The sequence below is a fragment of the Motacilla alba genome, chromosome 2 (assembly GCF_015832195.1).
Source record: "Motacilla alba alba isolate MOTALB_02 chromosome 2, Motacilla_alba_V1.0_pri, whole genome shotgun sequence".
Lineage (NCBI taxonomy): Eukaryota > Metazoa > Chordata > Aves > Passeriformes > Motacillidae > Motacilla > Motacilla alba.
Window position 1 is genome coordinate 33,242,252 of NC_052017.1, and position 138,514 is coordinate 33,380,765.

General features: G+C 47.7%; 11 protein-coding genes and 2 long non-coding RNA genes across 27 annotated transcripts; 2 read left to right on the forward strand and 11 right to left on the reverse strand.

Annotated features, from left to right (window-relative positions):
* Positions 1–15,240: 15,240 nt before the first annotated feature.
* HOXA1 (homeobox A1) lies at positions 15,241–17,816 on the reverse strand. Its single transcript, XM_038129527.1, has 2 exons — positions 17,090–17,816; positions 15,241–16,658 (listed from the first exon to the last, which is right to left on the reverse strand). The coding sequence occupies exons 1-2, from the start codon at positions 17,706–17,708 to the stop codon at positions 16,303–16,305; spliced, it is 975 nt and encodes a 324-aa protein (XP_037985455.1). The 5' UTR covers positions 17,709–17,816; the 3' UTR covers positions 15,241–16,302.
* Positions 17,817–20,545: 2,729 nt separating this feature from the next.
* Positions 20,546–26,018, reverse strand: HOXA2 (homeobox A2). The gene is made up of 2 exons (XM_038129525.1): positions 23,933–26,018; positions 20,546–23,248 (listed from the first exon to the last, which is right to left on the reverse strand). The coding sequence occupies exons 1-2, from the start codon at positions 24,312–24,314 to the stop codon at positions 22,494–22,496; spliced, it is 1,137 nt and encodes a 378-aa protein (XP_037985453.1). The 5' UTR covers positions 24,315–26,018; the 3' UTR covers positions 20,546–22,493.
* A 2,548-nt stretch (positions 26,019–28,566) lies between these two features.
* On the reverse strand, positions 28,567–74,045 carry HOXA3 (homeobox A3). Of its 14 annotated transcripts, none has more exons than XM_038127480.1 (6): positions 73,908–74,045; positions 61,732–61,836; positions 47,515–47,700; positions 43,714–43,795; positions 31,806–32,394; positions 28,567–30,422 (listed from the first exon to the last, which is right to left on the reverse strand). In XM_038127480.1, exons 5-6 carry the CDS (start codon positions 32,275–32,277, stop codon positions 29,653–29,655), a joined length of 1,242 nt encoding a protein of 413 aa, XP_037983408.1. In that variant the 5' UTR covers positions 32,278–32,394; positions 43,714–43,795; positions 47,515–47,700; positions 61,732–61,836; positions 73,908–74,045; the 3' UTR covers positions 28,567–29,652. The 14 variants fall into 14 exon arrangements, with proteins under 14 accessions (XP_037983408.1, XP_037983409.1, XP_037983410.1 ...); XM_038127481.1 differs by having other exon boundaries at positions 45,785–47,700; XM_038127482.1 differs by lacking the exon at positions 73,908–74,045 and adding an exon at positions 69,243–69,362.
* Positions 49,167–51,719, reverse strand: HOXA4 (homeobox A4). Its single transcript, XM_038127496.1, has 2 exons — positions 51,055–51,719; positions 49,167–50,455 (listed from the first exon to the last, which is right to left on the reverse strand). The coding sequence occupies exons 1-2, from the start codon at positions 51,641–51,643 to the stop codon at positions 50,127–50,129; spliced, it is 918 nt and encodes a 305-aa protein (XP_037983424.1). The 5' UTR covers positions 51,644–51,719; the 3' UTR covers positions 49,167–50,126.
* HOXA5 (homeobox A5) lies at positions 63,352–65,527 on the reverse strand. Its single transcript, XM_038127497.1, has 2 exons — positions 64,899–65,527; positions 63,352–63,898 (listed from the first exon to the last, which is right to left on the reverse strand). The coding sequence occupies exons 1-2, from the start codon at positions 65,458–65,460 to the stop codon at positions 63,648–63,650; spliced, it is 813 nt and encodes a 270-aa protein (XP_037983425.1). The 5' UTR covers positions 65,461–65,527; the 3' UTR covers positions 63,352–63,647.
* Positions 67,608–72,671, reverse strand: HOXA6 (homeobox A6). Its single transcript, XM_038127498.1, has 2 exons — positions 69,243–72,671; positions 67,608–67,903 (listed from the first exon to the last, which is right to left on the reverse strand). The coding sequence occupies exons 1-2, from the start codon at positions 69,676–69,678 to the stop codon at positions 67,644–67,646; spliced, it is 696 nt and encodes a 231-aa protein (XP_037983426.1). The 5' UTR covers positions 69,679–72,671; the 3' UTR covers positions 67,608–67,643.
* Positions 74,046–75,214: 1,169 nt separating the features above from the next.
* Positions 75,215–78,632, reverse strand: HOXA7 (homeobox A7). Its single transcript, XM_038129654.1, has 2 exons — positions 78,102–78,632; positions 75,215–77,029 (listed from the first exon to the last, which is right to left on the reverse strand). Exons 1-2 carry the CDS (start codon positions 78,475–78,477, stop codon positions 76,746–76,748), a joined length of 660 nt encoding a protein of 219 aa, XP_037985582.1. The 5' UTR covers positions 78,478–78,632; the 3' UTR covers positions 75,215–76,745.
* A 5,733-nt stretch (positions 78,633–84,365) lies between these two features.
* On the reverse strand, positions 84,366–87,850 carry HOXA9 (homeobox A9). Its single transcript, XM_038129001.1, has 2 exons — positions 86,945–87,850; positions 84,366–85,784 (listed from the first exon to the last, which is right to left on the reverse strand). The coding sequence occupies exons 1-2, from the start codon at positions 87,489–87,491 to the stop codon at positions 85,546–85,548; spliced, it is 786 nt and encodes a 261-aa protein (XP_037984929.1). The 5' UTR covers positions 87,492–87,850; the 3' UTR covers positions 84,366–85,545.
* On the forward strand, positions 86,938–88,032 carry LOC119697779. Its single transcript, XR_005255935.1, has 2 exons — positions 86,938–87,074; positions 87,894–88,032. It is a non-coding gene; the product is annotated as an uncharacterized LOC119697779 (long non-coding RNA).
* Positions 88,033–92,885: 4,853 nt separating this feature from the next.
* On the reverse strand, positions 92,886–96,791 carry HOXA10 (homeobox A10). The gene is made up of 2 exons (XM_038128998.1): positions 95,844–96,791; positions 92,886–94,383 (listed from the first exon to the last, which is right to left on the reverse strand). Exons 1-2 carry the CDS (start codon positions 96,661–96,663, stop codon positions 94,109–94,111), a joined length of 1,095 nt encoding a protein of 364 aa, XP_037984926.1. The 5' UTR covers positions 96,664–96,791; the 3' UTR covers positions 92,886–94,108.
* Positions 96,792–104,165: 7,374 nt separating this feature from the next.
* On the reverse strand, positions 104,166–117,216 carry HOXA11 (homeobox A11). Of its 2 annotated transcripts, XM_038129000.1 has the most exons (3): positions 116,580–117,216; positions 107,949–109,106; positions 106,206–106,438 (listed from the first exon to the last, which is right to left on the reverse strand). In XM_038129000.1, exons 2-3 carry the CDS (start codon positions 108,610–108,612, stop codon positions 106,206–106,208), a joined length of 897 nt encoding a protein of 298 aa, XP_037984928.1. In that variant the 5' UTR covers positions 108,613–109,106; positions 116,580–117,216. The 2 variants fall into 2 exon arrangements, with proteins under 2 accessions (XP_037984927.1, XP_037984928.1); XM_038128999.1 differs by lacking the exon at positions 116,580–117,216 and having other exon boundaries at positions 104,166–106,438; positions 107,949–109,168.
* On the forward strand, positions 111,012–114,432 carry LOC119697780. The gene is made up of 2 exons (XR_005255936.1): positions 111,012–111,447; positions 112,026–114,432. It is a non-coding gene; the product is annotated as an uncharacterized LOC119697780 (long non-coding RNA).
* Positions 117,217–123,406: 6,190 nt separating the features above from the next.
* On the reverse strand, positions 123,407–124,992 carry HOXA13 (homeobox A13). The gene is made up of 2 exons (XM_038128908.1): positions 124,320–124,992; positions 123,407–123,698 (listed from the first exon to the last, which is right to left on the reverse strand). Exons 1-2 carry the CDS (start codon positions 124,990–124,992, stop codon positions 123,454–123,456), a joined length of 918 nt encoding a protein of 305 aa, XP_037984836.1. The 3' UTR covers positions 123,407–123,453.
* Between the last annotated feature and the right edge of the window lie 13,522 nt (positions 124,993–138,514).

Consider the following 138,514-nt stretch of genomic DNA (forward strand, 5'->3'; position numbering starts at 1 on the left):
GAAAATTCCTACTGATTACAATTCCTATTGATTGAAAGTGATTTTAATCAGTTCTGTTGTTTTTTTAGAGGATTGACCACAAAATAAATACTCTTTTCCCATATGAGAATATTTGCATTACTAGGAGCCATACAGGGCTGAAGCTTAAAATTCGGTGTTGGTTTACTTTGTCTAGCTGTCTCCTCAGAAGGGAAAAACAACTCTTCTTTTGAAGACACTCAGCAACATAATTTTAAATGCATGGGCATATCCATCTCCAACAGATAAGATATCAGAAATTTTTTTAAAGTCCATTTCTGAGTCTGCCAAGCAGCTCAGCCAGTGCAAACATCTACCTGCTTGAATTCTTAAACACTGAGCAAGCACAAGAATCATCTATAAAAGAAAAAAGCTTCTGGTTTATCAAATGTAAAACCCAAATTCTTAATATTACTACATAACAAGGAAGCTTTCTAAAAGACTATTAATTTTTTGATATTATGCAGCTGTCTCATTGTTCTTTTTTTCTGAGATGTATAAACCTCATATTTATGGCAAAAATAACCATTGGTGTGGAATAACCAACATAAACCATTAAGATTACTTCAGCCTTCAGAGGGGTTGTGGTCTAGGATTTCTCAAATCTCATGTCAGTGACAGCCTCAGCCAGATCAGCTCTGTATTCATGGTTCCAAACCTCAGTGGTTAATGGTATTTTACCACAAATTTTGTTGACCTAAAAGTGTATTTCAGTGGGGAGAGCATAAGCTAGTGGCTCTGAAGGCATCACTGTGACACTACACAATCTAAACATCTGCTTGGGTGGGGACTCAGAAAACCCAGTGACTGGCTCCATTTTGGAGATAAAAATTTCACTCTAGGCACTGAGTTACTGCCACCAGCCTGCTTGTTCAGGGATGCATGGCAATGAGCTTTATGAAAACCCTTAGAGAACTGGCGCTGAAGTCTCCATCTGAAAAAAATTCAGTTGCAAGTCCATCAGACCTGGCCTATGGAATATAATATCGTGACACGTGGTAATGTATCTGAGACAATACTGTTGTGAACCACAGCACCTTTCTAATTTTCACATGATCCATAAGAGCATAATTAAGTCAGAAACTCCATTGCAGTAGGGAGTACTCCCTTTCTCTCATTGTCATACGTAGTATGGACAGACTTAAAAAAAATGCCTGTAATTGGAGCCATGAACACCTGAACTTCAACAGAGGGCAGCTGTCTAAATACTGTAAGTTCATCTTCAGATCAAATATCCTTAATGGTTCCTTTGCACAGTACCTTTGTTTAGGCATTAGAGTGCACAAGTCTTCCAAGGAGGATCTTGGTTAAAATAAGCTGATGTCCTGTCTTTAAATCTTTTATAACCCTGACTCTGTGTGCTGTTATTTACTGTCAGCTCCAGAATTCTGCAATATTGTGACCTTATCCTAGTGTCTAACATCAGGTTGGAGATGTGCTTTGCCTCCTTTGGCACTACAGTGCTATTGCTGAGGACAAAAGGTGTCCCCTGTTAGTGGAGGACATCTGCAAGTCTTCTGATAAATCAGGTTGGCTAAAGATTTTTCTTTTTTTTTAATTTAAAAAATATCAAATGAATTAAAACCATTTGAATTGTGTGATAGATAAATTGTCTGAGAATAGATAAATAGATAGCTAAATTGTGATAGATAAATTGTCTGTATGTCTGTAACATACAGAAAAGATTCAGGATCCAGAGTCTGCCAATTTCTTAAAAATTTCACACAAGTCAAAATGACAAACAGATGGCACAGTTAGGAAAATCTAGAAGGCAAAATATAGCCCCCATGTCACTTTAATGATGCCTCTGCTTATTACTGCCTATATTTTAAATCAACTTATAAAGTATTTTTCTAAATCATAAAACTCTCTTGAGCTCTATTTTCTAAAGACAAACTGGTCTGTAAAGATGCATCAGTCAAGCAGAAGATTAATTCCTGTTGTACCAAGTTGTTGTTTTTGGCACAGAAGTCAATATTTATAAGACAGAAAGCAGCTGCAGCACGCAAGTTAGCATAGTGCATAAATCTTTGCAGCAGGTTATAGCAAGATGATGATACTATCCACAGGTAACACGATGGAAGCACTGCCACAACAGAGCCTTCCTAATGGTGGTCATCCATTTACCAGTGTGAGCCACGCTAATGAGGTCACACTGATTCACTTCTTGTCATTTCCCCTTTGGAAGCAATCAGCGCAAATATAAACCAGTAATACATTAGAAGAGGTCACCCAGCGCAGTAGCTCTGTAAAGACTGAGCTGTTTGTACAGGACTCCGAGCCAGATCCAAGCCTGCCTGGAGCAATAGGACGTGTGGCTACTGACAACAGGGCCTGGGAAGCAGATTAACCCCCTGTCCCCATGAAAGCTGGCCGAGGCAAAGCGCTGCTCTCGGCTTTGCCTGTGGTGCAGCTCCTCATCCCCCTCTCTCATCACCCCTCCACATCGGGGGTGGGGGTCGCGGCAAGGGCAGGGGGTTAACTCGCAATTCTCCTTCTGCTGATTGAAGCTTTTGCCTCCTGCCTGGTGATGCCGGATGGCAGCTTTGGGGCAGCAGAGGGACGGGGCACAGCACTGCCAGGAGTTGTGACAGATGTGGTCCTGCCTCCTTCGCAGGGGGACAAGAGAATTGTCATTTGAGAGACGCACTGACCTCCTTCCCCAGCACTCCACCTCTCTTGCTTGACGCACTAGCAATGAGACACCCACTCTCCCTTTCCCCACAACAGAGACCTGGCGTGGTCAGCCACAGGGTCAGGCACACTGGATAATGCCTGACCAACCAACCAGGCAAGCCCCAGCAATGCCCAGCCTTGCCTTCCATATCTTCAGCCCAGCAATCATTCTCTGCCGTGGCATACGATGAGCTCTGCAGTGGAGAGGCTATAGCTGATCTAATTTTTGATGTCCAAGGTTAGACAGGTTTTCCATACCTCTGTCAGCCCTTCTCCCAGTGCTGAGATTGAAGATATCAAATCCCTTGCCACAGAATTATCTCTGAAACTAGAAGTGAAGGAAGCTCAGCCTATCAAAGCACTTGGGTATATCTCCCCCTTCTTGAGAAGGCTGTCAAAATTTTGCCAAAATTTTGGGGTTCTGGCACTTTGCCAAAATTTTGGGGTTCTGGCACTTTTCACAAGAGTGTAGCTACTCACTTGCTAGACCATATGCAGTTTCAAGCCCATGGCTCTCTCTCTAGCCACTGCTGCACTAGCTCTGACATTTCCAGCCTCACATGACCAAATTATATGGGGTTGTAGGCAAAGATGTTTGAAATTTAATGTTGAATAGATGCAGATTGAGCCCACATGGGAGGGAAATACAGTAGAAATGTGGAACCCCGTTATAAGAATTTATCAGTGTACATTCTGCATGCTTTATAAATTTCACTAGCACAATCATCTATTTCATTCCTAGAAGAGAAAAAGCTATATTAATTTCTTGAAATAGGCAACAGAAAGAGATTGACTTGAAATAAACAAAATAGTTGAAATTTAATTTTCTTGGCAAGATTTGCTTGTGTTGTTCGTCAAATAAATGTACATTATGTCTTGCACTGTTACTCAGCTGTGATCCTGTAATGTGTTCTCTGCATCCTGTCAGACATATGATCCTTTGTCCCATAATAGACCCAACTATCTCACAACCAGCTGAGCTCAGGGTCATCCCAGGGTCAGGCTGCTTAAAGATGGCTGTCAGTTCTCTGCCTGACTCACAGACGAACTTTAAATCACCTTTATCTTACTTGTGCTGATGTTTTCCAGCCATCACTGTAGCGGGAGCTGCAGCATCTATGTACAATATGGGGAAATGTCTTACAGCATCCCTGAAAATTTCTCTGTGGATCTGCAATGTGCAGTGCTCTCAATATAAAGAAAGTGCATCTTGATGCATAATGTGAAGTGGGAACTATTTCAAATAGCTTTATGCAAGGTAGTTAACAATATGGTTGTCATCCATCTTGCAAATGAAAACAATAATTCAGAGGGTGAAATATCACCTTTCAGATCAGAAATATAATTATTACTAAGCCTGAAATTTCCAGCAAAAAGAGCTTTCGCATAAGAAGGACAGATAATCTGGGAAGTGCATCACCTAATGTTTTTATTGTGATAAATACCTCTCCTCAGCTTCTGCAGCTATACAACTTCTTAATGTTTGTCACTGGTCTCCAAGGTATAGAAGAAAGACGCGTCTTAATTGTAGATTTACACATGCTTTATTACCGGTGCAATGGCATGAACGCATTTAACAGGATTGTCATTCCAGTTAATTATGCTGATTCTGACATGTACCTATCTCATCTAAAATTGATAGTGCCTTTTGACCAGTCACTAGCATCACAATGTGTTGTGTCTTTCTCTCGAAGGTTAAGCGTGTTAGGGGCCAGAGAAGAACAGGAGAAAAGAGTCCTTACATATCAAGTAAACACCAACAGATCAGCAGCCAAACCTCCTTTTAAGAAAACTGTAGACAGCTGAACCCCAGCACATGTTCTGCATTTCCATGTCTGCTGCAGCCACAGCACACCTGCCCCAGGCAAAGCCAACAATCTCCATTATGCCTAATAGTAAACAACACTGTTCCAGCCCCTCAGAAACTCTTGGCCTTGCTCAGGATGTGTAGAACCCAGCACCCAGGCAGATGGTAACACTTACTAAAGATATGAAAGCAGAAGAAAAGACAGCAGAAAAGGAGGCAACTATTAGAGAACACTTTGTAACTAGGGAAAAAACAATTTCCATGCTTTCCCTGCAGCAGAAGTCTGTGAATTTCAGACTGAAGAAACTGGGGGAAGAAATGAAATCAACAGCAAGCAACAAACAAGCGTCCAATGATAATAAAACATCACCCTTATCCTCAGCAGAGTTATCAACGCTCAGATCAAAGCCTCATTTTCAAACCTCTCACTGAGAAGGAAACTGCACAGGAAGGAAGGAAGGAAGGAAGGAAGGAAGGAAGGAAGGAAGGAAGGAAGGAAGGAAGGAAGGAAGGAAGGAAGGAAGGAAGGAAGGAAGGAAGGAAGGAAGGAAGGAAGGAAGGAAGGAAGGAAGGAAGGAAGGGAGGGAGGGAGGGAGGGAGGAAGGGAGGAAGGGAGGGAGGGAGGGAGGAAGGAAGAATCTGCTTTTGTGTAAAATTTATTAAAAATCTAAAAATCTTCTGGTCATTCATTTTCTATCCTGTGATCCACATGCCTTTTAAAGAAAAGCAAGCTTTTATGATCTATCAAAAGCATAAAACCATGGGTGATGGTAGACCAACTAAAGAGTGCAAAAACCTGGAAGAAAAAAACCTGGAGGAATTAAAAATGCATTAAATAACAGCCATGCTGTTGGACAGTAGTGTGAAGTGTAACTTGAAATGCATCACTGTGTAATATAGAATTTCACACTGTGCTTGGGAAAGGACAAGCTATCACCACTGAGGCCTCTCCTCTCTTTGCTGTGCATCCACTCCTGCCCCTACTCCTGGGCAGCAGCCTCTCCTTACAGCTACCTCACTGCTCTTTAGCCAGTATTCTTAGGGACAGTGGCAGCCATGTCCAGCAAAGCCCTGTACAGCTGTCCTTCTTCCTTCTCCACACAAGCCTTGCCCTTTTGACCACCTTCATTCTAACCGAGGTTGTAACAATGGAAGAACTGCACCCAAGGCTGGAGAACGTAAGCTCTGAAGTCTGGAAAAGGCTTGTGTCACCAGTGAACAGATGCTGAAGAGCTTGTCTCATAGCTGTGGATAAGCATCTGGGAAACATCTAGATAAAGCTTGATTTTTAATATTCTTTTGAGTAGGAGAGTACAATGGATGCAAGGAAGAATTCATTTCCTCCATTTTCCTAAAAAGACTTTTGCAGTTCTTCAGCTTTTGAGTACATCTAGAGTTCATTTTGCTGGTCAAGAAAAAGCCATATTTCAGTAGTGGCATTCTGGCTAAGCCCACATACTCCTGCTCACAATTAAAGGGATGTTGTCACATGACAGCCCAAGGAGTATTCTTCAGATCCAGCTGACAGGATCTCTGGAGCAGAGCACTGGACCTGCCTTTGGACAAACTCGCATTAAGCAGGTATGTCTCAAGACAGTGCTGCTGACAGATTTCATTCCTTTCTCCCTCTTCTTTTCCAGCTCATATAATGATTACCTCATGAATAGTGTGACTTTTGGGGCTACTTCCACACTCCTTTTTCTGAGAAACTCCCCACTGAAAATACTAGGCCTTTTTCTATAGCACAAATACAGCAGGAGTTAACCTTTTGTGATGAAAGGAAATCTATTTGATGCCTGCTGGCATTTTTTTACTCTAAATATTTTACTACAATAATAATAAGAAAAAAAGTCCTACCCTCTGAGATGGGAACAATATACCTCAGATTATTTAATCTTCACTTAAATGCAGATTGGTTTTTTCCAAAGGCTAATATATATTCTTTGCCCTGGAAAATACTTGGAGACAAACCTAATTTTAAGGCTCAGGCTGGACTCCATCACTTTTAGTGTTGTTGCTCCAAACTAATAAGGAATTTCACTAAAAAAAATGCCTGCTTTAAGGATTAAAAAAGTGAAATAACGTGCCTCGTTCTCATGAATCCTATAGGACACACCCGTGCACCCTTAGATCAGTCTCTTCCTTCAACATGGACACTTTAGACATGTCAGCACATGGGGCAGCTCTCAAAGGTGCTTCACCAAGGAAAAAGGCTACTGGAATTTCCTATATGTAGTAACAGCATCCTTCTCGCTCTGAGGTTCCACGCTGAGTGCAGACAGCAGGGCTACAGGGGACCCTGTGCAGCTGCAGGGGGATCTCACTGTCCCACCTGGCTGAACATGCATCCTGCCCTCAAGGAAAGGGGCCAGGGTTGTCTCCGCCAACACACACCTGAATGCAGTTAATATTGTTCAGCTCTTCCATTCATCTCCTGGCCAGTATTTCGGTCTCTAAGAGGAAAGGAATTTTATGAAATAAAGATCTGAGGGCTGAAAATGTGCGTGCAAAGGAGTGGGGGGTGGGGAGTGTGACAAACCTTACAGCCCATGTGAAAGGTTGCTTTGCTTCTAGACCAAAGGGGAGGAGGCCTGATTCTGCTCCCATGCTAGATAAGCAGATATCCTGCAGGCAAGCAAAGCTGGCAACAGGCTGAAATCATGGCGAGAGTTGAAAAGCTTGTTTTTCTATATGCACAACAAACCAGAAACGTTGACAGAAAAGTAAAAGAACATCTGCTCATGCTGATCTATGAATGCTTTTCCTGGATCCATGAACCTCCTTTCTTTGTCTGTCTCTCTTTTTTTCCTAAACTGAAAATTATCATTTTAAATATTCAAGGCTTTCATTTCTCTATTGATCAAATTAAATCTCCTTAGCTACAGTTAAAATACTCTGTGAGGTCCTCCAACCAAAGATTATGTGCCTCGCAATTAGAACTCATTTTTAATACAACAGGCGGGAAATAGAAAACCACAGCTGCAGAATCAATACAACCATAAATTACATGGGAAAGGAAACGGTAGCATCCTAGCTTGAAACAACAGATTTATTATCAAAGAGGATGGTATTTATCGACAGAGTACATAAGTTTTATAAAGAAAGAGAGAAGGAGACACAGAGAGAGAAATCAATGTTAACATGGGCTCACTGTTGCTTTAAATGCCGCATTTGTGGTAACTAATTTTCATTTCTTTTTTTAATTTATAAAATGTCACACTGAAAAATGTTTACGGGCTAAAAAATCCTGTCTGGAGAATTTTCTAAGGCAAAACTCCACTGATTTTAATGGATAAGATCTGTAGAAGAAAGTCCCATTATGCATTCTGTATTTTATCCTGATTAAGACTGGTTACTAAAGGACTTCCTCCATGCCCATATTGTGAGCAATATCATAGTTCAGGTTGCAGCTAAGACTTGTATTTAAACTTCAAAGATCTGCAATTATTTTGATTCCCACCTACAGGACAGGGTAAGAAAAATTGTTCTTTCTGATAGCAACAAATACTTGGAATGCATCACCTTCCCCTTCCACCATCAGAATTCATCTATGGTTGATTACATATAGGATACAAAAAAAAAACCTGAACCTATGATCAGAAGATTTCTTGCTAGATTTTCACTGCTTTCAGTGCACAGTATGCCCTGCTGTCTTTTCAGTGAAAAGCAAAGGGGAAATTTTTGCCTGTGGCTGAATATGGAGTTTCCAGTTAGGACCTGATCCAAAGCCCAAGGTAATAGCTATGCCTCCTTCGCTTTCAGTCCAGCAAAAGTGGGAGTCACCCTGTATGGCTGATCAGTCTCAAAACACATCATGATGCTCAAAAAAGGGGATTACATAGAGATTATCTGTATTTCTAGCATCTCTCATCTGATTTGCAATCAAACTCTCTTGTTAGAGGGTCCTAAGCAGAATTTTCTGTGGGTTTAGCTGCATTCCTCATGTACTTTACTGTGTAAATGCTGTTCAACCCCTGGGGTGAGAAGGATGTGATCTGAAGAGAGAAAACTTATCCTTACTGGTGGATTACCAGGCTCAGTGAGGCTAATTTTTGGATTGGCAGGTTTGTGGCTCTCAGGTGAGCTGAGTCTCCCTGAACAATGAGCCATGGTAGGTCCCATTCAAAGCCAAGATATGTATCAGGTACAAGCCTCAAAATCTTTCAAGCCTTTCAGTTCGTGAGCTGACTTGAAAGAAGCTTAGGTGATGCCTTTTTATGAACCTAAGTTTTTGGGGACATACATGTTCCTATGGATATAGAAAAACACTGCATGTTTCCTGTGCAGTGGGATCTGAGCTCTGTCACTGAAGGCCGGTCTTCTCAGGCCCTTTTTGCCCCACCTTCTATTTCCATGATCACTGCCTTGCCTCATAGCACTGTCAGAAACACAGAAAATAAAATATACAGGAGAATGTAATGAACTGCAAAGCCCCATGGGGTCCTGCCTGTCTGCAATACCCACTTCTATGTCTAAGCATATTGTTCATGTTAATACTGTTATACTGTTTGCTGGTAGGAGTGTTCCTCCAAGATAACATTTTTGTGCAGTGAAATATGCATGGCTTTCAGATGGCTCAGCTCAGATGGGATCACCTTTCAGTTTCTAGACAGTGGGGGGTTTTTTGCCCTTTTTTTTCCCCATCACAGCTTGAAGAACACAACACTATCCCACCAATGCCTTTTGTTTTATGACCCATCTGTCCACAGAACTATGCAAGGATGTTAAATCCACCAATAGTGCAGAGCTGTGCTTGAGGGAATTTTATTTCTGGCAAAATAGAGTAAACTGGTCCAAGTGTCTACCTTTACTGGGTGCTAGTGGGAATATTTTACAACTATGCTAAGAAAATAAATTGAGGTTTGGATGACATTTCCACTGCAACTGATGTTTTGCACTAGAGTTATTTGAGGTAATATACCCATCGCGAAAGTAAAGAAAAAGCTTGGTTTTACTGAAACAGAAGAGTTTCAATTAAAACTGTGTAGAGATTCCCACTTCTGTGGCTTAGCCCCTTCCATGACCTTCACCTTCTTATAAGGTGGGAAGTTTGGAAGTGTAGTTGTTCTCCAAGACCTCTCCAATATGCCCTCACTGCTCCCAGAAGGGGTCTGTGATTTATACAGGTGTGCTTTGCACCTGAAGGTTCACTGGTGCGCAGTGGAGGAGGCCCCCTATTTCCACCACCAGCCTCATCCTCACCCCCATCTCTTTTCATAGCTTAACAAAGCTGGTCTCCTGTGTTTTCTCTGCTCTTTATTGCTTGTCACCGGGGCTGAGTGACTGCTGAAGATGAGAGGGGATGAGGAGTGTGAAGAGGGAAGCTTCTGCCTTTGGTCTGAGCCTGACGGGGAATGATGAAAAACACATGGGCTATGAAAAAGTCCAGTCCAGCTTTCTGTTTACCGAGCTCCCTAGAAACGTCAACATCTGTCACCAAGTTACCCCTAAAAGGGGCACCCCTTGCTACGGGACCCCGATGGCAGGTCCCATCCCTCTTCCCCCAGCACGGGCTGGAGCGGAGGGGTGTTGACAGAGGGAAAGGGAGGTTATCCGGGATTTGGTGATGGCTGTATTAATAGACAAAGGACATCAGAAGCGATATCCCCGGCTCAGCGCTGCGGTGCCACCTCAGGCTCGGCCAGCCGGCCCGCAGAGATGGGGTGGGCGCCGGGGCGCCCCTCGGGTGAGCCTGACTTTTGCCGTCCCCGCGGGCTGGTCCCGAGGGAGAGACCCGCTGAGAGACCCGCGGAGCTGGGCGCGGAGGAGCGCGGCCGCCGCGTACCCGCGCCCCCCGCCGCCCCCGCGCCGGGCGCCGGGCGGAGCGGCCCGGCGGGTCGCAGCCCCGCTCCGCTGTTGTTCCGATCCACACAACGAATTTTCCTCCTATTAGTAATTTCATGAAGATCAAACACAAAGACAGCTGCGAATGAAATCGATCCCTACAAAATGTGTTAGTGAAGTGTTCAGTCTAAGTAGATATTTCCTTGTTCTTTTTTAATCTTTAATTTATAATAGTCGATAGCATTTTTTTTGTTGGTTTTTTTTGGGTGGTTTTTTTTTTTTTTTTTTGTTTGTTTGTTTTTTTTGTTTTTTGGGTTTTTTTTTTTTGTTTTTTGGGTTTTTTTTTTTACTTTTATATTCTTTTCTTTATTTTTCTTTTTTCCCTCTTTCGTGGCGGAGAGCTACAACCCCGCGTGGGATAGAATTAGAACATGCAAAAGTACCTTGGCAAAGCCAAGCTTATTGGAGGCAAACAGGAACCGCTGCGCAGCGCCGAGACGCCGGGCGGGCATCGAGACAGGCACTGGGGCAGGGCGCGCTCGTCCCCTGGCTCTCCACCTCTCGGACACTATCTACAACTCTGGCGAGCAGAACGCTCCGTGAGTCCCTATGTGATCCTAATCCCTCCGCCTGCCGCAGGCTGCACCACATCTGAGACCGATGTGAACACAGGCACGAGAGTTTGCGGTTGAGATTAGCTTCGTACCTCCCGCTGTCCCTCTTGTATTTGGGGTTATTTGATTTTTTTTTTTCTTTTTGCTATTTTTACTTTCTTGATCGGAAGAAGTTTTGAAATACGTTGAGTTTGTGTTTCTAAAATGGGCACTCGGAAAAGTCATCAACTGGCTGCCGGTTTTGTCGTAGTCCAGGATGATCATTATTCGACCACATTTTTATGAGAGCCAGTAGTTCCGATTTAACTTTCTGAGATATACACTTTCAAGGAAAATGTATTGGAAAGCCAGAATAACGGTAAAAGTAACAGCTGAAACATTCTCCGTGTGGAACAAAGGTTTACACTGTGTCACTGCCCTATAAAAAGTAGCACAGAAGCATTCTCTGGATCCATTCCTGCTCGTATTAGTGAAATGTGTAACCCTTTCTAAGTTACATGGCAAAGAGGACTCCTTCCATGATCAAAATCAACACAGTTTGCCACCAAACGCCTAGGCACAAGAGAGGACTTTTTTTTCCCTCGAGCGCCCATTGATTTCATTGGTCTTTCCGAGCTTGAAACAGGAGAAACTGTGATCTGTAATATTTTATGACACATAAACCATAAAAGAATAATGTTAACAATGAGAGTTGGCCAAGTAGTGTGCCTGAGGGAGAAAAGGAATGTTTGTCTTGGAAAAGGAGAAAGGCAAAATGGAAAGAGAAAGAGGGGGAGAAAGAGAGAAAAAGAGAGAAAGGCAGACAAAAAAAAAAGGAAGGAAGGAAGGAAGGAAGGAAGGAAGGAAGGAAGGAAGGAAGGAAGGAAGGAAGGAAGGAAGGAAGGAAGGAAGGAAGGAAGGAAGGAAGGAAAGGAAGGAAGGAAGGAAGGAAGGAAGGAAAGGAAGGAAGGAAGGAAGGAAGGAAGGAAGGAAGGAAGGAAGGAAGGAAGGAAGGAAGGAAGGAAGGAAGGAAGGAAGGAAGGAAGGAAGGAAGGAAGGAAGGGAAGGAAGGAAGGAAGGAAGGAAGGAAGGAAGGAAGGAAGGAAGGAAGGAAGGAAGGAAGGAAGGAAGGAAGGAAGGAAGGAAGGAAGGAAGGAAGGAAGGAAGGAAGGAAGGAAGGAAGGAAGGAAGGAAGAGAAAGAAAGAAGAAAGAAAGAAAGAAGAAAGAAAGAAAGAAAGAAAGAAAGAAAGAAAGAAAGAAAGAAAGAAAGAAAGAAAGAAAGAAAAATTTTCAAAATACATTACATATCTGTTTATTCATATATTATTAACTTCATTATTTATGTAATGCTTTTTTGTGGTTACAAATCACTGTGATCTCACAGAGCTAATTGCTAAAGAAAAACAAACAAGAAATCTTGCTCCTACGCTGACGCAAAAAAACATTCCTAAACTACTCTTTCCCCCTTCCCCAAAAAAGACATCGCGGTGTTCTCGCCGGGTGCAGGGCCCGGCCGTGCCGCGGACGGGAGCAGTCTCCCCCGGGGCCGTCCCCAGCGCGGCGCTGCCGCCCGGGCTCTCCCGCGGGCGGCCCCGGGCTCCGGCCTTGCTCGGAGCATCCCCGGGGCCTGGCCGGGGGCTCATCGCCTTCCGTGCCCAGGGTCCCCGGACAATTCCGGGATGGGAGGGGGCATCGCTCCGGAAAAGCAGTTTGCCAGTAAAAAGCAACTCGAGTCTATAGCCCAAACGTGAGCTGCCATTAGAGAGCTACTAATAAATCCCTATTAAGCATGCATTTATGCAGTGATTATGTGAACTTTGGCCTTTGCAGAGTCGCAGCAATTAACGGCGACGTCTATCGCGTTTTGCCCAGATTTCTACTCTCTTCCCATCCAGGATGGAGAGGGGAGCACGGCTCCACCGGCGCCTCCAGCCGCCGGGTGCTTCTCCAGCCATCTCTCTCCTCATCACTGCTGAGGAGAAAGCCCCAAGCACCCCTCCCTTTGTCCCCGGACCCCCGCTTGAAAATGCCAGGTGCTTTACGAGATGTTTTTTTTTTTCCCTTCACTCCGGTACCTCTCGCCGAGGATGCCCGCCTGAGCGTCGGATGCAGCGCGGGGAAGATGCCGCGGTTTTGCTGTCTCCGCAAAACAACGGAAAACTGTTAAAATTTAGTAAAAATATTCTGGGCAAAAGTGAGAGGAAAGTTGCCGCTGCTGGAGAGACAGAGAGAGAGAGAGGGAGAGGGATGACTCTGTAATTGTTGCCTTTATCAAGGCTGTGAGATTAACTACTGGGATTTATTCTAAAGTGACCCATCACCGAATTCATTTCTGCTTGAACTTTCGGTGAACCTGAGATTAAAGAGGGGAGAGCAGCTAAGCAGTTTGTTGTTAGCTGCCTTTTCAACAGCCCTTTCAGACTGAGTAAATATTGATCGGTTTCAATCTGATTGCCCCAGAGGAAAACACCAAAGCATCTCAATAGCCTCCAAAAGTAAACTTTAAAGGTGAACGGCAGAAATGGCCTTAAGTATGATAGGAAGATACTACACTGCGTTTGACATTTGAATGCGATTTGTGTTGACGGGTTTTGATGAGATGCGGGTTTTTTCTTCATTTTTCACCTGAGATTCTAGAGAGAATTTTTTTTTTAATTTTAAAATGTGTAAAAAAATCCTTACAGCCTGAAGGGTGAATTAGTGCCTTCATTGAAAGCACTTTGTGGGGGGAGGGAGTTTAGCGATATTTTTGTAGAAACTATAAACTAGAGATTTTAATTTTTCCTCACCGCACCCCTGAACCCGAAGGTTGATGGTATCGAAATAGTGTTAACGCTAATAAAATGAGACAGGATCGGGACGTTTGGAGGGTCTTTGCTTGAAATACATTATGACTGCGGGAGGGTGGGGGGCAGGGGGTGGGATATATATATTTATATATACGTATGTATGTATGTATATGGGTTTTGGGCTCGGAAGGAGATAGGATTCTTTGCCCGCGAATCGCGAATCTCCGATTGACGCACTGACAAGCGTCTTGTCTCTCGTATTTAGGCTGTAATTTATGGCCGCTCTTTCTAACGCATTAAGTCAACACCGGTGGAATCGAGTTGTAGATCCGGATTCCAGCTATGTTTAGTTCCAGATTTCGATATTGAAATGCCCTCATTGGCATGTAAATGCCACTTTAACACATCCAAGACTCTGGAAGAAGGCCATCTGTTTTGCTTTGTGGCTTTACACTAATAAACAAAAGGTGAAGTATATGGCAGGCGGGGAAATGAAAGAAATAGAAGCATCGGCGGGAGCCTTTGGAGACAGCCCCGCTCCCTTGCAGATAGCTCGGCTCTTGATATGGCCGCCGCGCCTTGCAAATCAGGGCTTGTCTCTTTTGACACCGAAGTGAAGAAATTTCCTTGACTCTCTGCGGATCCCGCAAAGCGAAGGCTGCGTGGGCAGACCAGCCCCAGGAGAAGCCCGGTAGCGCTTCCCGCAGCTGGGCAGGGTGAAGGAGATGTTAGGCGTGTTTGCCTTGTAATTCAAGAGGCATCAGCGACTTGAGACATCCCCCGTCCAGCTGAGCATGCCTCTGCTGTGTCCTGCCACCCAGGTTCTCCCCACAGAGGCTCCTCTCCCTTCCCCACCTGCTGTTCACTTGACATTTCTTGGAACAGTTATTATATTTGCCCGCAAGAGCTTTCTCTTGTACACTGGGAGGGGGGGCGGGTTGAGCGAGGGGAAAGAGGGGAAGGGACGGTGGAATGGGCTCGGGTTAACACAAAAAACACACTGGGAGCCAATCTCTCACTTTGGCACCCCATCAAGCGCTGGGGACAGCAGCTTGGGGTGGGAGAGGGAAGCAGTACAAGCTTAGTGCCCAGGCTAATTAAATGCGCAGTCCTTGGAGAGGGGCCTGCAGTGTGAGGAAAGACTGGCTGAAGACAGTTTCTGCTTTTGAAGGGTACTCTGTTTATTTAAGTGTCAGCATCCATCCCGAGGTGAAAAGGTTAGCACTTGACCCAGGAAGTTCTCCTGTTTGTGCTTCAGAATTAGATTGGGATCATAAATTCCTCCCAGTTACAGAGAATGGAGAGAAGGGCCTTATATTGTATAAAAACAATGTTATTTGAGCATAGGAGAGGAAGAAGTTTTGTGTATGAAGTCAGATTGGGCAGCCAGAGCTCTGACCCTGACAAAACAACATAGAAGGGGTTGTGTGACTCTTACTCCTTTTCCCCCGTGGAAAGACCCCAGTGGAAGAAAAGAGGGGAAACAAAAGTGCTGAGCCCAGCCTGTGACTCAGCACTGACGTCACGCAGAGGCAGGCAGACGAGGGCTACCTGAAAGTGGAATATATTTATTACAGACATTATAAGGACCCGTAAATCCTGCCCTGGATTCCACCACTGGTGGAATCACAGAGCCTTTCATGATTGTACAGAAAAATCAGGAGGACATTTTGCTCACACACGACAACTGATAGAACTCAGTGTACCCGCAGTACAGCAAAGCACGGTGCGTCATGCAAAGGTCTGGACACCAACCACAGAACTTATACATTCATTTGGCCATTTGTCACATTCACGAGTAGTTTGAAAAGACATCGAGTCTAAAGGTAGGTTAATATGAAAATAGGAAGAGGTGAGGTCTTTTGGATGGTTGTACCCTTCAGCTGCACATAATTCCAAGACAGCTTTCGGGGCAGGGGGAAAAGGAGAGGGAGCAAGCACACCGGGCAAGGTTTAAAAAACCTAGTGCAATTGAAGCCTTGTTTGTCACATTTAAAGAAATAGCGCTACTTTTCTGAGGTATCTGCTTGAGCTTAAGACTTTTACTTGATACAGTCGTCTACTTTACCAATATAAAAATGGATCCAGTTTGGCGAATGCACTCACTCTGCTTAACCTGATAATCGAAACATCATTCTAGAAAAATCTGTAAAAAGATAAATCTCTCGGACAAAGTATTTACAAGCAACAAACTCATTGACACGAACAAAGAATACATTAAATTAAGGGGATGAAAGTCCTATAAGTCGTGTAAACACTTGTAATAGTGCATCTCTTTGTGAGGTTATGTACCCTAAATAACCTGTCTTTCACTCAGGGAAACTCGGTGGAGCGTCCTCGCAGTGGAGGAGGGAGACCCTTACGCGTATGCCAACACGGCTCCACCAACAGAAAAGGAAGGGGTGGCCGGGAAGAAAACTCCCCTGGCACCAAGGCGCCGGGACACGGCGGAGCCGGCCCTCCCCCGGGGCCGAACGGTGGCGGAGGTAGCGGGGGAGAGAGCGGCAGCTCGCCGGGACCTCTCGGGGATACCGACCGAGCGACCGACCGAGGGACCGACATAACGGCGGCGGACGGACGCGTGCCGCGCTGGCGGGGCCGTCGCGCCGGGCGGCCGTCGGGGCGCGGCCGGTCTCAGTTGGAGGCTGCGAGCGTGTCCGAGGCGGAGGAGGCGGGCGAGGCGCTGCAGGGCGAGGAGCAGGACTTCTCCGACGAGTCCTCCACCTTCTCCTCGCAGCCCGTGGGGGTGGCGGGGGAGATGGGCAGCAGCCCCTCTTTCTCCCGTTTCTTTTGCTTCATCCGCCGGTTCTGGAACCAGATCTTCACCTGCGTCTCGTTGAGCTGGAGAGAGGCGGCGATCTCCACCCGCCTGGCCCGGGTTAGGTATTTGTTGAAATGAAACTCCTTCTCCAGCTCGGTGAGCTGCTTGGTGGTGAAGTTAGTTCTGACGGTGTTGGGCTGCCCCACGAAGCCGTACTCGCCAGCCTTGCCTGCGAGGGACATGCAGCGGTAAGTAAGTGAGCGCAAATGATTTATAGGCGATGTAATCAATATGTCCACACCGGCTAAGCGATAGGGAGCAAGAACTTCTTAGGATAAGAGGGAAACCCCGGCAGGGTGAGTGATGGAGTGCGAGGTGCTAAACCGGAGTCAGCCTCTAGTGTCAGAGCAAACTTGATAAGTGGTTTATGAATTACCAGAAATATGACCACGGGAGAGGAGGAGAAGGGGGAGTCAGGAGTAAGTGAGGAATAAGCGGCGTTGGCTTTCAGCTCCGCGGGCAGGCAGCCGCGACTGCTCCCAGAGGTGCGGGCCGACCTACCTGCCCAGAGCCCCGCGGGATGCCGCGCCTCTTTCCCCGCACCGTCGGAGGAGAGAGAGAGGAACGGCCCCCGCCCCGGCCCTCCCGCCGGCCACTGACCTGTTTTGGGTGGGTTTCTTTTCACTTTCATCCAGTCGAAGGTCTGCGCCGGCGGCGAGGTCTCGGTGGAGGGGGAGCGGGCGTTTTCCCGGTGGCCGGCGTGGAGGGGAGACAGGGCATGGTTGTAGGTGCCCAGGGGCAGGCTCTGCTGCTCCTGCCCGTAAGGGGGAGGCACGTACTGAGCGGAGGCCCCCGCGTAGCCCTGGTGCGGCAGCGGGTGCTGCGCAGCGGCCGAGGAGGAGATGCTCCCCGAGTACACGGCGGGGGCGCAAGGAGGGAAGCCGCCGCCCAGCTCCGCGTCCTGCCCCAGGGGGTAGGGGCCGTACGCCGGTCCGAAACCCTGCGCGCTGTAGGTCGGGCCGCAGCCGGGGTGCGCGTAGGACACCCCCAGCCCGCCGTGGTGCTGGTAGGCGGCAGGCTGGGCCGGGGTGTGGTGGTGGTGGCGGTGGGGGCTGATGGGCACCCCGCGGCCCGCCAGGAAGCGGTCCTCTCCGCTGCAGCTGCCGGCGCTGACGGCGCAGGGCTGGAAAGTTGTAATCCCGTGGTCGGGGTGGTAGGCGCGGGCGGCGCAGCCCCCCGCCTCGCCGCCGAGGACGGGGTACTCGAGGAAGGAGCTCATCCTCGCCGCGTCCCTCTGTCACGCCGCCACCGGGTCTTCAGCGTCCGGCGGGGCCGCGCCAACTTTCCCCACTTCCTCCATGGGGCCGGCAGGAAAATGACACGAAGGCGCCGGCAGCGGGCAGGCACGTGGGGGGCGGCAGCCAATGGCTGCGGCGCCCGCGGGGCTTCCCCGGCTCCTGTCGCTGGCACAGCGCCGCGTCGGGGGCATTTAAACGCCGAGCGCTCCGACCGCGCGGCACCGCGGGGCAGGGAGGCGGTGGCCGTGGCGGTGGCCCCCCAGGGGGGTGGGGGGCGGGCCGGGCCGGGCTGTACACACACACCCCCCGCCGCGACAGCCCCCTGGGTCTCGTCCGCCAGCTGAGAGAGGAAGGCAGGAGAGACCTGGAGGCTGCGCCCGGCCCGCGGAGCCCACCGGCCGTTCCCTCCAGGGTGAGTGCTGCTGCCGGGGTGCCCCAGCATCACCCCGCTGTCGGCGCTGTCAAGCTTGCACCGGGCACCTCTGCTGCCCACCAACCCCCGGCCAGGGCTGCGGCGGGGGGTGGGGGTGGCTAAGGGACGCGACTGGATCCCCGGCACGGGACGAGGGATGGGGCGGAGAGAGGCAGAGGCAGTGCTGAGAGCATCAGCCCTTGGAACGGGAATGAGAATGGGACAGTGGATGCGGTTGGGGACTTCTACCGGGATGGGAATTGAGATAAGGACAGGAATGAAGGTAAGGATAAGGTAGCGAATAGGCGTGGGACCGAGAGTGCGGATGTGGATGGGATGCGGGTGGAGAGGGTAATAGTGCCGGTGCCGAGGGGTCTCGCTGCTCCAGCCCCGCCGCAGTCCCAACGCGACGCCACGCCAAGAGTTAAAGGGGATTGTCCAGCCGCATCACCAGGCGGCCGCGGACATTAGCATGGAAATGAGGCGCTTTTGGGACTGACGGCCATTGTGCTCTCACCGGCCACCCTCTGGCCCTCATCCCTACTGCCCCGCACCTCCGCCGGGCTCACCCTCGCCAGCATAGGGTTGGGATAGGGAAGGAGGAGCCGGGGGCAGGAGGACGAATGATTGGACGGGGGGGCCGGGGGCTCCGCAGCCCATCTGCTGCGCTCCCGCAGCGCCGCTGCCGCCCGTCCGCCCTGGGACAGGGTTGGAGGGACGGCTGTCCGAGGTGTCGCGGGTCGCAGCCCGAGGAGGCGACCCGGGACAGGGGCAGAGGAGCTGAGGGCGGTGCAGGGCCCGCCGCCCCGGCCCCTTTGTCCCTGCGCTCTGCCACCCGGATCGGCGGTAGGGAGACGTGGCAGATGGCCAGTGGCAGAGGCGGCCCCAGGACCCTCGGGAACCGCGCTGAGCATCGACTGCAACCCACCCCTCCCCAACCCACGCTGGGGACGTGGGTCAAAAAATGCGTCCGCGGCCAGAGAAGGAGGGATGGCGGTGAGATGTGGGTTACGACCTCATATGCGGTTTACGTATGCGGAAAGGGAAAGGGGAGGTAAAGGCCGGGCATCCGTCTGTCCCAGCGCACCCAGCCGTCTGCAGGCAGAAAGGACGGTGCCAAAAGTCTTCGAAAGAAGGTCTGCGAAGCGTCAGCCTCGGAGAAAGATGGACGGAAAGTCATGTCCTGGCACTAGCCCCAGGAGGAGCTACCCCCTCTATTTCTGCAGGTGCCGACTCTTACGTCCCTCTGTTCTCACGCTCGATCCTTGCTCGTTTTGAAATCCAAAAGGCTCTTCCACCCCGCCACCACTCCCCGCTCACGAATACACACGCACACACCCACATACACACCCTCAGGCTCCTCCCTCCCACACGAACTACAACACAACAACTCCAGGTGCAAAGCTCTCCTTCCTGCTGCTGTTAGGTCACAGCCCTTATCCCACGGCATCTGCACGGCCGCTCTACTGACAGCCAAAACCGAAGGGCGCCTCTCTCCACCACGCGTCTATCCCGGTGCCCTCAGTACGTCTATTTGTTCTGATTTACTACAGAGGCAGGGATGGTTAAGGGCTCTCTGGAAAGGTTCAGTTTCTTAAACTGCAGGGGGGCGGAGTGGAGGACAAGAGCAACAACACTCCAGAGGCATTTATGATATTATACTGCGCCAATTTTGGTTATGGTTATAGCTGTAAACACATTTATTTCATTCTCGTAAACCAGTTGTGATAAATACTGCATAAAGCAAAGAAAAGAGACAGCGATTAGCACTGCTTGCTAATAAAAGGGCTGAGATCTTCTCAGTGCTTTTTCCTTCAGCCAAGGAAAAAAAAAATACTACAAGTAGCTCCCTTTTACCCGTAAATTCCGATGAATCACTTTTCTTACGGTCTCCAGCATCCTGAAATCCTTTTTTCTCTGCCTTTTTGGTGCCATTGTCTCTTGTTGCATTGTCTCCCTGGCGAGGCTCTCGGGTTTTGCTGCCCGCACTAAGCATGGGGGCAACATCATGAGAAGGGTCGGAGCAGAGGAGGAACACACACCACACCCTCCCTCCTCCGCGGCCAGGCGAGGGGGAGCTACTGCCCCTTCCCCCTGCCCTCAGGCCGTCCCGGCCCCTCCGCGGCTTCGCTCCGCTTTTCCTGCCACGGAACTGAGGCTGAGGGGGCGATCCCGGCTGTTTAGGCTTTTCCGTGGGAGTGTGCCCCCGCTGTGGCCCCAGAGTTCACCCGGAGCCTCGGAGGCGGCTCTTGCTTGCTGAATTCCCCCATTTATTTAAATTGAGTTTGTGAGAAGTTGAAACCTTGTAGAACGTTTCCTTTTTAATTTTTCTTTTTATTTTCTTTTTGTTTGATGTTTCTGGGTTTTGGGGGGGGGGGGTGGGTTTTGTTTTATTGTTGGAGGGGGGTGTAGTTCGTTTTGCTTTGGTTTTCCTTAAGCGTAGTCAGCATCCGGAAATCTGGGCACAAAAGAAACCCCAACCCTTACATGCACGTTGCGGTCCAATTTAACCCAGTGGCAGAGGAGTGAAAATGCCGGTGAGGCTGCTCCCTTTCCGCAGGGACATGGCTGGAGCAGAGGGAAGGAGGAGAACCGAGGCCGAGGTTTCACCGCGCCCGCAGCTCAGCCAAGCTGTTGTTTTAAAAGAGCAATAAAAGTGAATTATGACTAAACGCCTTCTCACTTAATGGTTTTAGACGGGGATCCCCAGCCTCGGCAAATACGTAAGAGGATTTTTATTTGTGAATGTGTTCCTGCAATTGATCTCTTTGATGACATTCTCATTCATAGAAAGAGTTTGATTTATGACTTTCGGAAGAATTGCGTTCAGCCCTTCCAGCTATAACCCACGCATCCCAGCTCCACAGCGTGTTGCAGGGCTGGGAGACAGCACTGCTCGCATGGACGGACAGCAGAGCCCCGTTCACAGCCCCCCACCCCAGCCGCACTCGCTTGTGTAATGCAGCCACTCGCACTCACGCACGCAAGGAGCCGCGAACGTCCCCGCCCGGGATCCCCCGGCCCCGGAGCGGCGGAGCCCCGCTGGCATCTCATCTGTTGCTCCGTTTCAGCCCGAAGGACGGGGCTCGCCCTCCGCTTTGGGGTTCGGCAACGCCGGCTGGCAGGCAGTTTGGTGGAGATTTCTGAAAGCCCGTCTATGCCGCCTCCAGCAGAAGAGCGGGGAGCCCGAGGAAATCGTAACTTTAAAGTCAGAGTTTCCCCTTTTCGTTATCAGTCTTTTACCTCTCAAGAAGGCTTACACAGAAAAATATCTTCGGGTCTGCCCCCGCACCGCCCCCGAGAAGGATAGAGTGGAGAGGCCGATTCCTCCCTAAATATTTTTTTCTTCCCCCTACGTTTCTGTCACCCTTTTGATTTTACAGGCACTAACTTCTCTATTTTCTCTCCTCCTAGGGCTGATTTCTTGGATTACTCAGCACGTGAGATGCAACCAACCACATTCTTTGTGAGCTCTGATATTTTTTAAGATATGTTTTCTGAAATATCTTGCTGGCTGCTAAGCACTACTTTCTAGAAAACCGGGATTATTTTTAATTTTTTTAAAGCACCTTTCCTTTCGTTCATGAAACAGGCTGGTTTCTGCAGGAGACGCTAATCCTACTGAGTCTCTTTTACGTTCTGCCTGTAACAGAGAAAGTCCTCGTTCATGCTTTTGTTACAGCTCAGGATTTCCAAGCTTTGTATCCTCACAGAGATAAGATGCCACGTTTATACATTAAAAGGAACAAATCTCCATCAAACCTGTGAACGGTTTTAATTTCTTTAGTTTGTTTTTCCTTCCCTTATGGGAATTCTTATAATAAAGAAAATGAACGATTTTTTCCTCTCTAATGGGTGTCCTAAAATGCCAAAAGGGAAGAGCTCATTGTCAGAACGTTGGATTTTGATTATTAGTAAATTAATAATGAAAGGGATGGGGAGAGATACCCGTCATGTTATCCATCTGGAAAGCAGAGAGAAAGAGAGGAGAAAGGGAAAGAAAAAAGAGAAAGCTCTTGTAGCAAACAAGAATTTATTCTACCAAAAATACTTATGACAACGCATCCTAATGTAATACAAAAATAAAAAGAAAGTGAAGATACATTCCTATATGATCACTTTCTTACAGACCTCATATATTGCTTTCATAGAAGGACCTAGAATGTGGCTAGGTTAAAATTGAACACAACTAAAACTTCATAAGAAACGGCAAAATGGCATATCAGAGGGAAGTAACAAACAGAAAATAGTGAGGAGGGAAAGGGAGGGGAAACATAAAATTAATTCACCGGGGAAAAATTAAGAAGAATAAGGAGGAGAAAGCAGGACCCTTGGAGAGGACTTCTTTAATTTCTTAGTAATTCAGATGCTGCAAGTCAATTGTGGTGAGTGTGTCTGTAAAAAAGTCAAAACTGTCAGCAGAGATATCTACGGGACTGTCCAGAGATCCTGGCAAACTGGGGGAAACTGCATCTGAAAGCTGTAGGCAGGAATCTGTGGAGAAAACGTTAAAGTCCTGTAAAGAAGGGACATCTAGGGCCTCAGGACTGTCATTGTTCAGGCCAGCTGCACAGTTCTGGGCCATTGTTGAGAGGCAGTTTTGAACAGTGGGTGACTGATGTTGAAAATGTTTCAGATTTTTCTCATTGCTCGTTAGAGGCGAAACGGGGAAAGTTTGGGATTCGCCATTGTGCGCATTCTGCGCCTGCTGCTGGGAGAGGGCATTCTGCTGGAAAGCGTAGCCTTCCCGCTCCAGGAGAGCGCCGGAGACGCTGCTGAGGGCTTGCTCGAAGAGGGATTTCTCCTCCTCCTCCTCTTCTTCCTCGTCCACTGCTTTTTCGGGGTCCTCTAGGTTCTTAAATTTCCCCTCGCTGTTTTGATTCTCCTTGCACTGGGTCTGTCTCTTGTGCTTCATCCTCCTGTTCTGGAACCAGACTTTGACTTGTCTCTCAGTCAGATCCAGCAAGGCTGCAATCTCAACCCTCCTTGGTCTACAGAGATACTTGTTGAAATGAAATTCTTTCTCTAGCTCCAAAAGCTGGGTGTTGGTGTAAGCCGTCCTCAGGCGCCTAGATCCACCGCTACCGCTATCGGGGATTTCAAGGGGGTCTGTTAAAAAAAGAAAGAAAAAAAAAAAAAGAAAAACACCACCACCACCACCACACGCACCCCAAAGCATCACCGCCCGAGCAGCGAAAGCAGAGGCGCACGGACACACATACAAAACAGATAAATGCACGGATTGAATTTCAGCACCCCTGCTCGTCGCATCCCGGGGGGGTGGGGGGGGGAGTGCTCTCTCTGCGTGTATGTGTCTATATCTATATGTCCATATAGCATAAAATAGCAACTGCAACAAAATGGCCGCCTTTGGATGCAGTAAACCCATTGTGTTGCACTGCTGAGCGCCCGGTGCTGCGTGCCCCTCGGCCACCTCCGCCTAATCGCTGCCTCCAGCTCCCCAACCTCCCCACACCAGAGCAAACTTTATATTAGCCATACCGCAATTTATAATTAATGCATCAGCTGCTTAGCTGAGCGGGAGCAATCTATCACTCTTCATTACTGTCAAATATCCTAACTCTAGGACGGCGAGACAAGAGAGGTCAGCTCCAACTCAAATAAATCATCCCGCATTAGGCAAGTTTGGGGAAAGTTTGGGTTTCCACCGAGCCCCGCCAGCTCCGTCCTTCCCGCCCGCCCGCCCTCCGCCTCGTCCCCCCGCGAAGCCGGGGGGATGCGGGGAGCCAAAATAGCGGCCCGGCGGGGCTGGCGGCTCGTCTTTGGACTGACCTTTGTGGCTGAGGCAGGCAGGTCCAGCGGCTGAGGCGGAGGCCGAAGCGGGCGGCAGCGCGGATCGCTTGGACGCCTTTTTCTCTTTCATCCAGGGGTACTCCGGGGGCGGCGGGGCGCCAGCGGGGCCCGGGCTGCCGCTGCGGCCGCGGGGGCTCGCCTTGGGGCGACCGCCGCCGCTGTGGCGAGGGTGGCTGCCGGGGTTCAGGCTGGGGATGGTCTGCTCGAAAGGAGGAGGAATCAGTGTCGAGTGTGAAAGCGTCGAGTTCTTGATTGATGAACTTTGAAATGTATCACCGACAGGGGGAAAAGATGTCAGGCACTCAGCAAGCGATGGCTGGCTATTGATAAAACCGATCTCTCGCTCAAATGCGAAATTCATGGCCTTCAACTGGCAGCCCCCGCGGAGAAAAAGTTCCCTCGGATTCAGGGGCCTCGGGGGGAGGGGAAGGCCCAGGAAAAAGGAGAGAGAGGAGAAAAAAAATATAGCATAGAAGATCGCTGGTGGGGTGTTTTTTTTCTAATTCACTGATTACAGCCGTATGGGGACCGTGCTACTATTAAACTATTGAATTCATGGAGACAAGGTTGAAATTGGACCGAATTGGCTGTCACATGATTGCCTCTGCCCAATGACAATTTGGGCTTTAATCAAAAGAAGCCACTGTCTGTTTGATTGATCCAAAAAAGTCGGGAAGGAACGCCTCATTGGGGGCCAGAAAGGCTTTATTTACACTTTTTTTTTAAAAGAGGAAATGATATCTCGAGTATCTATCCCCTTGGCGTCCTAATCTGAAATGATCGGGGGTGAGGATGAGGGTGCGTGTGCGTGGATATGTTTGTGAGAGAGGCTGCGAGAGTGTGTGTGTGCGTGTGTGTGTGCGTGTGTGTGTGTGTGTGTGTGGCTGCTTGTCCTGCAGCCTGCTGCCTTCCTCGCATCCACCCGCACACTCTTCTCTCATTGTTTGGGACTGTCAGGAAAACGCTTTGCACCTCACAAATCATTTAAGCACCTCAATCTGACGCCTTGAGTCATTAACAAAGTAATCCATTAATCTTCAAAGTTTTGACACCGTCAGGCCCCCGCATAAGAAGTTGCACCCAGGCAGGAGTCTGAAGCAGAGGGTCTTGATATTTTCCTAGGAATAGCACTTCCTCCAAAACTAGTTTCTCCTTCCCGACTCAGCCTCAATGGGCTCCTTTATATTTTTGTTTGTTTGTTTGTTTGTTTGGCTTTGTGCTCTTGTTTGATTTTTTCTTTTTTTTTTTTTTTCCTCTTTTCCTCTTTTTTTTTTTTTTTCCTTCTTCTTTTTTGGTGGCTATCGGGTGTACAGTATGGAGAACAATCGGTCGCCGGTGCTGAGCCATTGTTTATCAGGATCTTCCTCAGCAACCTTGCTTCGAGGGGAAGAGTCACATAGGCAGCAGCCCTGGCGCTTCATGACTTCCCTCTCCAGTTGGCTTCCCGGGATTGGACCGTAACACATAACCCTAGGAGAACCTCTCTGGGCGAGCCAAATCGCGAGGCTGCAAACGCGTCTGGCTGTTGCCTCTTTAAAAAAAAGTATATATCCCGTGCCTTAGCTTGCAAACGATACTCCCGTCTGCTGGCATAATTTGCTTAATAACCGTAGTAGGCTGGGTCTGGTGAGTATTTTCGATTACCAGGAATATATGGGCTGGTAGCGGGTTTGTTTTCAAGGGGCCAGACAGAGCGAAAATGCTGCGGGGTTCTGACTTGAGAGACGGCACTCGCCTCCGACGCTTGGCTCTTGCCGCCGCCGCCTCCAGTCACCCCTGCCAGGTCGAGGCAAGTCCCGAATTTGGATGCTTTTGGCATAATTTTCCAGCCATACTGAGGCGACAGGGAGAGTGATGACAATGATGGCCACAATCACCAACCCGATGAATCCTATGGTCACAGCCGCCCTAGAGAGCCCGGACGGGGCTTGCTTGCCCGCGGAGCCCGGGGTGCACTGCGGGGTGGGGTGCGCCGGGGGCCGGGGGAAGGCGCTTCCGAGCCGCTCTCCGCGTCCTCCAGGAGCCACCAGAAACCATCGCCAGGGCGATGAGGTGCCGTCTTGCTTTATTTTCGCAGTTGCCAAACAGGGGTCGGCAACCGTCTTCGTAATAATATTAAAAAAAAAAAAAAAAAGAAAAAAAAAGAAAAAAAAAAGAAAAGAAAAAAAAAAAGAAAAAATACGGGGGGGGTGGAGGGAGGGGAAACAGAAAACAAGACCCAAAGCACTCAGTGGATCAGTCTGCGTCCAGTCTGCACGAAGTGCATTTTAAAAATCGGTTTTAAGTTAATGCACCCTCAAGATATAGCATATCTGCGAAGGCATTGGAGAGAGGGGGAGGGGAGGGGCCGAGAGGCTTTAAATGGGCTTTTTGGTGGTTGCTTGTTTAAATAAAATATAGAACGAGACTTGTCATTTAATCCCTCAAAAGGGATGCCTTACAAATATCGATGCTGTTGGAAAATGCAAGGGGTTTAATTTTCTTGCTTTTAGTCCAAACAAAGCTCTGGTGGTGTCTGCCCGCGATCAATCTTGGCCGCCAAAAGGTTTGACAGCTACTGGCCCTTAAGAACACATTTAAAGCTTCTTGCTCTTTCCAAGATCAAATGTGGCCGTGAAAAGAGGCAGAGCAAGAAACGCAAGTAAACAAGGAAAAAAGCTGCTTTTAAAATATGCTGGCAGAGGACTGGGCTGCTTGTGGGAAAAGTCCGGTTTTATTTTGCTTCTTGATGCCTACGTTTTCTTTTCTTTTCTCTGATTTTTTTCTTTTTTTTTTCCCCTCTGGAAAATATTTGGATTAAGAGCAGGATGACAAATAATAAAGAGAGAGGTTTGGACTTTAACCAGGCTTTGTGAGTAAAACCTGTGTGGGTGTCTCTATTCTGCACATTTGTTTCTTGTGGTCAGTCTAATACAAAAACCACCTGGAACAAAACCTTTGCAGAGAGGACGCGAAATTCTTGGGAGAATCAATTACTTCTGCCTCCAGGGGCATCTTTTAATCGGACGAATCTTAAATGCGAAACTACAAATTCTGATTTGCAACCTACAGGCTCTGAAGAGAGGATTGAATACGGTTTATGAAAAGAAGGGGGTGAAATCGCCTGTATTTTTATTTCTTCGGGGTGGGAGGGGAGTGAAACGCCAACTTCCTTCTATTTGAACGTTTTCCTAAATGCAATTCGTGGTGCTAAAGGAACCACGCAGTAAGTATCGTGACTGTACCGTTACCTTTTGTTGTATCTAACCTAACTGATCCGAGAACTGGGGGGGGGGGGGGGGGGGGGGGGGGGGGGGGGTGTGTGGGGGGAGGCTGGAATTTTATACGGGCGCTCCTTTGAAACGAGCGTTGTCCTGCAATATTGCAAACATGCTTCCTTCTCCCCCAAAATGATAATCAGTCGCTGGTCTGTATTGTGTAATAATCAGATTCCAGTGAGAAATATTAGCCTACGTAGCCTTTCCTTCCACGGTTACATGTCTATATACACAATAAACAGCACGGTATAAATCTCTTTGCTATCCTTTTCTTTGACTGGGCATGCTTTATCTATTTATGCAGAGAAGCTCTATATAGATTCACGGATGCATGACAATGTTTCAGCATCAGGCAAGGATGGTTCTGGGAACAAGGTAAAGCCCAAAGATTAATAATATTTCAGCATGAGACCAAAATGGCGACATTTTTTTTCTGTGCTCTAAAAGATACAGATGGTGAACAGCGTGCGTTATTATCCACACAGCATAGGAATATGTCTTTATAAACGTGCAAGGGTATATTTTACCTAGTCTATTAAGGTCCGTTTTGATTTATCTTTCAAGTTTCAATCTAAAAATTACGGACATTTTGCCTGAAAGGAAGAAAAATCGGATTTAAGCACAAGCTTTCGGGTTTCTCCATTCTACCTCGAGCCGATTCGGACCGGAGACCCCTACGGGTGCCCGTTTGGGGCCGGGACCGTCGCCCTTCTACAGTACCGTGTCCCCCCCCCCGCCCCCCGACACAAACACACACCCGCACACACATCCACACCCCCCCCGCGGGAAGAAACGGAACACAACGTTCCCCTCCCCCACACCTTCAGGCTGCCATGAGAGGAAAGGCGGCTCAACAAAAATGAAATCAGCCCCAGAAAAATATATTTTTTTTAAAAATAATAATTCGGGGAAAAAAATAGGGAAAGGAAAAGGTGAAATCCACTTCTGAAAGGAAAAGGGAAAAACGGCGGGGTTAGTGAGTGGAAGGAGCAGCAGTGCGCGCACCCAGCCCCAGCGCGTTCGCGGTTCGGCCGGACCCTGCTCTCCCGCGCTGCTCCCCGGGCTGGCCGGGCTCCGCAGCCTCCACCGCCCGGCTCAGCCCGGCGACCAGCAGGCCCCTCCGCGCCCGCACCCACGCGGGGCTTCATCCTGAGCACCGCAGCCTGTGCTTCCCACGCACGCTTGTACGCCCACATCCACACCGCCGGCTGTCCTCCCGGCGCTGCTCCGCGGCCGATCCCCCACCGGACCCCGCGGGAAGGGGGCGATCCGCGCCCGCCGGGCACCGCGCAGCGGGTGCGGGAGGAGGCGGCAACCGCGGGCCCTGAAACTCTGCTGGAAGAAAGGAAAAAAAAAAAAAAACAAACAAACAAACGAGAGAGAGAAAGAAAAATCTCTCTCCCTGCCTATGAAATGCTGAAAAAACATCGCAGGGCCCTTCGGGTGAGCAGACCCTCGTGTAAATTTACAGACGAGTTTCCCAGCTCCCCACGTCATGAAGGGCTCTCCATTCCCCTGCGCTGCGAAGAACATGTCCTTAACTCTTTATTATTCAGAATAAAAACTTTATTTTTTTTTTCCAGAACGTGAGCAGCAAGGAATGTATAACTTTCAAAACAAATCTAGCCTTTTCAGCTTCACACACTTTTTGCCTAGCTGGATGTTACAAGCATCAAGTATTGAAACCGCGATCTTTTTTCCCAGGTTTTATTGCATCGTCATCATCGTTATTATCACTATTTTTAATAAAAGGAGTTAATAGTTTCCTTTCAAATGATATTTCTAACACGTGCCGATATGCCATCTAATATATGGCCTCCTGAATATTCAGGGTACAGATTTTTTTATATATATATAAATATGAACAAATGGGGATAAATAAAATTTTAAACACTTAGATTATTCAATGTTTGCGAAAAAAAAATATAAATAAATCTGAATGTTCACCAGCATACACACATTGAAAGACTTACACGTATCAATAATTGTCCAGGAAGTCCCTGTCCAAGCGCTTTTGATGTCTTTCTTGCTCTTTAAAAGAAGTGCAATAAAAAAAATTGCTTCCCCGTGGGATCAATCATGTACGAACAAATTCACATTTAAGAATTCCTTTTATAGAAAATTTGTTCATATACCCTGTTTTGATAAAAGTGTAGAAGGTAAAGTATAAAGCCTCTGCATACTCCCAAAGTGAGACACAAGGCTACAGTTCAAGAAGATAAATATCCACTAGTGAAACTATAGAGCAATTCAAGCAACAAATATTGCTACGTCACATAAACTAGAAAACGCTTTTACGAAAGGAAACAAAACAAACCAAAACGAACAAAAGAAACGAGAAGGGAAGGGGAGGGCACATGTCGGGGGGAGGAGAGAGAAGGGAAGGGATGAGTACTTTCCAAAACTTGGGGGCTTGCTGTTCCTCTTAGTGACTCCCGTCTCTTACAGATGAGTGAGTTTGGGCGCTTCCTGAATTCTTCCCTGAGAAGGATGGTGAGCGGTAAGGTCTGTGTATGTTGGATGTGGATCACAAGGTCCATGGTGGTGATTGTTGGCCATTGGCCCAGCCCCGCTGTAGTCCATGTTGGCAGAGGGAGGATGAGGGAGATGAGTTAGACCAAAGATGGAAGGCCCAGAATTGGTCATGGTCTCCACGTAGTTGCCCCCTACATAGACGGGGCTTCCCTGTATATGTGGATTCCCATAACCGTTGCCTTGAAGAGGATGAGTATCATATTCGGGTGTCACAGCTGCTGTCCCCGTGTATCTCTTTTGAGGAGGTGGGCAATTATTAAGAGGAGCAGTATACGATGCAGGGATGCCATAGGTGTTTTGATGAGGCTTGTTAAACGGCGGAGGCGACTGGGGTTCGTAGGGGACACTGTTTACTAAAGAATGCATAGAGTTTAGATATCCCCCAGCAGCTGGAGGGACGGGGCTTCTGCTTGGGGACTGTCCTCCTGAAGAGGTCATCATACCCTTTCCCTTTTGATCCTTTTTGTATTTCATTCTGCGGTTTTGAAACCAGATTTTGATCTGTCTTTCTGTGAGATTGAGCAAATTAGCCATTTCTACCCTTCGTGGCCTGCAAAGGTACCTATTGAAGTGGAACTCCTTTTCCAGTTCTACCAGCTGGGCACTTGTGTAAGCTGTACGGGCTCGCTTAGAGGATGCTTGCCCTGGAGGGCTTTTATCACCAGCACAACTCTCACCTATGTAAATCACACAAAGAACACAATCAGCATGGCAAACCTACACAGGCAACGTGAGAAAATGGCCAACAACACCAGCACCTGGACACTTCATCTCCCAAAGGCAAGATGGATACCCATGCGTGCAATGAGTACTCCCCCAAGGCTTGAGCTCAGTTGTGCCAAGCTCCAAGATTCGAAAGAGTGCCTTGACCTCATTAGTGTCACTGTATGACTACACTTGCTTCCCCCAAGAATGGCAGCATCCAATGTATCTCGAGCTTGGTAAAGAGGAGCTAGGGAGGTTCAGGGAAACATAGTGAGGTTTAGAAGCGCTGAAACTGAACCTGTGGCTCTGCTGACATAGCGGGATCAGAGTCTCCAAGAAATAGCTGTTCTCCATATATATATATAATTATAATTATACAGCTACAATTGCCTGAAAGCTAGATATCTACAATACAAAATTTTAACATATAAATATAGAATTATCAGTATAGTGGATTTTTTAATCATGCATACAGTAGCTAGGTTTGCATATAGGCAGAGAGATATATCTATATCTTGCTGCTTTTTAATTAAATAAATACATGATATGGAAGGTTGAAAACAGCAGTGTTGCCACAGCTTTAAAAAGCAGACCAGCAAAACATTTGCTAAAGTTTTGGACTCTATTTCCAAGGCACATTTAAGCAAAAAAAGAGGAAGAAATCAGAATAAGCCTGACTTCTGGGCTTTGGAGCTAGCACTGGTGTTATCAGTTTGGGTTTCCTTGAGTAATAAAAGTGTTGATATACTCTTCCATCCCTCAAATTATGTTTTATGGGCTGAAGTTTATAGCACTCCTGAATGATTTTTGTTTACCAGGCTTGTAACTTTGCCAATCAGCTTATTAAAATAGGAAGAGGTTCTGACTGCATGCAGGGCATTGATCCTGCCTGCACATGATTATGAGCTATTTTATTCCCGTTACACTTCAGCAGAGATAGGTCACTGTCTTATTAATCTAACAGCACCATGCCAACGAAGTACTCGGGACAAGCCTCTGGCTTAAGGCCTGGGCTGCTCCACACTGACATGATTTACTGAAGGGGGGATTACCTAAGAAATGTGATAGATGCTGGAGGGCACAAGTGGTTCTGCCACTAGGAAGCAAAGTCAGTTCAGATCCATTCTGCAAGGCTGGGAAAGTTCTGTATGGGGTGTTTTTTTCACCGAGCTCCCCTCAGTGAATAAGCTGAGTGATGGCGAGCCTTTTCCAAAAGTTTCATGGGGTCAACTCAGAGGGTGAAAAAGCCCCCACCCTCCCCTCTCTGAAGTGAAGGTGGGTAAGACAGCCCTCCTCCCCACCAGATGCACAGTCAGCCCAGGATTACCCAGGGAGAGGGGGAGCATGTTTCATACCTGAACTGGAACTGCTGTTTTTCTGCTTTGTGTTTTGCCGAGACTCTTTCATCCATGGGAATATTTGTTTGGACACGGTGGGTGAGTTAAGAGCTGGGCTCTTGGTGGGGTTGGCCGGGGCAGGGTTGCTGCTGGCATTTTGAGATGGTGAGGTGGAGGTCGGAGGTGGAGGTTGTGACTGCTGAGCTGGAGGCGGCTGCGGTGGAGCCTGTGGGTCAGCGAGGCTGGGGGGCTGGAGAGTCTGGCTGGGGAGGGTCCTCATGCAACTCTCACTGATGTCATTGGCCTTGTGGTGGGACACAGAGCTGCCAGGGGACTGGAGGGAGCACGCAGGGCGGTGGTACTCAGTTTCCACAAGTGATGAAGATGGAGGATATTGCTGCTGACTCGCATTATAAGTGAAACCATTTGCTCCTTGGTAGGGGTAGGCACCATAGATTGCAGAGCTGTCGTAGTAGGTCGCTTTTTGCATTTCGTTGTTTCCCAATATTTATTTCGCAAACTGACAGGGTCTTGACACCCTTGGAGAATAACATTGGCACCCCTCTGTCACGTGGCGCTCTTCCTCCAATGGCCTCTCCGGGCAGACCTGGGGTGTGGGGAGAGCAGAGCAGGGTGAAGAAATGGTACAAATCCATCTTACTTTCAATAGCTAAGTGACATGAAAGCCATAAAAGAAAAAGTGGTCAGCAATATTTAGCAGCATGACTTGGCCTCAGGCGTGGAGCATTTCGATATAAAAGCTTCCTGGATTTTCTGGCAGCTACAAATATGTGCTTTGCTGCACCGGGATAGAGGCTTTCTAGGTTTGTTTTTTTATTATTATTTCTTTCTTCTTAAGGAACAGAGCAAGCGGGTTGATCGTTTATCACCAAGAGGCTGTTTTAATACTGGTCTCTGAGATAAGGGTGATCGAGGAATCGGTAATGCAAAGGGGCTGGGCTATTACTTCAGTCCAACTCTAAGATCAAGCACTCTCCTTTTTAACCAGCGTTGTTTTATTTTTAGCATTTCTCTCCTGGTTATGACTATTCGTATGACTTCAAAGAAATACATGAGCTGGTTCCTGTCTACGTGTGGCAGGGGGCAGGAGCAGGGTGGAAAGGTTTCCTAGGCAGGGATATTTAAACACCCCGACCCCAAGTGATGGATTTTGGCTTGTCTATGAAATGCTCGATAGGAAAATAAACGAAGCCAGCACCTTCTCCCCTCCGTGCCCGCACACCACCCCGAGCCGCCCAGGTCACGCACCCTGGCAGCAGCGGTTTCTGCCCGGGCGAGCCCCGCCTGCCGCCCGCAGCGGCTCCCTCTCGGTCCTGGAGCGCGGCCGGGGCCGTTCCACGGAGCCCCCGAGCCTGCCTCCCACTCGCGAGTGGGTCGGGCCTCAACTGCGCCCGGCGCCGCTCAAAGCCCCTCCAGAGAGGCCAGCAGGGGCGGTCGTTGGTTTGTTTTTTTCAGCAGTTATTTTCAAGACACTAACTTTTCGTGGAATCAGCCAGATCCTACCTGTTAAAACATGATGGATTGGGGGAAAAAAACACACCAGAAACCTGAAAAACCAGCGTTCATCTCCATGACCACGGCTTGAACTTTCCTTCCAACTTAGCGATAATAGGTTCTGTCTTGGAAACTGCTATGTAATTTGATGTATGAGGGTCACTTGGCTGGGGAGAGGGTGGACACAAACTCAGAGAATGCTTCTCCTGCCGGGGCGAATCCCTTCCCCCCCCACCTTTTTTTTTTTTTTTTTTTTTTTTTTTTCACCCATCATCCTTTTTTTCTGGGATTCCCCCCCGCCCAAATTAAAGTCTACTCGTCACCTGCCTGAAAATAACCAATTAAAGAATCGCCCGTATTAATGAGAGAGGAGACCTGTGCATAACCTCCAATGTAGGAGGTGTTTCCACACGCACTCACATTGTTCTCAGAAACTGAAGTGTGTTTCTCACCGTCCTCCTAACCCATTGCTGGCAAATAACCACATCTTTTCAGAGCAGAAGGGCCTCTTTCCTTTTACCACTTTCCCTGTACTTAAGCAGCTGGATATTTCCCCCCCCAAAACATCTAACGAGGACAAATGCTTAGGGGCGAAAAGCCTTGCACAACACAAGCACCAAACGAGCTCATTCTACGCCTTTCAAGTTACACAAGTTCTTAGAAAACAGTATTCCCTTTGTTAGATCGTAACGAAATGAAGGTAACACACCTACAGCAGGGCGGTTACCCTGTTATTGCACTAATCGAGCCCTTTGGATGCTATTAAGCTAATAAGCCAATGGAGATCTGAGGCGCATACACAATTTCCAGCTCCTCGCCTCTCCTTGCCTATGCTATCGAGGCCTGGTGTGATTTTTCTCAATTCCTTTGAAAGAGAGACTATAGACACCACTACCAGAGGAGAAGGAGGAAACAATCAGCCAGCGGTGATTTCACAAAGGCACCCGCCTTTCATGACCGCGACACCCAATATTTCACCTTCCTTCGGCCGCTGCGAAGTTTTGTGGCGCTGGCAGGACGGGCAGCGCGGAGCGAGGATGCGGGGTGCTCTGCTCCCGTAGCTGCCGGCCTGCAGACAATAGGCAACTTTACTTGGAAGGCAAAATATTATTGGAGCTTCGGCCGTCTGCCAGCAAGAGCAAGTAAAAAAAAAAAAAAAAAAAAAAAAAAAAAAATCAGATCCCGAGTTTGGGTTCGCCAAGTTAATCACTTCCTACAAAGTTAGAGAGAAGCGGGGGTAACCTGAGGAGCGCCCGGTCATTCCGGGAGAAAGTGGGAATAGCGGGATTAAGAGCGGCAACGATCCCGGCAGCGTCCTAACGGGAAAGGGGAGAGGAGGTGGATTTACCACCCCAGCCGGTGCCTGGGATGGGAAGGGCTCTCCTCTCCCCTTCGAGGACAAAAAGGCAGGTCTCACAAACACAAATGGGCCCCCAATCTTTCCAATACTTGTTTTATCGGCTCCGTCTCGGTTTGTGCAATACACGGCTCTGCACTTTACCAACTTCTCTCCCCCCACCCAGACAGCCCAGAAACAGCAGATGAAAATTGCTTGGGGAGGCAAGTCCGCTTGGTTTTCCCCACTCCCCGCTTCAGCTCTCTCCTACCCTCTCGTTCCCTGCGCTTCCCCCCTTCCCAAGCACACCAGATCTTTACCCTGTAACTCCCAACCGAGCCCCAAACTCTGACTCTAGGACGCAAAACCAGGCAGCCCCCCTGAAAGATTTCCTGAAAGATAAAGACAAAGTTGAGGGAAGGTGGGGGGTGGGGGGAAGAGAGGAGAGAGAGCTGCCTGAACACGAAGTGTAAGGGTATCAGTCACTGCCTGGAAGGAAGCCCCAGCTTGTGAACTCTTCTTGAACCGACATTTAAGTCTACGGTCATAAATCACTGGGACATAAACTCCGCCATTCACGACTGATAGCAGCGTATTTGTGGCCTGCTTACCTTAACTTCTGACGACTGAGGCGGAAGCCAGCATGCTCGCTCTCTCTCTCCCTCTCTCTCTCTCTCCCTCTCTCTCTTTTTTTTTTTTTTTTTTTTTTTTTTTTTTTTTTTGAGGCGACACAACCCAGAGAGCAGCCCCAACTCGATCCCTGTGGCCGCGGGGTGGGCACCGGCTCAGCTCAGCTCATCTGCACACCCGGCACCCCCCGGCCGAGAGGGGCGAGTCCTGCCCCGCATGGGATGGGGTCGATTGCTCCGCACACCCGCCTACCCCGCTCCCCTGACGCCTCAAGCTGCGCACCCTACCCCGAGCCGGTCCTCGGCGTACCGTGCTCCCCCTGTGCGGGACACGGAGGACGGGGATGTTTCCCAGGGCTGCTCTGGGAAGGGAAGGAGAAAGAGGGAAGGAGGGGGGTGGGGTGGGTGGGGGGGGGAGTTGGAGCGGGGAAAATAGGAAAATATATTAAAAAAAAAAAAAAAAAAAGAAGGAAGGAAGAAAGAAAGGCGGCCGCCTGGGGAAACATGGGGCAGGGTGGGGGCTGGGGAGGGAGCGCAGGAGCACGGCAGTGAAGGAGTGCGGCCCCCCCGCACCCGGGCGTCACCGAAGTCCAGGAAAATTATGCTAATGAAGACAAACGGCGCTCACAAAGGGTCGCTCTCACCAGCCTCCAGGGTGCTGCTGTGGGGGTTTGAGTTTGTCCCTCTTACCGGTGGGCTTGGGGGGCAGCTGCAGAATAGCCCCTCCGCCGCTCCCCACGGCCGGGAGCCCCGCACAGCCCCGGCTGAGTCCCGCGGAGGGGAGCAAAGCCCGGAGAGCCGGGGCTGGGTCCGGAGAGCCAACCGAAGCCCACCAGGATCCCCGCTCTGGGCAATGCTTTCAGAGCCACGCTGGAAATCATTAGAGTTACTAATTATTAACTCATGCATGCGTGAGCGCACACACACACAGATGTACACACAGACACCCCCCTGCCCCCCTCAAATCTCCCCAGCGCCCGGGACGGGCACAGAGGCGCTCACGCACGCACATGTGCTGCACAGACGGGTCGGGGTGCCCGCAGCACCCCGTGGGGACGCGTGGGTGGGAGCCTCGCGTGGACGCGGGCCCGGCGCCTCACGGCTCGCCTTCGCCTTCTTTCCGCGGCGCAGCTGAGGGAGGCGCTGGCCTCTTTCCACAGCGCCACGGGGTTTGGGGACGGCGGTGTCCCCCCAGTTTCCTGCACCAGAAATACGGCAGCGACCGCGCAAACGAGAACTTAAACTAAGTTGCGGATCCTGCCCGCCTGGCAGACGGTAACGGGGCTCTGGGCTCCGAGCATTAAGCGGAGCCTGCGAATAAAATCTAGGTGTAAATTTGACGTTACTTCGTTAATTAAGGCATTATAAATATAACTAGTCCGTTTAAAGCACGAGGGAACCCAGCGTCATCTTTAAACACAAACAAAGCGAGGGGGAAGCGAGAAATAAAAAACACTATAAGGCTGGGGTGGCCTCTTACGCATACCAATGGTTTTTGTCATTTATGGCTATGCAAGATTTATGACTTCGTGCACCAAAGCTGTAAACAGAGCACTAAAACAGAAAACACTTGCTCCTTATGGCATAAGTGAGAAGGCACCACATGAAAGGGGAAGCGGCCAGCGTAGGAGGAGAGAAGAGGCAAAAATCCTTCGTATGCGTTTTGCTTCAAACAATCCTGTGAATGTTGCTTTGGAAGAAGAAAAAAAAAAAAAAAAAAAAGTCTTTTTAGTCAATAATCAACCCCACACTTTCTTCTGAAACTGCTGATCTGCCATTCGCCCACTTGCCCGGCCAAATACTGAGAGGCAGCGCTGCGCCCCGACGGAGCCCCCCGGACTGGCGAGGAGGACTTGGACAGGGAGAGAAAAGACGGGGACTGCCGAAACCTGCGGACACCGGGGAGCCTGCCGGTTTGGGGGGCCCCGCCGAAAGCCGGGGGAGCTATTCCTAAGAGCGCGTTTCGACTTGGGAGCCATCTCCAGCGGGATTTTCTGACTAAATGTCTGTATTTAAGAACGGGGAAAGGGAAGCGGGAGGAGTTTCTCTTTTTTAAATGGAAGGATATGTAAGGACTTTAATCGTGAGAACCGAAGTGGTTCATAGGAATAAGGAAGCGTTTCTTCCATTCATCTTACTGCCTGCAAAAAGTATTTTATGAGATTTTTCCAATTAGTCCTATTTCCCCACGCCCCCCCTCTCCCCAAAGAGGTAATTTTAAACATGAGAAGATGATTATTTTTTTTTTATGTCTCCTATGATGTCGGGATAAGTGTCCCAACGCACAGATCCCCGCTGCTTTTATCTGCCTTTCCCTCCCAGAGGCCGAATATTTTCTTTCTGCTCCATTCCACGGAGAGAGATAGGGCTCAGCTCGGGGGGGGACGGGCAGTGTTTGGGGCTGATTTCTGAGTCAGAAATGACCTGCCTTTTCTCCCCGTAGAGTCCCACTCTGTGGCACTCCCTCCCCTCCCTCCCCCCACCTCCCCCGAATTACTATTTTCCGAATAAAATAATGCCTGTAAAGCGCCTTGTCCTTGGATGCCCCGAAATGGAAGCAGGCAGCACCATAATTCAGGGCTGCTTCTGGGGGATCTCTCAGAGATGAAATAGCAAGGCAGGGAGTTGAGGGAGAAGGGGGCCAGTCCTGGAAGTGGTGCTTGTCCAAGTCGTTAGAGAGTTAGAAGGGGATATCAGCTGAATTAGAGAAGGACTGGACAATCGAAGCAAGCCGTGGTCAATCTAAATTGTTGTTTATATTTTCTAACACTAGAGAGGCAACGCACTCTTTGCTATTTGCTCAACAGACTGAAGTTATTTACACAACTCTCCGAAATCCCCCTTTCCTCCAGAACTCTACTTGCTTTCTTTTACTCTAGAGCAGCACTGTATTATTTATGAGTGTTTTAACTGGGTCAATATGCATCCAAACTGGGTCATAAATCAGAGGAAAGGCTGCCAAGTAATTTAGCTGCGATTAAAGCTTGGATTTTATTTTTGAGGCACATTTTGGCCCATTTCAAAATACGGCAACGCCGAAGTTGGCTTTTAGACACACAGATGGGAGCAAGAGAGCTCTCCTTCCCTTGCTGAAGACAGAGACATCGCACGATGTGGCGAGAAGGGGAAATAAAATTTATTTGGGTCAGTTCTGCTTCGAGAGCCGCTTTAAAGAGCAGGGAAACGTAAGACCATCCCAAACATCACCCTGAAGGTCTCTGCAGAATGGCCGCGAATAGCTCCGAGTGGAAATAACCTTTTTTTTTTTCTTGGCGCTCTCAGCGGAGTTTTTATCATCGTTCACTTTTCTCCCTCTCTCCCTCTCTTTCTGACCCCTTAGAAGATGAGCAATTACAAACAGCGCGTAACTGGACACAAAATGGCTCGACTGGAATAAGCGAGAGGCATGGAACGAACTGGAGGAAAGCGAGTCCCAGGGCTCCAACCTTTCCCAAAGCCGGGGCAGACCGGGGAAACAGGGTTTCATTTCGCATTTTGCCCTCTTTGGATAGCCAAGTAATCTTTCCTCTTTGTCATTTAAAGCGCATTTATATCTATGCATTCACATTGATAAGTATACACCAATACTTACATATTTATATATATGGTTGTATCTATATTTATGTATGCGACGGCATGGATGTTAATTTAGAGCTAGTATATGTTCTTCTAGAAGATACTTTCCACTCCTCTCCTTTTAATTCTCTCTTTCCAGATCCCCATTCAGAGAGGCAGAATAAACCCCCACATTTTCAAGGCTGATTTATTGTTAGAAGCCGTGGCTAGCTCTTGGTTCAGCTCCTCCTCACCGCGGAGAAATAAAGAGGAGCGCCTTGGCTCATTTGGGAAGGGGAAGCTTTACCATAGAGCTGAGCACTCATGCAGCGCTCCTCGCACAATAAACAAAGTACCACTAAAGCATCATAAATAAAATGGCAGCACGATCGCGCAGTCATCGATTTACGGAGCGGCAGCGGCCGAACAAACACCCATAAAACAACAACCGCCGCCGCACACTCGAGCACGACCCCGACAGAGGAGCATCACACACCCCCCACATCGCTTTCTCCGACTTGCCCAAATACATAAATAAATAAACACACAAACGCACAAATAAAATAATAGAATAAAATTAAGGGGGGGGGGGAAATATTCAAACACGACAATAAAAGAGGCTTCCTATCTCCAGCCGGTCATAAATAATGGTAAAATGGCAATCGAGGGGCTGTAGCGGAGGCAGCTGGCCATCAGCAGCAGTGTGGGATCTCTATGGAGAAAAATAAATAAAGAAGCAAACTCTGCCTGCTCTGCTCGCTGCGAGGGTAGAGTTGAATATTTACCACAGCAAATTGAAACAAAGGGGGAAGCAGCCTGGCTCCGGGTGCACACACACCCGCACGCACACACACGCACTCACTCCAGCCTCTGCTACTGACCTTTGCCTCGAACAGCAATAACTCACCACATAAATGAACAATCAACGGAAATACCTTAAAATAAAATCCATCCTTTCTAACGAAGCATTTCGTCCTCTCGGCTCGACAATAACCTTTCCATAAGGAACGAAAGCTGTCAGCGAAATGGCCAGCTCTTGTGGGGACGGTGATGGGGGCAGGAGGAAAAAAAAATAATAGAAAGCAGTGCTTGCTCTGAACAGAAACTGGAAAAGCGTAATCGCAGACGGAGCCAGACCGGGTCTCCACTCCAAATGCCACAATAATGCGCTGTATTATGTGCTCACGTGGTCATACGTCAACTTAAATCCTTTTATTTGAAATAGGGAATCATTGAAGGAACAGGGTTTCTTAGCGCGAGCCTTCGCTTTTTAAAGCCTTAACCCAATGTGTTAAAGAAGAGTTTTAAGGGAGGAGAAAAAAAATCTAAGAGATGCAGATGACTATGGGGGGAGATTGGTCTGATTCTCTTTCCTCCCACACCAATATTTCTTTACACAAAACCCATTGGAAGGTAAGGGGAATTCTTCTAACGCTGCACTTTGATACTTAGCCTAATTAACCGGCGTTCGCTCCCGAGGCCCGGCACTCTGCTCCACGTCGCATGTCCTCTGCAAGCCCCGAAGAAAGCCCAAATCTTAATGCTAATATTTCCAGCCCCCTTCTAAACGGGACGATTCCCAGCCTTCCCCCCACCCCCAGCTCCCTCTACCCTGCCATTGTACAGGGCTTGCTCAACTCCCACACGCTACATCAGGGCTCCTGTAGAAACTAAAAAGACCTATAATTACCTGACAAAGGCAAAAAAGAGTCTCTTCTAAGAGGCTAGTTGATTTTTGTCCTCGTAACACACTATGAAGAATACACCTTCCTTCACTGGCGTGCCTCTGAATTTTGCAAAATCTTTTGGGACCTTGCTGTTAAACCTGTGCTTACGCATTTCCTATACAGCTAGTTTGAGTGATGCACAAAATTATAGGTTTCTAGCGTTGGAAAAAAAGAAGAAAAAAAAAATTGGGGAGGGGGAGTTTTTTGCCTAAGGGGAAAAAAATTAAAGAAAAAAGAAAAAAACAAAGTTGTATGTGGCCCCTGAGCCAGCTTCGCCTGTGTGTGAACCCATCACATCTTCCCTGTAAGACTGTTTAACTTGTGCTATTGACACAATAAGCTAAACAAACAAAAGAAACCCTCCACTCACACAACTTTTCTGGAAGGAGTCAAAGTAAATCAGATAGTTCACGCTTTTACCGTGCTCCTGGTTCAGTTCTGTGGCTCCAGCATTGTGCATCATCATGTATACACCCTTGCCCAAATCTTTCCACCATCTCCCATGAGCTCAAAGGGGCTAACTACACATCCCCTCTTCCTGTTTCACCTACACTTCATTGGACAGAATGGAAGGAGATTTCTTTTTAGAGATGGCTTTCAGTGTTAGTGCAAGGTTTGTTAGTGACAAGCCTTATTATACTCTCTCCTGAGTTGTAGAAGTGGGCCACTGGAATGCAAACCCATTCCTAACAGTGTACATTAGTGGCATTGCAGCAAAGTCAGCGTGACGTTACAGCGGGACAAAACTTTGCAATTTTTCATATGGAAGTGACTAAGCTAGCACCGGGGTATTCATATATTACCCCTCACTAGGAACTGGAATAAAAACTACAAATGCCCCAAAAAAGAGGGGGCATTAGGCACACTCGACATGCCCGAGTCTGTAACCATCAGCTCGCCTGGTAACTCCACAGCTCTCATACTTATTGTAAACCTAGGCCGATATTTGCCTGAGATGTGTTCACGGCTCTTTTAAATTTGGTGCGTTTGCGTCCCATGGACGAAACACACAGAGAAGTTCCTCTGCAACAACAATGAAACTGAAATTAATGGGGAATGGAGCAGATGTTGAAAAAAGCGAAGCAAGACTTTCTTGGGGCTGTTGTAAAAAGTTATCGACTGCTTTGCGTCAAAAGTAGAAAGATGGCTTTAGAAGTTACAGTCCTGAGCAAATAGAAACTACAAAAGCAATAAATCACAATCATAAGTCATCTGAAATGCCTTAACGCTAGCTGTGGCTATTGGCTTCAAAACCTTGTTTCTGTGAACATCTTTATTGGTATTAATGGTCAAGTTAATCCTAAAACTACTGTTTAACAATTAACTCGGTGTATATAGTGGGGAAACTAATTAATTCTTAAGAAAAGTAACTTCTTGACGTGTGAATACCTTCTACAGAGTGTGCTTTGGGAAGGCAGATGGGGGAGTCTGCCTAACTTTGTGCTGTCCTGAATTGCAGCTGAAAATTATTCTCTTCCGCCGAATTTGGAGAAAGTTTTCTTTGCCCTAGTAGCGCTATTACGAGGTTTCAGATGCAAATTCAAATGATGCTGCGAGTCGCAGGCGCTAGACTTCCCTCGCCACCCCATTTCTTGCTTTGTTCCTGTTCCTGGACACTCAACGTTGTTTACCTTGATGATTTGGAGACCCGAAAGAGTGTTTCTAGTAGAAAAAAAATGTGGAGCTTATCAGTAGGTGTACTACTGATTTTTCTGTGCTTTATACACATGCCTTGGAGCTGAGTTTGAATTCCAGCCTCAGTAACAACAAACAGATCTGAGTTCATAACATGCCTTCATTAAGGGAGACCCTTTGTGCCCGTTCTGGCATCAGTAGCCAATCTTAGCATTAATGCTATCTGAAGTTACCTTCGATACAATTAGAGTTAGAATTTTTACTGCGCTTCAAGTTTACTTTTATGCCAGTCGGTAAGAGGTGTGCCTATCACTCCCATGTGGAGATGAAATGGGAATCACCCGTACGATATAAGTACTTATTTCCTCGCTACCTTGAAAGATTTGCAATCTGCTGGGGTGCAGAGCTGTTTACCTACATCCGTGAGCCTGATAAAGTTGGTCTTTGATCATTCCCAAGTAGATAAAAAGAGCAGCGTTATCGACTGTGCCCTTGTGAGAGAAGTTCTGCTCAGAGTCAGCTGAGTCTGCCGGTGTTGGGTCCGTTAAGGAATCCCAAATATCTCTGCCCGCAAAGCTGTGGGTACTTGCCACCGGAGGAAGGTTCCTTCGTACCGTGTTTTCGCTTTCAATTTCCGAACGCAAGCGTGAATAGACATTTGCAGCGCCTTTTTGTAGTTAAGATTTAAGCAGCTCATTAAGCCAACACAAAGAGCCCTTGTAGTCCTGTAATTTATGGCCGCTTTTAAAAGGTAGTAAAATACACTAATTGTACATCAACATCCAAAAAGGAGCAGGTAAATCTAGCAGGAATTTGAGCTAATTCTATGTAATCCTCCCCTCTCGACGGCCGGCATAAAAAAAAAATAAAATATTGTCACTATGGAAAGCATTTCTTTTCTCCTGCCAGAGGACCAAGCACATCAAGGACTTCAGCAACTCCGAACCACCAGACACGGACCTCCACTCAGCGCAAAGCAGGCCAGGACGGACAAATACCCGAAATTTATTCGCGAACCATTCTGTTGTATGCGCGCAGACAAAAATCAGGTTTTCTAACATCCCCTCATGCACTTCTCGTTTCCAGGACTGGCTGCGGAACTCCTCGAAGAGGAGGCGAGCAGACAAGCCGCGATAAGCAGCCATTCAATACCGAACTGGCTCCAACCCTCTCTCCCTCGCCTGGTGCCTTTGATTTCGGAAGGAGCTAAGAACGGACAAAGAAATTCTCTAACTCTTTCGCTCTTCAGATGACTTTGCATCCTTCCTGTCCCCAATGCCTTTATAAGGATGGCGATCACTCAGGTCCCGTACACTTCTTTGTCTGCCCAGACACGCGCATTCACCACCCACGGAAGATGAATAGAGCCAATCCAGAAAAAAAAAAAAAAAATCCAGCTAGGTTAAATATTTATCGCAACAACAACAAAATCTCATTCCAGCAGTCTTGTTCTTCATGCAGGTACCAGGCAAATCTCATTCTTTCGGCTGCCACCGGCGCAAAAGCAGCGGCCGCTGCCCGGCTCTTACCTCCTCCAGCTGCGCAGGGTTGGGCTGAGGCGCTCCCAGCTTCTTCCACCGCCCCGGCCGAGCGGCTTCGTTTCGGGGCTCCCTGTAAACAAGCAACAAACAGTGCCTTACCGGGGAGTGCAGGGGGAGGTATTTTGCTCCTTCATTGGCAATACATGGTTTGCCGGGTGCGCTGGGAGAGCCGGAGAGGGGCGGGCGGGGATGGAGCGGGCTCGGGCTCCCGCGAGGAGCGTGGATTCCCACCCGGGAGAAGAGCACGGGAAGCTGAGAAATAAAAGCGTGCGGTTGTTTTGGTTGGGTTTTTTTTCCTTATTTTTTTTCCCTGTAGACAGCTATGCCTTCTGTCTCCAAGTGTTTGGAAATATTGTCATTCCTAACTCTTGTTACATGAATGTCTGCTTTATTTTCCTCTGGGAAACCTTTGTTTAGGATCATTTAATCAAGAACAGACATTAAACACAAGTCGTGGTGTTCATCTCTGCTGAATAAAACTCGGAAAGGATTCCAGTTTAAATGCGGGGCGTATTGTGGTTGGGCTTTTATTCAAACGGTTAGCCGGGGCCCAATCCTGCCACCACAAGCTCACTAAGAGACTAACAATTGACCTCAGCGAAGCGGGATCGGGCCCAAATGTTAAAAAAAAAAAAAAAAAAATCCACCAACACAACACATACACACACATATTAAAAAAAAAAAAAAAAAAAAAAAAAAAAAAAAAAAAAAAAAAAAAAGCCAACAACGAAAAAGCTGACATCCATGAAAGCCATTGACGGAGGGGAAAAAACTGGGCTGCTTTTTTCCCCCCTAAAATAAACAGTGTTGCTGGTCCAAAAAGACAATAGTCAGGTTATTTGCATGCCACTTACTGAATCACTTTTACATGTGAATTAATATTTTACATCTGTATTCCGTCTTGCTAAAAAAACCCATCTAACGCATCTTACAATCGTCAGTAAATGTAAATGCTAATAATTAAATAACACCGTTCTTGCTGAAGGGTGTTGTCTGAGCCCTGGAAATATTAAGTCTGTCTTGGGACAACTTTTCGAGCAGATACTTTGCTTTGGTAATTTAGTAGTTCCATAATTACGCTAATAATTTTAAATTTGGTGTTGAACTCCAGTCTACATAAAATCATGCAATAATAGCCTACTAAACTGTTTATTGCTGTCTCATAAATTTGCGAGCGCTGACTGTTAAAATCTACTGGCAAACACAAAAGAAAATGGAAAGTTCGAACTGCAATCACAGAGTCCGGGCGCTGCTTGCTGGGGTTATCCTGTGCTCTACCTTTCCTTCCACTCGGATTCAGCACAGGGGGAACCCCCCCGGCATTTTAGGCTCAAAGTCGTACCTTAGCCGTTTTGATCCCTAATCAATAATCATGTTACAAACAGCAATAATCATCGATCAAGCGTGTCGTGACTGGGTTGTCCCACTCGTGTTAAATATGGAGCGTGTATCTGAAAATGGTGCCAGCGACTTTCTGTTATTTATTTTGGAGCTATTAGGTCACGCTACCATATTTTACACTGCCACGGTCCTTTAAAATATGCTGTTTCTTGAAAGAGTTGCTAAGTAGCAATAGAGCACTTTACAAAAACTACGACTTTTTTTTTTTTTTTTTTTTTTTTTTTTTTTTTTTTTTTTAAATTTGTTGTTATCCCAAGCTCTAATATTCATTGCGGCACTCAAAGTTCGTACATAAATCGTTCAGACTAATGAGTCATAGAGAAATTCGCCCATGACTTTTCCTTTACAATGCTCACTGCCTTTCCATTGCTTTTTTGGCCATGTATTAAGAGACGGTGATTTATTAACGCCAGGAAAATTGAACAAAGCAGGTCCTCCTGCACTGTGGCACCCAGCCTTCCACAGTGTGAATTAGAACATTATCAAGTGTGTTTGCCTCCGTAACACTTAATCACCAAAAGCCATAATGTGACCACAAGGCAGCTAAAACAAAGATTTAACATTTCTAAATATTAAACTTGTTAAGCAAATGCTCAGCAGACAAAGCAAGCACAAACAATTAAAGTCATCAAACTAGAAATACACACTACCTACTTACCAACACAGACCCTATTGCTTGCTTTAGAAGTTTAGAATCTTTCAAGATAAATCAGGTAGATTTTTTTAAAGGGAAAAAAAAAAAAAAAGGAAAGAAAGAAAAACAAACTCCAGTAACAAGGAGTTGAGTTTCACTTCTGAGAGAATCACTCCTAGTGAGGACTGACGGCCACAGATCCATTCCTGACTATCTGCATTAATTATTTAATGAGTCACGTGACCCTAAAGATTAAAATTTCAATATCTCCCCCAGAACAGACGCAACACCTTTATCTGCGAGCGCAGGGATGCTCGTACTTGGGTCCCCTAATCTCTACTGCCTTTGACAGCTCCTCAGTTTCCCGGGAGAGCTCTGGGGCATTATTAACAAGGGTTTGTCCCGTTCTGCACAGCGAGCCGGGGCAGCTTTACAGCTTCTCCCCCCCCCCCCACTCTAAATGAATCAGTTGAACCCCAATCGTCATTGTCTGCAGCGGGGAGGGGGCTCTGCGCTGCTGGCAGGGGGACAGGAGAGCATCGGGGCGGCAGCGCACGGGCCGTCTTCCAGGGTGAGTGCTGCCTGTCCGCGGGCCCGGGCGGAGCCAGCAGGGCTGCCCGGGGCCGGAGGGAGGCGGCCGCGGAGCTTCCCCTGCCCACGCGGGGAGCCCCGACCCCGCCGGGACCCGCGTGGGCCGGGCTTGGGCGCCCGCGCAGGAGGGGACAGCCCTGGAGCGACACCCCGGGGTCCCACCCCGCCGCGGCCCGGCCGGGCCGTGAGGCTGCGGACGCGGCCGGAGCCTCCGCCTCCTGGGGACGTGACGTGCGGGTCCCGCGGCCGCGCCGCCCGCCCGGCTCCGGAGGAGGTGCGGGAGCGGCGGGCCAGCCCCGGCTGCCCGAATGCGGCCCCGAGCGTGGCGGGGGGGACCGGAGAGCTGGAGTTTCACTGCGAGCCTCTCAGGATCTCCGCCTGTGTGAGGGCTCCCCCCACCCCTTGTCCTCGTTTACAAACACAGGACAAGAGGACCTGGGACCGCAAGCGCCCTGGGGAAACAAAGATTTAAAAATTAAAAAAAAAAAAGAAAAAAAATCCTAGCATTGCGTAATCGCCCCATGCAGGATGGCCCTGGTTATTAAATACCACAAGGCGCTTGTCACAGTTCAGCTCCTCCTGTAATGAAACACCAGGTATAGCAAGAGCTTGCAGGAGAAACGAGGATTGGGATCTCGGAAGAGGAGTATTTTTCTTAGTGGGTGGAGGGGAGGTGGGTGCCGGGGTTAACCGAGTGGCGTTCCCTGCTGACAGCAAATTGACTCCGAGGTGATTTGGTCTTTCTTTGAAATATTGACACACTTCCACTTCCAGCGTTTTGAGCTGTGCTTGCCTTTGTGGCCAGAGCAGATAAATCCGTGTGTGAGAGACACCGGGAGAGCGAGAGAGAGGGAGGGGGGAAAGACATTTAGGTCCAAGTGCCGGATTAAAAAGAATACTGTCTTTAAAGGTCAAGGGTTTGAAGGGTCAGTCTGCTCCTCTAAAAAAAACAATTAATGGGATAGAAAATTTGTCCTCTCGGTGAACTCCTGGTTGCCTTAGCAAAGGGAGCACAATGCGAGAATTTAAACAGGACGATGTAATTTTTGAGGTTATTGTAAAGACGGGAGGGATTGGACGGGGAGAGCAGAGGGCTCCCAGCCCGGGAACAGCATTCTGCTCCCAACACAGGCAGAAGGGGAAGAGAAGGAAGGAGAATTTACCTTAAACGATGATAATCGGCCATGGAGTATTTTGTAGTCCGCAGTTCAATCTCCAGCAAGAGAATGTACATTTTTTTAGGAGACAGACAAGATGCTGTGCCTTTACACATGACCACTTTTTTTTTTCCCCCAGGAAAATCCTTTGCGTCTTCACAGACTTTTCCAAGAGAATGCCTTTCAGAACCGCTGTTGAATTACAAAGAAGTATTTATTGTAGGAGGTGATTAATGATTCTCGCTAAAATTGCTATTTGCAGCGTGATTTCATTTCTCTTTACAATGGGAGCAAACCAGGTTTATACGCATAGGCTGCGCACTAAAGAAATCCTGCACTGCCAGTTAATACGTTTCAGCTGGAATTTTGCTCAGTTGTGCTAATTTTGGCTCTGAACGCATTAAGAGATTCTCAAGCAATAAACCAAATGAAGAGTTACACATTTGTGGATAGCAGTTACCTGACACAGAGCTATATTTTTTTTTTTTCCCTTTATAAGGACACAACTGGCGACTCAGGATTTAGTAGACAGTAATGTGTGAGCAGAAGTGTGCTTTTCAGGCCTGCTCCTTGGTCAGGTATGGGGACAGCCGTGTTTGCTGAGGGTGTTTACAGCTGCCACCTTCCTGATGCTGAACATTCTGCCAGTGGCACGTTACATTTTCCTCTGGGATGGTACATATTCCATGGCTAGGCAGGGATGCTGGCACAGCCTTTGGAGCCTCGTGCTACCTCAGCCAGGGATGATGATGCCCCCTGGTCCTGGTGGCCCCACTTAGGTGAAGACAAGCACTGATTCCAATAATCCATCTTGTATGTATTTGGGTGAGTAAATAAATAACTATTGGCCTTCAGGTCTTCTCTGGAAGATTTAGCAGCACTTGAGCTCCTTTCCAAGACTTTTCCTACCCAGCTCAGTGCTACACCGTGTTGGGAAAGCCCCAAGCAGGGCTCTCCGTTAGCACCTCTGCTTTGCCTGAACTCCTTAGCTGCCTGTAAGCAGGAAGATGCACAGCCTGAGCTGGAACCAGCTAAATCCCATTTTGCCACAGTAGTTGTGACTATCTCGGTCAAAAAAAGCCTAATGAGCTGTGTCCAAATTCATGTGTCTACCAAGGCTTTCACAACACATTTTTGAAATAATCTTAAAACAAAAACAAAACAAAACAAAAAAAGGAAATAGAAACAGAAAAGGCGCTTAAAAAGAAATTTTAGGTTACTGTTCATGTATTCCCCTTAAAGAGTGCTAGCCAGCTAAGAAATCATAATCAGGCGAAAATGAATGAATAAACCACGACTGGCTAAAGATTTAAAGTGTTATCACGGCATGGGAGCTTATTGGTTCCCAGAAGAAGCACAGTTTCTCTTGTCAGGCAGCTGAAAACAGTCGCACGGCCAGCAGTGGAGTCAGACTTATTCTGTCTAAGTCAGCTAAAGAGAGCACCACTCACCTACACAATGAAGCAAGACCTTTCCTTGTCCTGCAACTCAATTTTTCCCAGCCAGGCAAGTAGGAGCCAGGAGGTTTTTCACCACGTTTAAAATAACCATTACCTTATTGACAAGATGAATCCAAGTCAAAACAATGCATTAAACTGTTGTTTTCCATTCCTGATGCCAACACCAGCCAAGCACAAGGTGGATGAAACAGCACGTAGTGGACTTGTGTTTCAAGCGTTTAATTCTTTTGTACAGAATAATCTTTATTACTAGCATTTGGCACTGTTATACATTACACCAAAAATCCACAAATTGTACATGGACCCAAACTATTTAGACGGTGCCAAATATGAAGACAGCAACAGCCTTTATAGCAATATTTCTTTAAATAAATGCAATAGGGAATGTGGAGAAAAACTAATAGATCACAGCTACTGAGGGGGCTACACTTAAAACCAGTTAAGTTACCTTTGATACATAAAACATTTTCCTTTAGACAGCGTAAGGGGACTTTTTCATAAGTCTTTAACCTCTTGTGGACGTGTTCGTTCTCCCATGTTGGTCTGTGTGTGTATACGTGCCTGTGCACCATCACACACACGAGCACGCACAGAGAAATCCGTGAACACACCACAAAACAGCGCTATTCAAGTCAATGCCTTACACAAGTGTCTCACGAGTTCTTTGCTTTGTTTTAAATGTTTTTTTTTTATTTTTAACGTATTCCCTAAAAAAAAAAAAAAAAAAAAAAAAAAAAAAAAAAAAAAAAAGAGTCCGTCTTAGGTACAGAGAATTCGTCCATGACAGCATCCATCCCTCTCTTACACCGAGGACAAGAGAGTGTTTCCATAAATAGAAAAAAATGATGGGCATGGAACCATTATCTATATACAATGTAGACAATCGTCCGGGTTTTGGTTTAAACATGTGCCCGTTCTTGGACACGTCTCGTCTTCCTTTTCTGCTCCTGTTTTGTTTTACACAGTTTGGTCCAAAAGGCCAGCCTCCACTTCGAGGCAGCTTGAAAACCCCAATAGATAGGTATATATATATATATATATATATATATATTAAAAAAACCAACAACAACAACAACGACAAAAAAAAAAAAAAAAAAAAGAAAAAAAAAAGCCAACCAAACAAAAGAAGACCAAAAAGACTCAAACCAAAAGCCGTGTTTATAGCGCAGCTGCGTTGGGTGTAGCCCCATCGAGCGGATGGGGGTGGCCCTGTGTCTGTGCTTTGGACTGCTGGCTCAGTGTGGACTGGTTTGAGGAGCGCATCTTTGTGTTAGGCAGTTTATGGTCTTTCTTCCACTTCATGCGCCTGTTCTGGAACCAGATTTTGACCTGGCGCTCGGAGAGGCAGAGGGTGTGCGCGATCTCGATGCGTCGCCTTCTGGTCAGGTAGCGGTTGAAGTGAAACTCCTTCTCCAGCTCCAGGACCTGCTGTCTGGTGTAGGCAGTGCGAGACCTCTTGGGCTCCCCTCCGTTGTAATTGGGATTGACTGAAACGTGCACACGCAGGCACACACATACACACGCGGAGAGGAAAGAAGGAGAGGGGAAGGGATGGAACATAATCATTATATAATAACTTGACACCGGGTTCACATAAGATACATAAACGGCAAGAAAAATTGTTTCCCAGCCTATCGACAGTGGGGACAATCGAGGAGCAATAAAAAATGGTGATGGGCATTTGGGTTAGAAGAAAAGCTTCAAAGACACATGGCCCAGAGCCACTGCAGGGCAATTAAATTTATGGGGGCTATAATTACTGCCCTAACAGTTTGGCGTCTCGTAAATCTTTTGATAAAGGACCCCGGATACAAAAGGTTTCTCACTTTTTTTCTTTTTTTTTTTTCTCTTTTTTTTTTCTTTTTTTTTCCTTGATTTTTTTCCTTTTCCTTTTTCTTTTTCTTTTTCTTTTTTTTTTTTTCTTTTCTTTTTTTTTTTCCCTTTACTATTAGGAAACGCGGAGGGAGAAGGAGGGGAAAAAAAAAAAAGCCACACACGCCACGACCCATCCCGGTCCCGGGAGCACCCTCCCCCCTTCCCTCCTCTGCAGGCGCATCCCCACCTCCCCCTGGCAAGGGCAACTCACCCGTGCTCACATGGATCTTCTTCATCCAGGGGTAGACCACCGGCTCCTTCCCCTTCAACCCGGGCAGGCTCTTGTCGGGCAGCAGCGGGCAGGCGGGCCCGGTGCCGGCCCCGGCGGCGGGGGCTGCTTCGCAGCGGCGCTGCAGGGCATGGCCTGGGAGCAGGGGCTGGGGCGGGCCGGGGTGGCCCTTGGCGGGCGGCGGCGGCGAGGCGCCCGGGGGCGGCTGCTCGGGGCCCGGGGCGGCGCTGCCGGCGCTGCTGTAGCTGTAGGGCGCCTGGGGGTAGGAGGGTGCCTGCGCGGGGTAGAGCGCCTCGGGAGGCGGCCCCGGCGGCCCCGGCGGCGCCGCGGGAGCCTGGTAGCCCGGTTCCCGGCGCGGCCGCGGGAAGTACTCGGGCAGCGCCGGGCCCGGGTGCGCGGCGTGCAGGTGCGGCGGCGGCGGCGGCGGTGGCGGCGGGGCGTGCGGGTGCGAGTGGTGCGGGTGGTAGCTGGCGGAGCTGCCGGCGCTGCCGCTGTGCTGCGTGTATTCCTCGCAGGGAGGGAATTTGGGCTCGATGTAGTTGGAGTTTATCAAAAACGAACTCATGGTCATTAATTTGTGAAGTGCAAAAATACTAATTTTTCTCGCGTTGTCGTTTTTCTGGGCTCGGCGAGGCCCCTCCCCTTCCCCCCCCCTTCCCTCCCTTCCCTCCCTCTCCCCCTCCCGCTGCTGTCAAGTGCTGCCGCTGCCAAAGTTTGGGCCTCCAGCCCTTCCCCCCCCCCCCCCCCCCCCCTTCCCGCTGCACTCCCCTCCCTTCCTCTCTTCCCACCCCTGGAGCGCCTACAACACACACAAACACACACCCGCGCACACACACACCCGCACCCCCCGCCGCCCCGCCACCACCTGACCGCCAGCGCCAATTACCGCGCGGGGCCGCGGACCCCGGATCAGGAAATGGAAGAGGGACGAGCGGCCGCAGGGCAGCTCCGCGCCCGCGGACCCTTCGCGGGGACCGCGCCTCCCCCACGGGCGGCGGCTGCCTGGCGAGGGAGCGCCCCGCGTCCGCTCCTCACCAGCATCCCCGGCTCCTCCCGCCCGCCGAGCCGGGCCGCGTCCAGCAGTCTCGGTGTCAAGCGAGATAAAACTAATCCGGCTTTGACAGTCTCCCACCCGCCCCGCCCGCCCCAGCACTTTTTGTGTCTTCGTTCTCCCGTGGGAGAGTGTAGGAAGCAGGGCGAGGGAGCGGAGCGCAGCCCAGCTGCGCGATCCAGAGGGAAGGCAGGCATTGCACAAGGCGTTGCACAATCCTTTTAAACAAGCCCATCTCCAAACGCCGGGGCTGCGCGCAGGCAGAGGGCGGCAGCGGCTGTCGGGCACAGGCCACCGGCCGCCCTCCAGGGTCTGTCCCCAGCGCCCCGCAGCTGCGGACCGCGCGCGGCCCCGAGCTCCAGGGACAGTCCCTTTGAAGCTGGGTTAATTGGAAGGAAAAGTTAGAACGAAGGTCGCGGGGAGGCCGAGGAGAGTCCTGGAGGGGCTTGCGGGGTGTGAGGCATAGAGCGAGCCTGAAAATAACGGGGAACAGAGGGGGAAGGGAGAGGGGAAGACGGACACGACGATATCAAACACTTCCTACCGGCGATTACGGGGCTCACTGCGAGCATCCCTCCCGGCGGAGCAGAGCTTTCTGGACTACGAATTTAAGTCCGTTGGTTTGGTGTGTTCTCGTCTGGGGTTTATTTTCTAATTTTCACTTCCATTAGAAATCTCTAGCGCCTTCGCAGCAGTATCTCGCAAACCCTGGTGTAGGAGGGAGAGGGCTCTCGGGCACTTCTACGTTGCTAAAACTGAGACTGTTAACGGTATTTGCAGCTCAGGGGGAAACGAGGCAACCGCCCTGACCTTAGGTAATTGAAATTTGATGGTTAAACTAATTACGCGCTTATTCTAAGGGGGAAAAAAATACTTATTGAACGTCAGCTAGTCTGCCACATTTGGAGTAGGCGCGAACTTTTTCAGATTATTTTTTCATCTGTACAGGAAAGAATATAAACAGATAGAAATATTTACCACACCCTTAGAGAATATAATTGCTGAGTGGCTAAATCTCATCTGCTGGTATGGGAAAATACTTCTAATATATCAAGCGTAAATATGATACAGTTTAGATCTTGCCTTCCTAAAGATATTACACTAACAGTTACCCTGGTTTAAATTCAGATTATTGTCTTTTGCAGTTTAATAGATAATGGATACATGCAATAAAATTCTATTTGAATATATATTCTATCTAACAAGACACACAGCGTATCGATTTATATTTTGTCCACAGACACATAGGCACGCACATTGCATGCGGCTTGTGATATGTTAGAACATTTCCAGCACTTGGGTATACCGGGGTACTTATCTAAACAATCACTCATTTCCTCCTACTATCGAATGTCTAATTTGTAAAGAGAGTTAAAACACATTTACTTACTCATTTCCAACAGCACATCTATGGAGCTCTAACTAGCGTAATAGATAAGTTTCTCTATTTACTCTGCGTGGAGAGGAAATGCGGTTACACACACGCGGTTACACACAGAGACAGCCGCAACTGCTCAACAGCACACATTTGATAGAAAAGGGGAGATTGTTTTATTTATAGTCCAAACAACTAAACAACAGCAAACCCATTTCCTAAAAGAAAAAAAATCTCCCATCTGCATGACTGTAAAAAGTAAAAGATCGCCGAAGTCCACCACGATAGCGTTTTCCCGGTATAAAGAGATACATGCACACACAGAGACGCATACATACAAATACCTGCCGGCTAGCACCAGATGAATTACACTGGGGTATCGTAAATATTATCCTCGGCATAAGTCCTGAGGCTCTATGGCCGGAGCACTGCAGCGGGCTGCCGTGTTCCCACGCCACAGTAAAACACAACGAGAAGTGTTGTCTCGGTTTGTAAGATCGGCGCTATATTGGGAGAGTTGACCGGGCTCTGCTTCATATTATTTACTGTGATTAGATCTCAAAGTTTCACCGTGCCCTTTTCTACAGTAGGGCTCTGGCGCTCGGCTACAGAGAGAAGGACTCAATTTTGTATACGAGTGTAAATCTGCGAGGTGACCTGAGCTGCCCAGCTCAAGTCTGGCTTTTTCGTGTGGTTCTCTTAGTCTGTGAAGATGTGCTGAGGCAGGACCTCCAAAAGGCCTGTTCCGTGTCTTTCTGGTTTTGTTATCATAAACAAGAACCCAGCCAAGACCACCAAGTGTTATCTTGCACACGGCCATTTCGACATTTTACTGCAAGATTTATGGCTGTAATAAACAATCTCAAACCCTTTTTTCCCCCCAGTACTTCCCTTTAACAAACTTGTACCATCACCCTAAGTTCTCAAAGAAAGAAAAGGATAGGATAAAATAGGCCAGCTCCCTTATTTTTCCAGAAGGATTAAAGACTCGATTTCACTGGAGAAGGAGATTTCAATCAATTAATAAAGAAGCGAGAGTTTCCTGGCCGAGGCTGGCCGAGAATGGGATGGGGATAGCACTGGAATTAAGTTGAGAGGGAGAGAGTAAATTTTCATGCACCAAGAAGAAGCAACTCAATACATACCGAAAGAGGGGGGGGGAAAGGGGATCCCTCTTTTTCTTGTGAAACAGGCAAGCATTCCTGTTACCCTCCACATACGCAGCTAAAACGTAATTATCACGAAAGATAAAATAATAATAACAACAGCAATAATAATAATAGTAGTGGTAGTAGCGTAATAATAATAATAATAATAATAATAATAATAATAATAATAATAATTCAAGTCAACCTCTTGCCGTGCCGGGCATCCTCCACCGAGAGCGGTAGGAGGAGGAAGAATCGCACTAGCAGCCTGGTTTGACTTTGATTTGAACCATTTTGAATATATTTAGTCCCAGCTTTCCCCTCTTGAATGCGAGGCTGTCCCGAGTTTCAAAGTGACCGAAAAGTGACACCGTGTGCATTTTGTTTCTTATTAATCTTACACATTGACAGTCTTTGTTAAATAACAAGGCGTGCCCTTCACCAGGCGACATTTTCATATTTGTTAGACGCGGTGACCTGAAGTTCACCTCGGCCTTGGACTTAGTTTTTCTAAAAGGTCTATAACAGTGTCTTTTAGATAGCAGGGTGCTTTGCCCAGGTCACTTCTTCTAAGGGAAAAATAAGAAAAAAAATCGAGGGAAAATGTAAACGTTATGGAATGTATCGACTGTATTCCTTTCTTTGTTCCTGGGAATGATACAGCCCCGAGGCTGCTCCTGCCTCCGCGGATGAGAGCGTCCTTCCCGATGGGCGCTGCCGGGGCAATGTTGGCATTTTTGCCCCAAGTTCAGCATTTGATAAAAGCGGTGGTTTCCCTGGCACTGGGGCTCCTCTTAACAACGGGATGGTTGGCGGGGTTTGCTCACCCTGTCCTGGTGAGCTTAAATAAACACACGTAAAATGTGATTTGTGCCCGGACTTTAAATGAATGATCTTTTGAGCAGACCTTCCACGCCAGAGAGCAGCGTGCTGAATGCTGAGAGTGAAAGGACAGAAAGAGTTCGTCTCAAATTATTAACTGTCCTGTTCAAGCCTGTTGGCTTTTTTTTTTTTTTTTTTTTTTTTTTTTTTTTTTTTTGGGAGGGGGAAACAATTTAAACAACAATTGAAAAGAGTCAATATTTGTGTAAGTCGGGGTTTCAACTTCTTTGAAATTATTCTCATTGATATTTTTATTCTAAACCAGATTTAAAATATGGAATTCGGACCACTAATTGTTTTAGTGAGGAAGTAAATGGATTTCTGTCACCTACCCTTGAGTAAGCCGGTTATAGTAACAGCTTTCATTCTGGGTATATCAAAGACGCATTGTTATTCTTGGAAACAATCCGCCTGCTATTCTCTAACAAAATAGATATTTGGCTACGGTTTTTAGCTTGTTATCAGGCTTCACTTTTACACCAAATAAATAGTCTGGATGTGAAAGGTTATATGCTATCTCCAGAGCGGGCAGGCTCCCTAAACGTGCAGTGCCAGGGCTCGCTACAAGTGAGCAGCAGCAACAACTTGTGAACAGCGTCTACACGCCGAGCAAACACTTGCATTACACACTTTCCAGGCTTCAGCAGGTACTTTAGGCACAATCTCCGATAATCACTTTGGCTAATCTGATATCTAACCTCTCGCGTACTTGTTCCCAAGATACAGCGCTCGCCTGCCACGATCCAGCTGTGTCTCTGGCAAATAATTCACGCGTACCAGTTACACAGAGGCCGGTGTAGGCTGCTGCCTTGGGGGTGGAAAGGCAGCAATGCGTGGCTGGGGGTGAGGTGCGCTCTTTCTCGGATTTCCTTGTCGCACTGTCCCCTCCTCCACACCTTTCAGGTCTGATTATGGCTGTGTTCGAATATCCTTTCCCCCTTCCACCGACCCCTCAGCCTTAAAATTTCAAGACGAATCCCGTCTGCGATGATGTCCTCCAAAATGAAGTTGCTTGAGCAGTATTGGCTAGTTCTCCCTGTAGACACGTCTAACCAAGGAGCTATAAAGCTTTTACTCAGAGGCGGCACTGGGGACAGAAAAATCCCAGTAATGTGGGAATCTTTCCGGGCTAAGAAATTCCACTAAACTTTTTCTTGGAAGGGTGAAGAGGGGTGGGTGGCGAAAGGAAAAACAACGCGTCCTACTCCCAATTTCGCTGGGAGCCGCCGCCTCGGGTAATTCCAGAAGGCTGTGAGAACCCTCCAAATCACGCAGAGGCGCAGGGCGCCAGCTTCTCCGTAATATTTTCCACGGGTATCGCAACACGGCTTCACAGCTCCGCATTTTAAACGAGCTCCTTCGGACCAAACATATAGCCCGTATTATCTCCGGCATGTCCTGTTTAAGCACAGTTTAGCGGTCGCTACAGAAATGAGAGCAAAAACAAAGACGCGGCTAGGATCGATACACGCGTTAATAGCTTCGCTCCTATCTTATCTTCCTGCCATTTTGCAAAGTGAGAAGGCTTAACATTAAACCTCTTAGAGCAGGTTATTATATAATAAACAAGGGTGAGGCATTTTGCTACCTGGCTTCTGGAGGAGGCAACATCAGTGGCTTCTGTGGGGGTAACACGCGTGTTTACCTGCCGCGGCTGCACCCGAGATATTCAGACACAAATGTGGCTGATAATTCAAGATGAAATACAACGTGTATTACTCTTGAAAAGAGGAATTTTCTATCCTTTCCTTGGTAATTGAGGTCATTCAGCCAGTAGGGTTCACCTGGAGTCCATACTGTGATACACACGTAACTCAAAGCTATTTTATCTTTTGTGCTGATAGTCAAGATCTCGGCTATAACATTGACATCAAACTCTGTCTGGGCGAATGACTAAGAGTGGTGCAAAACGTAAACTTTTGACCCTCAACTTTTTGACCTGCAGTTGTAACGCCCTTAACCACAAAGATATACAAAAGCTATGCAGCTTCTTTTTGGAGTAAGAGACTCGCACTGTTTGTTTCAATACTTCTGCTTGTTTTCCCCAGCTTTCTAAGGGCTCTCTTTTTTGTTGTTGCTTTTTTTTTATTTCCTTCTTCTTGCTGCTGAGAAATCGGATACTTTTGCATTTTTAATTTTTTTTTTCTTTTCCTTAATCTCTCAGCTTTGTAAAATGCTGTTAGATCAGTTTGCACAGCCTTTCGGCAGCGTTGGAGGGAAGCCTGTTACTCAAAGGCGCTATATGGTTACAATTGCAGGTGAAACGCTGGGTAAGTTCCGGGCGTGAGGTTGGAAGGAATGGAACGACGAGCGTTGGGGGAAAAGCTGCAGCTCTCTGCTGAAGGGTTTTAGTCATTTCTCCTTGATTTGAACATAAAGAAACAAGTCTAATTGTTTGCGAAGCCTTGTCTAGGCAAACGAGTTGACTGTGAACTTGGTCTAAAGCGAGCTCTGCTGGTGATTCCTAGGGTGTGCAGATTTATCTTTTCTGCATTTACTTAACCTGGCAGTGAACTGCACGGGCTGCCATTTATTATCCGGAGACAGACTTCACCTCAAGCAAGGACTGTTCCACAAAATTGCAATAATTACCCAATAACCTTCATAGCAAATATTATTATTGAAAAGACATTTTTGGGGGGGAGGGGATATAGAAAAGATTCCTTTTGCGTGTTATAAGGCAAAAATCCATGCAAATTTTACACGATCTCTGTGTCAGATTTGAATTTGTTTGTGCGCATAGCTGCAGGAACATGTGACCGGGGTGGTCCATGAGTATTTGCCTTACAGAGAGACATTAGTGAAGATGCTTTAATTTGAAAGGGATAATATCTTCAAAGGTGACCAGAAGATTGTGGGAACGGTGGTTTTCCGCTCTAGCTAGTAACCCTAGCCTCAAATCGGGGAGATTTTGAGGGCAGAAAGAGAAAGGACTAAGAAAGCCAACGACATCTTAACTTGGTCAGGAGATTTACTTGTGTCTGCATGAAACGCGTCAAATCTGTATTTACGGGGAGGGAAAACGCATAGCTCCCGTATTCAGCGTTAGAAATCGAAACCTCCTGATCCCCCCCGTCATGATCAGTTCCATTCAATTTCCTATGGAGCAAATTGCAAACTCCTCTATTGTCACCTTTCCACAGATACACACTTACTACTTGTAAGGAAATGGCAGAATAATCATTTCCCTGTTCTGAAATTAGGGCGTTTGCATGGTTTAGACAAGGCTGCAGAGCTGTAATTTACGGATGACTTTCCATTGGATTGTTACATTCCTGGTTTAGAGAAAGTTAGGTCTTGCGAAGTCACCAGTTCCACGCATTAAGAGAGCTGCCTAATCTTTAATTGGTTTTACACTTAGACATGAGACACTACACGCAAGTATTTCTTTCAAAGGATTAAGTAAGCTGTTTCAAATCGCAGAACGCAACTTCCCATTCCTAAATTAGAAAAAAACTTGCACTTACTAATCCCCCAAACTCATCAGAAAAATAACGCGTGCAGATAAAACCTCTCTCCTGATTCCCAGGTATAATTTCCCATGACATTTTCCCTCGGAAAACAATTCGGACCTGGGACTATTTTCGCAGAGTTCGGCAGTCTGGGCTCGTTTGAATTTCAAATTTCAAAGCATATTAGGAAATCTGAACGCATTTCTGTGTTTGAATGGCTTCAACTGTGACACTTATACAGGGCAGGGCCAGAAACAGGGTGAAGTTGTGATTTCTAGCTAACTTTCTTTTATTGCTAGTGTTTTTTGCAGTACAGGCGGGTTCATATGCTTCTGGACCTAGGGATATATTTCTTTTCCATAGTTCTTGAACGACTGTACATTGTTTTGTGTGGGATATGGTCCAGAAGCCACATTCAAAAATGTGGAAAATACACAGTAGCGAATCTTTTCACTCTAGGCAATGAAAAATTACAATCCAGGATGATATCCAGGATCCTAAAATATTAGTCCAACGGGTGTCCGTCCGTGCTTATATATTAGCCAGTTAATTCAAATAGCGCAGTGCTGTTAAATACTGAGTAATCCTGAGCTGTTTGTGTCTAGTATAATTCCCGTCTACAAGCAAAGGGTTTTCCTTGGAAAAGGACCCATATATAAATGAAGACCAAACTTTTAAGGGTTTTTCATGCCTTGCCTCAAACTATAAAATTTTATGGCATACAGTATAATATAATACACGCCTATCACATACAACTTTCTGATACTCCTTTTGACGAAAATGTGTCAACTAGAGTACTATAAAATCTCCAGCTGTTTAAAAGGAAATTATTTTCAAATGTGCATTTGGATATGCTCTTTTAAAGCCTTTTTCATTTTTTTAATATGAAATATATGCAGATGTGTTTGTTTAGTGCTGACAGGAAGGATCGACAGACACAAAGGCATCAGACTCTATTTATCTTCCGCAGGGTTGTCTTTAAATATTAAATGTTTTTAAAACTGAGCTCTTTGGGATGAACCTGCCTTAGATACTACCATTTCTTTAAAGTTAAAGACAAATAAATTAAAAATAGGAATCAGTCAGCAATATGCAGACTTTGCAGAGGTACACAACAACCTTACCCTCCTAAAACCCTGCGCCTTTCTCCCATTTTCGCTCACAGCAGCCAAACCAGCCTAAACCACAACATTCAAATGGCATAGCCCTATCGAAATAAAACAAAGACAATCTCTCACATCAAACCACTCCATTCTTTTTGCTAACCCGACTTTATGACACATAAAAGAAAACAATGCAGTCTGCTGAATCAATGTTACTCCAAACCTGTGCAGAGAAAGAGATACCCATAGCTGGTTTGGAGAGAGAGATAGCTAGCTAGATAGATAGCTAGATAGATAGCTAGATAGATAGATAATAGGCAATTCTCAGAATTCTACCATAGCCCCTGACTAGTCTGTTTATACCCCCTGAGATCACTCGCCAAAGTAACAGCTCTGAGGATAAGGATCAGGCCTTAATGTTACCCAGAGAAAGATAGAGTTCCTTTCACCCTTTCATTCAAGTCCTGGAAATTCAAAGACTGAAGTTAAATCCGGCCATAAAGTTTATTGCTGAGTAATCACACTCTAGTGAGAACAGTCCACTTAAATAAAAAGAATGTTGAAGTAAACACGCAGCTGGGGCCTACCCCACAATGGCAGCCAGCAATATAAGGCAGAAAGGGAGAGAGCAGAGCTAGGGGGATATTTACAATCTTCAATAAACCAAGCCCGTATTTCATAATTTGCAGCACTCTAATGACCTGTAGTCTCTTGTATTAATGCTACAAGTTACAGTCAATTGGTTCGCTTAAAAAAAAAAAAAAAAAGGGAAGTCACAGGAACATATATATGTGTACACACGTACACACCCTTTGCGTACACAAATACACCAATATTAGACACATATATGCGCCTGCACGGCTTTACACAGAAGTACAAACTGATTTGTACATGCAGGCACACATGCATATAATTTAAATACATTTCTATTTATGCAGTTACGTATAGAACCGGGAAAAAGTTACAGCAGCGTTATAAATGCGCATCCCCAAAACACACTACGCACTCGCAGATGTACATCTACACACAGCTCAAGCTTTCTGCACAACCCAATGCAGAAAATATGTATCTGAACACTCCAGTACAGTCTGTGCCATTTTAATACTGGCTCTGATGTGCAACATATTTCACCAATCCAAAGATTATTACCATATCATCACGCCTCCAACTCTATCATGCCTACATAAGATACTGCCCAGATAATATCAAGCCCAATTTATTTTGTTTCCCCCTTTTTTTAATCGCCTGCAGTAACTACTCTTTGCTAAACAAAACCTCTCCAAACTTGGAGAGTCTATTGGAGCAAAGGAAGTAATTATCTTCTGCGGTAGTCAAAGTGATTAAAGCTAGGCCCCAAAATCCATCTCTGCCAAAGTCGCTTATTGTGGTTTACTTTGATTTGATCGTTAAAATAGAGAGCTAGCTGCTGCGAGTGAAGGGATGGGGGGAGGTATTTGCAGCGCAACCTGGATCATTAGTGCTTGATCCTGCCTCTCGGGCTCGGTGGGACCGTCCTGAAAACCTCCAGGCGGAGAGGAAGGGAAAGAGAAAGAGAAAGAAAGAGAGGCGAGAGGCAGCGAGAGCGAGCAGGAGCCTCGGCTTCCCCACTGTACAAATAAACTTTAAGGAACTTGTGCACAAAACTTACCTTTGACTTGCAAGGAGCCATTTTTCACATAGTACTGAGAACTTGTGGTTTGGATACTTCTGTCCCTAAACCTGACAATTTGAATGGCCAGGAGGCACACGTAGCCTGCAAAAGAGTCAAATGAAGTCCAGCGTCAGTGAGATTATATGTTATGTGGTATATAATGTTGGATGTCAACTCCCCAAAACCATAAAACTTACTTTAATGGCACCACGTGACTTTTTATAGCCAGTGAGCCTATCTGTCTGTGCTATGGATGATTTTACGATCTAATTCATAGACAAAACCCTATTCATTTGGCACCCAAATGTCATATAGCCGGAACTGGGGCTTATAAAGTTTACTGTTTTATAACTTTTAAGGGAAGGCATCAATGTAACCAGTCAGTAAATGTGCAAATCTTTAGTTGCTCTTAGAAGCTCAGAAGAGTTAACCATTCAAGCTCTGATGGGGTAAGTAACATTACGTTTATAGCAAACTAATTCTAGCGAAGAAAACCAAAAATCTTTAAAGGGTGAAGAGTGGGAATGTGGCTAGGGAGGGTTACTAATAGGCGCAGAGGGCTTGGAACATGGCTGTCCTAAAATATACTTAATGAAACCACAGGAGAAATTCTAGAGCGATGCAAACACACCCTGGAGTTCGCAGCGTATTTTAACAAAGCACATGTTTTGGGGTTTGGGATGTGGTTTGGTTTTTTTTTTTTTTTCCTTTTTTTTTTTTTCTTTTCTTTTTTTTTTTTTTTTGGTTGTTGTTTTGTTTTTTTTTTTAAATTTTAACCATCAGCAAACAGTTAACAGTTGATTCAGCCACAAAGGGTGTTGATTGTGGTCCTGCGATGCAGCTTTCCACCTAGCGAGAAACAAGTAAGGAAGAACTTATGGTCAAACTTTCAATTAAAAATACTGGTAGCGGACAATTGCAGCATCCACCATATGCAACGTGCAGCAGGAGCCAGGTAAAATATTACAACAAACTCTGCACGGGCTAATTTTTTTTTTTTTTTTTTTTCAGAGGCAAATCAGGAAGCACAACTTCTTGCTTTGCACAAATCAGATCACAAAAACTTTACAATAGAAAGTTTATTTTTTTTTGTTGATTTCCAGTCAGGTTTTTTTAAAAACAAATAATAATAATAATAATAATTAAAAAAAAAAAGCTGATCACAGTTTGCTCAAACAGCCAGACTTTGACTATATTTGTAACTTTGTTCACAAAAAACATACATCACAGAAGCTGCGCTTAATAAGAGCCACTTCTAAGAGTTCGTGCAAAGAGTCATATACAAAGGCACAGCAAGGACATACTGCTTGGAATCACAGTTTTCGTCACAGATTCACTATTCACTACACGTAGGACAAGTTCAGTTGATTTCATCATTTCACCTCTACAACAGCATTAATTACACAGGAATTATATAGGTAGTTTGAATAAAAATATTTTTAACAGCTTGGAGCTATACAGACATTAACACTTGACCACACATGCACAGTTAAGCAGGTTGAGTGCAACACATAACATTTGTACTAAACCGGGGGAGGGTTTCCTTTCTCTCTCTCCTTTTTTTTTTTTTAACTCCTTTTTTTGTCTTTTTGTTCTTTTTTGTTCAGTTTTGTTTTGTTTTAACAGTTACTTCAAGTAACACAGCTCGCTTCATATAAATAAGTTAAAACATCTATTATTTTTTTCAAGACAAAGCCATTCAAGACAAAGAAATGTACGATAAAAGCAGATCTACTTATACACGCGAGAGAATGGTAATAAACAGGCTCATGATTAAAAGATGGATAAGGGCGACAAGAACAGGGTTTCTTCACAGAAGTAACACAAGGAAGTTTTAGAAAGTCAACTTAGTACTGACATGAGACGACGCAGGGTCAGCTAATACTGCTCAGTACTTTTAATTGATCAAACGCTTAGGGACGGAATGCCCCTCCTGCAGCTGCCATGCTCATACTTTTCAGCTTATTATCCTTTTTCCATTTCATTCTCCTGTTTTGGAACCAGATCTTTATTTGTCTCTCTGAGAGGCAAAGAGCATGTGCTATTTCAATCCTTCTTCTGCGGGTCAGGTATCTATTGAAGTGAAATTCCTTTTCGAGCTCCAAGGTCTGATAGCGGGTGTAAGCAGTCCGAGCCCTTTTCCCTTCTGGTCCCCCTATGTTGTCTGGAAGAGAAAAGTACATTATTTAGATTCTCAGCAGCCTCTCGGAGCCTTCGTGTCTCATTGCAGCTACCAGCAATCAGGACCGTTATTCTCAGTCCTGCTTGGTTTTGTTTCTGGTTTGGATAAACGCTCAACAAGTTTCCCCCTCCAGCCCCTCTTAGGAAAGGCTTGGGGGAGGGGGATTTGGTAGTCTCGGTAAGTTTTCGCTTGGATTTGCGACTCGATTTTTTTATAACTTAATTTTTTTTCAGTTTCTTTTTTTTTTTAATTATTTTTAAAATATTTTTTCTTTTAATAAGGTTAGTTCTCCCCCATGCCTCCCCCAGATAAGCTGATTTGGAGGGTGTCTCTGCTGATAGCTGGGTTTTCAGAGCTGAGAGAGCAAAGCTGAAGCGTGCAGCCCTTTCCCACGGCTGAGCTGGGGAAGGCTCTGGGAGGCAGCGAGCCTCCGGCCGCTCTCCCAGCAGCGAGGGCAGGGCAGGTACTCGGGGCCGAAAGTTGCTTTGCTCCCCCGCGCCCCTCGAGCCCTCTACCCCGAGTTTGGGGCGACTCGCCCTTCCCCCCTCCCCCACGGCTTCCCAGCAGTGAAAACTGCCCTTCTCGCCCTTTCCTATTCTCTTTTTAATATGTCTAAGCAAAATAAATGGGGTCAGCCGCGCCGTTCCCACTGGAAGATCCCCCATTCAGAGGAGAGCCGGGAGCAGCCTCTGCTCCCGATCTCCCTTCGGCAAGGCGCCTTCAACTCCCCCCGCCGGCGCTGGGAGCCAGGCGGGCGGTGTTTTCGGGGCCGAGAGGTTTTTTTTTTTTCCTTTCGGGGGGGACTCGCCCAGAGAAGGGAGCGTGCTTCCCTGCGAGCAGATTTGTGGTGTGCGCGGAGACTGCCCGCTCTCACGCCCTCCTCTCCCCCTCTCCCCGACCTTGCTCGGCGCGGCCACCCGGTTTACATTAAATCCTCCTTTTCCTCCAGAGAAATAAAGAAAGAACAGGGTATTTGCTTTACCATGACTTATGTGCAGTTTTCGCATCCAGGGGTAGATCTGGGGCTGTGAAGGCTGGGCTGTGCTTTGGTCGGTCGGGGCACTTGCCTGCTCGCTGCTTGCTGGAGTGTCTTCCTCAGTCCCAGACGAGGTGCCAACCCCGTCTCTGCTGATGTGCGTGTTGCTGCTGGAATTGGACGAAGTGCTGGTGGAGTTGGCGAGGGAGTTTTTCACCCCGTGGTGACTCTCGCTGACAGGCGAACCGGCCACGGCGGTGCAGGGCAGAGGGTCAGGGGGAGGCGAGTGGGAAGACGTCGCGGGCTGGTTGTACCTGGGCTCTGTCGAGGCAGAGGTGGTGTTGGCCGGGTAACTGCGGGGTCTCTCATTGGCACCAAAGTGAGTGGAAGCAGAGCGCCCGACGCTGAGGTCCATGCCATTGTAGCCGTATCCGTACCTGCCGGAGTGCATGCTGGCGGAGTCCCTGTATTGCTCGCTCACCGAGCTGTGATCTCCATAATTATGTAACTGGTAGTCCGGGCCATTTGGATAGCGACCGCAAAATGAGTTTACAAAATAAGAGCTCATTTGTTTTTTGATATGTGTGCTTGATTTGTGGCTCTTGGTCGTTTTGTGCGTCTATAGCACCCTTGCACAATTTATGATGAATTATGGAAATGACTGGGACATGTACTTGGTTCCCTCCTACGTAGGCACCCAAATATGGGGTACGGCTTCACATCACGTGCTTTTGTTGTCCAGTCGTAAATCCTGCCTGATGACCTCTAGAGGTAAACTCGTGCACTGGTGGGGGAGCTGGGAGGGCGCGGGCGGCCCGGGGCGCGCCTCCCGTGCGCGCCGCCGCCGCCGCCGCCCGCCCGTCCGCCGGCCTCCAGCGCCACCCGCTGGCGGCGCGGGGGATGGCGGCGGCTCCGCGGGGTCGGCCCGGGGTGACGGCCCCCGACGGCGGCGCGGAGCGGCGCGGAGCCGAGCGGGGCTCGCCGCCACCACCGGCACCGGCATCGGTACCGGCACCGCCACCGGCACCGGCACCGGCGGCGAGGCTGCGGGGCTGGCGGGCATTGCTGCTCCGAGCCGGCCGCCGGGGAGATGGGTGTGCAGAGAGCGCTCCGCTTTGTGCCTGCCTTCTCCTCCGTGCGAGGCTTTTTTACACCGGTTCACAAATCCCTATACGATCCGTTCTCGGGTGCTGGCAAGGCTCGTGTCCCTTCTACATATGTATACATAGGTATATAATTTCCCCCACACTTATTCCCGTGCCGGAGCTTTCGAGAGGCAGCCGGGTCCTGCCGATGTGAAATGGCAGATATCTATTAAAGATGAATATCGTGCAGCGTTTTTTCCAACTAGGGGGTCAGATTCCAGGCGACTTTACGGCTGCCGTTATTTCATCGCCACTCGGGGAGAAAAAAAATCCTCTAAATGCGGTGGTAGCCATTTTGCATTATATTCTCCAGATTTGGCTTTTAAAACATCTAGAGTGGTAGCCCAAATTGTGCTGCCTTCCAAACAAAAGAGCCTCGATGCGGATACAAGTGCATTTGTACACAGCTTCACATGCACACTCGTGCACACGCAATATAATATAGAGAGATATAACAAATATATTAATCAACTTTCTTTTTATGCCCTTATTTTACTTTTACAAATCTCGAAGTGGAAGCATTTTATGGCAGCTATTTTTCTTCAAAGTATCAATTTATTTTTTCCAGTGCTAAGTAATGTGAATGCGAATTAAGATACCGCAGAAGCAGGAAAGAAAATCCCCAAGTTAATAAGACCTTTTCTTCAAATAAGAAAGAGAGGAAGGAAGCAAGGAAGCAAGGAAGGAAGGAAGGAAGGAAGGAAGAGGGAAAGAAAGAAAGATAAAAGGAAAAAAAGATCGATCTAAGCTCACGAAGCTCCAAGAAATGCAGTCCATAATTCAAAGCCCCTTCAGTGCAGAGCTGAGCTCACCAAAACCTTAGCGTAAGCTCAATGGGAGCCACAGAAAATTGCCCGCTTCGAAACCTCTTCCCTCGCTTCCCCTGAAGTTTAACGCCGAGTTTTTACTTTAATACTGTAGTGCAGACTAAGCAGTTTAGCGGCATTAAAAAAAAAAATCTCCCTGCAACTCATCTTCGCTTTAACTTAAAGTTAATACACAGGGATTTATACAACGTTTTTTAAAAGAAATTTTCTTCCTTTTGCTATTTAAATATCTTATACATAACTAAAACTTTTTTCTCCCCTGCGTATCATAAACTCCCAAACACAGAACAACGAGATGGCCCGCCGTAACGGGAGCTAGCAAAAGCATAAACCAAATATTTTCCAAAATCTCTTGTCTTTCTACAATATAAGCATTTCTAATTAAAAAAAAAAAAAAAGATAAAAAATAATTTGCTTATCTTTTCTCACACAAGCACACCAGGGACACCCACCCACTCACCCATTTGAGATGCTAATCTCAAACATTTAAAATTCTGGGCCAATTCTCTAATGCTTTAACCGACGCCATATACACTTTAGGAAGGTGGTTACATACATACATACACGCCTGTAGCTCGAAAGCTGGGCTTCCACATATATTACAGTAAGTCACAGATGATTGCAAATATACATCTTTTAACCAAGCCTTTTGGGGATTAATAGACTGTGACAAACCTATAGGATTTCAGTAGCAGAAGGAACACAAGGTAAATAATAATAATAATAATAGTAGCAGTAAGCGCTAAGGAAAGGCCTGGTAGCGTTTATTAAACGTGGTTCTACTCCCCTGACTTTTCCTCTGTTTCTTCGCTGCTGGGCTGTGTGGAATTTATGAATTTGTTTTCCTTTTTCCATTTCATCCGCCTGTTTTGAAACCATATTTTAATCTGGCGTTCAGTAAGGCAGAGAGCGTTTGCAATCTCAATACGTCGTCTTCGGGTTAAGTATCTGTTAAAATGAAATTCCTTCTCTAACTCTAGCGTTTGGTATCTGGTGTAAGTTTGCCTCCCTCGTCTCCCATGTGTTCCATATACTGTACCTGTAGAAGTAAAGACAAAACGATCGCATTGGACAGGGCCCAGTGATTTCAGACCAGAAAGAGCGATTAGTATATTCTGCCTCCTTTTGCAGGCACAATCACGGGGAGTGGGGGAAGCTGCTCTGGTTTCCTGGAGGCTTTTTTTTCTTTTTTTTTTTCTTTTTTTTTTTAATTCTCCCTTTTCCTTTTCTTGTGCCTGACGAGCTGTAAATGCAGATGTGCAGTGCGCTTACGGTGGCGGGGTAAGTGGGCTACAAAGAGGCTTTGAGGTGGACCTAGGGAAGGTGCAGGAGGCAGCACGGTGCGAGCCGCCGAGCAGAGGCTGCTCCGTGCGCGCTGGGAGCCTGTGCGCACACACAGGCACAGGCACACGTGTGCTATCCGGGCAGCCTCACGCATGTTCTGTGCGTGTGTGTGTGCACGCACATGCGGCCGTGTTGACACAAACACACAGCCATTGCCATGGCTGGGACTACAGGAGGTGACTAAGGATAATTATAGACATCAGCTAAAGATCGTAGAAGAGCGTTTTGCCATTTGCTCCGGAATTTATTGCTCTTGAATGCAAAGCAGCATCGGAATGGTCTTGCTAAAAGTTTAATTTTCAAAAAAAAAAAAAAAGGAGTGAGACCTACCCCTGCAGCAAACATAAACTCGGGAGGATGGGAAAGAAGGCGAGTCATTAGCAAACACTTGAAGTAAACGTTTAAATTTGGGATTATTAAAAAAAAATGTCATCCCAGGACAACCCTCCCACTCCACCCCCACCCCCCATTCCCCCAGCACCACTCCTGTACAGAAGTTCAATTATGTGAAGTTCACTCCTAAGTCTGAAAAAATTCGCGATGCCATGGAAGTGCGCCCACGGCCCCAGAAACGTGCTCTCAATATCCAATACTCACAGGCTAATGAGCTGGGGGAGGGGGGCGAGGAGGAATGTACCACAAATGCTTTGGATCCTCAGTACAGAGGGCATATTCCATGCATCGCTCTCTGACAATGAAGAAGCAGAGCAGAGGCTTTGGGATGGCTTTAAGAGAGTGACAAAAGTGCTTTGCTCCTTCTTATTTATTTTCCCCCCTACTTTCCAAGGATTCCCCTGTAACTTTCACCAGTAAACCTACATACTGGGATCTTGGCCACCATTCCCTGAGTGCCAACGTGCCAGGTCTAAACCTGCGAAGGTTTCACGTTACATATTGCCCTGCAGGAACCGTGTTTCTCCAGCAATCTGGACTTTATCTAGCCAAAAAAAAAAAAAAAAAAAAAAACAAAAAAAAAACCAAAAACTTTTCCTTTTCCTCCCCTCTCCGCCCTTGACTGCACCGAGATGCCTTACCAGCGCAGGAGTTCATCCGCTGCATCCAGGGGTAAACAGGGCTCGTGTACTTCCGGTCGGTGCCTTCGTCATTTATAATTTTGGCTTGGCCGCCGCTGGTTTTGTACTGTTGATCGGGAGAAAAGTGCAGGTAGTCCCCGGGCCCCCTCTGTTTGCCACTGCCGGAAGGAGAGGCGCTACTAATGTCCTTGTCCGAATAAAAACAAGAGGCTCCGTACTCATAGGAAGCCCGACTGCAAGCAATGACGGTGTTGGACTGTTGGTAGAAACAAGGTGAGGTGTAAGTCTTGTCCTGCAGGCTGCTTGCCCCGTACGAAGCCGGAAAATGCCTGAGAGCATCATAGCCCGCCGGGTACAGGGGGATCTGCCCGAGGAAGGAGTCCTGGCCCCCGGGCAGGCTCCCCGGGAAAGTGGGATTCACGAAATAGGAACTCATTTGCTCTCCCCCTCTCCCGGACCGTGATTTGTTGTGTATTAGTACATCTGGCGATAACTATTAGGAGTCATCGAAGTGGTTTGTTTCTGGATGGCCGAGCGCCAAAAGCGACAGCAGAAAATAGGAGCAGCTGACGGCGGGGCGGCCAATGGGAGCGCGCGCGGCGCCCGCTCCCCCGGGGCCGCCGCCACCGCGCCGCCAACTTACCGGCAGCCCCGGCCCCGCCGCGCCGCCCCGCGCCCCCCGCGCCGCGCCGCGCAGCCCGCGGGACCGGCCGCGCCCCCGCCGCGGCACCGCCCCCACGCGGGAAAATATCCCAATCATAATAACAACAGTAGCGGCGGTAATTCCCGGCAGCGCGGGCGGCGCGAGAGCGGGTAACGGGGACACCCCCCCCCCGCCCCGGCTGCCGGAGGTGTGGGTAGGGGGGGCGCCCTTAAAAGTTGGAGGCCCCACGACAAGGGAGTCGCGCAAGCCCGTGGGAAGGGTGGGCGAACCGCCCCCGGCTTTCCGGCGGAGGGAAGGAGGAGGGAGGGAAGGATTCGGCGGTGGAAGATGCTGCGAAGGGAAACTTTGGAGCGGAGGGAGCACGTGAAAGGGGGAGCGGAGCGCCGCGCAGCGCGGGGGGCGAGGGGGGGGCCCGGCCTCCCTCCATTTCGCCGTCGCGATGCCACAACTGCATCCAAGAAATTTTAAGCTATTCTAAAACCTATTTATTTATCCATTCAGTGGAAAATTGCCCCTCCACTAAGCCTTCCCTTCGGAGCTCAGGGAGCCCGCCCCAGCGCCGAATCCAGCTTTTGTGAGAGAGGCAAACGCGTCCTGCAATGGAAGAGGTCTCGTATCTTAATGAACATCCCCATAATTAGGAGGTTGGGGCGGTGGCCTTCTGGGGAGTGGGATTTTTGATTTGCACCAAGTGCCCGAGGAGGCCTCGGGAAGAGCCGCATGGGCTCCCGGCGCCCCCCGGCAGCCCAGATGAAGTTCCATGTGTCTCTTCTCCCCAAGTCTACCCTCCTCCCGCCAGAGTAGAGCCGAGGGTATCAAACATTCAAATTCAAAAAGGAGCCAGTAGGACTATTCCTAATTAATACAACCCCTCTAATGAGTCAGCGGAAGCCAATCGGTTTCGTTGTTGCTCGGAATAATTTGATTAAACGTGGATTTGTGTCTTTAAGAGGGGAAGAACAATACACGAAACAAACATTTCCACCTTCATTTTTCAATACGGCAATTACCCCATAGCGGAAATATAATTCTTGGCCCAGGGCTCGGACAGTAACTGTTCTGATGAAATTCGCTGATGCGGGTTTAATTCAGCCGTAACCCTGCAGTTCCTGCAGATAACATGAGGTTGCTCATTCCAATATGTGTTTACTCATAATCCGTGCCCATTACAACAGATTGAATAGACTAATTTTAAACGCGCTCTGTCACGTAAAGTGACATTCGTACGAGCAGCGTTTCCTAAAGCAGCTTTCAAAGGAGAGTTTTGTTGTTGTTGGGAGACTATTTGTCTCATTTCCGGGGGCAGATTACGATACCTATAAAACAGTAGTGAGTTAAAACATCTCTCCACAATAGTTTGTATTGTTTGCAGTCTCAGCTGGACTTTCACATTCAGATGTTGATTGCCTTCGGGTTTTTTTTCAACTTCCTTAACCTCTTCAGCCCAGCTAATCAACAAACACACCTGGTAGAATTACAGCTCACTAGCTGCATGCTTTGAGAGGTCACTTCAGAAACATGTATTTCCTGAAAAGCAGATTTCTCCGGAAAAAAATAAGGGTTTTTTTACTCGGTGACAATAGAGTTCAAAAAGAAGGAAACACCAGCAAACAAGCACTCATACACAGCAGGCTAAATGCGAAAAGGCTTTTAAAAGAGCATATTTTCCTCAGTTTCAGTCAGAACGAAAACGAATCATGAAAAAAAAAAGAATGCTCGGGACAAACAAGCCCCACCGGCCTTACTTCCAAAAAGTTGTGGGCAGACGATCTTTTGTTTGAATCCTTCGCACAAAGACCAAAACAAAATTTAAAATAAAAATCGCTCCAGGCTTAGTTATATTTACATTTTGTAGTACGGGTTACAGTCTGATTTTCCCCCTCCCTCCATTTCTTTTTGTTTCTTTCCCGTTTTTCAAGTTACTGTTTGCGTCCAAACCAAGTTGTGAAAGCCCGGCCGCAGGCAGCGAAAATATTTATTCGCCGGTCCCATAATACGAAAAGGAATGAAATCTGCGCGTTTGCCCGGCTGGGTCGTGTTCGAGTAGTTACAGTGACAGCCAAGCAATCTGCACCGCAATCTCTGCTTCAGTCACATTCAGGCGTCCTTTCCGCTCCTCCCCCTACCCCAGAAAACCCCGAATCACAATAATCTGCTGCCCCCCAAGTCTGCCGAGGAAATGTCCGGCCTGGGCACATTTCACAGCAGTTTTCCTTCACCATTCCCGCCCCCGCTCTGGAAAGCAGAAAGAAAGCCAGTCGCTGCATTTTGCCACCGCAACAAAGTCACACTCCGCAATACCTGTGTATTTCATACCCCGTTTATTTGTTTTCGTAATCCCACGCACCCCCAGCACCTCCTCCACAGAACATTTCGCCTTCCTCCTCCCGCCGCAAACGCGTCCGCGACCCCAGCCACTTTCGGATACAGGTGCGGGAGTAGTTACCCTCTTAAGCTTAAAAGCCTCCTTCTCTTCGTATATAAAACCACTTTCAAATCATTCTCGTGCTCGCCAGCGTCATCAAAACCAACCTTTAACTAATAGCTCCTAATCCAAACAGTTTGGGCAAGGCGGACCGTTGTTTAGACTGGCGGGGTACAGAGAGCCTGGCCGGGGGGACGCGGGCAGGTCCTCCCCAGCCGGCTCCCACCGTGGTAACTTGCAGTTGACACACACCGAGGTAGAATCGGAGGGGAAGGGGAGTGGGCAGAGCCGGTCCTGCCGGAATATTTTGCCCGGGGGCGAGCTCCGCTACTCCCACAGAAAAAGGTAGGCCGCGTTATTGGGTTTTTTTAAATTTTTTTTCCCCTCTTGGTCTTTTATTTGGGCTCCCCCGAGCAGCGCAGGCTGCCAGCGCTGCTGTTGCAGGGACTGCGGGGGCCGCTGGGCTCCGCGCCCGCCTCCGCCGTCCCGCCACGCCGTGGCAGCACTGAGCACCCGCCACCCGCAATAAATAATCCGGCGCTCACTGCAGCTCCAGTCCGGCGGATACCGCAATGCAATGCAAATGCAGTGCTTTATCAGCCCGCCGGCGCTGCCAGAGCCGGGGCCGCCGGTTAAAGCCTTCCGAGCCGCTCTTTTCGCCGTGAGGAGGCGGGAGCGGAGCCGGGCGGCAGCGGCGGGGGGTCCCGAGGGCGCCGTCCCCGGGTCCTCGCTGCCCCCCGCCGGCGCACACCGCGGGGCACCGGCCCGCCGGCCGCCGCTCCCCCGCCCCAGCGCCGCACCGTAACAGTCACAACAAGGAGAGAAAGGGGGGGGAAGGCTCCGTCTCCGGAGCTGAAATGGGTTCAGCCGCCGCGAAGCCCGCTCCGCGCACCCGAGGCGCGCAAGCCGCCCACGCCGCGATCCGCCGGCAACGGACCCACGGCGGGGCAAGGGATCTATGCAGGCAGCGCTTAATCTGATAAGGAAAAGCTAAGACACATTCTCGCCGTTTCCCCCCGTCTAGAAATAACCTCCCGGACATGGCAGAGGAGCTAGGAGACGTTGTGCTGTTTGGTTGTTGGTTTTTAGTTGGTTTTTTTCTTTTTTTTTTTAATAGTAAAAAAATAAATCACATCTAAATTTCACCAACAGAAAATGAAATTTAAGCAAATGAGTAATTGCTGCGAATTAATATTAAAAATATGTTTGGGGATATCACTTTTTTTTTTTTTTCCCCGTGCTGGAAAAAAAAAAAAATAATCCCCTCCACTGATGCTGTAAAACTGAATTATTAGAAAATAACCTGAACGTCACAACATACCCCTGCCTAAGGCAAAAAGAAATCAACTTCGTGAAAAAAAAAAATAAGTCCACCGCTTCCTTGCTAAATCACAGAAAATAAACATTTTATTTAGACATATTTTTGCATGCACTGCCTAAGTCAAAATCAGCTGAGCTGCAGCCATCTCTATTTTTGGCCGGTAACATTTCCATTTGGTTTAATTGCACATGTCTAATATTTAAACATATTAAACCATTTTCCCCTGCTTACAGTAGTGTCATATACATTTCTCACCTTTTAGGTTCTGGCTCACAGGAGCCCCTGCGACTTTGACAGCTGTCGCTTTGGCTGCACAGGAGACGAATCGCCCTCCTTTTGGTGCCAGAAGAAGCAGGAAATTAGCCAGGTTGCAAGTTGAAAATCTGCCACGCCAGTGCTTTGAATCCAATATGCCACACCTTCCAGCGGGGGAACTGGAAATTGCCATCCCGGATCTGTGTTCTAGGCGGCTGCTTATGCCGAACCTCAGCACACTTTGTTCACTATTGCCTTACAAAGAACAAATGAAATGGGGATTGAAAGCCAGAGAGATCCGAAGCAGGACAGAGCTCAGCAAAAGAATGCGGCTCTATTCTCGCAAGGGAAATTATAAAAAAGTTCATGTTCACGGTTACCATCCACATGACCGACAACGACCAATGGAAAAACCGAACAACTCATAAAGTTGTATTGCAAAGTTGTAAATTTTCATAAACAACAACGGATTTATGGCCTTTTCCTCATCACTAAGAAGAGGCAGGTCTTAGAGAGGCGCCATCTTACCACAGAGGCAGCCCTGGAGTTTTTTAAAAGACCTGGACTTTGTACTAATTTTATTAAAATTACAATTAGTGCGTTGACCAGGAACAGAGTGTAGTAGAAAAAGGGAACTTCAGCGCAAATAATGCTCCAGGTCTTACCTGTATTTATACGGCCGAATAAAAGGACTTTTCAGGTTCGTTTTTTTTTTTTTTTCCTTTTAATTAGAAAGAAAAAAAAAAAAAGGGGGGGGGGAAATATTAGATCTCATTGACATGACGTGGTACCTGGCAAAAATAAGACGTTTTCTAAAGCGGGGCAGTTTTCCCCCATTTTCGTGCTACCGTGATGCCCCCTGGCCCCCGAAAGCCGCACGCACAAACCACACATGTACCCGATCAGATCATTTACACTTGGAAGTTTCGTCTTTCACTTTCTGTTCATTACAAAATATTCTTTCACCGCATGCGATTTTGACTTGATCGCCGATCGTCTGGACTGGGGTAATGACTGCAAGAGGACACGAGAACACGGTGGAAGGAAGCTCTCCCATATAGAGGGCTTTCCGCTTTATTAATCAACAACGTTAGGGAAAAAAAAAATGACAAAGTCGAGATAGAGATATTGACTGATTCCTATCAATTCATCACCTTGGGTTTTTTCTTTTTTTTTTTTTCCTTTCTTTTTTTTTCCCGTTTCTGATTACCGAAAAAAAATGTTTAGATGGTCTAATTTCTTTATTAGTCCATGTCATATATTTTTGGTCGCTTCCCTCGAACTGGTTCTTTAATAAAGAAACACAATTCATTGTCAACAAGCATATTTATTTTCTGTGTAACATAAAACACATTTATCGTGGGAGATAGTTGAACACGGTATCACTTCCAAAGAGAGTTCACAGACATTTTTTTTCCCACTTCCAATACTTACACGGCATATCCAAATGTTCACAACGAACACACCGAAACACATTGTAACATACAATTTGTGAATAAACTTTAGCCAAACCTTCAAGACGGATTTATACAGAGTTCTTAACAATACATCATGCTACAAAGTTTCCAAATTAATTACATACTTCCCAATTTATGACATGATCTTACAAATGAGGTTCAAGACGAATATAAATGACAAAAAAATTACAATATCTGCTATTGTAGGAAAATTCATGGTATTACATATTAACACGTTCAGATAATCAGGACAAACAGTTTGTGGTTTGTTTTTTTTTTTTAAGGTGGTTACATGATCATTTAAATTCACTTTTCAAAGAACACTTTCCGCTATATTAAGTAAGATCAACGTAGAATAAGAAAACGGCCTTTAGCAGAAGCAGCTGAAGGTAGAAGCCAACGGGAGATATTAAACCGCTTTTTACAATATTGGCGTGTGTTTGCTTCCTCTCTCGAAATAGCAAAGAATCGAGAACAAAGATATATTGCAGCATATGGTTTTCATTTATAATTGCTTTGGAATAAATATATTATTTTAAATTTAAATATATTCAGACTTTTCGGTACCAAATTCTATACCAAAGCTATTGATGCGTGCTTTTCGAACGACTACACTTACACGTCTAAAAGCATTTTGCGATTCACATTAGTAATCTTGTAACATCCTTTTGACTACTAAAATACAGTATACTTTCGAAGATAGGTAGGCAGAGCAAGATATATAGGTAGGTAGTCTGGAAAATAGGTAGTACAAATAATTGCTGTAGATTGTAGTGGTTTGTGGAACATTTTTCCCCCCCTTACTTGCTGTTTAACCTTTTGTTAGTGTAGCTGTTACTTAAGATACTTTTCTAACAACAATTAAAAAAAAAAAAAAAGAAAACAAAAAGAGAAGTGCAGAGCTACTTATTCAAAATTAGGTAGTTTTTCTTAATGTGAGCCTAATGCACTTTTCCCCTTACACATGATTGGGACGATGGAGTCAGGTAGTTACTTCGGAAGGTCACGGTTTACTATCTGTGCAAGCAGCAGTTCTCCCACTGAAATGTCCCCTGAAGAAGCCCACCCAGGTTTGGGTTAATAAAGATAAAAAAAACCCCAAACTGATTGTAAGATGCTCTTAGGAGATATTACCGAAAGGTTCGGCATAGGGCAGGTTTGGGGAGTATGGGAGAGTGGAGAGAAGGCTGGAAAACCAACCCAAGAAATGTTTTCGTGTTTGCAAACGCTTGCTTTCAAGATGACCATTAAAGGGAACTGATTTCTTTTTTAATAAAAAGTCTTTTTTTTTTTCTTTTTTTTCTTTCTCCTTTAAAGGGAGCTTTTCCAACTGTCATGTGCACACACTATTCTAAGAGATCACTTCCTCGAGTGGGACTCCTTAGTCCTCCTCCTCTTCGTCTTCTTCCACTTTCTCGACAGAGGCTGCTGCTGACGTGGGCTCGTTGGGAGCCGGGGTGCTGGAGCTCTCCTCCTTGTGCTCCTTCTTCCACTTCATCCTCCGGTTTTGGAACCAGATTTTGATCTGCCTCTCCGTCAGGCAGAGGGCATGGGCGATCTCTATCCTTCGCCGCCGAGTCAGATAACGATTGAAGTGGAATTCCTTCTCCAGCTCCAGAGTCTGGTAGCGGGTGTAGGTCTGGCGCCCTCGCTTCCTATCTGGACCTGAAAACAGGCACACACACGGCCAGGAGTTAGACAAGAAGAGAAGTGGAAAGTTTTCTAGTTTTATTTTTCTTATTGATATATTTAAAATAAATAAATAAATAAATAAACACACATACATACATACAAACAAAAAAGTGGCCGAGCCACAGTGAGCGATCCCCTTCTTCGACTTCCACCCGCCCCCCCACTTTGCCCTAACAAAGACATTTCAGCCACACGACCTGCCCTGCTCAGGCAGGGTAAAAATTAAGTTGCTCGATACCTAGAAAAAGTGAAGAGAAAGCGTTCAGGAGAGGAGGTGGGGGAGGAAATTGCTTTTGGGAGGAGGAACTTTTCCCCCAGGCGATGTATTTCCCTAAAACCTTCCAGACTTTCACGTTTCGCAAGGGGAAATAAAAAGCTGGAAGGCTGGGCTGTATTTATTTTATTTTAATGTCGTGGGCTCACCCCCCCCCCCCCCCAACACCCATCCCGCCTGGATCGTAAACAATACATAGCATTTAGCTCCAGAAGAGAGCTCTCCTTTTTCACACACACTCTCGTGCCCCAGTCACCCCCTCCCCCCTCCGTTTTCCTGTTTAGTACATTTCTATAGATTCTTATCTCCGTGGAAAGGGCAGGGGGGACGAGGGTGGCACGTCTCGGCGACGCGAGCTGGCCAAGTCCCCGACACGCCGTCCCTAGCTCCTAAACGCCTCTGTCCCCTCCGCCTCGCCCAGCGAGCGGGATTTTTTTTTTCCCCCAACTTCGACAAGAGGGCAGGGGAGACGCTTAATCCGTGGGGGCTCTGGGAGCCCGCAGCCAACTCTCCGCTTTTTCATAGCAAACAGCGCAAATCAGCTCAATGCTAAAATTCCATAGCAAATGGAGTTAAATAAATTTACGAGGCTAGAACCCATTAATTGGGCAATAAAAAGTTTTATGATACTCATTTACATACAATGCCACGGGCTTTCTACGCAATGGCGCCTCGGCTATAATTAAAACCATAAAGGCTGTGCTGACAGTAATCCTGGCGACACGCTTTGCCTGGCTGCCACGGCTCCGAGCCCTCTCCGCTCGCCCCTACCTGAAGACCTCATCCAGGGGTATATCCGGAAATTAGGCTCAGCCTGGTTGTGCAGGTTGCTTTCCTCCGCTTTCTCACAGCTGGGTTTGGTTAGCTCATTGCAGAGGACGGGAATGTTCTGATCAAAAGAGGAACAATGCAGGTTGTAGGCATCAGAGCCCAGGCTGTATCCGGAAGAGAACGGGCTTTGATATATGGTACTGTTCACATTGTACAAGCCGGGCATGGAGGAGGCGAAGGCACCCGCGCCTGGTCCATAGCCGCTTCTCTGGGAGTTGCTTGCAAAGGAGCAAGAAGTAGGCTCCGCATTTTGGAAAAGAGAAGCCCCCGCCGTATATTTGCTAAAAAGCGCATTCACATAATACGAAGAGCTCATAATTTTGACCTGTGATTTGTTGTCCGGCAGGCTTCAGTGTCGGTTTTACGAGGTAGCGTGATATATGATAACATTACACCCCCAGATTTACACCAAACCCCATTTTCTTTTGGACCGAGCTGCCCGCAGCACGTGACCGGTCATGTGACGCCGCCCGCCAATCCCCGCCCGCCTCACAGGTGGTGCCGGGGCCGGGGCCCGACGGTGCCGGGCCCTGGACGGGCCGGGGCCGGGCATGGCCGCGGGGCCGGGGCACGACGGTGCCCGACGGTGCCCGGCCCCGTGGACGGGCTGGGCACGGGGCTGGAGATGCGGCCGGGGCCGCCGCCGCGCCCGGCAGCGCCCGCCAGCGCCGCCCGCCCGGCCCCCGGGGACACCGCGCCCCGCCGGGCCGCTGGGAGAAATCACATTTTAAAGCTTCGAGTACGAAGATGTGTAGTTATCGATATGCGTCGCGTTTAAAGGAGGTGGCTCCTCTCCCCCCACCCCGCACACCCCACCCCACCCCCGCGTTGTTTGCGCGCAGGCGGTAACCCTGCAACAGGGCACCCCCCTCCGGGCCCGAGCCTCGGGAATCAAGGCGCTTCCCAGCAGTCAGCCCCCGAGGGGGGGGGGCAAAAATCACGAGGAAAAAACCCGGAAAAACGACCCCGAAACACCAAACTCCCAAACAAACAACGACGTCCCACTAAACAAAAAAGTCCCACCCAGCAACAGAGCACACAAAAACCCCCTACCACCCACCCCAAATAATGGCCAAAAAAAAAAAAAAAACTGAGGACGCAACTTTCTGAATGTCTCAAGAAGAAAATACAGGATAAACCGAAACTCCAGAGTTGAAGAAATCGCCTGCAAATGGCTTCAAATCGCCGCCGCCTCTTCACTGCCCGAGTTACCTTTCCGCCCTACATACCTTGCAGTCCAGAGCGTTAGGCGGCAGCGGTACGCTCGGATGACGGGGAGAGCTGCTGCTTTTCTAAACACTGGGATCCCCAACAATGCGAATGGCTCTCCATTGAGGATGCTGCTCCGTGCCCTTCCTTTAAACGGATCGTAAAATGAGTTTCCTTCCCTCAGACAGGGAGTCCTGGTAAAGACAGCTTTTACTGCCTGCCTGTATTGCACATCATAAACTGGAAGAAGCACAATGGAATTGCCCCGGAAATTCTCCTTTCAATTATAGTTTGGTGCCCCGTGTACAAAGACTTTCTCACCAGTTAAAATTGTTCTTGCCGATATTTCGCACGGACCCTAAACTTTGTGTTTTGTAAACGTGGAGCACCCTCTCCCCCCCCCCACCACCCCCGCACACCTCCAACACACACCCGCGCACCCTTTGGCACCCTTTATGCGTGGTTATTGCGGCCCCACGAACACAGGTTACTGACAGAAAGCAAGTCAATTCTTGAAAGCCAGATCCCTGAGATACTGGTGCTTCAGAGCATGCAGATGTGGTGGATGTATGTAAATGTTTGCCAAGTGTTAAGTATGTGAAAACGCAGTTATTATTCGCAGGCGTAAGGGAGAAGCCGCCGAAAGAGCCCCTTCGGTTATTTCTTCCAATTCACCAATATTAGACAATATCCCTGCGGTCGCAATCGCGGTGCGGGAACATGCCGGCAGAAGAGGCTGCTGGAAGGGAATAGAGGCCCAAGAACTTAAACGAATGCGATGCAAACAAAACGACGACCAAGAAGATCAAAGAGGCTGAAGTAGATGGCATTAGACCAATAAATTGCTCCTCTGGTGACAACATACCAAGATGCAAGAAAAAAGAAACAGCAAATACAACCGATGTCTAGACTTAAATATGGACAGCGTAGGACCGAATAGATTGTCTGAGTGGTCGCATTTCGAGCTCTCTGACTCTCTACAATTTGCCCGTTTATGTATTTTTCTTTGCTTGCGTGTGTTTATCGCCGCCACGGTTTTTTAAAATGTATTTTGCTTTCGGCTTATTTTTCCCTGCCAGCCGTTTAGATTTACCAAAAAGCCTTCACTGAATAAATGCTAGAAGGAACCCTAGACATGGGTCCCCGCCACCTTGTTGACTCCCCCCACCCTCTGCGAGTTGGGCATAACGCTGCTTGTGAAACATCCTCTGAAATCTCTCGTTTTGTCGCTTACAGGATCAGGGTAGATTACCGCGCCTGTAAACGTGCTTTTAATTTGAATTTTTTTTTTCCAATCGAGAAAGGGGGAACAGGCGCTGATTTCAAGGTTTTGGTCATGGTAATATTCTCACACGCTCTAAAAAAAATAATCCTCTAGGATGGATTAATTGTATTTTTTTTCCCTTGCAAGCTCTGGACTACCCCTCTTTGGCACTGAGCTTTTCCGGGAAGTAAAATGCAGTGATAAAACGGTGCTCGTAAGTTATAAGCGACCTGGGAGCACTACATGATTATGGCTTGTGTACTAAGCAGTATCTTGATGTGGTTCATAGTAGAGAAGATTTTGTTGATTTGGAATCTGTTCTCGCCATAATTTATCCACAATTATAATGGAACATGCTGTGCCAAGTTATTACTTAGTATGACGATGCATAAACACTTTTTAATTTCAATATAATTTTACAGCCCAAGGAAAAAAATAATTACTCATAATAAGTTTAGCAATGCCATTGTAGACAAACATTTGATAGGAAGGTTCTTGTTAGAAAGCAGGGAGTGGCTGTTGATCTTTATCCCTAGAAAGTATTAAATCTTTGAATCAGTGCGGGGAAAAAAAAATAGCTCGGTACATTCCCAGTGCTGAATTTCGATATAAAGAGAATGGCTTTGATTTAAGGAAATATAAGTAAGATGCAGAGAAAGTAGTTCTGTTACAGAATACTATGCAGAGATTTGTTTAGTTGCCTGGCTTAAACTTAAAAAATACAAGGTTTATACTTCAGCCCATATTTTATGCTTCCTTTCCTCCTGCATTTATTTTCCTTCCAATTACTTTTTCCTCCCGTCTCTTTTGGCAATTGCCATCTGAAAATATTCCACAACTCCACACTAAGCCTCATTCTTAAGACGCGGGAGCCAACAAAAGCAAAGCGGGGAAAAAAAAAAAAAAAAAAAAAAAAAAAAGGAAAACGATTCGAGGAAACAAAATAGACGGCGAGAACAAGTTAGGAATGACTTTGAGAGACACGTCAAGTTTGCAGAGCATCAGCCTTCTCACATCTGTGTAATATAATCAGAACGGGTCCCACAGAGCTGAAATTGCCTCGGACACAAGCAGGGCTTTTTATTTGTATCAAAGACAGCTGTTGAAGAATTTCACCGGCCGGTAAATAATTTTCAAACTAGATTTTTGCAGCACTGCCGGTTCCCCGCACGGCTGTCTCAGCCACGCGGAGCGGACAAGGGCATTGGAAAATGCATCGGTTGGCCCCAGAGCTCCAAGGGTGAAGCTCTTCGGGCGCTCTCCTCCCAGGCTGAGCCGGGGAGACCCTCTTACATGCTGCCCGAACCCTTCAATTCCCCTTCTCTCCCAGTATTTCATTTCACACCAGCCCTTCGGGAAATCAGGATACCCTGTTTGCGGGCTCAGGGCTTCAGCGGAGAAGAGCAAAGGTTTGGGGTAAGGGAGAGAAAGGGGAGCTGGCAGTTGGGTGCCAGGGCTCAATCCGTCCCTATCACATAATAGGAAATGTCTCGGTATTTTGAGAGTAATAAATGCACAGTGTGTCCTTGGTGCAGATCAAGCTCTACTTTCTCCACGAGTGCCCTGAGCGTGGCCGGGCGGTAAACGCCACCCTGACGGCGCCCGGTCGGCGGGATAAGAGGGCCAAAAACTCGGGGATAAGGAGGGAAAAAAAACACCCTCAAACCTATCGGCCTTTGTTGAAACCATCCCAGCGCTTCCAAGCCCAGTTATGCTCCCATAAAGTCGACATTTTAGGAGCTGTCGGGGAGGCGGCCGAGCGCTTGATGGCGGAGGGCGGCCGGGCGCTGTTTCGCGGGCTCACAGCGCCACCTGCCGCCGCTCGGCCGCCACGGCAGCGCCGCCGCCGCCCGGCCCGGCCCGCCGGAGCCCGCGCCTCTCCCGGCCCGCCAGCCCGCGGCAAGATAAATGTGCACCTCCCAGCCTGGATTTAAGCACGGGAAGGCCAATAAAAGGTTGTTATTTCCGCTCTCCCGCTTTATCTAAAACAGCCAGACAAAACAAATGAAAAGGCTTTTGTAGAAAATCTTAATTGTGGCTGGACAGTTGTAAACTCATTAAGAGCCGAATTCCAGACAGTTTGCAGACCCGTCATTTATTACACACTCTTAATGCTGATTCTTTGAAGTTGCCTCTGTCTGCAACAACAGAGGGCGTCCCAGCATCCCCAAATACTGGCTCGGGGATCAATTAGGGGTTTTTTTGTGTGTGTGTGTGTGCACGCCAGAACGAGCTCCCTTTTGCTAATTAGAACTCATCAAATCTTACTTCGGATTTATTCTTTTTTTTTTTTTTTTTTTTTTTTTTTTTTTTTTTTAAGGTGAAGTCGAAAGCTTTTTTTTCCTCCCCTCCCGCAGTTCTGCACATCTGTAAACTTCTTGCCGGCTCCCTAAGTTTTGTCTTCAGCCCTGCAGCGTTTTACACCCCATAAACGGTTACAGCAGTCATTTTCTTTTATTGCACTGTAGTATGGCTCTGAATTTTCCTAACAACAACTTCTGCCAAGACCATAAGCGTGTTCCGTCCTATTTTGCTTTCAATACATGTACATATATATGTATGTATATACGTGTAAAGGTACCTTCGTAAAACGAGAAGGATTTTATTGTTATTCGCCACATTTGCAAAGAAGGGTCTGTGTGGTGTAGAGCTGTGCTGCGGTTCATGATATGGAGGATATCCACCGTGAGCAGTAAGATGTCCGCCCAAAACAAGGGTAAATTTCAGCAAGCTCATAGACTTTGCTATTTTCTTTTGTTGCTGAGCTTGGTTTGGCTTGGGGCGGCGGGGGAGGGGTAGGTGCAATGGGGAGGGGATGTATGGAAATCTTCCATTCCAAAGAAATAATCCTTCTCTTTTAAAAAATAAATACAATTTTGCGTTCTCTGCTGTAGATTGTTGCCAGCCCACCGCTTTCCTTCGGTTAAATCAGTGACCAAAATTGACACCATAAATTCTACCATAATTGTCAGTAAAATTTTATCTGATTCTATATCTATCTAGAAATACATATATAATCTGAGGCGCTATTAAAACGCAAGGGGTTGTATTTACTTGACACGGAACATTTGAAAGGGGAAAAAATACAAAAGTGAAGGCAAGGGAAGGAAAAAAAAAAGTGGAAGGCGTTTGAAATAACATATTTTGCATGGGCATTTATGTCTGGCAGGGAATTTGAAATGAACGCCCTGGCGAGGCGAGCCTTCTCACAGGGGTTGTGGAAGCACACTTAGAGCTGGACATTTTCGGCGGAGGCTAATTAACAATCTCAGTTTAAACGTCGTCGTCTGAGCAGATTTACATTATTGTCCGGGCTAAAGAACGTCGGACATTTTGGTTTGGTCCGCGTTCCCCTGCCCCGGCGGCGAATTTTATGAAAACGGCGTTTAGCTCGGCACCGTGCCCCGCTGCCATCCAAGGGGCTCCCTCCGCTCACTGCTGAGCACCAGCTCACCAAATCACGCCCGGAAAGGGGGGAAGGTAGGGAAATCCCTACCCTCAGAGAAGCTATGGCATTTAGGGCCTGAATCTGTCCATTTCAGATAAAATTAAGACCAAATTTCCGTCACCTGGGGGCTGCGTTTATAAAACCGTGGGTTTGCCTTTGGCTCGAAAATAATACCACTCCTCGCCTCGCCTCTGCAGCTGCCCTAGCCCTGCCACATCTGCTGGCGAGATTCGGTGTGCCGTGGAAGAACCTCTCCTCAATAATCTTAAAACATCACAAAATATAAAAGAATCAATATATTTTATTTGGCAAAAAGTTAAATATCATTTCAACACAACGATTTGGTCAGTAGGCCATGAGGTAACTGTTTCAAAATAGACAGTGTACGTTCTGCATTAACACAACTTCCCAGATTTTTTTTTTTAATCGATACAAATTTACAATAACCAAATGTAGGTTTTTATAACGTATAATTTATTATCAATAAAATTAACCTTCATTACAATAACCATCAAATCATTCGATTAAAATTCAAACATAAACCATAGGTAGTTACCCTTTTCACATATACGTATAGCTCCGAAATCTGCTAACTGCTCACTGGTGCAAAAACAATATTTAAGCTAGTCTGTTTATTTACTTTTTTTTTTTTAATATATAGATTATATATACAACCGACAAAGACAGTACTATATATGTATCAACTGTGCATACTAAAATTACTTGCTTCATATTTTGAGAACCGTAATTCCCAGACATCCCGAATGAACGGTTTTTCCTACCTTTTTTTTTTTTATTTATTTTGCATTGGGATATATATAATATATATATTTTACAATCAAAGGTTAACTGTCTAATTATACAGAAAAGACTTAATACACTACAGAGCTATACTCTATGCAATTTTTATAATAAACAACCTGAGTTCAAATTGAATTCTAGCTTACACCATTACATCCGGTACAGCACCCAAGCACATAAATTGAGTCACAAACATAATTACCACAATAAAACACAGTGTTCAAGTATTAGAGCAGAGATTTCTCTGCCACGCAAAAAGCGAATAAAATTAACTACGTAGACTAAACTATACAGTCCGTAAATAGTTGTGCATTATGAAAAGGTAGTTTTTTCTTTTTTTTTTTCTTTACATAAGTGAAGAAACAGGTAGATTTATACAAGCCAGTTAGACAGCCTTTTCGTGCTAATGCCCCCTTTTTCTTTCCTATTAGAAAATTAAAAGTCTTACTGTACCTCTCCTGGCAATCTGGCCTCTGTGACTATCATTGTACAATCATAATCAGAATTTGCCAAGGGAAAAATGAGGCCTGGACCCAGACGCATTGTATGGCAGGGCTCGAGGGGATGATTTTTTTGTTGTTGCTGTTTGTTTGTTTGTTTTTACTTTTTTCTTTTTTTTTTCTTTTACTTTACGCATTTTCATTTTAACCCACGTGTCGCCATCATTCGTCCTTCGCTCGATCTTTGTTGATTTTCTTCATTTTCATCCTCCTGTTCTGAAACCAGATTTTCACTTGTCTCTCTGTTAAATTGAGGAGCCTGGCCACCTCGTATCTACGGTCCCTAGTGAGATACATATTGAACAGAAACTCCTTCTCCAGTTCCAGTGTCTGATGCTTGGTGTAAGGGCATCGCTTTTTCCTGGTGGACCTTGCGTGGAGCCAGTTTGCAGCTGGATTATCTACAACGAAAACAACAGAAGTTCAGGCTGAGGGGGAGGGTGGGAGGTGGAGGAAGGGGGCTGGGAGGGAAATCCACGCAGAAAGAGCCCATCAGGTGTCCCGGTATTCGTGTTTAGGACGTGGCTCTCATTTCCCCAGGCACAGAGGCTCGTGAGGCACAATGGACTCCAAAATACAGACACATGGGGAGGTCACACGCAAACACACGCGGCAAAACCCCGTTGCCCCCGCCTCCCCTAGCCTTTTTTATTGTTTGGAGAGAATACAATTTGTAAATACTTTCTCCTCCTCTCTCTTCCTCACTCTCTAACTCCCTCCCTTCTTCCTGGCCTCCCCACACCTCAAACTGCCAGCCCGAGGAGTAACCAGCCAGATCAACATGTCATCGAAATTGTTTGTCTTTTTAATCTCCACCTTCTCCTGTGTCATCCCTGGCAAAACCCAGGGAGCTGGCGAGTTAATCTACAGCTGGCATAATTAAACCCTCGCCCTCTTAGGACCCTTATTCGCACGGCGTTAATCGCGATAGTAATCCCGAGGCGCTCTGCCACCAGTCTCGTAGTCCTGGGAGCATCCAGCCCGGGGTTTTCCACCGAGGAGACGAAAGGGGGAGGGGAGGAACCAAGTCAACGGCGAGGTTTCTGTTCTCAGCCCAGCAATAGCCGCCCTGTCCTGAGAGCCGTCTCAAAAAAAGATCTGATTCACATCCAGTGCTTTCTAGGCACCCCTCTCCCCCTCTCCCCGGCGTCTGCCCACGCCTGGGAGCGCGGCGAGGCAGGAGGATGTGAGCACGTCCTGCTGAGTTTGCTGGGGTGGCAGGAGTGGGGATGGGCGGCTATTGCATTTCTCTCTCTCTCTCTTTTTTCCTTTTTTTAAATTTTTTTTTTTTTTTTTTTTTTTTTTTTTTTTTTTTTTTTTTTTTTACGTTGCAGTTGTAGGGTGGGTTTTTGTTTTCCTTTCACCCTGGAAAGCCAGAGCCGTCCTAGATCCCGTTCGAGCCTGAGAAAGGCAGCGCTGGCTTCTGCAGATGGCAGACCCCGGCGGGCTGGAGCGGCGGCGGCGGCTCGGCGCTCGGCCGCGTAATTAGCCCCAGCGCCTCGACACCTCCCCGCGGCCGGCGCAGAGCCCTGAAGTCCATTACCCTTGCCGTCCCACTTACTTGGATCGATCTGCGGTTTCTCTCCGTTTGCCTCACTTTCTCCATTGCTTTCAGAGAATGCGCCTTCGTGGCTTTGCTTATCCCTATCAACTGGAGGAGAACCACAAGCATAATCAGAGAGAGACAAAGTGTGAGTGTCAAACGTGGTACAGTCAGCCCTCCTGGCCGCCAGCGGTTCAGGTTTAATGCCGTAATGCCTGCTGGTAGGTAACCCGGGGAAAGACAAGGAGCCCGGCACAGGCTCAAGCCACGAACGCATGTACCTGCCGTCGGGCGGTGCCACGGGCGCCTGGTGGTGCGCGTAGGGGTGGTAGACGGCGGGGACGCCGCTGGCGCCGGCGGGGTGCGCGGGGCTCCAGGGGGGGCCGAAGACGGGCGCCTTGGGCTGGAAGCTGCAGGGGGCCAGCTCGGGGTGCTCGGCCAGCGCCGCCGGCCGCGGCGGCGGCCCCAGCGGGGCGGGGGCGTAGCGGGGCGCCGCCAGCTCGTCCCCCTCCGGCACCAGGAAGGAGTCCACGTAGTAATTGCTGAGGGTCCCGGGAGCCGACATGGCGGGCGGGCGGGCGGCGGCGGACCCGCCGCGGTTCGGGGCTGCGGGTTTCACGTAACAACTTGGTGCTGGCGGAGAAGTAGAGTCAGTAATAAGTTGAGGGCAGCGCAGGCGCCCATTGGCTGCGCCTGTCACGTGGCGGGGGAGCAGAACAATAAAGTATAAATCAGTCCGCGGGCTATTAATGGGTCAGTGTTTTCCAGCCATAATTTTTATAGCGAGGCCATATGTTTTTATGCAAAGGGATATTTGAGTTATACGGCGGGGTTTGTTTTAATTGCGGCCAACTGAGATTAAAAGATCAGATTCCGTATTACAGCCCCCCTCCCCTCTTTCTCTCTCTCTTCCTCTCTCTCTCTCCTCTCTCTCTCTTTTCCTTTTTTTTTTTTTTTTTCGTTTAAGCGGACTATTTTATATCAAAATTAATCATCCCATCAGTGGGTCGTGTTCTCCGCGAAAAAAAAATCCCGCCACCCTTGTGATCGGAGACCTTCACATAAAATGATACAATAACTGAAGCAATAAAAAGAGCAAAATAGTAGTTGCGGTATACTGTATTTAAATATACATTTATTATATTTCATAAGGAGTTATTGTTTCGGGAGCCACGGGGTTGTTATTAAGTCAGTAACTATGAGCGCGCTCATTTGCATCGCTGTGTTTCACAGCAGTAAAAATTTACGAGTGCTTGGAAAGGTTAAATTATACTATTGTGTTTAGTTTGGGAACCCACTGTAAATAATACCGTTCCGTTCGGCTCAGAGCTGGCAGCGGAAAGTCAAATTCAACGTATCCCTTTTCCGAAACCCCGGCGCAGAGCCGGCCCTCCCCGCCCGGCCGGAGAAGGACAGGGGCAGGCGCTGGCTCGGTATTTAGCCCGGCCCGCACCAAACTGCACTTCACCACCCCACCCCGCCGGGCACGGTGTGGCAGTGACCGAAACACCCTCCTCGTCCTCCCCGCCGCCCCTGCCCTTGGACCGGGGACCCCTTGGCCAGGCCGGGGAGAGGAGCCGGGGCTGGGCGGCGGTGCGGCGGCGGCCGGAGAGGAGCCGCCGTCCTGGCCGGGAGGGAAGGAGTGCGGGCAGAGCCGGGCGGCGGTATTTATCACCACAATTAATTCTTCAACTGTGCAGGGAAGCAGCGGGGGGAAAGGGGAGAAAATGCCCCGTCTCCCCTCTGCCGAAAGGCACCCTGCTTCTCCGGGCGGCTATCAAAGGGGCGTTCGCAGCCGGCCGTCCGGCATTCTGGTGAATCAAATTTATGTGCAAATATAGTTATTTATTTGCTGGCACCTCCTGTGACTGCAGGACACACGCTAGCGGCATCGGAAGCCGAGCGGAGGGTTACAATCCTCCGCAGAAGGAGGGGAGGGTGCGAGGGGGAAAGTAAGAGGCGGCCAGATCCAAGTCCAGTGTTAGGAATTAAAGTAGTGGCTGAGCTCTTGGCAAACACGCCTGCGACTCCCTGGTTTCTCCCTGGCGGACATTCACGCTGTTTATCCCCGTGGCTGGCGAAGGAGCGCGGTCACTAAGATGCAGGGGGCACAAAAAATCTCCGTGAGAGGCTCAATTTACTCGAAATATCTTGTATTGAAAATAGAGCCCAGCAAATGGTAGGGACGACTGAGTAATGATTAAAATCGCGTGTAAATATTGTGCATGCGAAAGTGTGGTTTTAATTAGTTTTACATCGCTATGTGGGCTGTCTCTCTCCCTCTCTCTCTCTCGCTCTCCTTCTTTCTTTTTCTTTTCATGTCTTCTCAACAGTTTAATCCGAAATCTTACAGAGGGCCTATTTTAACACCGCTCTCTCCCGCATTCAAAATTACAAAGGCCATAATGAAACTATTATCCCCCATTAGAATTCGAAAATCGTGGAACAGTTCAAGATCTCAATAAACAAGGGGGCCGTTATTTTCTAACAATTTTAAAAATGCAAATAAAGCTCTCTCGTTTTTTTGTCTTTTTTTTTTTCTCCCATTGTATAGACACTCCGTAATAGAAAAAAATAATTGTATTTCTTTCCTGGAAAGACGGAACTCCACGTCATTTGTATTTATTATTAAGAGTCAGCTGTGGTGAAATGTGATTGTAGAACTTCCTTTTTCCATTCAGAAAAAATAATCTTAGCTGCAGGAGTCCTGGATGTTTATATTCGAATTTGGGTTCTCAACTTCAGCAGCGGGTTTTATTTTTTGGTTCCTCACCAAAACTAATAGCAAATGAATAACAATAACAATAGCGCTTAAAAGAACGTGACTGCATTTTTATTTCCCCTGTAAAATTCCGCATTTGTTCGCTGCCAGCATCCAAGAGGCAGGAGAGGTTGTACAGAAAGTAAGAGGAGAAATACAGCAAATAATTAGATATTTTTTTCACGCGGTCACGCTGCTGATAATTACGCTGGGATATTTGACTCTTTTTTCACCGTTTTAGATCCATTTTCACCAAAAGTACATTTTTCATACGAGCCACGCAGGCGATTTCACTTCATCAATTTACTTTGCAAATTACTCAAGGTTTTGGTGACTTACGCCTTCGGGGCAAAAGACCCCAAACAGGGCAGAAGCAGACACTGACATTAAAACGCTACATGAAACCAGAATTCCCAGGAACGAAGCAGCGCTGGAACGATCGTGTCCGAATAAAAGCGCTCCCTGTCCTCCATCCCAACCTAACCGAACAAGCAGAGCTCCCATTCCGCTAGTTCCAGCACCCGGCTGCAACAGGAAAGATCCCGTTGGTTTTTAAGCGGGGGGCATCTGCAAGCCCTGCTCCATTAGCCACGCACCACGGAGGCGCTCAGCATACGCGGGCGCGGGGCAGGAATTCGCGGGCGTTGGCGATCTCTCCTGAACGGGAAGTTCAGGATCGCCTTTCCCAGGGTTTCCTGCCACTGCAGACCTCTCTCACGGAACCAGTAGTGGTACGGAGCCACGAAAGGGTTTTGGCATAGTGAAGAGAAAAAATGATTCAGAATTTAGAGGGAGCAGTCCAAAATCAGGGTTAGGCGATTCGACTGGGAATCAAAAGGGAAGACGCAAAAGACGCCATACAGGCACACACACAGGACTGTAAATACACTCCCCGAAATGTACACAGACACCGCAGATAGCCCGTCAGACCTTGTGTGGAGAGGCAAACACAAGCACTTAAAATTGACTGCAATGCAGAGCTCTGCTCCTGCCCCGGCCGGGGACGACTGCTTTTCTGAGTGTGGCTGAAATCCGCTATCCAAACTCATCTGAGCTCCTGCAGCCCAGCCTGAAGTTTCGAAAAAGTTCTTATGTTTTACTATTGTTATTTTTTAAAGGCAAACATGATAACCACCGCCAAAAAAATAAATAGAATTAAATGAGCAACGAGTGAGTTTTCTGTCCTTTTCCCCTCCCTCCTTTCCTCCGCGAAGGGTGCCCCGCTCCGCGGCCGCGGCGGCGCTGGCTGCTGGCGGAGGGCCCGGCGGGAGCCCGCCCATTGCCCGCGGTCGCGCTGCGAACACAAAAGGCGGCGGTGGCGGCGACGGCAGCGGGCCCGGAGAGGTCGCTGTTGCCCGTTCCGCCGCCGCGGAGAGCCCGCACTGCAATCGTGATCGTAACCGAGGCCTTGCGGGCCGCGGGGCAGCCGGCGCCCGCGGGCAGCCCCGGGGTAGCGGGCCCGACGGCGGAGGCACGGAGCCGGCGGAGCCGTGCGCCAGGCTCCGGCAGCACCGGCCACCCCGGCACGGGGGCCGAGGGCCGCCGGCGGGGCCGGGCACCCCCGCCGCCGGTGCGTCCACCCGGCCGCGGGCGCTGCGCTGCGGGCTCCAGTTTTTGATGACGCCTGGAGTGGGGCAGGTAGATTTGATCTCTCCCCACCCCCTCCTCCAGGCACGCTTTCAGGTCTCTCGGTTTTTAATAAATCCAGATTGAAAAATAAAACAGCCACCCACCTCCCCCCGGCCCCCCGAGCTCGACCCACGCCGAGCGGAATGCAAAAACGCACCTGACCTTGAATGCAGCCAACGAGATATATTAAAAACCCTCAAGCAGGCAGGGACTCGCTTAGGAGCTAGCTAACCTTGAAGAACTTGTCAAGCTTCCCCCCTCGGCTGCCGTGTTTATCTGAGGAATCAAAGGAGGCTCCGCTGCAGATGGGAAACAATGGCATTGGGACTTGACGCCTACAGTTCACTTCAGCGCTAAGATTTCTTCGGGTAGAAAGGACCCTCGCACCAAGCATACCTGGTGATGATATCAACTGAAGTAATTAAGGCAGTTTCGTGCTGTAGAGAGAAAGGTGGAGCCCCAACAACATGAAACTACCTAAACCACAGAGCAGTTCTCAGGCGCTAATTATTACTTTCCCCATTGCCGTGGTCCTTAACGCAAGGATCCCGCTACGAAAATAAAACCAGAAACGTGACTAAAACATGCCTCTCGCCCTCCCGCCCACCCCGCCGGCGCCCCTCCGCGCCCCCCGGCCAGCCTCGGGTGGGTTAATGAAAACAAGAGTAAAATATAATAACAACCACCCACACACACGCGCGCGGGCAGCTTTCGCCTTTCCATGCAGATGTAATCGGGGAAAAAAGGGCCGTGCACGACAATGTTACATCAGGAAAAGCTAACGGCTCCCAAGAAGCCCGGGTTCAAAGTCTGCCCCCCGCCCCCCCACTCCCGGCATACATATACCCTTGCAAGGAAGCATTAGCTGTCTCTTTTCATCCAGCCTTCCTTTTGCGTTCCCTTTGTGCAAGACCCTGTTAGCTAAACATGCAGCGAGGAGGAGAGGATGCCAAAAAAAAAAAAAAAAAAAAAAAAAAAAAAAAAAAAAAAAGGCAGCTTGTGTGAAATAAGCTCTTCCACATGCAGCCAGGTAGGGAATAGCCTTGTCTGGAGGGGCCCGCTGGCAGGGACGCGAGGCTGGGGTCCCCCCCTCGCCTCCCGTGATCTCACCTTTACGATTTCTTCTCAGCCCTGAGATAAAGCTAGAATTTTGTCAACATCCTCTGGAGTTAAAGATCTTCGCACACTTGTAGGTGTTCGATTAACAAAAAGTAGGAAAAAAAAAAAAAGGAAAAAAAAAAAAGAGAAGAAATATATCGTTTCCCTACCCTCAAGAAATAGTAATTTGCTTCCTCAGTCTATGCAGTTCCTCAGTCAACTGAAACCACTCGTTCAAGACAGCAACAATCCAGATATACTAGCAAGTCATAAAACTGAACAAAAGCCGACAAACCTTAGAGCACCATCGCTATATGGCCCAGACAAATTACGACCGTCTAGGTAATATTTAAATAGATTCCTAAAGTAATTGCAGGGGGTTTAGGCAACTATTCCTGTTGTAAAAGTTCTCGAAGACATAAAGTAGAACCTGAGGATAAACAGTCACAAAAAGAGGTAAAATTAAAAGGATTCATTCCACGTTTTTTTTATTCTTCTATGAGAACATAAACATCGTCTTTTTCACGCACAGCAGCATTACAATATTAATTTATTCCGATTTAAGGTAAGGACTAGATATAGCTAGAACTAACATTTATAATAACGATAGAATGCATTTGCTTAAAACAGTATCGGCATTTTAATAATAATAGACATTTATCCATATCTGTATTTATAGCTTTTCTCCTCCTTTCTCTTTTTTTTTTTTAATCTTTTAAAATTTTTTTCACCTATATGTTTGACCCTTTAATGAATGTAACTTCACAGTATAAAGGAAGACGAACATACTCTCCCTCGCAATCTCAGACTCTGGCTCAGAAAGTCCATCTGATGTTCAGGATATATACTTTCAGTGAAATTAGAGAGGGAAAAAGTGACTATTTTGTTTTCAAGGGGGAATTTCTGTGTGCTTGTCATGCGTTACCAATGGTAACGTTATATATAGACACAAAAGAAAATCACCAAATTCACATATTTAAGCAAAACTACATTAAGTAAATATCTACAACCAGCGAGAGAAATTGAGAGGTAAGTGTAATAATTTAGTCCATGAGTAAAACGAAATCTTTTATACCTTTAAAGAGAAGATATTTCATTTTCCTGGCCAAATTTAAAGCTGTAATATTGGCTTTTAAGGTAAAGCGCAAAAAAAAAAAAAAAATCATTCCTAACACCCGTTCCCGTGAAACCCTTTTAAGGATGCCTGCATTTCATTATTTTAAGTCCCGCTTTTCGAAGGAAAAAAGGGGGAGGGGGAGAAAAGGCAAACAGAGAAGGGGAAAGCTCCCAATATATAGAAATATGGCAACGCTTAAGTTCTTCATTGTGCAGCTACGTACAGTCCAAGTTACAGCACTTATATTTGAAAAGAATGCACCTTTAACTAGGATTGCTTACTTTTCAGAGAGACAGATAGGGAGAAACATATTTGCAGCTCCTGAAATGATATTTTTGTGTTTCAAAGCTTTGAGGAACAAATTGGCCCCGGGAAAGGCTGAAGGAAGAGGGGAGGTTCACACACGGCATTTTGTGCTTTAGCGTGACTTTAGTCCGCCCACCCCCCAAAGTAGCTCTTAAGAGGTTAAGGACATATTGAGAGCGCCTAAAATCGTTAATCCATACAGGTGCGGATGAATACAGCCTAGGAAAATGATACTGGCTCTTTAAACCATAAAGATGTGTTTATAGGTTCATCAAGAGAAATTAAAGTTGGCTGTGAGCTCCCGAATCCTATTCTCTCTGTTCATTTTCTTCAGTTTCATTCTGCGGTTCTGAAACCAGATTTTAACTTGTCTGTCTGTGAGGTGGACTGTGCGGCTGATCTCTAGGCGACGCTCACGAGTCAGGTACATATTGAATAGAAACTCCTTTTCCAGCTCGAGAGTTTGATGCTTGGTATAGGGGCATCGTTTCTTTCTGCCACTTTTTGCCGTGAGCCAGTTTGCTGCATTTTCTCCTTTTGAATTGCCTAGTTTTGAGAAAGTAAAAAATGGACGTTACCATCGGGTAGGAGGCAAAGAGCTGCGGGGGAGAAGGTGGAAGGAGCATCTGTGCGTGTGTCTGTGTGTGTGTGTGTGTGTGCGCGATGGGCTCACTCCGCCAGCTGCGGAGAATTGGAATGTGGGGTGTCCTTGAGGGAACCGAGAGCTTCAGAACGGTTTCCCAAAGGTTTTGGATATGTCCGGGTAGGAACTGCCACTGCTCAAAAACCTCCGGACAGCCTCTGGTGGGGCAGCGTGCCCCAGATTGCAGCTTATCTCCTACCCTCCAAAACGAGCTCCTACCCTCTCCCTGTCGGCCATTCCGAGCCCTTTGGTACTGGGGGCAGCTGGTGAAGGGCCTGCAGTCTTATTTCCTTCCCCCCAGGCACCTGCTTCCAAAAAAACAAAGCCTCCGGATCCGGATTTTGTAAGTGTGCTACGGAGGCGGAAAACAAGGTGAGCTGGGGAGCCAGAGTCTCCCTGCCTTCAGCCCCTGCCTTTCCGGAGAGCTTCGCCATGGCCTTCTCATTTCCAACCATTTCGGGGAAGAAAAAATACGGTCATAACAATAATAAAAACGTTTTGAGGTGATTTTTAACAGTGGAACTGACTGGGAAAGAGGTAACACCAATGCCTTGATGGCTCAGAGTGGTTAGTGGTTTGGGGTTGGCTCTCTAACAGTTTTTCGCCGACCCTTCTTTTTTTTTTTTTTTTTTTTTTTTTTTCCCTTTTCTTTAAATGCTACTTTCCAACGGGTCGCCTGAAAGGAATAAAAGGGCGTCCGAAAGGCGGACGGAGAGAAGCTCCTGCTAAGTCTGCCGTCCGGGGAAGGGGAGTTATTTTTTGCCATGGGGACACGAAAGGGAAATAAATAAGGAAAAGTATAAATAACAGCTCTGTTATCTTGTGTAGATGCTGAAGGATATTCGCCGTGCATTCATCAGTCTAATTTGATAGCAGCTCATAGATGGCACATTTCAGCGCGGTTGTTATTCCGAAAAGCATTCTGGATCGTAAAATATAACTTACCGCGTTAATAGGTTTATTTATTGGCACTGCCTATTGCTTATTTTGGATGCTTTACAAACATCTCTGTTATCTGGTAGGCACCTTCACATCACGGGGGAGAGATTGATCATGTTTTTCTATATGTTTTAGCAGCATGCAGGCTAAAGTTGCCCATAGCGGAGGCTCTAAGGGTTTTAAACTATAGGATGGACATTAATTTTTACGGCAACCCCATGCCCGAATATTACAAAGTTCAGAAGGTCAGTCTGAGCAGCGCTTCTTGGCAGCCCCGCGGGGCAGCTGGGATCCTCCTTTCGCATTTCAATGCCACTATGATCCTCAACGACTATTTTTTTCCCTTCTTTCTTTCTTTTCTTTTTTTTTTTCTTTCTTTTCTCTTTAATCATCACTACCACCATAACCATCATCATTCGCTTACCTACAGGCTCTTTCTCTGGAGAAGCTTTGCTGCTCTCTGACGGAGCTGGAGAGAGCTCCTCTGCGGTGGAAGATGAAGCCTGAGTCTCGTCCTCCCTCTGGGAGACGCACGCCAAGGGGCTTGGGGAGCGTTCCTCATCCTCTTTCCTCCCCGGCTCCGGGACGGGAGGCAAAGATGGAGGCGTCTGGAAGCGGCCGGGGGGCTGCGGAGGGAAAGGGGCAGCCCCGGCTGGCCCCGCGCCGTAGTTCTTGGAAGTGCCATAAGCCTGGGAGAGGCGGAAGTAGCCCGGGACGGGGACCCCGCCGCCGCTGCTGGCTGGGCTGACCTCGGCACTCAGCCGGGGGAAGGGAGCGAGGTCTGTGGCGGCCGAGCCCTTGGGGCATTTCTCTGAGTCATAGAGGCAGTAGGAGCTCTCCTCCTTAATGCTTGTAGCGAAGGAGCACGAGGTGGCCTGCTGGCTCTCCGGCTCTTCCATGCGACAGGACCGGGGAGGATCTAGCCACACTTCCATCCCTGACACGTAGGAGTGCGAGTTGGGGACCATGCTTTGAGAAGTACCTTCATTGCGTTTGCCCAGAACGGGGAAAAGTCCGCAGCTTTGCAGCCCGTAGGACAGATCGGACGCCTGTGGCAGGTAGACACCACTGTTGGGATAGTAGCCGCCTCCTCCTCCGCCTCCGCCTCCTGCTCCCGCCGCTTCCCCTCTGCCCGAGCTGATCAGGGAGTCTACCAAAAAAGAGTTTGCAGCCGGGCTCTCGGAGCATGACATTGTTGTGGAATAATTTGGCGAAGGGAGCAGATAGCCCTTTCTGGCTGACATTTCTTGTGCAAAACATGCTGAATATGATGAGAGATACCCCCGCACCACGGCAGGCGCCCGCAGCCAATGGAAGCCCGGGCCTCCCCAGCAACCCCTCCCCGTCTGGTTTCGTATGCACAGAGCTGCTCTCAGGTCGACCTCTGAATTTGGAAGATAGATGTATATTAATGTGTAATATGGATTTCCATACACACAGGCGCGCGCACTTCCACCATATGGGCGAGCGCCTGCGCCCAGGCGGGAGCCGCGCTCCCGGGAAGGGGAAGGGGAAGGGGAAGGGGAAGGGGAAGGGGAAGGGGAAGGGGAAGGGGAAGGGGAAGGGGAAGGGGAAGGGGAAGGGGAAGGGGAAGGGGAAGGGGAAGGGGAAGAGAGGGCTGTGATGGTACTGGCTGCAAGTTTGGCTCCCCTCTTATCAGACACACCGCTATAAAATAGCTCGGCGGTCCTGATGTTTATTATACCTAGGCTGAAGCCGTGTCCAGATGAAGCTTTTACTATCGCTCCTCTCTCCTCGTGGTTGGGCTTTCCAGCAGCAATGCCTGCTCACCTCCCTCCGCAGCCTATGTGTCACACGAAATTAATAAAACTACGGCTCGCCCGGTGTTTTATGCTCAGCCTCTGCTCATTTTATTTGATTGTCTCGTTTTTTTTAAGAAATAAAAGACGTGTTATTGTTTATCACGGATCATTGGAAACCGTAAAGGGGCCTGGTGCCTCCCGCGTTAAACTACCGAGGAAGGGGGCTGCTCGCAGCCTAACATCACCGCCACGACGCCAGGCTGGGCTTAATTTTCCTGGAGATAAAATGCTCGCCGCTGCGCTGAGGAATCTCTTAGGGAGCAATGCCACTCTGGGAGGATTGATTGTGCGGTTGCAGCTTCTAACGCTTTAGTTAACGCTGGATTCTTACTGAGGTCTGATTACCATTTAAAATATAAAGCCAGACATATGTCACAGAAAGAATCCAGACGCGAGCAGTTCAAATGGATCCTCGCAGGATGCTGCGCACCGTGTTTATTGATGTGTTTATATTTGGACGATCATTTTTATATCTCCCCTCCCTCCCGCTCCATTTGGGTCTTTTCACTTTTCGCCTCTTCAAAAGCATCGTCTCCGTTAAGCAATGTACTAAATAATAGAAATAAGAGTAGCTAGATAAATACCGAGATACTAGACAGCCCAGTCCAGTCAATATGTAATTGTGGCGGAGGTAGCAGACAGATAGCAGACAGGCAGGGACGAGGGCAGAGAGACAGATAGATTTCGTAATGAAATGCTTAATGATGACTTGCTTTCACTTCCATCATCTCTCGCTTATGCCATTTTGAAGTCGCCTCACTGCCTGGCCCGCGGAACTGAGGGCACTTTAGTTCAAAGGGAGCCTGAGGTTGCCCAGTTCCCGCTGCCCATCCCTGAGGAGCGTCACTCGCTCCTCTCTCCTGCGCGCCGCCTGGAGAAGCAGCCATCGGCCGGTTTCCGCTTCCAGCAGGTCGGGCGGGTGAGAGAGGCCGCCGACCGGGCGTCATCGCCGGCCGGGACGAGAGCCGCTGCCGGGCACCCGGCTGCCGTGTCCGGGAGGGCACTGGCGGTGGTGATGGGGCCGCTGCCTGCGGGGAGGGGTGGTGCCGGAGCAGGCGCGGCGCCCCGAATTCCCCGGCCCCTACCCTGGGCCTTCGAAACCCCCAGGGAGCATTTCTTCCCCCTCGCCCCACGGATCTGTCAAGCCCCACGTGGTCTTGTCTCGCAATATTTGCCTGCCACGGGGAGAAGCCTTTTTTTTCCACAGCGTGACATTGCCCCGGAGGAATCCCTCCTTGCGGCAGGAGGGCAGTGTCCCTTCCCGCGGGGCCCTCCCCAGCGTCCCTCCGCGCCCCCGGGAAGCACCAGGGCAGGCAGGGGATGCTACAACTTAGAAGCACCCATAAAATCTCTGTGGAAAGGCGCCTGATTTTTCCAGCGTGGTGGGGCGAGCATCACAGCGCGATTTCCTTCTGATCGGCCCGTGGGATGCGGTGACAGGGGGAGATCTCCCAGCCTGTGGAAGCCCTTCGAGGTTTTTTTCCTTCCCGCGTTTCCTTCCTCCTGTAACATTGTTTGTGATTTCCCAACCCGACTAACTTGGGATGTGTTAATGTGCGATGGACCAACCCTTATCAGATTCCTATGAGGGCCATATCATTACTAACGAAATTAATACCACATAAGGAACTGGTTTATTGGCTGGTATACAGGAAGGCTATTATCAATAGGCTTAGCTTCATAAATACAGATCTAAATAAAAAGAAACGTGAGACCCAGCGCCGCCTTCCAAATACATTTCTCTACACAAGTCAGGTATAAAAATTACTCTGGGGAAGTCCGCTCTTGCGGTATGTTTATTTTGCATTTGCCAAATTAAATAGAAACGGATTGCAAATCTAAAAGCCATACGGAACCGAGGAGAAACGCTTGAAATCCTTCCAAAGCTGTTTTTAAAATAAGCAGCCCCATTTTAAAAATTGGATTAAAGTGGAGGAAAGTACTATAAAAAGTGCGCTGCGATCCCCGTCAGCCGAAAAGACTGGAAGTGCATCGATGAGACGCGAGTTTGCCTTCTCCTCCCTCTGCGATCTAATGCAGGGGAGTCAGACAAAAGGCACAGAGGCCGGTGAGAATTTTCGAAGGTGTTGTTTAGCCTCCCCGTTTAGGTTTTGCAGCAGTGGGTTACCCCACCCCCGTGCCAGGTCCCGCGGGAGCTGCCGTGGCGTGTGTTGCGTTGACCGCAGTAAGCGGAGCCGGTTTGATGGTCAAGGCACCGAGCCCGTCTAGATCATGAACTCAGCTCGGCGCTGCATTATCTCCGCTTTCTTTAATCGCTAACAAGGCCAAGGCAAATAGTAACCAGCATCATCAAACCCAGCGAAGTAAAACTAATAATGTTCACTTGATTCGTAACTATAAAAGATAATGGTCAATTCTGACTAAACTGAGCTAATTTGGCATGCGCTGAGTGCAGCTACTGCATTACCAGCGCTTAACAATGTGTCCCTTGGAACTTAACCCCTATTTAAAAGAAATTTTAAAGAATATTGTGGACGCCAGGGGACGAGAATTACTTTCTTTTTAATTCTACTTCTGTAAGTAAAGCTATCCGAGGGTCTATAAAACCGAGCAAATAAAATTCTGATAAATATCAAAGCCAGCGAGAAGGTGTTTTTGTGGAGAATCTAAATTCATGGCGCACATAGACAATACTATCAAAATAAAATTTTATTGATCTAAGAAAAATATAATAGATGCATTAATAGCGTCGTTAAGCCGTTTTATTGGTTGAACTAAAATTAAAAACAAAAAGGAAATAAATAAAAACCGACAGCACAGCCTAAGCAAACTCTGACTGGAAATCTCAAAACGTATCGTGTTAAACCGTGATTTATCTTTTTATTATTGGCCCGTATAACCCAAAAGATCAGCGCTGTTAATCCAGAGACGCATTTTGCGAGCTAATTAAAATATGCTTTTATTTGTAGACATGGGCAAGCTGCAATTTGTGAAAACGTAAACGGCCTTGCAGTCTGCGCAGGAGTGCATGCGCCGCCTATCTGAGAATACGGCCGTGGACTGCATTTTATACAGCTCCAAAAATTAATGCAATCAGACTATAGTTATTTAATATTGGAACTGTCAGCTCCCTGGAACGTGCGTGTGTGCCAGATTCCTCTTTTTTCCTTTTTTCCTTTTTTTTTTTTTTTTTTTTCTTCTGGATTTGCTCCAAAGGAGGCGGATTTCAGACAGGAGGTTTAGGAACAGCGTCTGTGCCAAGTTAGGTGACAAATGACGGCCCCACTAATTTTATCTTTACTAGAAATTCTTTCACGCTGGTGGTGGTGCTGGGGAGGTTGGCTTGTTTTGGCGGATTATCTTGTTAAAAATTAGGCTGCGATTTAATTTTATTCCAGCCATCCGGAGGCTTGCTCGCCTAACTATGTTTTATATTATACATGTATCGTTTTACTTATTTGGATTAGGAACATATTTTGCAAGTAATTCTGACGAGTTTCAAATGCTGGTGTGCGGCAGGACAAAATACACCCAAACCAATTCATTAGGGCTTTATTTCCTCGCCGTTTTCCGGCACTGACGAGAACAACGGGGCTTTCTATTGTCCAGAGAGCCCCAAACACCATGCAGAAGCAACAACGGTATCGGGTTATAGATGTGTGGGGAAAATATTGCATGCCCAAGTCTGTCTTTTAAGTGTACCCCTTCTATTGCGAGTGATGGGCTGCACAGCTCTATTAAGCATTTGAAACTGTAGCCTTTCTCCCTTTTTGTAGCTGTCTTCCCTTTAAAGTAGATCTAAATGCATATACATTTTTTTTTTTTTGGTTGTGGTATAGCTTGGCTGTCAGACACACACGTTGGCCAGAAGTTTCGATTTCAGAGCATTTAATGAAAAGATTGTGACCCAAACAAACAAAAAAAAACAGAAAAAAAAATATAGACAGCAAAACACAAACCCAATGAGCTTATGAAAAAGCCTCCCAGGGGTTTGGATGTGGTATGTGAGCTGAAGTTGAGTACACGATTAATTAAACACAGTGTAGACACTGAGCTGGCTTCCCCTCTTCCCTCCAAAACATGCAAACCCAAATAATGTGAAATAATAAACAGTTATTGTAAGAAACAAGCTTGTTTTTTTAAAATATTATCCTATGACCGCGGCCGTCAGTAAACAATTCGTAACCAGAGGGCGCTTTAACTGCTGCTGGGGTCCCTTTGATTTATTCAGCCAAGTATTGAATGGGACAGGGAAACAACAAGGGGAAAAATAAATATTTGATCAAATATGCGGAGTTTAACTTGACTGGTGTAAAATGAAATGTTGCAAAGGGACCCTCAAATCTCCCTGCTTCTCACGTGGCTTCTTGCGTCCTGGCATTGCTGAGGGAAGTCAAAAGGGATCAACATCCCCGAGCTTTTAATGGAGCATCTTTGATGAAATCGATAGGTTCCAATAATCATCTGAAACTGCTCTCTGTCGACTGAGCATATGCTTTTAACTACACTTGCAACAGTTCCCTGGAAGCACAATTTAAAAAATACTGCAGGCAACAGGCATTACATGCATAGAAGAGAAAGGATAAAACAATATTTTTCATTTTTTTTCGGACAGATATTTTAAACTCTGCCCTAAGAAACACGTGTATTAAAGTATGTAGCCAAACCAGTATCTTCTCCATACAATACCACCTTCCCGCCCACCCTTCTCAAATGGAGACATAAGAAAAACATGTGAAAATTTTATGGGCATGAAAAGTAACCTGGAGTTAGGGGTACTCGTAGAGAGGATAGAGTTTCAAAGCTACAATCCAGAGCAGCCATGAGCACATGAGAATGAGTGACTATTGTTTGTTTACAGCACATGTGCTGATTAAGAAAGAAAGAAAGAAAGAAAGAAAGAAAGAAAGAAAGAAAGAAAGAAAGAAAAAGAATCGAAATCTAAATCTGGTCTTGCACGAACATTGACTTAATATGCAATCATATAAACAGTTTTTAGCATAAGTATGTCAAAAGTTGTTTACCACAATCTGTGTCCAGCTGCAAGGAAGCAGACTACCCTTTAAAGTTACCAAACGACCCTAACTAAACTATAGTTCAAGACTAATAAGATCGTCAGAATTATCTGTCATTTGCAGAGTGTGTTGCCATAGATCTATTTGATTGAAGACACCTACTGTTCCACACATAAATGTCAAGTTTCATAATATTTCCAATGCTACACTCTTTTTTTTTTCTTTTTTCTTTTTTTTTTTTTTTTCTTTTTAATAAGTGGAAGAAAGCTACAAGTTACTCTGAAAAAATATTTCCAGATAACGTGGATTTTCCAAGTGGCTGGCCAAAACTCAGAGAAAATAAAAGGTCAGCTGCAGCTTAGAAAGTCCCTTCTATATTATTTCACATCCTAATCACCAACTTTTTGCATCCCTTCCCCTCCCCACAGTTCTTTTCCGCGGTGCTCAGCGGTCAGGGCAAGGGCCACCCCACATCGCAGGGTACCATTCCGGTCACCGCACACTCCTCGCCGTTCTCCATGCTGGATAGATGTACAAAACACTTACCTTCGCGCATTTCCTAACCCAAAGCCCAGAGGCTTTAACTCCACCGAGAAGCCCCAGCGTCTCCCCCCTCCCCCGGCATCCCGGGCGGCTTTTTGTAGAGCGGAGCCCGGTAAGTGCAATAATTACCCGTGTGGCTCCAGGGATGCAAAGTGAACAAAGGCCAAGATTTTCTTTCTTTTTTTTTTTTTTTTTTTTCCTCTGCAGGGCTGCTCCCCTTGCCCCGGGCGGCTTTGACATTGATCTGAAGATCGCCATCTTGTGGCAAAGCAGCCCCAAAACCGCGGCCGACGTCCGTCCGTCCGTCCGTCTGCCCGCCCGCCCGCCCGCCGGGGCCCCGCGGCAGGACGGCGGGCGGGCGGAGGGACGGACAGACGGCGGCGGGGAGCAATGGTCGCTCACCTCCCGGTGTAAAAACCTCTGGGCGAGCCTCGGCTGACTGTAGAGTGATGCATTTGGTACAGGCGAGCGGACAAGTCACAGTTTTTTATGGCCGCAATGTCACAGCAACACAGAAGGATGCGATTTTATTGGGCTAGGAAATCCAAACCCCGACCACAGAAACTCCATGTTTTTACTGTCTCTAGGATTGGCTCTGAATACCAGTTAATTTTTAACCAGGAAAGGAAGCTTGCAGGCTTAACTTTCATTGCCATTCAGCTCTCCATCCGTCCCTCTATTCCTCTCTTACCGTCTGTCCATCCATCTGTCTGTCTCCTTTTAACTGGCATTTCCCCTTGCATACTAGACAAACAAACAAACAAAGTCCCCTCTTTTCCCCCTCACTTTTCAAGATTCCCTTTGGGTAAACGTTGTCTGGCTGGGTGGCAGTGGTCAACAAAGGCCCGAAGTCAGTAAGTCCTTCACCTCAAGGTTATGGGTGATGTCCAAGCAATACAGAAGTTCAAAGCCAGTAAACAATGCAAAACCAGAATCCACTTTCTTCTCCTGATTAGGATTAGGGTCAACATTAAAGATTCAAATACTGTCCTCAAAACACATTCCTGTCTCAGCTATTGTTTGGTGTTTGGGGTTTTCTGCCCCCCTGCCCTCTCCAACTTTCTCCCTTCAGCCCTCCTCCCCCCCTGCTGCCCGCCTCAGTCCACCCCCTCCCTGCCTTGGAGATCAAGGACAATTTCAAACAGTCCATTTCCACCACACTGCCGTGCGGATCCTTTTCCCCAAAGACAACAATTTTCTTAGGGCTCTCAAATTCTGGCCACATCCATCAGCTAGTTTGAAACTTCCCTTTGGTGCCAGCTTATAAAATGTGTCCCAAATGCTACTGACAAGCATTTCCCCGTGACACATGGGGCAGGGAGCAAACAGCAGTGGCACATCCAACCCTCGAGCATAGGACCTTGCCCCACCGGTGCTGGGTGCTGGCAGGAGAAGGAGAAGGCCTAACACGTAGCGAGCTATGAACACAATTTTCCTTTTCCTGTGACCCGCTGAAAGTATGCTCAAACAAGCCTAGGTTCACTTGTTAACTCCAGAGTAGAAGATTTAACGATGAAGTTCACAAAAGAAGAGTAATTCGCCCCAAATGACTGAAGAAGGTCGCGAGGAATTTCGGGTCCCGGAGTTACATTGGATAAAAGAACATGCAGTAACGTAACACCAGAGTAAAAATATAAAGTTTCCTTTTTTTTTATTTTCCTTGTGCGCTGTTCCACTGTATACATGCAACCAAATACTTGCGCATATTAAAAGAAAACAGTATATACATATAGATGATACATATTGAAAACAGTGACATCATATAAAGATATTGCATTTTGTGAATTGTGACAAAGAAATTACATCCATTTGGTAAAATTTATTAGTCAAAAACATTCTTATCACCACTTTGTTGCACATGTAAAGAAATCCCACACCCTTTAGCCCCAAAGGAACAATTAAAAAAAAAAAAAAACACCACCGAAAAAAAAACCAACCAGGGGGAAAAAAAAGGGCATTCGAACAAAATAGGTCATGGGTTCTTATTTTTTTTATTATTTACAAGTCTTGTAAAACACCGTTCCTGTATGAAATATACATTCAGATATTCTCGACAGCAAATTACCTCAACGATAGAACACGGTATCCTTTGTAAACTGATATAGAATTTTAAATATTTTATTTTCTTTTCCTCTTTTTTTCTTTTTTTTTTTAATTGCATTTTTTTTCACGCTTTGGTTCCTGCAGGGAAATATATATATTTATAGATATTTAAAATAAGTTCAAACAACTCTCCATTCTTTGCATACGTCGACTGGGCGACAAAGTAGAGCTCATGACATTTAAAGTAGACAACAACAAAATTACCATATTTACATTGTTTGGCTTCTGTTTAAACTCTTCACTAGTCACCTTTAAACGAACATGCAACAGAGTTATTTTAATCATCCAATGTTAGTGCATTGCACAACTCCAAGTTTCAATTAAGTGTTGTGTGGTATTTGCTAAACTGTCGTTCTCCACAGGTATTTCCTGAAGAAAGTTTGTGAGCCAGAAGCCAGAAGGTTAGTTTCCTTTAAGGAATTGTTTCTTTTAAAATGCTGAAATTCACACTTTTTTGACGATTTATTTTTAGTATTTGTATATGATTTGTCTCCAAAAAGATGGCAACGCATAGTCTGTTGTCATAAATAAAACAAGAGCTAATTAAATTTTTCTAATTTCATTTTTAGTGATTGTTTCTTTACGACATATGGCGAATTCATACCTGATTTTTAAAAGTAAATAATTAATTTTTTAATTTCGGTCTCTTTTCCCTCGCCCCCATCCCATCCCACACCCCCAAAGGAAACACTACTATAACCATCGCTACATCCTTATTACATCTACTCGCGGTTGGCCCCAGGAAGGTGTGGACATGACATCCCCCCCCGTCTTTAATTCTGTGTGTGTGTGTGTGTGTGTGTGTATGTGTGTGTCCGCGTTCTTCAATTCTTGTTTCAAACCCATGAGCAATGGAACGCTGCTAAGGAAGAACAAAAGATTATTTCTCAGAGTTTATATTCTGCAGTGGTCCTGGCTGGGCGAGCCCGACCTGGCAATCTCCAGACAGCTGTTCCACGGCAGCACAGGGGCGAGAAAGGGCCGAGGATGGGCGAGTCCGGGGATGGAGAAGGACCGTCCCCGCCCGCGCCTGCCGAAAGCGGTGGCAGGGTGAGCCGCAGTGCCTGGAAAGGTAAGAGGTATGGATTTTGCACTCAGAGGTGACGTGCACGTTTAGAAATGGATCCCATGTGTGTCAAAACCAAATCGATTCCAGTTGATATGTAAATATATATATAAAAAATCGTCATCGCAGTTCCAAAGCAGGTCTACATGTGTGTAAAACCTTAGATTCTTCTAGTCCCGTCAGATACACACCTCCTTCCTCCACGTAACCCCGTGGCTTGACCTTGTCAAGGGCGAAATCTGAATTTAATCTCGTCTTGAAAAATGCTATGAGTTTTAAAGTAGTGGATTAGCTGAGTAATATTGTAATCGGTCCCTGTTAATTTTTTTTTCTTTCATTCTTCTGTTCTGAAACCATATTTTGACTTGACGGTCGGTCAGATTGAGCATTCGGGAGAGCTGGAGGCGTTTCTCTTTGTTTATGTAGACACTGAAGAAGAATTCCCTTTCTAACTCTCTAATCTGGTATTTGGTGTATGGGCATCTCTTTTTACGCGTACGTTGTCCACCTGTGGAGCGAAAAAAGGCAGAAACATTTGAGACCCGGCGGTCGCCGGCGGCGGGGGCTGAGAAGGGACGGGGGTACTCTCAGGGAAAGCACGTTAACGTGAAAAAGGCGCGTTTTGCCCGCTCCGGGGTCGGAGTTGGTGGGTCTGGGGCTTGGCGCCAGCCCTCCGCCTTGGCGGGTGCGCGCAGCCGGGCCCGGGACCCGCCGGCACACCCCGGCTCCTGCGGCGCCGCGGCCCCGGGCAGCGCGCAGGGCGAAACCCCCGCCGAGACGCGGGGAGCCGGCCTCGCTTCCTCCGCGGGGAGGGCAGCTGGAGGAAAGCGTGGTGGCGGGGGGTTCTTGCGGATTTCACGAGCCGGAGGAAAGCCTTTGTAGGCGGCTGCGCCGGGCGCCACCACGCGCGCGGAGCTGCCCAGGGAGCAGCCATCACCTGGCTGCCGGCGGCGGGCAGCGCTGCAGCCGGCGGGGGGGCCCGCGCCCAACCCTCCCCGAGCCCGTACCCGCCTGGATCTCGCCCTCGTTCCCTGGCCTAATCCCGTCTCTGCGTCCCGAGCAGAGGAAAAACCCCTGAGCCCAAGGCTGAGGCGTCTCCTTCTCCCCCTAGCCGGCTGTTTTCAAGCACGTTCTCCACCGCACCGAGGTATTCTCCTCTCGATTAGCTATTACGGTTTTAAAGTTCATTAAGCAGAATATAAAAGGTTTCAAGGTTCAGGAGCTCTTTACATTAAACGTAGCTGCTATCCCTTTAAAAACTTCCTTTTCTGGTACAGTTCATTGTCGAGGTATTTTTTTCCCCCGGCCGTATACTAGCTTTGCCTTTTAAAAAGCCCACATAAAAAAATCAGACTTTGACAGATTGAATAACAATTGTAAGTAACAAACTGTTGGACAGAAGGCAACACGTAATTGCCACAGTGCCTTAGTAAAATGGCTTCCTTTAGACAAAAAGGCCAGCTTTAGGTTAATTTGCTTCTTTTAATATATTGCTACAGTTCAGGCGGCTACTTTATCTGTTAAACGCTATTCTAGCGCAATCGTTAAAACGGCGAGGGCTTTGAATTCAGCTCCTAACTAGACTTCTGGTGCAACACATGGCTTTTATAAAATCACTGGATTACATTGATATCAAAGGAGTCAGGATCTCCTTTTTTTTTTTTTTTTTCCGAATTTACAGGCATAGAACTAACGTTCTTATATTTTCAAGAGCTGACCACGGAACTGGGTTTTTTATTATTATTATTAAAAAAAAAAAGGCAGAAAAAAAGAAAAAAAAAAAAGAAGAAAAAAGAAAAAAAAATTAGGCATCCATTGCCCGGTGGGTATTTCACGGCCAATTTCAGCACTAAACACGTGATCTCGCCTTTTATAACAAAGTTTTGTTGGGGGAAATCTAAAGGCCCTTCATAAACCTTATATGCTTATAAAACAGCATATAAAAATTTAACAGCGGCGGTGCGCTAGATTTCAAGCTGCCTTTCCTAAAAGCGCTCCGGCGCTGCCTTTATACGTACTGGAACTGCCGGATTTCTCCTCATTGTTGCCGGAAGATGACTCGGGGCTGCTGCTGCTCTCCGGCCGCCTCCTCCTCTCCTTCTCCGCCGCCGCCGCCGCCGCCCTGCCGCAGCCGCCCTCCGAACTTGAAGTTGCCGCCGCCGCCGCCCCGGCGGCCGCGGGCGCCTTCTCGCCACTCTTGTCTACCGGGTAGTCCGCCGAGGCCAGGTTTTCCGCCGTGCCATAAGCCGTCTCGAAAAATTGGTCGAAAGCCTGGGGCAGGACCCCGTTCCTGCCCACCGTGCTATAGAAATTGGAGGAGACGTTGGTGCTGGGGTGGTAGACGTTAGCTGTGTTTTTGCCGAACATCTCGCCCATGCTAGCAGTGTTGGTGGCAGGCAGGCAGTCTCTGTGCATGATCTCCTCTGCGGAGTAGCAGTGGGGCAGATTGTTCCTGGGGTGCCATTTACTGGAGGGATCAATGGCATATTCCCTGAAGGTAACTTCTCTCACAGGTTGGACCTGGGGTAGGTTGGAGGAGTAGGAGTATGTCATAGGGCGAGAAGACGGGGTTTGGGGCAAAAAAGAAGGGAGGCTGGAAAAATCAGGACCCGAGACGTAGTAAGTACAACTTGGCAAATACATGTTAGAGGAACAAGGAACACGCTCATCAAAATCCATCATTAGGGCTACCTCGGCTTCTCCGCATTAGCTGAGCTTAACATGATTCTCTAACGCAGCTGCCCCTTTGAAGCGGATCCGTGAAGTAAGAGATGGGGAGACGTAGGCTGACGTGGAGAGCTCTCCCGGCGGCGGCAGGGAGGTGCGGTCACGTGGCCCGACGTTGACATTGACGAGCGGCGGGCCCGGGCCCCGCTCCCTTTGTGGCCGTCGCGGGGGAAAGCAACAGCTCGTCGCCAGCGCCCGGGGGCGAGCCGAGCGCAGGTTGGCCGGGGGGGAGCCCAGGGGGACACGCAGCCGCCCTGCCACTGCCCCAGACTTAGCCGCCCGGTCCCTGGCACCCTCTGGCTCTGGAGCAGAGAGGCTTATCAATTCCCCCCAGGGTTAGGTGAGACCTTTCTGTTTGTTTGTGGGCTTGCTGGGGCGTTCGGCCGCTCGCCGGCAGGCTCCGAGAAGGAGGGCACCGTAGAGATGCACGCACGCTTTATTGCGGAAAGCTGCTTACGACGAGGAGGAAAACGCTCCTGAAGAAAACGTCCTTTTTTTTTTTTTCCTTTTTTTCTCCCCCCCTTTTTATTTTTATATCTTTTTTTTTTTGGGGGGGGGGCGGGGATCGGTTAGAACTTTCCCTCCCCCCCCCCAAAAAAAAAAAAAAAAAAAAAAAAAGAAAAAGAAAAAAGCCCTCACTCTTCAGGGTTTTTCTGGAAACCTTACTAGGAAGAATGTGCCAGGGTCAAGTCTTTACTGATTTTCATGGTGAATAGATTACATGCTTGCATTCATGTTCACTTCCGAAGCGCTTAGTGTCTTCCTTCCCTTACTTACATATTAACCTCAAATACCCCGCGCGGCTTCAGCCAAGCTTTACTGGAGGTAGTTAACAATGTCGGGTCCCCGGGACGCAGGTTTCCCCTCCTCACCCTCTCCAAATCATCCCTTGCCTCAGTCGCAACGCCAGAAAGCCAGCAAGCCCTTTAAAGTGCAGACCACGGAGCTAAAGACTGTTTGCTGATCTCTCCGCCTCAACTCTGCACTAAATGCTTGGAAAACCAGTGGATATTGGGCTACCCCAGCTTGACAAATACTCCGAGTTTAATTGCCAGAAGCCTAGTTAAAATTATTTGACATACTGTTAACCCGTAGGAACAAGCTCGCCGTACCGAGATACTTTCCTTTTAGCTTTGTGTCGTCGCTGAAGGCTGACGCCCAGGGAGACCTATTTTAAAAACCTGGTTAAACTTTTACTATTGTTGCATGAAAGGGATGATATAGAAAGCGGATTGTACAGGGCAGAGACGAAAAAGTACTTTTCTGCCAATAAAAATGCACACCCCTCCGAATGAGCAGAGCCAAAGAAAACACAGAAATACGCCAAAGAATACAGCACCTTTTGAGGCACGGACAGCCCTGAGCTCTCGGAAAAAGTATTTTTTTGCTCTTCTGATGGTCGATTTCAGAAAAGAAATATTTCAGTTCCGGCTGCATTTTATCAGAATAGAAAAACAGAGTGGCAAACGGCTATTGTGAAGTCGGTACTCTTAGGAAACCAGACGTAGTTCAAGATCCATGCCCCCGTGGACTTGGGAGGCTAGTGGAAGGGAAACGAAAATGTTAGGGAAATAATATTTTGATTTTTCCCCCCCTCTTCCTCTGCAGTGCTGTGGAAGTATTTATATATCCGGAGAAAGTTCTCTACTAAATTCTGGAGATCCTCGGTATTTAAATGTCAACATCGATTTGTTTATTTATTGCTTAGCTTATCGTAACCGACTCAATAACAAATCTAATCATGTTATGCAGAGAGAAAATATTCTCATTATGTATTTCCCCTACATTATAGTTAACTATTGCGTTTGAATTCAAGCTGTAAATTCAAGATTATCAAGTAATTACTTTGTAGTGGAGTAAACTAATTTATTAGCATTAATGTTTATATGCCTTTTTCTTATTTTACAAGGGTTACCGTTCACAAATCAAATGCTCCGGACGTATCCCTGTAATGAACTCTTTATTTTGGTTTGCTGCAAGAACTTCTTATGCTTACTGCTTGTCTGCGAGCTGAACTTGAAATTAATGAATTAATCTTCCAGCTTGACATATTTGCTAGAAAGTGGATGGAAAGAGATTGCATGTCGTCAAAACCGCTAGCAGAAGACTCTGCAATGTCGTTTAGGGATTGTAAAAAGGTTTGGGGGCTTTCCCCCCCCCCCCGAATTTTTTTTTTTTTTTTAACTTGAGGTGGGGAGGGGTGTGCCAGAGCTCTGGTTGGCTTTTTCCTTAACGCTGTAATTTTTTTCGCATTTCCCCCTAGTTTTTTTTTGCGGGGGGTGGTCGTGGTGGGGTGGTGGGTGGAGTGGACTGGGGGGTCGGAAGCCCTCTTTTGGTGTCCGAACATTGGCTATTTTCCCTGTATAAGCGCACCGCTCAATTCCGTCGATGAAAACCTCTCCCCACACCCTGCACACACGCAGACACTCCTCCCTTCGAACAAAAAGGAATGTATAAGGATTTCAGTGACTTTGAGATAACAAAGGCGCCACCATTGCCGAGCCTCGCCCCGCCTCTGTGTGATGGCAAACAAATTCTTGCACTTGTATTAGAGCTTTTAAGGCTATAATTGAACACGGCGCGTCTAGGGGAACCGAAAACAGTTCTAGACTGACCTGCGGTTTTATAGCACTTTGGCAGTCAACTTCAGCTTGTGTCAGAGCAGACATGACAGAGCTGCCCAACACTTAATCGCGGGACGCCACCTCCTCGGACTCGCTGCAGCCGCCCTCTTGCATTTCAATAAATTTCAAACCTTGGGGCTAGAAATGGGGAGCAGAGCTGGCACAGGTTTGTATGGGGCTCTTGGCCGCTCCTCTCTGCGGCGGGGGCTGCGGCGCCGTGCGAGGCTCCGCCGTGCCAGAGGTCGGGGCTGCCTCTGGGAAACAAAGGGAAATTAAGGCAAGAAGAGAGAGAAGGCGACTGGAAATAGGAGTGTGTGTGCGTGGGTGTGCGTGTGTCTGGGCATATATGTGCTTGCACAGCACGCACACGTGCAGCCCCGATGCCTGCTTTTGAACCGCTCGAGCTCTCTCCCCCACCTCTCCAAAGCAAGCCGCCTATTTCTCTCTTCAAGCGGGTTTGTAACGCAGGGGGACCCCAAAACGCCTCCGGGTGCCGCCTGCACAACAAGCGGGAAGGGTGATGGGGAAAAGCGAGGGGGGCACGGCTCGTCTGGGAGCGAGTAGACACCCAAGGCACAGGCTGTTCTCTGCTTTATTTGCTGTTAAGTGAAACAAGAGATAATGTACGCCTAAAGTCCCGGAATGTGTGGGTAATTGCAGGGAGCCTGCTGTTAAGTTGCTGTGTTCAGCACAATTATCAATGTTGATTATTTGGTCTAATGTTGAATTGCTCTTTTAATACAGTAATTGGGACTTCCGCGTTGAGGAAGGGGGAAAACCGAGCCTTCCCCTCGCTAACCTCACTGAGAACAACATAAACAAAGGCAGGCATTTCGTTTGGAGAAGCAAAATGCATTCGTTACGCCTTCCCATGTATTTCGACCGGATTAGAGAGGGTAAAACCGCTCTGAATTTGGAACCTCTGCTGCAGGACGGTTTTGCAAAGGAGAAGCGTGGCCAAGAGGTGGGGAGACTCTTACCCATAGCTAAGCTAAACAAAGGGATAAGAAAAAACTACATCTCTTCTTCTTTGGAGGAATATAAACAGAACTAGGACGCCTCGATAGTCTAGCTTTTACATATACAGATGATGTGCAAAGGGACCAGTTTAACTCACTACTGCTTCTCCAAAAGGTCAAGTTCTATTGCATCTAAGTTGTTGTATTTTTGTATCGGGTTTTGCTTGGAAAATATTTGAAGCCGACCATTTACCTTGCCAGTAGGGTGGGTGCCTCTAATTAACAGGAGGAACGTGTGCTAGAAGGAATTTGCGTCAAGAGGAGCTAATTAAAATATTACAGGATCGCTGGCTTCAATCTCTGCTGCTTCTCTCGCACAGGCAGGTTGAGGGGTATTACCACTCGAGCAGGAGAAAATATCTAAGGAGTTAGGGCAGCGTTTTGTAAAACGGAGAGTTGATTACAGTCTACAGAGGCTTATTAGAAAAGTGTAGCATTAGGGAATTTAAAATGTCGCTGCCAACAAGAAAAAGCGCACCGTCTTTCCACCTTTACCAATGCAAATAGGGGCACAAGGCGATAATTCGTCGCCAAATTTGCCAGGAATGCAAATACCAGTGCTTCAGAAAAACCTGCTAATTATTTGGATTTTAAATATCTCAGGCTCAGAAGTTCTTAAAAGGCATTTATTTTCTGTTTGACGTTTTGTCTGTTATGGAAAGAAGCTATAGGTATACTTTTTTTTAAATTAATATATTTCCGTAAGATTGCAATAGAATGAAGTGCTACAATAGCTAGATAAGTAATTTAAATAATAGGTGAATTTTTGTATATATTTGTATATGTGTATATATCGATGAGATGGAACCCCTGTACTGTGACATGGCTATTTATTTTCCAAAACGTGAGGCCGCGTGGTTGTGATTTTGCTAGGAAACTGCAGAATACGTGTAAAGAGAACGAGCAGATGTACACAGGATTCAATGTAATTCTGACTTCTTTTTTTTTTTTTTTTCCCCACATTACGTTGTTTCAGAGGCTTGAACACCTCGAAAGTCTGCGCTCATCTAGGTTAGAATACTTTGGATAATTTTTAGTATCAATTAGCAAAATCCTTTAATTTCCTCTGTCACCCTCTGTGTCTTTTTAAGTTGCTGAAATGAAGAGGGTGATTGAGTTTTTTCCTACTAAGCCTCCCGTCTAGTTTGAATTTTAGGATTAAACGACTACGGACCTACAGAGATATACTCGTTGTTGGCGACCAACCATGATATTTTGCATCCCTTTGAGCTGAAGAACATCTGAGGGCTCTCTGACTCTGATAGCAGCAAGTAACCGAAATACTGCGGGCTTTTTCTTCAGGAGAGGAAGCTACTTCTAGATAGAAAACTTCATGTTTCGGCAGCTGTTCTCTCGCTCACCAGCAGACAAACGATTTGCTGTTCTTTCAGCCTCCCGGCGCCTTTCCAACGCGCGGGGAGTCTCTCACAATGTCGTGTCTCCTCACCCCCCGGTTTCCCAGTCCAGAGCTCCGGGGTCTCGGGGCTCTGAACACCTCCAAAATGTTTACATTTACTGCTCGGAGCCTAGTCCTGAAAGACAATGATGGCCGGTTTGGCAATAAGACGGACGCAAGAAGAGGTTTTGTCAGACCAGCGAGTATATCAGAAATTGATTGACTGACAATGCTTCTATAAATGTCTCTTTTTCTCCCCTTGAACACTCTCGGAGGCTTTCCCAGCCCAAGAAAACATACACACAGTCACTTATTTTCCCCCGCGTCTGTCCAGATACAGGTGCAAGAGACTTCTAGCAAACTTAGTCTGGGGGAGAGGGGTGTCTAGAGCCAGCGGCGGGCTCTAAACTGGTGCGAAAGCAAATTTCCTTGGTTATAATGCGCCGGTACAGAAAAGCAGGCACTTTCCACTCACTCCCACCCAGACCCACAAAGCGTCGTTTGTAGTAAGCAGGTACCAGTCCCCTTTCGTGTCAATGTATTTTACGAAGAATAAAGCAGAGCAGTTTAGGGAAACATCGCCAGTTATCCCTTGAAAGTGAGGTGCTAGTAATCGACAGTTATCCCTGCGGACGGCCATGTCCCAGGCGATGCTCCCAGGCAAAGTTCACCCTCAACCGAGAGTGCCGCTTTACTCTACGCATTAAAAAAAAAAAAAAAAAAAAAAAAAGTCCGCCAAAACATTCCCGTGTCGACTTACATTTAAAAGTATTGCTAGAATCGATGCCTTGAACTTGACCTTAGATTTGTTAATCCAGGAAATATAGTCACTGAGAGGGAAAAAATAATCCTGTCGCGTTGCCTCTGGCAAAGGAGCGTTTTTTGCCTACCAATTCAGGATACAAACAACGCACAAGAGCTATGAGATACATAGTGTGCCCTCTAGATTAAGTCCAGAAAGCTACAGAAAGTGAAATGCCTCAACGCCGAGATCATCCTGTCGTAGCTAGACTGTTTCTGAGATGCCGAGATCCACACTATGCCACAGAAATTCACGTCAAGGTAATTGACTGGGATTCTAAGCTAAATTGAATTTTATAGGATATAAGGTTCTCTCTAATGCACATTAAATTTTAACAATGATTTATAAAGGTATTTCAATTTTTTATTTAATTATTTTGCTCAACTCGCCAAGAAACACATCCGATTTTACTGTACCGCTGCTAACTTTATAGGAGAGCCTTATTCACGTATCATGAAACCCACCGAACTAAGGACATTTCTTCATCAATGCTTGCTTTAGGGGGCGGGTACAGGAAGTATCACTATAGCGGGACTGTCAAATCAACGACTTCAAAGCTCCAACTTCATATTTTGATGGAGTCTCAGAATTGTATTATAATTAGGATACCTGTACTTGTGTAACTTTTATTGGAAGCTATTTGTATAACACGAGTCTGAAGTACGTGCGGCAATTTAGGATGCGATCATACGCCCGTGTACAACTCAGCCAGCTCAAAAGGATCGTTTCTTGTCTCCTCTCTCATATGTAAAGCAAATATACCCATAGAAACAGCCCTTCCTCTAAGTCTAATATGGCTGCTCTTGCCTGTGCCCGGGTGGAAGCCTGCTCACTGCCTCGCTTCTTTCCCTTTCCCGACTTTTCAACAAATGATGATACTAATATCAGTCCTTTCAGAAAGCGGGTCTCATAAGCATGACAGATCCGCATTGCAGAGCCCGAGTGAATTTCGGCAGAACATCCAGAATGGGACCAGGCGCAGTGCGGGTGTTAACCGTTCTTTCTCTTTCGGTTTTATTTTTCCATCAAGTGTTCATACAGCACAGTATTTAGAAATCCTCACATATTTAAATGTAAACTAGCCACTATCTGGAGTCGAAGTCCATGCAAGATTGCTTAGTATAAGAAAACCCACATTTTTCTTTTTTTTTTCTTTTTTTTCTTTTTTTTTTTTTTTTTCCCCCGAAGCCAGGATGGAAATAACTCGCTTTTCCATTACTCTTCACCCAAGCAGACCATATAGGTCGTTTTATACGATCAGGAATAAATGAAAGCAATTTGCTTCGTGCGTTCAAATCAAGGCGATTACGACGAAATTCAGATTAATTAAAACTGACAGGTTACAATGCCCGGCTGGCATTTTTCTCTCTAGATACACACAAACAATGGCGAAAAGCAGACCGGTTAAACATCCTTCCCCATATTTCTTCCACACACAGCCGTCCACCCGCCTCCCCGGCACTTGAATGATTAAAATAATTTCAGAGTCAAGTACACGGGAATAAAACAACCAGGGACAAAAACCAGGAGACGCTTTTCCACGCAGCCTGACCCAGCTCTGCAGTACAACACGGCGCTGCACAAAGCCAAACAACCAGCAGCTCTACTGCGAGTCTGCTCTCGTCCTGGGCTCTGACCCCAGCCTCTCCTGGCGCACTTTCCTGCCAAGAGACCTCTTTGCTTCCCACCTATGCTAGAGAGGAAAGCAGCATCCCTGGGGAAGGTGGAGCCGGCACCCAAGCTAGGAGAAACAGTCTTACTTTTCTCAACTGGCTCCTCGGCTCTATTAGCATCAGCTCAGGCAGCCGCCTGCCCCCAGATCCCCGCAGGAGAAGCGGCACTTCGGCCTCAGACACCGTGGGAGAAAGGGAGTGGGGCGGGTGGGTGGGCTGGGGGGGAGAGCAGGGGCCTGGGAAACTCTCCACAAAGGCCTCCCGAATGACTTTGCTCCAGTCATGCAGGGGGCTTTTTGCGAGGGGACCGGGTGGGTGTTTGCTGTTGGCTTGTTTGCTTAGTTCACCACCGAGAAGGGAGAGAGGAGAAACATTGAGCCGCCTCCAGGAAGAGCACGAAAATCTTACCCCAGCATCCAGAAGTCTCTCGCCTGCGCAAAAATATATCCCCACGGAGACTGACAGTTAGGATCCCGCGCTGGGCTGTAGATCTCCAGTTCAGTGAGGATGGATTGCATATTTTTTGGTTTCCTCTCTTACAGATTAAATATACACGGTCCACCAAACATTCCTCCTCGATTTTTCAGTGTCTTGGGTTGCTGTTGATGTGGGGGTCTATATATATTATTTTTTGTTGTTCTAGTTGTTGTTGGTTTGCCTTTAGATGGAGAGAAATCTAGCCACTGGGGCACATCGTCCTTCCTGCCAGCTTCAGGCAAAACGCAGCGATATCACAGGCTAATGACGATTATTGCTATTATTATTACTACTACTACTACTACTATAGCTATTTTTCCCCCTCTCTCTCTTCCCCTCCCGCCCTCTCTCTCTCTCTCTCCCTCTCTCTGTTTCTCTCCTGGTCCCTTAGGATTTCCGATGGCGATTTGCACACAAGGTGGTTGCAGGAGGCTAAAATGCTGTCTAATTCCACGGATTCCCATCGCACCAGTAGGAGAAATAAAAAATTAGAAAAAAAAAAAAAAAGAAAAAAAAAGAAAAAGTCCCAGTGTTTTTGATCACGAGACACCCGGCCGTTCCTCCCCAGTACACCCCGGGTCACAGTACAGTAATGACCGTGGGTTGTGCGTTGTAGGACTTGACCTTTCCTACGTAGAAGAGGGCGCTTTACGCTAAGGGGAGGGAAGGGAGGGGGAAGCGGCGGGAGGAAGAGAGATGCTCTCTTTGGGGATGTTTAATCACAGTTCAGATCTAGGAACGGGCAAAGCTTCTGCCTTGCAGTACGCCATGTTGAAGCTATTCACTGGAGGAAAAAAAACCCCTCTTTTTGGGGGTGCGGGGGCGGGAAGGAGGCCGAAGGGAGGAAGGAGGAGGACAGACTTAATAAACATTAGCATTTCGTACCCTAGTTCATGAATCAACTGCATTCGCGGGGGAGGGGGCCCACAGGGCAGGGAAAGGCTCTCGGCGTGCCCAGAACACCCGCGGCCGGGGCGCACGGGCCCGTCCCGGCACCCACCGCCCCACATTCCCCCCGGCCCGCGCGGAAAAGCCGCCCCCTGGTTCCCTCCCCCTCTTCTTTTTTAGTCCTTCGAGGGCCGAGAGTGCGCAAGGACATCTCTTCAGATCCTCATGAAAGTGCATTGAAACGCATCTAAATGTTATGAATGGCGACAAACGGCCTTTTAGCGCCTGCCAATATTTTTTTTTGTATTAAACGCTGTCTTGATTTTATTGCTAATGCTGCCCACGGAGAATGCTGAAATGCACGAGGAATGGGATTTTATTTACGCCGTAGATATTTTTAATGTATAAGCTAGAGGCCGAGATTCTTACCCGTTCACTTAGACACACACACACACACACACACACACATATATATATATATATATATATATACACACACATATTTATATATGTATAAACTGGTAGTAACAGGCGATTTTCCTAACATTTCAATATTGAGAACAACATTCCGGAGTATTTTAAACGGGGACTCTTTCTGAGCAAAAGGCAGGCGAAAAAAAAAATAGATTTAGAGTTATTCTTTTTCGGAAATATGCTCCTGTCAAGGTTTATTTCCCATAGCAAACCACCTTCTTTGCTACTGCCAAGTGCTCTAGGCGGGGATAGATTAAATACCAGATTATTCGCTGGGTGGGAAAAAGTGTAGCATTTGTTATACCTGTCTGTCCGCGTCGAAGACATAAGGACATTTTCTGCTCATGGGAAAACTGAGAGACCCACGACGCCAAGAATCAGGCGATTATAAACTGACATTTCCAGACACTGGGAATTAAAATATATGTCTCTGAATCCAAGACTGAAAGTGAACTAGGTGGAGATTGAAAGATTGAAGCGAAACTGAACTTTTTTTTGGTCTTTAATTATGTTGCGCGTTTTGCGCTAGGAATGAAATGGTGCTCTGATATTAGTCCTCCGATAAATACAATAAATATACAGTAATAGCAATAGCTTGCTCCCTCCGTCCTTGCATCTCTCTCCACATCTGCTAAAATATTATACCTAACATTCTTCATTCAAGAGAAGCTGAGAAAATAAAAGACTGTACTACGTTTACATACGTTTTGTTTTTCAATTTTGTGTTTCTTTTCCTTCCAAATCCTTCTTCCGGCACATTTTCTTAACGTTTGCAAATAAAACCCCTTGCACACGTAACGCAATCCAGGCACAGTAAGCTCCCTACCACCATTTTAAAACGTTCTCTGTAACGCGGGGAATATAAATAATAATTCTCTTCGAGTCGTGTGCAAGGACGGACGTCGTGAATTAATGTATCACATTGCTTAATTATTTTCGTTGGTGATAATATTCACTTGTAAAACGTATTAGGGATGTGTTTTAGGACTCTGGCGGCAGACTGGTGAGAGGGGAATATGTAGTACAACAGCAATTTGTACTTGAAAATGTATGTGCCAACAGCTTTTGGACGGTAAATGACGGCAATAAATAACATGAACACACACACACCTACATGCCCGCTCTCCCCCACACTCCGAGGCCGCGTCTCCTCGGCTGAGGGACGGAGGGAGATGGAGGGATGGAGGCGCAGGGGACTGCGTGGGTGCAGCCGTGGGTAGGCAGACACGCGGGACGACGGAAGCGAGGGCAGGAGTGCACGCAAGGCCCGCGGAGAGTGAATCTTTCGTGCCTCGGAAAACCGCAGAAACCACCGTCTTGGTGCCTTGAGTCGCCGCATGGCCGCGGAGCGCTCCCACGGCCACCTCCGCTCCCCTCACTTCCCTCTTCTCGGTGCCCTGGAGAGCAACGCACGGAGCTCCCTGTCTTTGCTCACCTGATCCGGCCACTCGCACAGTGGAATGTTTCTCCAGGGGAGCCTCGAGCGGGACCCGAGGAGGAGGCAGCGGCTCGGCTCGGAGCGGCCTCCCCGCGGGACCGGGCGCGAAGCCTCCGCCGCGGCCGCCGCACGCCCGAGGCTTTGGGGGAGACACCCCGGTGGGGTGCAGGGGGGCTCCGTCGCTGGCCTGGGGTCCTGCTTCCCTGACGGGCACTCTCCGCTGCGGGGCCGGGAAACATGACCTGCTCGTCCTGCTAAAGCCTGCGAGAGCCTCGAGCCTCGATGCTGACTTGCATGGTAGCAGGGGTCGGATCCAAAATGTTACCTTACTCCTGCCAGCGATCGCGAGTCAAACGCTCCCCTTTTTACCCTGTGAAATATATACGCGGCTGAGCTATTTGAACAGTAGTGGGAATTTAAATTCGCTAATCCACAGTCAGTCTTGAAATGCTTAGCAAATTTGAACGGTAGGTAGTTCAGTGCGAAAACATGATCTTCAAATGCTAGCTCAGATTAAAAGTTAACTTAAAAAAACAAACAAACAAAAAAAACCCCCAACCAACCAAACAAACAAAAAGATAAAATAAAATAAAATAAACCAAACCCACAAGCAAAAATCCAAAAGCTGCAATTATGTCGGCCATGTTCTCATTGTGGGCTTCTTTCAAGGCGTCCCTGAATTGTATTTCTCCAGGGCAAGGTCTGAAAATAGAATATCCTGGCTAAGGTAAGCAGGATTCAGTCCTCTGTATCACCCCCTACTCCGACCTGAAGTAAATGTAATTTGCGGTGTCTCATGCAATAATTACACAGGCTGCGAAATGGCACAGGTTAGGAAATACAACGAAATAAACAAAATTATTCACTCGGAGGAAGAACAAGTGTAATTCACTAGCGGCCTTCTGCAGGCAATTTCTCTCCTTCAGCAGAAAACGTCGCAAGTAGACGGTGGAAAGGCGGCTGTCCGGTGCCTGCAGCCGAGGCAGACAGCCCGTGGGCAGCAGGTACAGCCGGTGGGAGACAGGTCCCCGGCGCCAACCCACAGCCCCAGACCTTCGAGCAGGGCATCAGGGCTTCCCGCAGCTAGAACAGCTCCGGCGCGGAGTTTTCTGCCAGCTCCAGCTCCGCTGAAAATCCCAGGCCGCGGGGCTACCGCGGAGGTCCTGGACACTACTGGTTCCCCACGCCCGTGGGCAGCCCAGGGCCCTGCCCGCCACGGACGGGTGTGTTTGCGCCCGTGGATCTTCACCCGTGGTCCCTCGCACGGTGTCGCAGGCCACTGGAAGGTCCGGTGCTTGTCACAGGGGGCCGACACCCTGTCACCCCAAAGCGCAACCGAACTGCGTGGTCTGGGAACCGCCTGCCAATAATGTGACACCCCTAGGCTATTTTCGCAGCAGGATGGGATTTCTCGCTCAGAAATTCCCTGACCGGCCTCAGAAGGGATTCATCCAAAATTCCCACGCTCCGCGGCCGCGGGTTTCCCGCGGCCTGAGAAACCACAGGGCTTCGCAGCCCGAGAAACCACAGCGGTTCACAGCCCCTGCGCGGCCGCACACGGCGGGAAGGCTAAAATCCCGAATGTAGGGCAAAGCCCCCGACACGAAAGCCTCCTGGAAAATAAATCCCACTCCTGCAGGTAGTTTCCATGTCAGTTATTGCACGAATGCGTTACAGTCAGATCTGAGGGACGGAAATCGCTCTGCGCTGATCCCTGCAGAGGTGGGTCCTTTTGAATTTCAGAAATGTAAGGCTAGAAGCGCACAGCGAGCGCGGTATATGATACCCTCTAAATGTACCGTAAAGGTTCCCCAATAACTCTAATTAGAGCTACAGACCACCGCAGGAGACAGGCGGCTGAGGCAAAGCTTCTCTTTGTGCCCGACCAGAGTCGCCCTCCACGCACGATCCCGGCCGGCCTGCGGCTCCTCGCACGGCACCAGGCATCCCTCAGCCGGGCACCGGCCGCGCTCGGCCCTGTCGCCGCCAGAGACAGAGGCAGCAAGCGAAGCACAACCCGCTCCGCGCTCTGCCTCGCCCGTCCGGAGGCATTTGTCGCCAAGGCGCTCCCTGCGGCGCTCCCGGCGCTCCCGGCGCGGGATGCTGCGCGGGCGCGGCCAGGTGCGGACGCCGCCCCGCGCTGGCCACGAGGTGGCGCTGTCGGCCCGCGGATGCCGCCGGCGCCAGGAGCTGTCAAAAGTCAAGGTCACAAATCGGCTTTTTTCCCCTCAAGGTCAAGGTTTCGGGCCTTCCCCGTCCTGTCATCGCCACGCAGCCCCCCCCAGCTCCCCGCCGAGGCACCGGCAGGCTGGGCAGCGCGCCCCCAGCCCAGGGGTCGGCCGCCGGCCTCCATTTCCCGGCGAGGGCTGCGGCGCTGCGCTCGTATCATCCTGGTCTTCCACCCCCCGTCCCCCAGCGCGGCTGCAAAACCACTGTTTAACATGACCGAAACATTTATAGTTTAGGAACGCTGGTTATCAGGCGTGCCTGGCCGCAGATAAACACGGCCAAGAAAAATAAAACAAAATCCACCATCTACACGCAAGATACGTACTGAAAGACAACGGTATTACAATTATAAGACAGATACGTTATATTTTTCTATTAAATGTGCGTAGGAATGGAAAAAATAAAGAGTATTTCTTTCAGGTTTTATTACAGTGACTATTTTATTAACAGTATTAATACTACTATACTTCTACACGTCATGGGTTTTCATTTTTTTCAGTAGAAATATATAAAAAAAAGGGTGCATAAGTACATTTTCACAGTGCGCTGATTTTTTTTTTTTATTTACAAGATAGCTTCTTATAGTGAATAAAAACAAAATAATGTGCTGGTTGAAATAACTGATTGGATTAAAAGGTGCTGTAAAAAGAGTCCCTAAACATTCTACTGCGGCCTCATAACAGACAATAAACAAGGAGAAACGACTAATTACTTATAGATCAAATATAGATTACATAAATCAAAATATTTCTGGGATAAAAAAAAAAAAAAAAGTATTTCAGTTCAAAGTTCTTGGGTATTTTTTCCCAGGCCTTTTTTTTTTTTTTTTTTCCTACTGTAAAGAAATGCCAATATTCAAATATTTAAAATTTCCGGGGACTTAGAATATTAATTATTGAAGATTATTTCAGGTTTAAAATAGTCGGAGTCCTTTAAAATGTATCTATTGTATGGTCTGCAGGAGAAAAAAAAAAATAAAATTAAAACCCCCAAACAGACAAAACCCCCCAGTTTAGATGACAAGCATTCACCTGTGGAAAACAAAAAATAAAACTGAAAGACATCTGCAAGCAAATATTTTCCTTTCTATGCTCACTAATTTGCGATGTTTAGCTTTACTATCAAGACAGATCCTCCACAGAACTTCCTTCATTACTGATGTCTCTGAAATCCTTATTCAGTACCTTCGAGGTTTATTATTACTTTTGGACAATAAATGCATTGCTTAAAAACATACAGTAATTGTAATTGTTTCACTGTGGTTTACCTGAGCAGTCATTCAACATACAGTTTGGATTGCAATGGAAGAAAACCAGATCATGTGTCCACATCGACCTCCTCACGTTAACCAGCTCTCGCATCGTGGCCACGAAAGGTCTTCTTTCAAATAGCAGGGTCCTAGAAGTATTTACAAGTTTCTCAGAAAATCGTGTCTAATTGAAAGTGTATCTCTCGGAGCTGGCCTTGTGGGCTGTACAGTCTGTCAGTGATACTGGCTGGCTGTTTGGGATTTCAGGAGAACTGTCAGTTTTCACCATTTTGCTACAGCAATATTAAAAAAAAAAAAAAAAAAAAAGAAAAAAAGAAAAAAAAAAAAGGAAGAAGAATAAGAAAGGCTATAATTCCAAAGATACAGATCTCTTGCTCTGAAAGAAGAGGTTCATTGTCTTTTCTCTTTTTAATTATTATTAATAATTACTTTAATCTGAACACACACACAAAAAAAAGGAAAAAGTTCTGAAACTCTTGAATTGCTGCTTCTCCATTTTTAATCCATTAACTGGTAGTCTTCAATTTGTTGATCACTTTTTTCTCTTTGACCCTTCTATTTTGGAACCAGATTGTGACCTGTCTCTCTGATAGATTTGTGGTCGCCGATATCCTCCTCCTCTTGTCTTTGGTTATGAATTTATTTGTAGCATATTCCCTTTCGAGTTCTTTTAACTGGACCTTTGTGTAAGGCACTCGTTTCTTTCTTCCACGTCTGTACGAGTTCGCATCCGAGGGATGAGAAACGACGTCTGGAACAGAAAAACCGTGCAGGGAAGCGTTAGGAAATCGCTCGAACCGGTTAGGACATCTTCAAGGGGTACAAGGACTAGGGTTAGAGCACACTCCTCCGCCTGCCCCGCTCCGATTTAGCTACTAAAGCCCGGCTCAGCACTGGGGACTCCTCTTTCCTGGCCGCCGCAGACAGCTTTTAGGCAGGGAAAGGCTCATTTCTGTCAGACAGACAAATAATAACAAACCCCATACACAGTCCGGCCAGGGACTCTGGAAAGGATCGAGAGGGGCTACAGAGATTTACACAGCTCGCGTACTTCGTGGTCTATGGAAAATAATACCACAGACCTTCCCGCGGCCCTTTTCAGCTGTTTCCTCTCCCGGGGCCGGCGCCGGGGCCGGCCAGGCTAGGCGGGATGTGCCGTGCGCCGGCGGGGGGCAGGGGGCGGCACCGGTGCCGTTCCAGCCGCGCTGGGGCATGTGCGGACCGGGGCGGGATGGGACCGGGGACGGCGGGCGGGACAGCGAAGGGTGGGCCCGGGGCGGGTTATCACGGAACCCTGCCGGCGGGATACCCGGGAGAGGCGAGCGGGGCAGGACGAAAAGAAGAGACAGGGGGAGCCATGCAGGTGTATTACCCGGGAGAGTGGATTTCCAGAGGTGAGGCGGCTGGCTCTGCTCCTTGGGGCAGTACACTTGCCCGTTCCAGCCGTTCGTGATGGCCCAAGGCTGGTAGCTGTCCATGGGGAGAAGGGAGTCGTGGCGCGGCTCGCCGGGGCCGCCGATGGCGGGCACCACGGGCATATCCAGATAACCGGGCACCGGCTGGTAGGGCCCGGCGGCGTAGCCCTGGTAGAAGGCGAACTCCTTGGCCCGCGACGTGAACTCCTCGCCGGAGACCGAGGTGTCCATGTACTTGTCGGCGAAGGTGGAGGCCGGCTGGGCGCAGGACTTGATGGCGTTGTGGTGGGTCATGCGACAGGGGTAGTAGCCGCTGCCGAAGTAGCCGTAGGGCAGCGCGGCGCCGGAGGAGCTCTGCACGGCGGCGGAGCAGGGGCTGCACTGCTTGACAGTGGGCTCGGCCATGCCGGCGGCGGGGGCCTCGCTGGAGGTGTAGGCGGCGGCGCTGGGGGCGGCCAGGGGCGCGGGGTGAGCCATCAGGTTGCGGCAGGGGTTGGCCGCCGCCGCCGCCGCGAAGTTGCTGCCGGCGTGAAACCCGTCCATGTTCTTATTGATCTCATCCAGGCTGTTGTCGTAGAGGAACATGACGGGCTCGATCCAGCGGGGGTGGAGGAGCACGGAGGCTGTCATAGCCCGCTCCGCATTGAGACTAGTGGCTCTTTTTTAAAAGCCCCAAAGACTGAAAAAAGAGATACTCAATCTCCGGGACTTGACCAGGGCTGACGCGCCAGCGTCGCGCCAGGCCGGCCCTCATTGGCCCGCCCGCCCCCACGTGATATGCAAAGCAGCTGATAAACATCTGAGGGAATAAAGTGGAGATAATTAAATAACGCAATCAGCGCGCGGGGCTGGGTCCCGGCCCGGGGCGCGGGCACGGGTGCGGGCGCGGTCCCGCCGCCGCGCGGGACGAGGGCGCCGGGGGGGGCCCGCCCGTCCCTTCTCCTTCCCTTCCTCCCTCCCTCCCTTCCTCCCTCTGGCCCTCCCTCGCCACTGAGGCGTGAGCTTTTTGGCTCCGTTGTTGCCGCGGCGCACCCCCCGAGGTGCGGGGCTCCCCTTGGCACCCCGCCTGATTTCTCCTGGTGCCCCTTTGCTCGAGCCCTCCCCGCCCCGAGCGCCGCGGAAACCCCGGAGGCCTCCCCTCGTCTCGGGGGGAAGATGAGCCGCACCCCTTCTAGCCCCTTCCTCCGCCGGTCTGAGCCGCCGCCTCTCCCCGGAGAGCGTTGGCGGGGCCCCGTCCGGGTGGCGCGGAGAGCCCACCGCGAGCTGAGGGAGGAGAATCGTTCCTCCGCGCAACGCTGGGACACATAAGGCTGTCGAAACGGAGCCTCCCGGGGTCTTTTCTGGGTGTTTTCCTCCTTCCTTCCCGCCCGTCGAAAGCCCAAGACCCATCTCGCTCCTCTCGCCACAAAATCTCAGAAGTCAGATAAGAGGAACTGACCGGGAAATCCCCATTTTATTTATTATTATATTTTAGGAAGGTCTTGGGAAGCGGGAGAGTTAACTGGATATTCATCGTGATACGGCTGTATTATTTGTTGCCGTAATAATAAAACCAGGGCCTACGATTCGACTTGAATCTTTTTCGGCGTTAAATATCACGTCGGCTTGCATGGTGTGTGCGCGGACTCATGGCGTTTTTTGTGTGTATGTCTGCGCTGGGAAAACAAAATGGATTATCGGCTGAAAAATAGGGTTATTTTTGAAGGCCGTACCACTTTGCGAGTGAATGCTAGGAAAAAACCCCAACAACTCCGTTCTCTTTTCGGGATGAATTTTTCATAGGGTGAAATAATTTCAATTTTTAATATCCCCCCACCTCCCATCGGCGCGGATGCTGTTCTTCCCCGAGCTTTCCGTGCACAGCCTTGAACCCAGAACCCTCCACCACTGAGCTATCAATAAACTTGACCCAAAGCAGCGTTCGTCTCATCGTTAACAGCTCTCAGCCCTCACGCGTATGCACAAAACAGCCACAAATACTCCCATCCTGAAAACTAATTTTTTTCCCCCAATTGCGTGTTGCTTTGTTTTGAGTGTGACAGCTCGGCGTATTTATTATCCTATTGTGCTTTCCATTGACGTTCTAGCATTGTTTTGCCCTCATGGCTACAAGCGCAGAGCAATCCCGGGACGTACATTGTTACCGAGCAGGCTTTTCCTTGCCTAGCGCAGAGCTGCCAGCCATGAGAAATAGCTCTTTGGCGCCCAAGGATATTTTTTCAAGGTGCTTTTTCCGTGCCCTGAGTTGGGATACCTGGAGTCTCTGTCATCCCCCTGCTAATTTGGCAGCATTTAACCGCTTTTTTCCTTCATTGTAGCCAGTAAAATGTTCCCACTTTAACTTCGCACACTCTTTTCCGCATTTTTCCTCATGGCCAAAAGCAAATATTTATTCCACGCATATTTTCCCTTTTCTTTCAGGCTCCAGTTTTGAAACCTGCGGATTCCCCCGGCCGAACGTTGCTTGGCTGCCACGAGTTGGTTCGGTTTGTTTCCCTCTGTTTTCTCGAGGCTGCTTCTGAAAATCGCTTTGCAGGACGAGGGAGGAGAAGTGGGAAGGGGAGGCAGCTCTATGGGGCAGCGCTGTTTTACATACGGGTTAGACACGGCTAGAGGCCAAGGTCAAGTTGAAAGTTGCAGTCTAGCCAATGTGAGAACTGTCATTCACAGCCCGAAGATCTGTCTGATTTGTTAAAAAGCGGGTAGCCATGAGAACACGAATCTCTCCAGCTCCTCTCTACCCCCCTCCCCAGCCCGCCCCCACTCTCCAAACTCCCCTCACCCTCAGCCGCAGAGTTTCTCGCTTATCTGCCTCTACTTTTCGAGCTCCTTTCCATGAGGAGGGAGAAGTCTTGAGAAGCCGGAGCTTTCAGCCCCGGTGCAAACTGTACGAGTAGTGTGTGTGGGGTGTCCGGGAGGGGGGCAAGGGCGAGCATCCGGTCTGCTGACTTTTGGTGGTTGTTATTTTGTTTTGTTTACCCTCCTGGGGCTGTTCCAGCCCTGTGTGCTACAAGAAGAAGAAGAAGGGAGATTGGATTAGAGAGCTTACTTTTCTCCCTTCTCCGCATCTCTTACTCACTCTAGAGGTCTATTTAATAATTATGGAAGAAGGCCGTACTTATCACTGATGATAAGAGCAGTAATACAACACTCCTATTTCCCTGTTTGCAATGATGTGAGGAGGATTTCGGGAACGGGACTGTTTCCTCAAAACAGGCAAAAATGACATCTGCAGGGTGCAGAAAAACTGTTGTCAGGCACGGTACTCCACGCTTTGTTTTGCCTTCCTCTTTCAGGTGACTTTTAATAAATTATCGACACCGAGAGAACAGAAAACCCTCGTCAGATATTTTTGATGCCCCCGATACCAAATTTTCATTCCTCAGCTATAATTTCTTCCTACCTTAATGGGTAACTGCCATTAAAGATTAGAAAGGAGCAGTGAGGACTGAAGGCATCGGGCAGAACAGATGTTCTTCGAAAATCGGGGACCTTGTAATGAACACCAAGCATAAAAACACTCCCGAGCCTACCCCCCTTGCCTTGAACATACACCGTTCCCTACCGTTTGTGGAAGAGCTTTTACTTTTCACAATGTAAGTTCTGGGATGAGCTGGATAAATTAACCAAAACTAAGGAGTTTACCTGAAACCAGCATTTGATCTATCTTTGGAAAAGTTAATTGATAATTAAATGCTTCCATAGATGCAACCGACAGACCAATCGAAGCTTCTTCCAATTATTTTTTTTTTGTCCTTATTTTGTGAAATAATGTTAGAATACAGCACATGCAAGCGCATGGTAGAACCATAGCGATTTCCAGGAAGACTAATGCAAACCTCCGAACTACTTTATATTTATATAGAGTGTGAAACAACTTGGAGAGAAATGCATCTGTTGAATCGTTTCCTCCAAAAAGAGTATTAATTCCTTGGGGAACGGGACTATGAACAACCGTGATCAGTAGGAGGATTTTAAAAGGTCCTGAATGTTTTCATAGGCAGGCAACTTCTAACTGATGGTAGTCGCCCATCGCGGTACACGGCCGTGCTCATCTCGGGTATTACAAAATGCTGAAGTGGCATTTTTTAACCTCGTTGCATCGAGAGTGGTCAGAAGCATTTCACCCACTTCGCAGGTGTAAGCGAGAGCGGAATTTGGCCCTTGCAAGTGCTTTAAAACAGGTCACTGTGTGTGTTCCTGACGCCATGGAGCTAAGAATAGTCTTGCCAGTGAGGACTGCCGCAATATGGCCTTAAACGTGAAAATATAAACTATTTTTAAACCTTTTTACGCGATAGGAATATGGCCACTCATTCACTTCTAAAGAGGCCCTAAGACTTCTCTTAGAGAAACCAGAAGTCCTTTCAGTTGAAAGATAAATTTTGAAAATACGGAGTTATTCGGCTCAGTATCTAAAAAGCTTTTTTTTTCCCCTCCCAGACCCGTCTTTGTGTGATAACACACACGCACCCTCCGCACCCCTGCCGCGGGAATGCCCGGCTGAGGAGAACGCTGATTTCTTGTAGGTTAATCACAACCTACGAATACAGAAAAAAAACCACCAAAAAATCCAACCCAACCCCAAGCTGTTGCCCAAAGAAATCCACTCTTACTTTTTCATGCACTGCTTAGAGCTAATTAATGAGCATGAAGGGAAAAAAAACGCGTCTGCTGAAAATATATGTTTGTCACGGAGTTAAATCCCTCTAAACCCGCTAAAATATCTTAGCTGATAATGGAGGAGCTAGAGGGTGATCTTAGTCACTAATAATAATCGTCCTGCAGAGTTCAGGATTCTTGGAAGAAGCGGGAGTAATGTGATAGCAGGACCAAGAGCCTTAATCGAATTTGATTTTCATGAGCAAATGAAATTTACCTGCCAGAAGGGTAATTTGGAGCAGTACTGTCACGGCTGTTTTCTTCCACAATTTCTAAAGCATCAGGGATTGAGATAAACATTCCTGAGTCCGTTTTAAATACACTGTGTCTTTCAGGATATTCATGTGTTTCTAATGGAAGTAAGCAGCTTTACGAGCGGGTTTCGCAGGACATCTTAACTCTCTCCCTCCCACTGCGTGGTAAGGGGGGTGCTGTGATAATTACAAAATAGGAAGAATTTGTAACAGCAAATGCAAAAGGGGAAGAGCTCGGGAAAATTTGTGAAGGCGTCCTAAAAATCCTCAGGCGCACACTAGATACGAACCTATCTATTTCAGTCTACCCAAACATTGAAACGGCACCTCCTATGGAAAAGGTGTGCTGGAAAACAATGTCACCGCTTTCACCCGAAGTGTGGGACACGGTCTAATCTTAATGCAGCCAGGTCTCTGAAGATCGTTTCACTCAGTGGGGTTTTTGGGTTTGATGTTTTGTTTATGATTTTTTCCCCCGTATTTCAGCTCCAGAAAACATGCTGGAGGTATTTAATGTCATTAGAAATTAAAATGGAAATGATCCTGAAATCTGTCTCGCAGGCGAGGTCTCTTTTCTTTTTTGTTTTGCTTGGCTTTACATTTTTTTCCGTAGTATTTTCGGGGGAGAGGGGGTGTGCTATTGCTTTCTGCTTGTATGTGGCGGGTGAAAGCAGCTGAAGTCTGGCATTAGATGTTAGTTGCCCACAGAAAATATTTTACTTAAACTGTCGTGTAACTGTAATGATGAGGAGAAGCCTTTGCCGGCTTTCTGTCAGCCGCAGACTCCTTGAACATAGTGATAAAGGCCCCCCGCCCCCCCTTATAATTTCAATTAATTTTGCTATGCAAACTGAGACGGACTTATTTACCATCAGGTCTGCTGTTTCGCACCAAGAATGGTGAGAAAGTTTCTATTTTTCCCTTAGCAAATTTCTGATTAGGAGGAGGCCTGGCTGGCCGTGCAGTAGTTTATCTGGTCGATTCCATCATCTAGTTGTAATGTTCTGAACGTGTGATAGCAACCGATGACAAAATTATACTCAGGTTACTCTTCCTTGATATTCTTTGGTTTATCCTCCGGTTTTCGAGATTTAGCATTTTGAGGGTAAATTAATTTCTCACCTTATCTACCAGTAGGTCACGTTCGAAAAGAGAAGAAAAGAGAAGAAAAGAGAAGAAAAGAGAAGAAAAGAAAAGAAAAGAAAAGAAAAGAAAAGAAAAGAAAAGAAAAGAAAAGAAAAGAAAAGAAAAGAAAAGAAAAAGGTACAGTAAGCTACAATAACATATCCTCTCTATTTCTGCTGTGAGCTTGTAATAATTGCTACCACATGATCACATGGTGTATTGTTGCAGCCTGATTACAATTAAACTTATCCCTCCACCTTTTTCATTAGAGGAAGGAAAAAAAAGCTCTTCCTGAGCTTCAGGCCCACTTTGTGCTGTTTTATTTCCCTTTGAAAAGCTGTCGGAAAGAAGCCGAAGTCTTGTTTTCCTTTACAGTGCGAGAGAAAGCGTTTCCCAAAACCTTTTCTCACCATAACTTTCTTGTAATAGCGTGACATTTACACATTATGTCCGACCAGGGGGGCTCAGGCAGAAGTGGACGCTGCTGCTCTCTGCAAGAAGTCGCACAGTCTTTATTTTATTTTTTTTTTATTTTCTTTTTTCACTCTGAGCCCAAAGTCATATCTTCACCTAGGGAGGGAAACAATGAGGCTCTCAGTGTTAAAGACGTCCGTGCACGGTATCTAGAGGAAAAGAAAAAAAAAAAAAAAAGAAAGAAAAAAGAAAAAAAAGAGGGAGAGAGAGAGAAAAAAATCATACAGGAAACATTGGACATGTTTGCCTTTACTGGAAGACAGCTGTTTGAGTACATTCTTCAAGAGGGTTTTTGGTTCCCTTTTCAGAAGTGGTTTGAGTGATTAAAACATTGACTCGATGGAGGCAGTTTATCTCTAATGTCTAGCTCTGTCTAACAACTCCTTTTCCTCTCTTTTTCATCCCTTAGCTCTGTTGAGACTGTGCACGCTGGGGGTTGTATTCGTGGCTGCCTTAAGAAATAGCTTTAGAGGTACCGGGACTCACCGCACTGGCGGGAGGGGAGGATGCCTCTGGCTGGAAGATACCTGAGCCACGAGTGGAAATCTTGCCCGCGGAGAGGGGAAAACACCCCCCAAACACCAACAACCGAAGCCAAAATACACTGGATCTGGCAACACCCTGTCTTGTCAAATGTGGTGGAGAGGGGCGGGAGCGGGCGCTTGAGAAGTCCCGTGGCTGCCATCCCGTTTCCCTCTGGCTCCTCCAGCAGGCCGGGTGGTTGCAGAGCGGCCTCGGGCTCGCCCTGCCCGCAGCCCGTGGCCCGGCAGGGAAGGCCCGTGCCGGCTCTGAGCCCCCGCCCGGCCCCGGGCCCGGCTCGGCGGCCGCCCCGAGGCGCGCTCGCACCTGTGCCCGGCCGCGCTGCCGCCCCTGCCCCCGGGCAGCTCCGCCGTCCCGCCTCGGCACCGCTCCGTGACTCCTTCCAGCCCCTCGAGCACGGACGGGGTGGGTTTTGGCAGCCGGTGTCTCTGCTCTGTGGGCGTGCGGAGCGGCACTGGGTGAGGAGGGAGGTGCGCGGCCCCAGCGCCGTGGGGAATCGCGCACCCGAAGCGAGCGCCGTGTCCCCTCGCCCTGGCTGGTGTGGCTGCGTGACCGCACGCGTGCCTCTCGCCTTGGCACACCCTATGCTCACCCCTCTGCTGGAGCAAGGAGGGGAGAGGGGCGTCCTCTCCCACCCCTAAGCGCATCCCTCCTCTGGCTTGACTAGAGCCGCCTTCTTGCGTGGGTGGGACCCCTCGGGGACAGCCCTGGGGACATGTTTCGCAAAAAGCAACGCACAGATCTGCACAGATCCGTGATCATTTTCTAGCAGGAAGAGGCAGCTGGATTCTGCTGAGTCCTCGGCATGCTAAAATGACCTTCGTCCGTGTCGTGGGTGCTCCCAGTACCAACCAACCACCTACCAGCAGAGCGCTACTCGACACCGTGATGTGATCCCGTCTTCTCTGATTAGCTTTACATTTCACCAAGCACACGCATTTTTGCTAAAAGTTTATTTGGTAAAATCCCAGTAAACCCGGGGTCTAGAAAATGCCTTCTAGTGCCTAGAATACATTTCTCAGGTATATATAATACATGCTGTCTTTCATGACGAGAGACATTTGCTACTCTTCATGTTAGATGGAACTAATGTCTTTCTATCCATACCGTGAACACATTTTCCAAATAGGAATTATACAGTGTTTGCCTTTAAACATAACACCAGCCAAATGCGGACTAGTCGATAACTTGCATCTCTGGGTAAGCATATTACTCCCTTTTTGCTGAATCATGGATTTTTCCAAAGCTTATTGTATTTTATGTCTTCTTTAGATAAGCAGTTACATATGTGGCTCTGTTGAAGGCTAAATCCCATTCTTACATACGCGACAGCTGACTGTACTTCCATGATGTTATTTATTCTGGAATCAGCTAAAAACTGAGAGTCGTGGCTCACCAGGAAAGGCGGGAGTGGAGTCAGACCCTAATTAACCCGCACACAGCGAACTCCAGCGGTTCACATCTGCCCACGCCTGGACTTAGATCTTCTCATCTGGGGCTCGAACTTCATCTGCCTGAGCGCGCCGGCTTGGAGCCCTTGAGGATGGCCTCTAGCCAGACCACCGGCACCGCCTGGCATTGCCACCCTGTGCCCCCACATCTACTCCCACGCGTGGATACGGGGGTATAAACTCTTCCACTCTGGCCATGGACAGAGGGACGGGGGAAGAGCGGGGATGGTTTCAACCCAGAGAAAGCAACCCTGTTGCAGTCCTGGGAGCCTTTGCAGAGATACCCGAGGAGAAGGAGCCAGGCTGGTGCCAAGGGACTGGAGGGGAGCTGAGGGCACACGCCAAGATTCCCACGCTCCGAAGACAATTCACAGAGTCCCGGGAGCCAAAGTATATTTAGTCCAATAATGGCACAGAGAAAAGGGAGTGGTTTCATAGCAGCTCCTCTGACATGCAAAATAACGAGCGGTTGAACAATAAAGGTTCGTCTCTAGCCAAGCATGCCCCCTGGTCTTCTAGGGCAGATACCTAAAGGAAGAAGTTCCCCCATCCCCTCGCACGCAACCCGAGGCCATTTTCCTGCAGATGTAGCTGCCCTGGTGCCAGTGAGCCAAAATTCTCTCTCGGAGCGCTTCCTTCCTATTGTGGGGAAGATACTCGCTGCCTGCCAGCAATTACCAATTGTCATCCACTTTCACAAGACCGTATTTCTTTGCAATTTCTCTTGATGCGTGTGGGGGCTATGTCAAATCCTCTGTCATCTCCCGGTGCGGCCCGCTGCCACACAGCCCTCCTAAAAAGAAAAACAAAAAAGAAACGAAAAAGAGAAAAGAAGAACCCGACCCCCCCGTCCCCTCAAACAGCTGGGTGTAACATAAAGCTACATATCATAGGTCGTGTTGTAAAGGAAACATAAAGGCTGGTGCGCCTTTGCTCACTGAGGTATCTGTATCCGCTGAACGCTGCTTCTTGCTGTTGCCAGGTCAACAAATTCTCAGCCCAGGGGCTCTCCCTCGAGGAGTCCGTCACGCCGTGTGGCCGTGGATCCTATCTGAAACCTCTGTGTGCAGACACGAGAAGCTGGACAGGTTGAGCGGATCAGGCTGTGGATATAGGCACCAGAGGAACCAGGACACATCCCACTGCCCCGGCCCGGCAGCCCACCTGCTGCTGGGGGAACATGCCACTCCAGCTCCCAAATCCGTCAGGAAGTTTTACCATAGGAAAAATGTCACTGTGAGCTGAGGAGGGCATGAACAGACACGTCACCACCACTTTGTGTGATGTAAATATTTGGCAAATAAAGAAGAAGGAGCTTGTTTGACCTATGAATTTTAGCGGGATCTGGAGGGAGGGGGATTCCATGTCTGTGTCTACTCTAGGAGTCGCTAAAAGAGAGGTCAGAAGTTTATGCTGATGTTCCTACGAAGTTTGCGTAGTGCCTAGCTAATCAACTAATCGTAATTTCGTAATTAGCTTTCAGTCAAAGTCTAATTTTCTGTAAATGGCGCGACTGTGCCAAGCGGAAAAACAAATTCCCCTTAGAAGGAAAGACGAAATTATGTATACAAGTATCCCAACCAGAGAATTGAGACTAATTTGCATTTATTGTGGGGGAGGGGGTTGTGTGTGTTATCGATTGTACTACTTTTTTTTTAAAAAACAATAACCACAGGATCGAAACCTTAAAAACTGTGAGCAAGAATATCCTAGCTGACATAAAAGTTGCCTGTATATAAAAAGACAATCCCATATAACTCCACAGCGGAAATCAGTTAGCAAGCATCTTCTGCCCGTTTTCAGACATCAAATGTTCTTGCCATATGTCCGTTCTTATTTGTATACCAGCTAAGAAACCTGAAACGTATATATGCGATATTAAAACAAAACATGAAAGATTTTCTCAGAAATCTGTGAGAGGGGAATTTGGGTCTGAGGCGGGGGTTGAAGGAAGTAAAAAACCCAAGTGATGCTGTTGCCAAAGGCTTTAATATTGAACAACCCGGCTGAAGCTTTTATCACGGTACGAAATTTACAGCCTAATAATTCAAACCTGTGTGTGCATTGCAAGATGTCTCTTTGCTTTGCTGGGCATCCAAAGAGACAGTTTTGCTTCCGAGGTGAGGAGCATTCCTGCAAGCCAGGGAAGTCTTTGGGAATGACAGGTGACTGGCAGCTGGAGGGGCAGAAAGGGTAAAGGAAAGAATACAAAATAAAGTTATGGAAGGTGGTGGCTTTTTAGGATCAGAGGAGATTTCTGATACCTAGTGTGGAAATATAAGTGTGGCATCTGTGGTCACTAAAGGAACAAAACAAGCAACACTGTCTGGTGAAAGAAAAACCTGTGGACAGAAAGAACAATAGTTTAAGCGTTCACAAGTCGGAGATCTCCGAGCATCCTCATCATTTGGGCAGAGAATGGGGCTTCCCACATCTCAGCTGCAACGTGACTAGGTAGCAACTAAGATGCTGGAGTGATCTAAACTCCTTAGAAAAAGAGGGAATGTGGAACGGAAGGAGAACACCCAGTTGAGAAAATACCCACACAACGTTCCTCAAAGTAGAAGCAATCCTGACTCTAGATCTCACTGTAGCTTGGAAGCGCCTCTCGTGCCCAAAGGGAAGCCACCTGTTTGTTAGGGACAGCCTGGGACCCACAGTCACGGACGGGGTGATCGGTCGCTATAGTGCCGGTACATGTTTTAAAACTCAAGATCAACGCCTCTCCCTTGCCTCCCCTACCTTCCCCGGATACTCCGTCCTCTCCCCGCGGCGTAAATGAAAACATTAATTTCTGCCATGGCAGTGGGGAAGCCTGGAGCCGAGTTCTACGTGTGCTTTACCCATCTCTCCTCCTCTCTTTTCTGCCTTCTCCTGCTGAGATCTGAGACCCAGAAAGGAGCAAAAAGTGTTTCGGGTAAGCTCGGGTGTCCGCCGTCCCGCCGGAGCCGCGGGTCTCAGTGCCCCGCGTGTCCCGGCTTGTTCGGGTGGCCCCGCCGGCGGTCGGGACAGGCTCCCGTCCCCTGCTGACGATAACCATCAGGGATTTGCAAGTGTAAACAGACCCCGGAGGCTGCGGGGTGTGGGTATCCTCGCTTGGGTTTCGAGCACCGCCCGTGCCAAAGGGAGCGAGGCGCCGGGCGGAGCAGCACGGCAGGTCGTGGGGTCGGCCCTGTGGGACTGAAATCGGTCGGGGGCTGGTCTCACCGGAGCAGAACCCGGGCGGGGCTGGACTGGCACCGGGAGCCTCCAATAGGGGCGAGGGGGGCCGCGCCGCGGGGCGCCGCCATCGCCGCTTGGCGCTCCGGTGCGGCGGCACCGGCGGACGGCGCGGCGGGGCCGCGGCTGCAGCGCTCCGCCACGGCCCGAGGACCGCAGCCGAGAGGAGAGGAGAGGAGGGCAGCGGAGAGTCCGAGGAGCCGGGGTAAGCTCCTTCCCGCGGGGCGGAGGGGTCGGGCTGCAGTGGCGAGTCTTTCCCACTAGATGTCTGCACAGCTAATGATAGGCGAAAGCTCTGTCCTTTCCCCGGTGTATCCCCCAGAGCCCGATCCTTCAGCCACTATCAAGTCTGCCAACCCCTTGAGAAATTGAATCCCTTTCCTCCCCCCCACCATCCCGTTTTTTTTTTTTTCCTTCTCTTTGTTTCTTTTTTTCTTTCAAGAGTGTGCTGGAGTTTTGACTAGAATAAAATACGGATTTCTCCGCAGAGGAAGCTCTCTGGTCTGCGACTCATGTTATTGGAATCCTTTTATGACCTTTGATGCGTTTAAATAACACGGTAAAACTGTGCACACACCTCGGATTGAACTTTAATCATCCCAAGTCAAGGACATCCAGGTGGTAAATTACTTTACTTTGACATTTCTGCTTTAGAACAGTGTGTTCCACGATCCCAGCCGTAGGTCAGAGAGACGTTTCTAGTTTTCTCATCCTTAGAAGAGCAAATATACTTTATCTGCAGATATCAGAAATTCTTCTCTTCTGTTACCTTATTAAAAAAAAAAAAAAAAAAAAAAAAAAAAAAAAAAAAAAAAAGAAAGAAAGAAAAAGAGAGAGAGAGAAGTGAAAAACAGACACCAAAATCAAGTCTCCTGGGATTCTAGTTCTATCAGGCACCTCCAGACTTCGCACAAGACTGGAAAAATGTTCATTGCTGTTAAGCACTGCTCTACCTCTCCTGGAATACGTGTGTGTATAATGCGCTATGCCGGAACTCAGACAAGTTTTATACATACATATGTTTGTGTGTATGTTCCCTTTCTGCAAACAGTGATGCTGTAATAGATTGCTTTGAAAAGAAATTGAGGTAATCTGCAGACTTTTTCTTTGGTCTTGGTGCAGTGTGAGAACCCAAAGTGAGTTTGGTTCATCATAAACAAAATATTCTAACAAATGATGTATCTTCAAGAGAAATCCAGAATGCTTTATTTTGTTTACTACTAGCACCTGGTTTTAAATCAGGCAAATTTGAGTGAACACGTACAAGAGAGGAATTTGTGGGCCTTTTAATTGTCAATAAAAATTAGTGACAACTAAGTTTTGCCTTGATTTTTACCAAGGGATTCCTGGTCAGCCTCATCTTACGCTTGTCTTGGAAGCTGTGGAACACAGGGACCTAAAGCCCAAGCCTTTCGCATGGAGTTTTAGGTCCTGAACTCAGTCACAGGAAAGGCCTAAGCATGGGAAATCCCATCCGCCTTTGTTATTCCCTTTCATGTCCGCTTTGACCGGCTGAGACTTTACACCCACACCTAGGAAAATTAAAATATGGTTAAATGTGAGGTAAATTTTAAGGGAAAACAAGCGGAGGGAGTTGGGTTCATGCAGTTCCTGTTGAGGGGCATGTTTAGAAACACACGAGTCCAGCTAGGGAGCAGAGTGTCACGGGGCAAGAAGTGGGATTTTGGCTCCACTCGGGAGCCGGAGCAAGTTCAATTCCTTGTGAGCAAAGTAGTCGCGACCTTTATAGCATGAAAACCATAAGGGTGAACAGTCAGTCACACCGCAGGAGCGGCAGGAGGGAACCGAACAGGGTATCGACACATTCCTCCCGGGCTCTGTCCCAGCCCCGCGGCGGCGGAGGGTGCCACCCTCCCCAGGGCTCCCCGCGGGAGGGACGGCAGAGTGGGGTGCGCCGAGGGGCGGAGAGGGGCAAGGCTGCTGGCACTGGGATCTGGGGTCGTGCATGGACCTTGCCACACTCCTAAGACGTTACCCTGGCTGTTGCCAGAAGTTTGAACACTTTGAGTTAGAGATGAGCATTTTCGCAAATTTTCTCGGGATTTCGTGAATTGTAGGGGAGAAAGTCTCTGCTCCCCTCTCCCTCCCAGCCACTGGTTACACACAACTGCCTTCCGTGACTGGCCGTGCCAGGCAGCGTTATTGCCTTATGTACTGTTGCTACTGAAAAGAGATAAATAGGAGGGTAGGAGACGCGGTCGCCATAATCGCGGCTCCCAGAAAGACAATAGATTGTTCTTTTGTTTTATTTTTTTTTTTCCGTCTCTGAAATCCCTGAGTCTAATTATTTAACTGTCCGTTCTTTCCTCCGCTTCTCATTATGAACTCAAGATGTTTAATGCTGGAAAAATACATCACTTGTTTTATACCCGGACAGAGCTTTTACTTGTGAAACTCACTTCTGGA

What these genes read in the sequence shown, in the direction of transcription:
- HOXA1 (XM_038129527.1), bottom strand. Translation starts at nt 17,708, where the DNA reads ATGAGCTCCTTCCTCGAGTACCCCGTCCTCGGCGGCGAGGCGGGGGGC. An exon ending in AAGAAACCCACCCAAAACAG is followed by an intron (nt 16,659 to 17,089) that starts GTCAGTGGCCGG and finishes TGTCCCTCGCAG; the next exon opens with GCAAGGCTGGCGAGTACGGC.
- HOXA2 (XM_038129525.1), bottom strand. Translation starts at nt 24,314, where the DNA reads ATGAATTTCGCATTTGAGCGAGAGATCGGTTTTATCAATAGCCAGCCA. An exon ending in TGCCTGCCTCAGCCACAAAG is followed by an intron (nt 23,249 to 23,932) that starts GTCAGTCCAAAG and finishes TTTTTTTAACAG; the next exon opens with ACCCCCTTGAAATCCCCGAT.
- HOXA3 (XM_038127480.1), bottom strand. Translation starts at nt 32,277, where the DNA reads ATGCAAAAAGCGACCTACTACGACAGCTCTGCAATCTATGGTGCCTAC. An exon ending in AAACAGCAGTTCCAGTTCAG is followed by an intron (nt 30,423 to 31,805) that starts GTATGAAACATG and finishes TGATTTACATAG; the next exon opens with GTGAGAGTTGTGCTGGTGAT.
- HOXA4 (XM_038127496.1), bottom strand. Translation starts at nt 51,643, where the DNA reads ATGACCATGAGTTCGTTTTTGATAAACTCCAACTACATCGAGCCCAAA. An exon ending in GAAGATCCATGTGAGCACGG is followed by an intron (nt 50,456 to 51,054) that starts GTGAGTTGCCCT and finishes TGCACGTTTCAG; the next exon opens with TCAATCCCAATTACAACGGA.
- HOXA5 (XM_038127497.1), bottom strand. Translation starts at nt 65,460, where the DNA reads ATGAGCTCTTATTTTGTAAACTCATTTTGCGGTCGCTATCCAAATGGC. An exon ending in AAAACTGCACATAAGTCATG is followed by an intron (nt 63,899 to 64,898) that starts GTAAAGCAAATA and finishes TTTCTCTTCCAG; the next exon opens with ACAACATAGGGGGACCAGAA.
- HOXA6 (XM_038127498.1), bottom strand. Translation starts at nt 69,678, where the DNA reads ATGAGTTCCTATTTCGTGAATCCCACTTTCCCGGGGAGCCTGCCCGGG. An exon ending in GCGGATGAACTCCTGCGCTG is followed by an intron (nt 67,904 to 69,242) that starts GTAAGGCATCTC and finishes TTACTTCTACAG; the next exon opens with GTACAGTATATGGAACACAT.
- HOXA7 (XM_038129654.1), bottom strand. Translation starts at nt 78,477, where the DNA reads ATGAGCTCTTCGTATTATGTGAATGCGCTTTTTAGCAAATATACGGCG. An exon ending in CCCCTGGATGAGGTCTTCAG is followed by an intron (nt 77,030 to 78,101) that starts GTAGGGGCGAGC and finishes GCCTGTTTTCAG; the next exon opens with GTCCAGATAGGAAGCGAGGG.
- HOXA9 (XM_038129001.1), bottom strand. Translation starts at nt 87,491, where the DNA reads ATGTCGGCTCCCGGGACCCTCAGCAATTACTACGTGGACTCCTTCCTG. An exon ending in GAAACCGCAGATCGATCCAA is followed by an intron (nt 85,785 to 86,944) that starts GTAAGTGGGACG and finishes TTTTCGTTGTAG; the next exon opens with ATAATCCAGCTGCAAACTGG.
- HOXA10 (XM_038128998.1), bottom strand. Translation starts at nt 96,663, where the DNA reads ATGTCAGCCAGAAAGGGCTATCTGCTCCCTTCGCCAAATTATTCCACA. An exon ending in TCCAGAGAAAGAGCCTGTAG is followed by an intron (nt 94,384 to 95,843) that starts GTAAGCGAATGA and finishes TCTCAAAACTAG; the next exon opens with GCAATTCAAAAGGAGAAAAT.
- HOXA11 (XM_038128999.1), bottom strand. Translation starts at nt 108,612, where the DNA reads ATGATGGATTTTGATGAGCGTGTTCCTTGTTCCTCTAACATGTATTTG. An exon ending in GGAGAAATCCGGCAGTTCCA is followed by an intron (nt 106,439 to 107,948) that starts GTACGTATAAAG and finishes TTCGCTCCACAG; the next exon opens with GTGGACAACGTACGCGTAAA.
- HOXA13 (XM_038128908.1), bottom strand. Translation starts at nt 124,992, where the DNA reads ATGACAGCCTCCGTGCTCCTCCACCCCCGCTGGATCGAGCCCGTCATG. An exon ending in CTGGAAATCCACTCTCCCGG is followed by an intron (nt 123,699 to 124,319) that starts GTAATACACCTG and finishes TTTCTGTTCCAG; the next exon opens with ACGTCGTTTCTCATCCCTCG.